The 135429-nt window shown below is 49.1% G+C and overlaps 10 protein-coding genes and 2 long non-coding RNA genes across 36 annotated transcripts in view; 6 read left to right on the top strand and 6 right to left on the bottom strand.

The window, feature by feature from the left end:
• The window catches only part of Dnpep (aspartyl aminopeptidase), a 9239-nt gene extending 8658 nt beyond the window's left edge, over window positions 1–581 (top strand). For both annotated transcript variants that reach the window (XM_021626215.2, XM_060368661.1), the window contains exon 15: window positions 436–581. In XM_021626215.2, the coding sequence (XP_021481890.1) occupies window positions 436–486 (51 nt within the window). In that variant the 3' untranslated portion in view covers window positions 487–581. The remainder of the gene's footprint in view (window positions 1–435) is intronic.
• Window positions 582–41385: 40804 nt separating this feature from the next.
• On the top strand, window positions 41386–56671 carry Ptprn (protein tyrosine phosphatase receptor type N). 9 transcript variants are annotated; one of them, XR_002475884.2, is made up of 24 exons: window positions 41524–41705; window positions 43381–43431; window positions 43621–43734; window positions 45226–45322; window positions 46473–46722; window positions 46806–47160; window positions 47796–47930; window positions 48415–48449; window positions 49037–49314; window positions 49531–49617; window positions 49859–49938; window positions 50042–50106; window positions 50539–50757; window positions 51229–51429; window positions 51531–51678; window positions 51817–51890; window positions 52302–52379; window positions 52479–52598; window positions 52933–53099; window positions 54957–55010; window positions 55527–55591; window positions 55780–55853; window positions 56065–56186; window positions 56453–56671. XR_002475884.2 is itself a non-coding variant. In XM_021626190.2 (24 exons), exons 1-23 carry the CDS (start codon window positions 41591–41593, stop codon window positions 56134–56136), a joined length of 2934 nt encoding a protein of 977 aa, XP_021481865.2. In that variant the 5' UTR covers window positions 41524–41590; the 3' UTR covers window positions 56137–56157; window positions 56453–56671. The 9 variants fall into 9 exon arrangements, 8 of the variants coding, with proteins under 8 accessions (XP_021481879.2, XP_060224639.1, XP_060224637.1 ...); XM_021626190.2 differs by having other exon boundaries at window positions 56065–56157; XM_021626204.2 differs by lacking the exon at window positions 41524–41705 and adding an exon at window positions 41386–41500 and having other exon boundaries at window positions 56065–56671.
• On the bottom strand, window positions 49081–50151 carry LOC132648099 (uncharacterized). Its single transcript, XR_009586475.1, has 2 exons — window positions 50025–50151; window positions 49081–49406 (listed from the first exon to the last, which is right to left on the bottom strand). It is a non-coding gene; the product is annotated as an uncharacterized LOC132648099 (long non-coding RNA).
• A 1462-nt stretch (window positions 56672–58133) lies between the features above and the next one.
• Dnajb2 (DnaJ heat shock protein family (Hsp40) member B2) lies at window positions 58134–66388 on the bottom strand. Of its 3 annotated transcripts, XM_060368658.1 has the most exons (10): window positions 65877–66388; window positions 65247–65356; window positions 63383–63436; window positions 63095–63217; window positions 61750–61842; window positions 61465–61567; window positions 61241–61311; window positions 60126–60320; window positions 59247–59274; window positions 58134–59034 (listed from the first exon to the last, which is right to left on the bottom strand). In XM_060368658.1, exons 1-10 carry the CDS (start codon window positions 65939–65941, stop codon window positions 58959–58961), a joined length of 918 nt encoding a protein of 305 aa, XP_060224641.1. In that variant the 5' UTR covers window positions 65942–66388; the 3' UTR covers window positions 58134–58958. The 3 variants fall into 3 exon arrangements, with proteins under 3 accessions (XP_060224641.1, XP_060224643.1, XP_060224642.1); XM_060368660.1 differs by lacking the exon at window positions 59247–59274 and having other exon boundaries at window positions 65877–66385; XM_060368659.1 differs by lacking the exons at window positions 58134–59034; window positions 59247–59274; window positions 65877–66388 and adding an exon at window positions 65758–65855 and having other exon boundaries at window positions 59822–60320.
• Window positions 66389–80295: 13907 nt separating this feature from the next.
• LOC110566956 (tubulin alpha-4A chain) lies at window positions 80296–84555 on the top strand. Of its 2 annotated transcripts, none has more exons than XM_060368653.1 (4): window positions 80296–80673; window positions 82664–82886; window positions 83140–83288; window positions 83515–84555. In XM_060368653.1, exons 2-4 carry the CDS (start codon window positions 82706–82708, stop codon window positions 84484–84486), a joined length of 1302 nt encoding a protein of 433 aa, XP_060224636.1. In that variant the 5' UTR covers window positions 80296–80673; window positions 82664–82705; the 3' UTR covers window positions 84487–84555. The 2 variants fall into 2 exon arrangements, with proteins under 2 accessions (XP_060224636.1, XP_021520554.1); XM_021664879.2 differs by lacking the exon at window positions 80296–80673 and adding an exon at window positions 80743–80901.
• A 1348-nt stretch (window positions 84556–85903) lies between these two features.
• On the bottom strand, window positions 85904–91920 carry Stk16 (serine/threonine kinase 16). Of its 2 annotated transcripts, XM_021664897.2 has the most exons (9): window positions 91902–91920; window positions 89101–89177; window positions 88572–88746; window positions 87846–88065; window positions 87423–87556; window positions 87151–87271; window positions 86929–87024; window positions 86452–86573; window positions 85904–86340 (listed from the first exon to the last, which is right to left on the bottom strand). In XM_021664897.2, the coding sequence occupies exons 3-9, from the start codon at window positions 88655–88657 to the stop codon at window positions 86202–86204; spliced, it is 918 nt and encodes a 305-aa protein (XP_021520572.1). In that variant the 5' UTR covers window positions 88658–88746; window positions 89101–89177; window positions 91902–91920; the 3' UTR covers window positions 85904–86201. The 2 variants fall into 2 exon arrangements, with proteins under 2 accessions (XP_021520572.1, XP_021520563.1); XM_021664888.2 differs by lacking the exon at window positions 91902–91920 and having other exon boundaries at window positions 88932–89146.
• Glb1l (galactosidase beta 1 like) lies at window positions 89215–100646 on the top strand. Of its 2 annotated transcripts, none has more exons than XM_021664854.2 (17): window positions 89215–89374; window positions 90519–90649; window positions 90821–90996; window positions 91206–91356; window positions 91635–91695; window positions 95230–95324; window positions 95422–95596; window positions 95690–95748; window positions 95848–95969; window positions 96067–96107; window positions 96281–96399; window positions 96669–96743; window positions 96864–96953; window positions 97099–97212; window positions 97797–97928; window positions 98095–98310; window positions 98469–100646. In XM_021664854.2, the coding sequence occupies exons 2-17, from the start codon at window positions 90533–90535 to the stop codon at window positions 98730–98732; spliced, it is 2007 nt and encodes a 668-aa protein (XP_021520529.1). In that variant the 5' UTR covers window positions 89215–89374; window positions 90519–90532; the 3' UTR covers window positions 98733–100646. The 2 variants fall into 2 exon arrangements, with proteins under 2 accessions (XP_021520529.1, XP_060224635.1); XM_060368652.1 differs by having other exon boundaries at window positions 89216–89374; window positions 90507–90649.
• LOC132648098 (uncharacterized) lies at window positions 92035–95530 on the bottom strand. Its single transcript, XR_009586474.1, has 3 exons — window positions 95394–95530; window positions 95144–95290; window positions 92035–92564 (listed from the first exon to the last, which is right to left on the bottom strand). It is a non-coding gene; the product is annotated as an uncharacterized LOC132648098 (long non-coding RNA).
• Ankzf1 (ankyrin repeat and zinc finger peptidyl tRNA hydrolase 1) lies at window positions 98843–105749 on the bottom strand. 3 transcript variants are annotated; one of them, XM_021664869.2, is made up of 13 exons: window positions 105219–105748; window positions 103653–103759; window positions 103350–103452; window positions 103035–103228; window positions 102390–102502; window positions 102154–102301; window positions 101740–101968; window positions 101448–101600; window positions 100067–100544; window positions 99820–99931; window positions 99550–99717; window positions 99346–99431; window positions 98843–99171 (listed from the first exon to the last, which is right to left on the bottom strand). In XM_021664869.2, exons 1-13 carry the CDS (start codon window positions 105364–105366, stop codon window positions 99048–99050), a joined length of 2163 nt encoding a protein of 720 aa, XP_021520544.2. In that variant the 5' UTR covers window positions 105367–105748; the 3' UTR covers window positions 98843–99047. The 3 variants fall into 3 exon arrangements, with proteins under 3 accessions (XP_021520544.2, XP_021520538.2, XP_060224634.1); XM_021664863.2 differs by having other exon boundaries at window positions 99550–99931; window positions 105219–105749; XM_060368651.1 differs by lacking the exon at window positions 102154–102301 and having other exon boundaries at window positions 102390–102545; window positions 105219–105542.
• Window positions 105750–105920: 171 nt separating this feature from the next.
• On the top strand, window positions 105921–117072 carry Atg9a (autophagy related 9A). Of its 6 annotated transcripts, none has more exons than XM_021664833.2 (16): window positions 105921–106098; window positions 107043–107097; window positions 107494–107625; window positions 107759–107802; window positions 108305–108369; window positions 109205–109366; window positions 109499–109640; window positions 111120–111868; window positions 111951–112104; window positions 112210–112389; window positions 112754–113002; window positions 113191–113369; window positions 113473–113590; window positions 114968–115190; window positions 115326–115471; window positions 115966–117072. In XM_021664833.2, exons 3-16 carry the CDS (start codon window positions 107523–107525, stop codon window positions 115969–115971), a joined length of 2520 nt encoding a protein of 839 aa, XP_021520508.1. In that variant the 5' UTR covers window positions 105921–106098; window positions 107043–107097; window positions 107494–107522; the 3' UTR covers window positions 115972–117072. The 6 variants fall into 6 exon arrangements, with proteins under 6 accessions (XP_021520508.1, XP_021520517.1, XP_060224631.1 ...); XM_021664842.2 differs by having other exon boundaries at window positions 107040–107097; XM_060368646.1 differs by lacking the exon at window positions 105921–106098 and adding an exon at window positions 106150–106435.
• Window positions 117073–117501: 429 nt separating this feature from the next.
• On the top strand, window positions 117502–126882 carry Abcb6 (ATP binding cassette subfamily B member 6 (Langereis blood group)). Its single transcript, XM_021664761.2, has 19 exons — window positions 117502–118351; window positions 118647–118784; window positions 119377–119557; window positions 119716–119817; window positions 119990–120173; window positions 121589–121710; window positions 122394–122503; window positions 122734–122799; window positions 122952–123077; window positions 123226–123302; window positions 123391–123454; window positions 123948–124033; window positions 124265–124322; window positions 124715–124819; window positions 125618–125792; window positions 125925–126037; window positions 126253–126347; window positions 126423–126491; window positions 126611–126882. Exons 1-19 carry the CDS (start codon window positions 117803–117805, stop codon window positions 126717–126719), a joined length of 2529 nt encoding a protein of 842 aa, XP_021520436.1. The 5' UTR covers window positions 117502–117802; the 3' UTR covers window positions 126720–126882.
• A 123-nt stretch (window positions 126883–127005) lies between these two features.
• On the bottom strand, window positions 127006–130198 carry Zfand2b (zinc finger AN1-type containing 2B). 4 transcript variants are annotated; one of them, XM_021664772.2, is made up of 10 exons: window positions 130090–130198; window positions 129891–129966; window positions 129529–129623; window positions 129179–129310; window positions 128897–129048; window positions 128278–128370; window positions 128134–128194; window positions 127981–128048; window positions 127621–127693; window positions 127006–127313 (listed from the first exon to the last, which is right to left on the bottom strand). In XM_021664772.2, exons 2-10 carry the CDS (start codon window positions 129943–129945, stop codon window positions 127257–127259), a joined length of 786 nt encoding a protein of 261 aa, XP_021520447.1. In that variant the 5' UTR covers window positions 129946–129966; window positions 130090–130198; the 3' UTR covers window positions 127006–127256. The 4 variants fall into 4 exon arrangements, with proteins under 4 accessions (XP_021520447.1, XP_021520459.1, XP_021520465.1 ...); XM_021664784.2 differs by having other exon boundaries at window positions 127006–127414; window positions 130090–130195; XM_021664790.2 differs by having other exon boundaries at window positions 127006–127414; window positions 129891–129963; window positions 130090–130151.
• Window positions 130199–135429: the final 5231 nt, after the last annotated feature.

The following is a 135429-nucleotide window of genomic DNA, read 5'->3' as shown; positions in this document are numbered from 1 at the left end:
CAGAACATCGTGGTGAAAGGATGTGATAGTGGAATCTGCTGCCTTGGGAGTTGTCAGGGAAGAAAGAGAGGGAGAGAGGGAAAATATGGGTCCCGGTGTCCCCTCAAAGGTATGCTTCATCCTGAGTGACCTAACTTCTTCCCTTCAGGCCCCACCTCTTAAAGATTGCACTATCTCCCAGTACTCACAGAGGCTGGTGACTAAGCCTTTAACACATGAGCCTTTAAGGACACTTACACAGGCCATAGCATTCATGGTCAAGGCCTCAGAGAAAAGTGGTTGTCTGGAAAGGGGCTGGGGGATGAGGAGACAGGTCCCTGCATCAAGCGTAGAAGCCTCAAAGCCTCTGTCACTAGAACTGAAGTGATGGGAGGTGAGTGAAGGGACACAGCCATCCGGTCACTAATTCCCAGTTCCATTTGTCTCTCATCTTAGGGCTTCTTTGAGCTGTTCCCCACTGTAAGCCGTAACCTCATGGTGGACTGAGGCCTCTTGGGAAGCCTTGTCTTTTACCCCTTCAATTGAGAGGGGAGGATCTCAGCTTAGCTGATGCTGGATTATTAAAGTGGATTTTCACTCCAGCTCTGGTGTGCTTTTTCCGAAGCTGGAGGGTGGGAGATTGAGTCTGGCCTGAACTTCTGGAACCAGAGCAGAGGTGAAGGTTGGGTGCAGATTTCTAGAAGTAAAATTAAGGGTTCGGATGTATATGCACTTAGCATGCAGGTAAGTCCTTTTAGCTTGTGCCTCCTTTCCGTCTCATCTGAACCAGGAGCTCCCATTTACAAGGGACTGCACACTCCTTGTATTTCATTTAATTTTTTAAGATTTTATGTGTAGGAGGGTTTTGCTGGCTTGTATGTATATATGTGCACCACATGTGTGCCCAGGGATCAGAAGAAGGCATTGCTCCTTCTGGAACTGCAGTTCCGAGCCTCCCTGTGGGTGCTGGGAACTGCACCAGGTTCTCTGCAAAAATAACAAGTGAATAAACACAGCTAGCCTCCAGCCCCAGCTTCACACTTCTTAAAGCACTTCCATTCAGTGTGATTTTGATCTCCCAGACTTTAAAGAGGTTAGAATATGGGGCTGGAGAGATGGCTCAGTGGTTAAGAACATTGGCTGATCTTGCAGAAGACCCAAGATCAGTTCCCAGTAGCCACATGGTATCTCACAACCATCTGACTCCTTTGAGGTAATCCAGTACCCCTCTTCTGGCCTCTATGGGTACTGCATGTACACTTATGTCATACACAGACATACATACAGGCAAAACACTCATACACATAAAAATCTTTAAAAAAATAAAAAGATGGTTCAGCAAAACCATATATGTGTGTGTGTGTGTTCTGTATAAACAGATTTATTAACTGGTTTGAAAAGTATTGACTAGAGAGACTGTATTGATTACACTATTTCAAACTTTGTATGCATTTAAGTCTTTTTATAATAAAGCGAAGATAAATTTTTGAAAATTCAAAACCAGAGGAAGTAATGGGGAAAAATTACAATAGAATGAAAATTTTATGATGGTAGGCTTAAGCCAAGTTCATGGTGGTATATGCCCTGTACTCCCAGTACTCACTGGGAGGTTAGGACCAAAAGATCCAGTCTGAGGCTAGCCTGGGCTATTTAGAACTTGTCTCAAGAAACAACACAAAAACAGGATAAGCAGACTGTTTCACCTGCTATGTAAAAAGAAATGACAAAACCAGAAAGTAGAGCTGTGCTGAGCACTTGCTGGGAAGGCATGAGTTCAGATCTCAGCTCCCCTGTGAAAAACCAGCCATGATGTTCCTCTGACAAGGATGACGGGCTGGCTGGCCTCAGCCTAGTTACAGTTTCAATGAGGGACTGCCTCAAAGAAATAAGGTAGGGAGATAGTGAATGCCACCTGACATTTTTTTTTCTTTTTTTTCCCCCATAGATGCACACACCCACCTGTACAGGGATGCATACACACAAAATACAAAGTCAAAAAAGAATAGGTGGACTGAACAGCTAAAAAGCTTGTCAGGCTGAATGTTTTCAAAATTATAGCTGTTTAGCCCACGTGGCTGAAGGTAAAACAGAGAAATACTTGAGAGCTTGAGCCTTGGCAAATTGTGGATGGGTTTGGTACCATAAGTGGTGAATTTTTCAAGCAATTAAAAGTTTTTGAAATTCTGAAATGGGTGTAAACCATAGACCGCGACATAATTGACAGCTATTAAAGGGCTTCAGGGGAAGGCAGCTCCTCAGTTAACGTCTCTTTCTACTGTGGGTTGTAGTGTGATTCAACTCAGGAAAAGACCCCTGTGACTCCATCACTGATGGTTCCTTACCAGAGTCTCCCTGTGGCTCAATGTTACTCAATAAGGAAACACCAGGTGGGGGCCCGCAGCAGTGGCTCTGGATAAAGTCTTTGCTGTGCCTGTGTGAGGGTTGAAATTGGATCTGTAGCACCACATAGAAAGCCAAGGGGGCATTGTGTGCCACTTTGCCATCCATGTCTTCCTCCTTATTTGGAAACAAGCAGCCATTGGACTTTCCGCTTGTATTTTCTAGCGTTTTAAATAGAACCATGTAGCACATGTTCTTTGGTTGTTTCTCCTTCCATGCATTCACATGGATAGTTAGGTTAAGTCCTAATTGGTTATTCCTAAGTATTCATTAAGTGAGCTGCCTACCACAGAGCTATAATACATCCCCAGCCCTTTTTTCACCTTTTATTTGTAGGGTGTGTGTATGTGTGTGTGTGAGAGTTAGTTATACTCCATGTCTCCCTGCCCCCTGAATGCTGGAGTTTCAGACACACAACATACCATATCCAGCTTTTTACATGGATTCTAGGGATTTGAACTCAGGTCCTCTTACTCTCTGAATCATCTCTGCAGATTCTTTCTTTTCTTATTCCTCCACCCCCCGCCCCCAGTCAGGGTTTCTCTATGTAGCCCTGGGTGTCCTGGAAACTCTGTAGACCAGGCTGGCCTTGAACTCAGAGGTTTTCCTGCCTCTGCCTCTCAACTGATAGAATTAAAGGTTTGTGTGCCCTGGCTTTTCTCCTTATTTTTGAAACAGGGTCTTAACAAATTAGCTCAGCTATCCTTGAACTTGCAGTTCTGCCTCCTCCTCCTGAGTAGCCAGGATTACTGACCTGTGCTACAAGGACCAGCTTATTTTCTGAGTCATTGCTTCTGTTTGATAATATTTTATTCAGGATTTTGCGTCTATGTTCATAAATAAAATTAATTTACAGTTTTCTTTTTGTGCTGTTAGGTTCAGATATCAATGTTAGTACTTCAGAGACTTTCCTTTTTAATGTTCTAGAAATTTTTAATAACATTAGGACTTTTGGAAAGCTATAGAGTCTGACATAGATTTAATGCTGTTCTGAGAAATCATTTCATAACTTTATTGTGTAGAAACTGGTATGCTTAAAGCTTCTGCGTCTAGGGGAGTTAGTATGATGTGGAAAGGATAGGAGCTCCACAAGGACCAAATATATCTGGCACAGGGGTCTTTTCTGAGACTGACATTCTGCCAAGGACCATGTATGGCTATAACCTAGAACCTCTGCTTGGATGTAGCCCGTGGTAGCTCAGTAACCAATTGGTTTCCCATAGTGAGGGGATCAGGGACTATTTCTGACAGGAACTCAATGGCAGGCTCTTTGACCTCCCCACCCCCCAAGGGAGGAGCAGTCTTGCTAGGCCACAGAGGAGGACTTTGCAGCCAGTCCTGAAGATACCTGATAAAACAGGGTCAGATGAAAGGGGAGGAGGTCTTCCCCAATCAGTGGACTTGGAAAGGGACAGGTCGGAGATGAAGGAGGGAGGGTAGGATTGGGAGGGAATGAGGGAGCGGGATACAGCTGGGATACAGTTAATGAAATGTAACTAATAATAAAAAAATTAAATTAAAAAAAGCTTCTGCATCTAAAGAGATTGATTTTCCAAGTTTCATGTAATTACTCATGTAGGTACTGCTATTTATTTGTATATTTTTTATAAAGTCTCATATTAAAGCTTTTTTGTCTGTTTAAGTTGCTTCTTTTAAATTTCCCCCTTCTTTCCTTCTTCCTTTCTTTTCCTGGTTCCTTTTTCCTTTTTGCTCTCCTTTCTCTTCTTTGTCCAAGATTTGTTCATTCCTCTTTTTTCTTTCATTCTCTCTCTCTTTCTTTCTTTCCTTCCTTCCTTCCTTTTTTCCTTCCTTCCTTCCTTCCTTCCTTCCTTCCTTCCTTCCTTCCTTCCTTCCTTCCTTCCTTTTTGTTGTTTTGTTTTTTGAGACAGGGTTTCTCTGTGTGGCCTTGGCTGTTCTGGAACTCACTCTTGTCGACCAGGCTGGCCTTGAACGCAGAGACCACCTGCCTCTACCTCCGAGTGCTGGGATTGAAGGCGCACACCACCACACCTGGCCATTCCACTTTTTTCTTATCTAGAATCTTATTTAATATATGCTTCTCTCCCACCCCCAAGTGCCAGCATTTTAACTTGTCAGTGCTAAGTGTGGTAGTGACAAACCCTGGTGTCACGGGACTCTCACTGGACAGTGGCTGCACTTTGCAGGTCAGGTTAACGGTCAGATGCCGGTGAACTCAGCTCCTGGTGTTGATGATAGTGCATCACAGAGTCTGGACGGCACTGCTTTGGCATCAGATTCTAGAATTTTCTGGGTCTTCACTATGCTGTAACAGAAGAGTATGTGTCTTTCTGCCATTTCAACCTAAATGACTTTGGAGATTGTATAAACAGATTCGGGCTCTGGCAGCTGCTGTGATTCTCTGGAGACTGCCCATTTTATTTGCAATAGTAAAATGTTGAAGGTCGTTATTGAAGATCCTGCTACTGCTGTGTTTGTGCTCCCACGTCCAGTTGTCAGTCTCTGTACTTCCGTGCCTGAGCACTGTTCCTGCTTGACAGGAATTGTCTTTTCTTCTTCATCTTTTCCCTTTTTTTGTGTGTTTGCCTGCACGTATGTTTGTGCATCATGGGAGTGCCTGGTGCCCAGAGAGGTCGGAAGAGGCTATCAGGTCCCCTGTAACTGGAGTTAGGCATGGCTGTGGGTGATGGGAACTGAACCTGGGTCCTCTGCAGGAGCAACAAGTGCTCTTAAACACTGAGCCATCTCTCCAGCCCCGACAAGACTTTTCTACTCACATCAGTGCAAGTGCTAGCATGCATGCTGCTTACTGCAAGGCAGCTCTGTCGTGGACTGACAAGGCTTTTGTGTGTGAATCCTCCAGCTTTCTCCTGTCTTGGGTGAGAACTCTGAGCTGTGAGGTTCACACTCACTCACCAGGAACATCAAGGTCCAGAACCCAACCTCATAACTGCCCTGTAGGTTGGCTGCTGTTCCATTGCTGGGATGAAAGGCATGAGCAGCTTAGCTTTGCGTTCGAATCTTTGTCTCGGGGTCTGCTTCTGGGGAATCCACTCTGTGCCAGAATTCCTTTGACTGTGAGAGTGGCAAGAATGTTTGCTCTCAAATACTTTTCTACAGAGTTGGTAAAAAAAAAAAAAAAAAAAGGAACAAAACATACATGGATTGGAAAGAGAGGAACAAAGTGTATTTTTGGATAGCCTTCATTATGTAGAAAATCCCAGATATTCAAATTAATGAGAATTTTTTTCAAGAAAGCTGGCTGAAAAAAAATCAATTCCATTTCTATCTTCTAGCAATGACTATTTAAAAATGAAATTTTAAAGAGGCTCGCTTCCACCAAGCATAAGAATGAAATACCTGTGATTAAATATAAAAGATATGCAAGATCCCTACAGAGAATATTTGGTTCCAATAATTTGACAAGGTCATTTTTTTTGTAGATGCAAAAGTCATTGCAAAATATCCATTACACATCCAACTGATATATAGGTTCAGTACAATCCTATAAAAAGGTCAACAAGTTCTTTTTTGTTCTTGGTTTTCTTTTTTTGTGCAAGTTCACAAGCTGAAGCGTATACACACAGAGAGGAAGGGGAGGAGGAAGAGAGAAATAGTCAAGACATTTTAATTATTTATTTATTTGGGTGGCATTCATAAGCTAGTGTACACACATGGAGGTCAGAGGATAACTTGGGGTCAATTATCTCCACCTTTGAATCCTGGGGATTGAACTCCAATAGGCTTGGTGACGGTTCCTTTACATACTCAACCTTCTTGCTGGCCCTAGACTTGTTTTTTTTTTTTTTTATTATTAAGACAGGGTCTCACTATGTGGCCCTGGTTGTCCTGGAACACACTGTGTAGACCAGGCTGGCCTTGAACTTACAGAGAGCTGATTGCCACTGCCTCACGAATTTTGGGATTAAAGACGTGCCACTACACATGGCTCTAGTCAAGATAATTCTGATGAAGATAATGGCCCAACCAGTATGGAAGCTCATTACAAAGCTGCAGTGATTAAGACATCATATTTATTCCTGATTCAAGGATGGCCTGACCAATAGAACAGAGTAGAGGCACATGAATAGCTGATACTTTCCATAGTGGTAATTCAGCTGGACTTCTCAATAAATGAGACATGAAAGTTATGTATTCACTCAGAAAAATTAAATTGGAAAATAATGGACAAAACTAATTACAAGTATACATTTAACTTAAATGTAAATGGAAGAACAATAAAGTGCCTAGAAAATATTAGAGGAAACAGCTTTATGACATTAGTTAAACAAAATACAATAAACACTAAGCACAGAAGACAATATTGGTAAATTTTGTTTGTTTGTTTGTTTGTTTTTCTGAGGCAAGGTTTCTCTGTGTAGCCTTGGCTGTCCTGGACTTGCTTTGTATACCAGACTGGCCTTGAACTCAGAGATCCACCTGCCTCTGCCTCCTAGAGTGCTGGGATGACAGGCATGCACCACTGCACCCGGCTAATGTTGGCAAATTTGATCCTGCTAAAATTAAGACACAGGGTCTGGGAATATAGCTCAGTGGTGCCAGTATGCGTAAAGCCCTGGGTCCAACCCCAGCACTGGGGACAAAAAGATGTAATTATGAGAACTAGGGTCTGGAGAGATGGCTCAGCAGTTAAGGACACTGACTGTTGGTTCTAAAGGACCCAGGTTCAAATCCCAGGATCCACATGGCAGCTCAAAACTAACACCGAGATCTGACACCCTCACATAGACATTCATGCAGACAAAACTCCAACACACATGAAATAAACGTAAATAAATTTAAAAGGGGGGGGAATGGTAGCCTCCACCTGTAAATCTCAGAACTCAGGAGGTGGAGTCAGGATGATTTGAAGTTGGAGGCCAGCCTGGCCCATATAAAACCTTGTCTCAAAATCTGGGAGAGGGGAGGTGTGGAGGAAAGACTTGAGGGAGCAAAAACTGTGGTTGGGATTTATCATATGAGAGAAGTATAAAAAGAGAGAGAGAAAATATATACATAAGTGAAAATAGGCTTGTTAGTCATCAAGGAAATACTAGTTCATCTGTGAAACTGGCTGTGTGTTTGACCTGTCTAATGTCAAGCTCATATAAGTTCATGTGAAGTATAGATGCTAATACAAATAAAGTACAAATTGAAACCATGAAAAGAAACCGGTACACTCCATCATAATGGCTACCATTATCAATCTTGGCCAACAACTTAATTGGACTCTGAATCACTATGCAAACTAATCTGTGGGGCTATCTATAAGGCACTATCTAGACTAAGTTAATTGAGGGAGAAAAACACATCTCTCAATAGGGTTGTTACTATTCCATGAACTAGGGGGCCCAGACCAAATCAAAGGAAAAATCAGGCTGGGCATAGGTGTCCATTGCTTTCTGCTTCCTAATAGTGGATTCAGTGTCACTGGCTATGCTCTGTTCCTGCCTTTCCTGCCATGATGGACTCTGTTCCCTGGAGCTGGAAGCCAAAATAAGCCCTTCTTTCCTTAAGTTGCTTCTACCAGATACTTTCACACACCAAGGAAACAAGTCACTGATAGAACAGACTGAAAAATTAAATCTACCTATTCTTGGTGTCTTAGTCAGGGTTTCTATTGCTGCAGTGAAACTCCGTGACCAAAAGGCAAGCTGGGGAGGAAATGATTTATTCAGCCCATAGTTCCACATCGCTCTTCATCACCAAAGGAAATCATGGCAGGAGCTCAAACAGGGCAGGAACCTGGAGGCAGAAGCTGACGCCGTGGCCACGGAGGAGTACTGCTTACTGGCTGGCTTCACGTGGCTTGCTCAGCCTGCTTTCTTCTAGAACCCAGAACCCCTAACTCAGAGGCGGCACCGCCCACCATGGGCTGGGCCCTCCCCCATCAATCACTAATTGAGAGAACGCCTTACCGCTGGATCTCATGGAGGTGTTTCCTCTGCTGAGGCTCCTTTCATTCTGCTTACTCTTCACTTAGGTCAAGTTGACATGCCAGCCAGTACGCTGAGTGTTAATAAAGTGTCCGGGTCCTAGCAGGAACGTCTAGCGTTGTAACACGGTAGCTTAGTATGTCTGTAAGTATGTCTGTGTGTACGCCGAGAGATAGGTATGACTATTCATCAGCAATGCTCACGAGTCCCAAACTGGAAACACCCCAAGAGCCTGTAACAGTGCAACAGACAGTGCTGGAGACAATAGCATTGCATGTCGGAAACGTACAGTTTTAGAGGCTTTGTGGGGAAGAATGAAAAACTGCAAACACAAAATTTAGGATTACAGCAAAAACATCACTAGAATATGTTTGAGGAAGACCAGATATGTTGATTTGAATTATAAATGGCCCCTCATAGGCTCTGGCATTTGAAAGCTTGGTGCTTAGCCGGTGACCCATTTGGAGAGGCTTAGAATGTCTGACCCTGCCAGAGGTAGTATGTCACTGGAGGTGGGTTTGGGAAAATAAAGACTTTCCCCGTCTCTGCTTCCTGTTTGTGGTTCAAGATGTGAGCTCTCGGCTTCCTGTTCTGGTCACCAAGCCAGCTTGCTGCCACTCGTCCCTACTGTACTGGTGATAGAATCTTATCCCTCTGGCATTGTAAGCCCAAAATAAACTTTTCCTTCTGTAATTAGCCTTGGTCATGCTGTCTTATCGCAGCGGCAACAACAACAACAACAAAATAACTAATACGCCCGGCCTCTGCCCTTCTGGGTTTAACGACAGAGTCTGACCCATTCGTGGGGCATGGACTGTGACTCTCAGGGAAGCTGAAAATGAAATGAAGCAGAAGGCAACTCACGAGTCATCTGGATGGCATCTGCTTTCTCTTCGTGTGCACAGTCACCGTCATTTATGAGTGCACAAGACAGAGATAGTCCAGATTCCAAAGTCCATGTCATTATTCATCACATCTATTTGATTGTCCACTCTGAGATGAGCTCAGTTTCTCAAACTAGAAACTGAGGATGAGACAGCAAAAGAAACAGTCATGTCCCCTGCTCTCTTGGAATTTAGACTCCAGAAGGGAGATATGAATAACTCAACAAGGGCATAAGTCAGTACAGATAATGATTAACATGAAGGTTATGATGTGATAATGATCATTAAGAAAGAAGAATTGTTGGCAAAACAGAGATAGTACTGGAATGCAAAGAGAAAAAAGGGAAGGTTGGGCCTTGCAGGCGGCCAAGGTCGAGTGGTGTCTTACTGTTCTATTGCTGTGAAGAGGCACCATAACCAAGACACCTTATAGAAGAAAGCATTTAGTTGGGGGCTTGCTTACAGCTTCAGAGGTTAGTCCATTATCATCGTGGTGGGGAGTATGGTGGCGGGCAGGCAGGCATAGAGCTGGGGAAAAAGTTGATCCATAGGCAGGCAGGCAGAGAGAGAAAAACACTGGGCCTGGCATAGTTGGTTTTGTGTGTATGTGTGTGTTTTAAGATTTATTTATTTTATGTATATGAGTGCTCTATCTGCACGTACACGTGCACACCAGAAGAGAGCACCAGATCCCAGTACAGATGGCTGTGAACCACCGTGTGGTTGCTGGGAATTGAACTCAGGACCTCTGAAAGAGCAGACAGTGCTCTTAACCCCTGAGCCATCTCTCCAGCGCCCCTGGCATAGTTTTTGAGTCCTCCAAGCCCACTCCCAGTGACACACCTCCTCCCACAAGGCAACACCTCCTGATCTTTTCCAAACAGTCCCATTAACTGGGGACCAGGCATTCAAATATATGGGACCTATTGGGTCCATTCCCATACATACCGTCACTGGAGCTTAGCAGTTATTGGAGTGTTAAATTCTTGAACAGTGTTTAGCAAGGAAGTAGCACACCTGCCTTGATAGTTTAGAATGCTTCCTGCTGGTGCTTGTGAAAGTATAAGAAGACAAGAGTTGAACAACAAACACTCAACAAATATTTCTGATCATCAACAGTGAACCAAACGCTGTTCTAGGCTCCTAGAATATATATATATATATATATATATTTATTTATATATAAACCCCAAGTTCCCAGTCATTCCAAGTGTCTCAAAATGCAGTCCCAGTAACAGGTAGAAGATGATGGGTGAAATAAGGAAATAAGGACAGTGGAACTGGGTCTGCAAAACTATGGGCTGATAAAGAGAAAATATTTTCAGGAAGAAATAATAACAACGTGCCGGAAATGCTAATGGAGGAGAACGAGAATTGAAGAGAGTAGAAATACCTCGTCACTGATGTTGACTGCTTACCATCTATCAGTCTGATGTGGCAGACATTATTAGCTTTCTCGTGTGGATGTGGAACCTAGGGAACAGAGATGTTACAAAGCTGCCCACAAGTATTTGGGCTTGATCCCAAACAGTCTCATCTTGGCACTCCAGTACTACTGTACAGTAATTTCTTCAGAGTTGAAACATTTCATCCTAGAGACAGAAAGAACATTTTGTTCCGTAAGACTCGGGAACTTTTTAAAACTCAGGATTTAAAGGGAGATTTAAAGATTCAGGAAGAAGACAACTCAGAAGCCCCAGGACGTCCTTAAAACTTACCAGATCACAAGTCCCTCCCCCTTCCTCAAGGCTATTTAAGTTGTAAGGAGTCTCTGCCCGGTGGAGCTGCTCCCAGGGTTTTCACAGGGCTCCAGAGCTGTAGCTCTCATGAATCTCTGGGTGGGCCTTTAGTGATGTTACTGTCTTTTGAGTCATCCCTGCTCCTCATCCGTAACCCCTCACTCATATCCCTGCAAGAAAATCCAAATAACTCGCTGATTCATCAAGTTTTATGTTGTAGTTACTTTGGTCTATTGTCAGTTCCTTACCTGGATAAGTAGATGTTTGTTCATGTTTCCCCAGGAATAGTGTTACACAATACCATTTAATGAGTGAATGACTTCTTCTAAAGAACGACACCGGGTGCCCTTATTAATATGGAGCTTTGATTTTATTAAGGCCTTTCCTCACCTTTCATGCTTGGTGATAGAGGCAGTGGTGGCAGAGAGTGTTGTCTTAAGCAACCCAAAGAGTTCCAGTCCTCTCTCCCTGTATTCATGCTTTTGACCACTTTGTGGGCGCCTTTTGCTTCTTATTTATTTATTGATTCATTCATTTATTCATCTAGACAAGGTTTCCCTGTGTGGCCCTGGCTGTCCTGGACTCATTTGTAGAGCAGGCTGGCCTCAAACTCACAGCAATCAACCTGCCTCTGCCTCCCAGAGTGCTGGGATTACAGGCATGTGGGTTCCTTTTTCTACTACCCTTCTCCACCCTTATTCTACCCTTCCAACCTCCCAACACTAGGCAGGAGAGAAAGAAGGTTAGAGGGGAAAGGGTTTGTAGACCTCTTTAGATTACTTCCTGTTGATCAGGAGTATTGAGTTCCTTGGGGCAAGTTCAATCTTTACCATCAGGATATTTAATTTCTTCTTGTCTGTTTGCATATGACCACTTTTAACAAATGGCAAAATCATCAACTAGCCAACAACAGCAAACCCTCCTCTTGGTACCCTAACATTTATATATCCTCTTAAAAAGTTCCTCAAATTCAAAACATAAACTATCTGCAACTGGCAAAATCATGCCACTGCTAGAGCATGAGACAAATCATAGTCATCTGCTGTGAAGCAGCCTCTTATCCCCACACCTGGGATTAAAACAAAAACATATTCCCATAACATAACCGGATTTTTTTTTTTTTGAGACACAGTTTCTCTGTATAGCCTTGGTTGTCCTGGACTCACTTTCCAGACCAGGCTGTCTTCAAACTCACAGAATCTGCCTGCCGCTGCCTCCTGAATGCTGGGATTACAGGCGTGCACCACCATGCCAGGCATATAACTGGATTTTTAAAGAAATCATAATTCTCACTAGATCCTTCACTCAGGTACAGCAAGACCGTTGTCCTCATTACAGAAAAGAATTTCAGAACAAATCAGAATGAAGGAAAATTATCAAGTTTATGGAGATAAGGAGTGCCCACTTTCAGACGAAGTAAGTTTTAGAGGGATGTGTAGGAAAAGAAGAGTATCTAATCCCAAGACATGAGTGGGTTTCTCAAAGGAGAGAATTAGAGTTAACTATCTTTACAATGATTGCTTATATGCTCTGTGGCTTTCTTTTTACAGTTTCATAACAGTGTGTGTGTGTGTGTGTGTGTGTGTGTGTGTGTGTGTGTGTGTGTCTATGCATGACTCATGCATGGAGGTCCAAGGACAACTTATGGGAATTGCATTTCTCCTTCCCCCAAGGAACTCAAAGATACAAACATTTTGGTCCCAGTATAAGGCATTTGCTGCTTTTAACATCCTTGTTTGAGATGCTTATAGGAAAACATTATCTCTGTAGGCAATTTTGAGCTTTGTCAGCTGGGTTGAAGTTGCTTGACTTTCACTCAGGAGGAAAGGTAAACTAGGTCCCAGAGTGAGAAGCGTCTTCTCTTCTCATGCACCCTAATTTTTCTTTTCTGGTCTGCCTCAACAGAAAGAGGGGATTGTGGAAGTGGTAGCCTAGTGAGGGTTTCTGGGCTTGGATTCCAGAAGAGAGCCTACTGTTTTCAGGTTACAGTCCACACTTAAAGGCTAAGCTTAAAAGGGGGAGGGGGATGAGCTCATGCCTGGAGAGATGGCTCAGTGTTTAAAAGCACTGGCTGCTCCTTCCAGATGACCCACGTTCAGTCCCCAGCACCTACAGCACCAGCTGACTACTAACAACTGTCTGTTACTCCAGCTCTCCAGTGTCCAGAGCCTTCCTGGATTCTGCAAGGCACCAAGCACGCACAGACATATGTTGAGTGATAGGCTGAGCCAAGGCTTTCCCTTAGGCTCTGATATATGGAGGAGAAGGAACATAATTCCTTCTCTAAAACCAGGAATGGGGAGAGGGCTTCAGATCCTGAGAACCCAACTCTTCCTACCACATAGGGATGTGGGTGTGAGTCCCAAAGCTGCTGTGATGCCATCTTGCCTTTGTGCAGCATTGTTTGTTTAGCTTCCTACTGACTTTGTCCCATTGTGTAATAGCATTTCTGCTGAGTCTGTTCTGTTTTCCCCATAAAATGTATGTAAGATGCTGTTTTCTCCTCCTCCTTTTCCCTCCTTCTCCTCTTCTTCCTTCTCCTCCTCATCACCATTTGTTTTTTCTTTCAAGTCAGGGTTTCATTATATAGCCTTGTCTGTCCTAGAGCTCACTCTATAGACCAGGTTGGCCTTGAACTCAAAGATCCACCTGCCTCTGTCTCCCAAATGCTGGAGCTAAAGGCATGCATCAGTACACCCAGCAATGCTGTATTTCTTAATAAACTTGCTTGCATAAGCCATCAGCTTGTGCAAGACCTCCTGATCCCAAACTTCCCTATCTTCTTACCTTCAAATCCTTTGGCCATCATCCTCCTTAGGATCCTGTCACTGTTGGTCCAGGTCAGACATACATGCAGGCAAAACACCCATAGACATGAAATAAAAATAAATCTTTAAAAACAATTTTTTTCTCTTTAAAAAAAAAAAGATTTCTTTTGTATACAGTATTCTGCCTGCATGTGTGCCTGCAGTCCAGAAGAGGGCATCAGATCTCATTATAGATGGTTGTAAGCCACCATGCGGTTGCTGGAAATTGCACTCAGGACCTTTGGAAGATCAGCCAGTGTTCTTAACCTCTGAGCCATCTCTCCAGCCCATAAAATAAATCTTAAAAAAAAAAAAAAAAAAAAAAAAAGCTGAGTTCAGGCTGGATATGATAATACATGCCTTTAATTCCAGCATTTGCAAGACAGAGCCTGCCTGCCTGCTGGATATCTGTGAGTTTGAGGCAAGCCTGGTCTACATAGAGGAATACTGTCTCAAAACAAACAAACAAACAAAACCTGAGCTCTGACAGGTGGGTAGAAAATCTGGAATCCCCAACCTGGTTACTACTGTCATTGATGGGACCCACTGTGGGGTGCAGAGGGTGTTGATTTCCCATGATTCCTTGGGCCGGTCAGGCCCTGGAACTAGTGCTCCCAAGAAGACTGGAACAAAACAGCTAGTTCTACTTCCTACTGCCAAGCACCCGGAGATGTGGAGAGCGTGACTGGGATTTCATCAGCTCCCGCCATGAGAAGAAAACCTGAGTGAAGAGCACGGAGCTATCTCCAGGGATGGTTTGAAGGATGGTGGGTGTCCCTAACCCTGAAGCTCCAGGAAAGGAAAGTTAGTGGGTGTCATGTAGGCCAAGGTTTAAAACAGGAAGATGAGTGTGGGAAGTAGGAGAAATGGGTTCAGGTGATGAGAAGGGGTTCAGCAGGAAGGACAGAAGGGGGGACCTTGTGTGAGTCAAGGGACTTGGAAGCGGACTCCAAAGCCTTGGGAGAATAAGGAGAAATCACTGAGGCCAGAGCGAAGGCAGATGGAGCAGGGGGCCCTGTGTGCAGCGCCTGTTTTATGAAAGACCCAGGTTGCCAACTGGGGTGGGCTGTTAGCAGGGGCACAGCATGGGGGTGAAATAAAAGTTCCAACCATTGTCACACTCTACCCCATCCATCCTGGTACCAAAATTCGGTCATCAACACAGGACTTCTTGGGGACAAGGTGGGCTAGCAGGATGTAGATGGCCTTGGGGAGGGCAGGTACAGAAGAAAGAGCACTTTCGCCCTCTACCGGAGTCACTTTTAGATGAACACCCGTCCCTATGGAGTTTCTCTGCTGGGTGGTGCCCAGTGTCATCAGGTCCATTTGCTTCCTGGGACCATTGTCTTAGGACTCAGCTTCCTCCCAAAGCCCCAGCCACTACTATAGGATGCTAGGGCTGCAGTCTCTTATGCTGTTAACTTTTAGCTGCCGTTTATCGTAAGAGATCGGTTTTTCTATTTCCACTGGCAAGACTGCCTTTAAAGTAAGTTCGCTAGGCCAAGTTGTCTGAGTCTCTGTGCATCTGCCTCTGCCCAGTGGTGGTTCTTACCTACAAGTATGTGCCCAAGCAGTACGAGGGCCAGGGAATGAAGACACGATGGGTAGACAGGAAGAAAGATAGGTGAGGGCTCCTTGGATAGGAAGTGAGAGGGGCCTGGGGTCCTCTGAAGAAGGCAGAGGCTTGTAGATCCTGGAGCAGTGATAGGTAGGATGTCAGGACCTTCTCAAGGTTTTGGCCTAAGTCTCTGCTAGGACAATTCTTGTGCTCCTAGAGGACAGGCCCAGTCTTGGGACCTGAACCCAGCAAGCTCCATCAAGAGGTTGTGAACAACATCTCATGTCTGGAGAGTGTGTGCTTTGGGGTGTGTGATGCGTGGAAGACCCAGAGGAGAAAAGAGACTGGTTTTAGTCTGATACGGACAGAGGAGACTGCCAACTTGACCTTGAAATGTCCTTCCTAAAACCTCTCAGTCTATAACTGCCTCACTGCACCATCTCTGGAGCCTCACCTGCCAAGTTCCAGCCAGAGCGGGGGCAAGATAGGAGCCGCTGTCCCACCTAGGAAGAAAGCTATTCTCATTTGAGTCAAGTAGAGGCTGCAGGAGCGGATAGGGAGCCCCAAGTGTAAAATCAGGATTTCTACGAGATTACAGCCGACCCTGCTCAACCGTTACTAGTCAGCCTCAAAGAAGAATGTTTGCAGAGACAGCCTGTCTCCCGAGATAGCTGTCAATCTCAGGAAGAGACCACAGGCTCGCACATAGTGTCCTGAAGCTGCATCGACTTCCTCAATCCCAAGCGCCTTACCCACCTCTCTGAAAAGGACCCAGCTAGCTTTCCCTTTTGCAGGACCTCCAACCTGCGAGAGAATGCCTGCCTGTCCTCTTCTGTCTGAAACGCACATTCTCATCTGTTGAGGTCAGATGGTGTCTCTTTCCCCCTTCTCACTCTTTACTTTGCACTCAAAATCTAACAAAGGTCCCCGGAGGAACCAGCATCCATCTGCTTGGGAAAAAGCCCTTCCCTGGTGTTGTCTAGCTGCCCAAGAGGCGGGGGTCATGGAGTCTTCTGTCAGACCTCACCACACACGAATACAAACATGTGCATGTGTGCACACACAGTTCTGAGCTGGGCCATCCAGAATGTGACAAGGTTGGAGAGCAAGAGGAGACGTCATGGGAAGAGGGTCTTTTGGACCTTCAAAAGGCAGACAGATCTGCAGCCAAACGTTATGTCACAGGTTGTAATCCCAGCCCTTGGGAGGCTGAGGCAGGAGGATCAACATGAGTCTGAGGCCAGCCTCATTACACCGTGCAACCCTGTCTCCTGTTTTAAAAATCAAATAAAGCCAACCCAAGAGACATGACTGTGTTGATTGCAATGGCTGCTAATAAGCTGGCGATGCAGTGCGTTAAGAAGCAAGTGGCACTGTGGCATTTTAAAAGCACTGTTTATAGCCCCTACCTACATGACTCAGCGCACCCGGCAGCAGCATTCGAGAACTGCCTTTAATTGCTTAGAACCAAGTATGAAGCTAATAAACATCGACGCGTTCCTCTGTGTTCTCTCAGCAATGCCATGAGGCTTAATAATCATCCTACGGTGGCGGGGGCGGGGGAGGGGGGAGAGAGGACTGACCTGAAGCTCGGCAAAGTCAAGTTTCCCAGGATCGCAGGGCTTGTAAAAGCGGGGACTCAAATCCTGTGTAGAATGGGAGTTCTCATGCCCCAGCCAGTCTCTGATGGTCCCAAATCACCCCTATGCTGGGACCCCCATGCAGTCTGGGGAAGGAAAAATCGCCTCGCCTCCCCCACTCTTCGTTGTTGTTGAAACAGGGCCTCTCTATGTAGCTCTGGCTATCCTGCGACTCTCTATGTAAACCAGGCTGTCCACGTGCTCATAGACATCCGCCATGCCTTTGCCTCTCAATTGCTAGGGTTAAAGGCGTGTGCCGCGATGCCCAGTGGCAGGAGAAATTGTAATCACACCCAAGTTTTCTGGGATGAGCCTGGTAGATTTCCCCAAGCACCGATTCTTCCCACCCCTTCACCCAGCACGACCGGTCTGCAAAGACATCACTAAAAACTGCAGAACCCGAAGATGAGCCCGTGCCCAGATTCCAGTCCCAGAGAGATGGGGTGCAGTAGCCCACAGGCCGCTTTTCCTGCCAAAAGCGCCTGGATGGGTTCTGAGGCCCGTGAGTGGTCCATGCTGCGCATGCTCACAGACAGGGGCACTGGGAAGGCAGTGAGTGATGGGGGCGCAGAGAGGTACTGCCAGGAGTCCAGTGAACAGGCCAAGGATCTTGTTTCGCTTCAGCCAAGAGCCTTTGGTCCATTAGTGGCATGTGCTGAAGGGCTGGGCTGAGGGTGTGCCTCCTGTTTCCTGCCTTTGTCTTCTAGGGACCGTCACAAAAAGAAAGCAGTTCTGGAGTCTTCGAGTCTGAGAGCCTTCATTTGGGCCCAGCTCTTTCTTTTTGAGCCTGCTCACTTTTTGCTTCTCTTATTTGACTCTTAGCAGCCCCCTCCACCAAACAAACAAACAAACAAACAAACAAACAAACAAAAACATTGACTGACATGGCAGGGACCATGTTTAACTCTGGGAGGTTTTAGGGATCCTGAATTCTGACAGACACACCATGACAAAGCCCTCTCAAAGCCCGGAGGTGACTGTCTGTCTCTTCAAAAATGGAAGCAGAGTGAGGGAAGGATTTGCTATTGGCTAAGGGAGGAGGGACTGGGCTTCAGGAGGGCACAGCATAGTGGAGAGACTTCGCGCATGTGGTGGAGGCGGTGGTGGGCCGGCTCTGGATTTCCATCCAGGCCGTTTCTGGCTCGGCTGAGAAGTTGGACATATGACTTCAGCTCTTCAAGCCGTGCTCCCCCCCCCCACACACACACACAGTAAAAGAGATGTAGTCACGTATCCTGCCGGGATAAAAGACCACATGAAAAATGCCTGCTTGGCGCTCCTTGAACGGTTCAGGGTGAATGGAAGAAAAATTCCTCATTTCCCCACTGGAGGGCTCCCTACTTCCTGTGTCTCAGTCATTTGCAACGGTCTCTCCTGTGAGTGTAAGTACACATACCGGCTTTGGAGAGACTAAGGCCTTTAGAGAGAGGCAGGAAATCACCCTCACGCGTGCAGGCTGAAAATGTACTTAGGCCTACCATAGTCATGTCTATGCCGAACACACGCAGACTGCTTCTTCTTGTCCTTATCCCCTAAACAACTATTTACACAGTCTTCTCTGTTATGAGCCCCTAGAGATGATTTACATATAAAGGGAGAATGGGCAAAAGTAATTTGCAAGAGTTATTTCATACAAAGCTTTTGAACATTGAGAGCTGTGTGTGTGTGTGTGTGTGTGTGTGTGTGTTGCTCCCTGTACAGTTTTCCCATTGCTCATTTCTGAAGAACTTGAGCATTTTGGAGCCCTGACGAAAATGCTATCAATGTGGTACTGTCAGCCATCTTCATAGAAGGAAAACTGATGTCAGGTTGGACAAAGATGGAGCAGGTGTTGTCTCTTGATGCCCCTCTTCTCTGGGCAGACACACCCTCTTCTCCAGGGGACCCAGCTGGCTTACACAGCAGGCTCCTCCACTCTTAAAAGCTGAGAAATGGTATCCAGGGGAAGATCCAGGGCAGAAATCCCCATGGTAAGAGGTTTTGTTTTTTTGTTTTGTTTAGATCTATTTATTATTTATACAGTGTTCTGCCTGCATGTGTGCCTGAAGGCCAGAAGAGGGCATCAGATCTCATTATAGATGGTTATAAGCATCACGTGGGACTTGAACTCGGGATCTTTGGAAGATCATTAAGGTTAAGAGCAGCCATTGCTCTTAACCTCTTAGCCATCTCCCCAGCCCTGGTGAGAGGTTTTTCAAGGCAGTTGCTTAGGTGAAATTCTAGGGCATGTTCAGAGAAGTGACAGAGCAGTGACAGCAGTGTGAGAAATGGGCTTCCAGACCCGTGCAGTTCTGTTTAGACCTAGTCTCTGAGGGATCTTTCTGTGTGTGTAATCCTTATTTATTTGGTTTTAATGTTGTTTTTGTTGTTGCTGTTGTCTTTAGGGAACTGATTTTTTTTTCTTTTTTTCTTTTAAGAACACTGGCCAATCCCTGGTGGGCTTTTAAGGGATGATATGAAGACACAGTGATGCAGCCAGATAACGGCCTATAAAGCATAAGCAGTATAACGAGGTAGACAGATAAGGGTCTCTGGAGCCATCCAGGAGGAACCTGCTGGATCCTGGGAGAGTGAGAACAACACGGCTGGACTCCACCCAGGGCCGCCTACTCTCCGATGCCCTCCCACCCTCATTCTCCTTTCAGAGAAATGGTCCCCAGACATGTCACCATGGCAGCTGGTCTCCTCAGCTTGGATTGGTTGCTGGGCCACATCATCAGTCCTGTGACTGACCCCGTAATGGGAAACGGTTGCCATGGTTCCGTCAAGTATGCAAACAAGCAGCTGCTGTTCTCCAGGCTCTGGGGACAGGACCAGAGTCCAGTGTATCTAATGGAAAATCCTGGGAAGAGTTGAAGGAGCCGAGCTGTTGGTCTCTGGGCTCACGTGACTGCTACTGCTGCTTGTTCTACATTTGGTGGAAGAGGAGGGCAGGTCATGCCTCTCTATGCTTTAAGTGAACGTGTCTTCCTTGTTGCTGCAGGGCTGGGGAGATGGCTCAGTGGCTGAAGAGCACTTTCTGCTCTTCCAAACGACCCAGGTTCTGGTCTCAGAATCCACACAGTAGCCACTAGCCATCTATAACTCCAGCTCCAGAACAGCTAACACCCTCTTCTGGCCTCTGAGGGCAACAGACATACACGTGGTGCAACACACAGATACACGTAACATAAAAATAAATCTTAGAAGAAGAAAGTTTCTTGTTTCCATGTTACAACTCCTTTACTATAGCTGCTCTGAGTCACAGCTTCAGTTGATGAAGGCTGCTTCTTCCTCCTCCCAACATGCACTGTCCTGATATGTTAGTGTTGATTGTGTGTCCTCTGTCTGTTTCTCTGTCTCTGTCTCTCTCTCTGTCTCTCTCTCTCTGTTTTTGAGACAGAGATTCATGATAGGATTACAGACATGAGCCACCGCAGCCAGCAGCTAAGGTTAGTTTTCTTTCTATTTCTTTCCTTCCTTCTTTCTTTTTTCCTTCCTTCCTTCCTTCCTTCCTTCCTTCCTTCCTTCCTTCCTTCCTTTTTTTCAAGACAGTGTTTCATTGTGTAGCCCTGGCTGTCCTGGGCTTGCTTTGTAGACCAGGCTGGCCTTGAACTCATAGAGATCTGCCTGCCTCTGCTTCCCCAAGTGCTGGGATTACAGGTGTGTGCCACTGCACAGGGCTCTAAGGTTAGTTTTCAAGCTAGTCCTTTTACACATATCTCTAGAAGCAGAATAGGTGGGCCCTAGGCCTGTCCAGAGACTCAGAGATAAGAGGCAGGGGCAAAACACAGGAAGACAGGGCAGGTCCTGAGAGTGCAGCCATGGCAGCTCTTCCTTTCAGACCCTAGGTCACATTTGTTCTGCCTTCTGAGGTCCACAGTCCCCTTTTGTCATTAATGTTCTCTGAAGGACAATCATACTTGCCCCAGAACTAAGTATCTACCAAGAGAAACCTTCACCAAAGACTATAGGAATGTTATATTTGGTAACTATGAACAGTTGAGGTAAAAGGAGAAAAGGAGGAGTCCCTAGAAAGGAGGAGTCCAGCTGTCCCCACACCCAACCCAATTCCAGCACGTTCCAGGCTTCCAGTTCCATGTTGCTCAAAGTGCTCTCACACCCAGCCTGTCTTGCCCACAGAAACTGGAGCACACGCATACCTCCTCAAGGAATACAACAAAGCAGCGCTAAGTTCCTGTCACATGCCCACGCGATTAATGCACATCCTCTTCCCCGATTCCTGCCTGTGAGGGCACAGCTAAACGTGGTGCTCAGCGAGTCCCATTTCTTTACACCTGTTACCAGCTACCTCCCCTGCTAACACCTTCTTCCTCCTCATGGGGCCTCCTCTCTCCTACTCTGCATGCTTTGTAGAGCTCTGTGCTTCATTGCCTCTGGCCGCTGCAATATACCGGTCCTGCCCCAAGGCAACTGAAAACTCATCAAGGAAGTTCAAAACACACACGGTGAGCATAAAATACATGAACTCAACAGGCAGGAAGGATCAGTAGACCGTGTAGGTCCCTGCCTCATATGGCCTGGCCTGACTCTCGAGTCACCTGCAGAAACAAGTGGCCTCTCTCAGTACAAGGCACGAGCTTCCCATATAAGTCTTGGTAACCGTCCACCATCACTTAGCAGATTTTCTGGAATGCTAGATTTTAATACCTATGCATAGGTGGCCCTGCCCTGGACAGGATTCTGGTTGGTTGGTCTTGGGACAGAGACTCCCTATGTAGCTCTGGCTGTCCTGGAACTAGATTGTATGACCTTAAAATCTAAAAATTCTAGTCTTCTGTAGTCTACACAGCCATATCCAGCTATCTATCTAGTTTTTTTGAGTCAGGGTCTCATATAGCCCAGATTGGACTTTCACTCACTGTGTAGCCAAGGATGGCCTTGAACTCCTGATCCTCCTGACTCCACTTCATCACTGCTGGAATTCTAGACAGGTGCCAGCAGACCCAGTGTCTCTTCTTGACCCCTGCTAATCTCTCCCATCTCATCTGAAAATTCACCCCTTTGTCTCTCTCTTTCTTTCTCTCTTTCTCTCTCTCTCTCTCTCTCTCTGTGTGTGTGTGTGCCAACAGTTCATACCCATTGTATCTTTCAGTTCTGGCACTCTGATCTTTGACTCTCGTTATGAATGAGTGATGTTGGAAGGCTTCAATGAGAAAGTAACATAACTCCATCTGGGTCCCAAGGTCTGTGTGAGTTCAGTAAAATATCATGGCATATAGATAACCTCAGAGAAGTCAGGACATCAAAGCAAGAAGCCTCATGGTGAATGAAAAAATTCTGGAGTAGCTACAGGTAAGTCTGGAAAAATAGGTTTAGTCTGATTGCAGAGGGCCAGGATTTATGAATCAGATCTTATACTTGAAATGGACAGTTACTTACATGTAGCCACGGACTACATAATTACAGGCTGGGTTGGAGAGTGGAAAGAGAAGAAAATGCTGGAAATGAAGCAGCCAGTTTGAACAGTGAGTTCGAACTTGCATGTGCTATAAGGGCCTGAAGTTAGGCAGAACAGGGAACTCACAGAGAGGAGACACCTCTGAGAGAAACGTGATGTCTGAAAGGCTTTGGTGATTGTCTGGGTTCCTGTGAGGAGAGAAGGAGAGAGCCAGACTTAGCCTTAGAGAACTCTTGTCTGTGGGAATAACTGTGCCACTGGCAGAAACAGGAATACCTGGAAAGGGAGTGACTGGTGTTTACTGTGAAGAATTAAGGCCAGAGGCAGACTGAGGAGCACAACGCCAGCAATTCTTTCTTCTCCACTCTTGCTTTCCTGAGCTGTTATCTTCCTGGGGGCACCAGACAGCCCCCATCAATGATCAACTGTGTTGGGATAGTTTCCATATTTAAAACAAAAGGACAACAAAAGACTTAGCTTTTGTTCCTGACAGTGGTAAACTTGGTTGTTTGCACCAGCCATCTTGCAAAAGACTTACCTCCACTTGCATTTAATCTTACTGCTGCCCTAAGGGTTAGGCTTGAATGCAGGTGGTTTGTCGGGAGCCATTATCATACAGCACAGGTGTGGAGACTTTCAGAGGCCCCAGTGAGCCTGAACCAGAGCTGTCCACAGTAGTAAATAGTTAATACATGCACTTGGGTTCCCCTCCCCCCCTTTTAGATTTATTTATTATGTATACAGTGTTCTGCCTGCATGCCAGAAGAGGGCACCAGATCTCACTGTAGATGGTTGTGAGGCACCATGTGGTTGCTGGGAATTGAACTTTGGACCTCTGGAAGAGCAGCCAGTGCTCTCAACCTGAGCCATCTCTCCAGCCCCCATGGGTTGCTTTTTTTCTGTACTTTTTCAGGTTTTGAGTTTTCCAGCTCTGTTCTGTCTTCTGCTCCTCAAGCACTGGTCTCGTGTGCTCTCACGACCAACTTTGAAAACCACAAACTAAAAAAATCTCATCTAAGATAAAATACACAATCTACTACTAACAATTAAAAAAATAGAATTTGTATTAAGCTAGTCTCCAGGCCAGGATGGTTTCATTAGCAAATTTTACCAAATATCTAAAAAAGAAATAAAACAGGGGCTGGAAAGATGGCTTTGTGGCTGCAAACACAAAGATCTGAGTTTAAATCCTAGGACCCACATAAAAATTCTGGCATGGCTACATGTGCCTCTAATTCCAGCACTGGAGGCAAAGACAGCCAAGTCCCAAGAGCTCACTGGCCAGCCCAGCTAGCTGGAATGACATGCTTCTAGTTCGGTGAGAGACATTATCTTAAGACAATAAAGCAGAGTAATAGAGCAGGACACCAGTGACTTCCTCCAGCCTCCAAGTGTGGGCACGGGCGTATATGCCATCATACTCAGGTGTCTGTATCACACACACTCATACACAATAACAATAGAACAAGAATAGTAAACAGACATTTAAAAAGAAGACATGAAGAATCTATACAGCCCCCGCCAGCTAGGAGAGGGGAGAGTATGTCCCACATCCTTAAATGAAGTCAGCAGCGCCTTGACACCAAAACAGAGACAGGGAGATGAACTGCAGAGGGGCATCTCCAGTGGACACGGGTGTGCACACATGTCCTCTCAGGGAAGCAGCTTTCTAGTTCAGCGATTCTTCTCTCTTTTTCCATTTCTGGCCTTATTGGTTTACGCTTTTATCATTTAAAATAGAGCGTTTTTTTTTTTTTCTTACTCTTTGACAGCTTCATATATGTAAATAACACACTCTGATCACAAGCACACCCAAAACTCCCCCATCCCCAGGAGCCCCCACCTCTCTCTCCCTCTTAGCTTTTCCCTGCTTGCTTCCTCCGAGGCCTCTTCAGACACAGCCACTTAACGACCGCCAGCTCCGCTCCCGCTGCTGCTCCTTCACCGGCTTCTGCTGGGTTTTCGTTGTTGTCCTGTTTAAAACACTTTTAATTGCTTTTCTTCCTCCCATGGATTATTTAGAAGTGTTTTGTTTTGTTTTTAATAGCTAAGTGTTTGGAGACTTCACTGCTATTGATCTTTTTTTTTTTTTTTTTTTTTTCTTTTTCTCTTCAGGGTTATGGTCACAGAACATTTTGTATGGTTTGTTTTATAATACAAGATAAGGATAAAACTTCATTGTGCACTGGAAGTGAGTTTGTACTCGCTGCTGCTGGGTGCGGTGTTCTACAATGCCAATTTAGAAACAATTCTTCGGTGGCCTGACTCAATTCCTCTATACCTGCTGCTTTTGCGCCTAGTACTTTCTCTTGGTGTTTGCGAGGAAAATGCTGCAGCCTCCAAATAGAATGGTCACCTGTCTGCTTCTCTTTGGTACTGTTCATTCTGTGTCGTATGTTGTGAGGCCCTGGCAGGAACATGCACATTAAGAGAGGACGTCTTCTTTCATTAATAAGCAGTATTCTCCTTTGTCCTCCTGATTTTCTCTATGCTAAAGTCAATTCATCTACAATTAGTATGAATGCCTCAGCTATGTTTTGTTTTACGTTAGCATGATCTTTTCCTCTTCACATGTGCTTTTTTTTTTCGCTTGCTTTGTCTTTTGAGATAGGATTTCAAATGCTGGGATGACAGGCCTGTACCCATCCCTTCCTGGGTACGAAGTACTGAAGATCAGACCCAGGGTTTTGCTCATGCATGGTGTCAGGAACCTGTGGCTGCTTGCTCACAGCTGGCTAGATCAGGAACCAGCATGTAGGCAAGTGTTTGCTCCTGGTGACGCACTTTCTGCAGTGAAGCTCCATTTTCTATTAGTCCTATAGCTTTCTGAGCAACAGCCCCAAACCAGGAGTGATGGTGCACATATTTAACACCAGAACTTGGGAGGCAGAGTCAAGCAGACATCTGTGAATTTGAGGCAAGCCTAGTCTACATTGTGAGTTCTAGCACAGCAAAATGACTTAGTGAGAATCTATCTTAAAAAAAAAAAAAAAGTATGTTGCAGGATAGTGGCGCACGCCTTTGATCCCAGCACTTAGGTAGCAGATGCAGGTGGCTCTCTTTGAGTTTGAGGCCAGCCTGGTTTGCAGAGTGAGTTCCAGGACAGCCAAGGCTATACAGAGAAACCTTATCTCAAAAATAAAAATGTATGTCAAAACAGTACTGCCAGCTGATGACCAAGTAGTCAAATCTATGAGCTTAGGAGTATATTTCATGTTCAAACCACAGCATTTTACTTTTTAAAGATTTCCTTTTATTACATGAGCATGAGCATTTTGCTTGCATGTATGTGTGTGCGCAGTGTGTGTGAAATACCTGGGGAGACCAGAAAAGGGCATTGGGTCCCCTGAAATTGGAGTTACAGGTGATTGGGAGCCACTATGGGGAGCTAGGAATCAAACCCTTGCCTTTTGCAAGAGCAGCAACCACTCCAACCATCTCCCCCACCCCTGCTTCTCAGTTCTTAAACGGCACCTGAGCAGAACAAACAGAACAGTAGCAGGGAGACCGAGTTAGGGAAATAAATAAAAAATGACCATTGAGGTCCTTGTAACGGACCTAGATCATATGCAACCTGCGCAAGAAAGCCACTGGGGACTTAGAGGAAAGGATAGAAACGGTTTCATACACAGTTTCAAGACTATCTTTGCATTGTTGGAGAATGCACCAGCAAAGGCAAGAGTGGACTGGGCAGATCCGTCAGGAGGCCTCAGCATGGCCTGAAGGTTCCTGGGGCGGCTTGGAGGACCCGTGTGCTGCAGCTGAGCACCGGTACACTTTACTCAGAGCACCCCCACCTCAGGGGAAGGGACCCAGATCCTCCCGAGTCCAAGAAAATTGCTTCTGACTTCTGTCGCCATGGCGGATACACTCCTCCTGCCTGCATGGGTTGCCAGGGAGACAGTAACAGCGCTGAGTGACTGATTCCCACAACGATAACCAGTTGTCATGGTGCTGTGGAGTATGATAATAAGAACCTTCCAGGTTCAAGTTTCTCATTTTGCTCTGCGCAGAAAACCAGGAAGGATGAGAAGACCAGGGCGTGAGAGTCAGAAGGAGGCAAGCCATCAGGCAATTGCTGTGTCACTGTGCCTCAAGACTTTGCCCATTGAAGGCTGCTATTCCTGTCCTCAATGAAGTGGGGGGGGGGGGGCAGCATGAATGCACACAAAGACCAATCCCATTTTCCTCCCATTTTAAAGCTTCTTTGAGCTGTTTTTCTTTCTCTGGGCAAAACTCCATAGCAAACTAGGCTTCTCTGCCCTTAGCACCCTCTACAAATCAGTCAGAAGGTAATGTGCTACTAGATTTTTTTTTTTTTTTTGAGACAGGGTTTCTCTGTGTAGCCTTGGCTATCCTGGACTCGCTTTGTAGACCAGGCTGGCCTCAAACTCATGGAGACCCACCTGCCTCTGCTTTCCCCCCCCCACCTCCCCTCCCCGAATGCTGGGATTACAGGCGTGCACCACTGTTCCTGGCTCTGCTACTGGATTAAAAAAAAAAAATGAGTTTTTGTGAAAGCATTATTTGACCTAAGAGGCACAAGAGCAGGCCATAGCCAGAACCTCTGAAGTGAAATCCTTAAGGTAGGGCATGGGGGCTGGAAGGAGGTGGAGGAATCTGAGAAGAGGACAAGGGAGGAGCGTGGAGACCAGGTTTCTGTGTGCTTCCTCCTTCCAGGCATCCCGCCTAACAAGAATTCAGGACAAGCCAAGGATGGTGTCAAAAGAGAATGCAGGCCTGGGAAGAATCAATAGACTGTAGCCTTCTCTCACCTGCTGCCCACAGTCACCAGTCATGTGTTATAGCGCTTTTTCTTTTCCCCATGTTGAAGAACGTTCACCCCTGGAGTTTCACGTTCAGTAGGTGTGAGATCTTATCTTCTAAGGGCATCACTCGGCAGTAGAACCCCCATGGAACAAACAGCAGAAAGAAAGAGTGTCCATGATTACATACATCTCTCTCTCTTTATTTATTTTGATATAGAGTGCCATTACGTTGCCCTGGCTGGCCTGGAACTTGCTATGTTGACTAGGTCTGTCTCCAACTCACAGAGAGCACCTACCTCTGCTTCCCAATTCCCATGATTAAAGGCATGTGTCACCACACATGTCATTTTAATAGCTAATCCCTGGTAGACTGGAATCTTAAAAGGGAGAACATGCTCACCAATGCTGAAACTAACAAGTATTTCTTGTGTACTAGACCTCTCAAAAAGCAGGCTCACATTCACATGATCCTATGCCTCAAGTTGACTGACTGACTGATTGACTTATTGATTGATTGATTTACTTACTTATTGGTTTTTTTTGAGACAGGGTTGCTCTGTGTAGCCTTAGCTGCCCTAGAACTCATGTTGTAGACCAGGCTGGCCTCAAATTCAGAGATATGCCTGCCTCCGCCTCCAGAAAGCTGGGATTAAAAGCATGAGCCACCACCGCCTGGCAGGTTGTTTTATTTTTAATTACATTTATTTAGTTTGTGTGGACACATATGTGTGTGTTGATGTGCATGGAGGTCGAAGGACAATTTTCGAGAGGCAGTTTTCTCCTTGTACCATGTCGGTACAGAGCATCTGTCCCTATTGCTTATTTAACCTCAGACAAATAGGGGCCTTATGCATTTGGTCATCTTCAGGAACTTCCTGGAGCTCCTAAATTGTTTATTCCCTGAGTCTTAAGAAGCCCTTCTGTAGAATTCCCTCCTTTAGAATTTCCTGAGTTGCGTGCACCATGGTGCTGCACACTTTTAATTCGAGCACTTAAGAGGCAGAGGCAAATGGATTCTGAGTTTGAGGCCAGCATGATCTACAGAGTGAGTTTCTAGACAGCCGTTGCTTGAAAGACCCTTTCTCAGGAAAAAAAAAAAAGAAGAAGAAGAAGAAGAAGAAGAAGAAGAAGAAGAAGAAGAAGAAGAAGGAAGGAAGGAAGAAAAAGAAATCTCTCTGAGTCTTAACAAGCTTCCCTTTATGATTTCCTGGGTCTTAAAAGGTTCTCTCCAGGAACCGGACTATACCAGTTCATTGTTCATAAGACCGCTTAAATTGCCTCTATAAATCATTTAAAAAGAAAATGTCCAGCACATAATCAGTGATAACAAGACAAACTTTCATGTCCTAGCATAGTAAAACAGCTTGTGCCAGACCATCCTCTTAACACTGACTATATATATATATATATAAACTTTATATTTTGGTTTTTCAAGACAGGGTTTATCTGTGTAACAGTCCTGGCTGTCCTGGAACTCTCTTTGTAGAGAAGGCTGGCCTTGAACTCACAGAGATCCACCTGCCTCTGCCTCCTAAGTGCTGGGATTAAAAGTGTGCACCACTACACCCAGCCCGACTATATGTATTTTAGACAAAACATGAATGAAGTTGTGTGAAGGCATGGATCCAAGCAAAAGGAAGAAAAAAATGACAGGGACATAACCGTTGCTGAATAAAAGCTCCAGCAGGTTAACTCCACATTCAACAGGCTTTCCCAATCAAGATACCTGACCGTTCCCTGCAGCACAGAGGGACGTAGACTCAGCAAAAAGTGATGGTGTAAGTGGATGAGAAGCGGAGTTGTGAGTACTGGGATGCCCAGGCAGCCAGAAACCGAAGAAATCTGTGGAATGGGTGAACTACAGGGTGGGAACCTAAAATTTGAACCTCCTCAAATGCCTAGCTATCTTCTAAATAGCACACACACACACACACACACACACACACACACACACACACACACACACGGTGAGATTTCAAAGAGCCTACAGGGAAAGCCAAATATCTGAACAAAGATTTTGGCAGCTGCCATGATTCTAGAGAGGCAAAAGCCTGGAGTCCAGGATTCACAAAATGAGGGGGCTTTTCTAAACACCTCCCAGTGAGGTCTCAAAAGAATCTCAGCAATAAATTCTAAAGAAAGATAACGTAGTCCAGAGACTCCATGATGGATCAACCCAAAACATCCTGTTTATAGCAAAAACTTCTTACAGTAGAGCTTAGAAACGTGGCACGCTGTTCCTCAGGAAGTTGTGGGTCGGTCGGGTGGTTATTTATTGAAATAGATCCGTTTTAAAGAGCAGCATGGTTTGGATTAGGGCAACCGCAACGGCTGTGGGAAAATGAGGATGGACATTCAAGGTTTCGCGGGTTGAACCCATATGGCTGCTAAAAGATTTTAAGTGGACGAGGATAAACTGAGTGTCAAAGGCAGTAGACACTCCTCACGCTGAGCTCTCCACTCCACCTTCACGGTTCATATTTAACTATCACAAGCAAACCCATGAAGTTGGTTCTGTTCCCGCCCCCTTCTCATGTGCAATCAGTTTCTCCCTCCTTGGTCACTGAGAAGGGGGGTTTATCTAGAAAAGTGTGTCTCGGTTGGGGACAGAAATTCCAAAAGGTCGAACTGAAGGAGTAGGCATCTGTAAAGGCAAAGCTCGGTTGCAATTGGCAGAGAAGGGCTCTGCAGATCCCTCGTAGCCTCCCTAGAGGATGGAAAGTGACATCCTGGAACGGCAACAACCCCCCCCCCCCCCCAGCTGTTGTTGCTACTGCCACAGTGATCTAGCTCTGGGAAAGTAAGCGCTGGGATCCAGGGAAGATGCAGAGCTCACTGAGGCCCGCGGGCTCAGGGGGGCTTCAGCTACTGGTCTGCTTCTTTCTGCTTTAGAGTCGGCTACGCAGCTGCAGTGACAGAAGTGCCCGGTGTCGGGGGGAGGGGGGAACCCCGGGTGGGTGGGGGCCAGAGAGCAATTCTGAGGGCACAGGATCTGGCCTCCAAGGCTAAGTAAGAGACTCAGGAGGAAAACCTTTTAGGATGACAAGAGAGAAATGCAGAAGGTTACACAGAGAAATGCGGTATTGGGGCGTGGCGTACAGGGTCTAGACATAGAAGGAACGGACCCAGAGAAAGGCTAGAGATTCAGAAAGGGTGGGGAAGACTGATGAGTCAGGAGTGGTCGCGGTACACGTAACCAGATGCTTCGGAGGGGCCAGGAGAGAGATGAAGAGGGCTTGGTAGAGGACCAGGAGTGCTTGTATTTGGGTACCTGATCCGGAATCAAAGGAGTAGGTGTGTGGGGCTGGGAGACAGGACCAAGGCTCAGTCTTAAATCCACAGAGCGCAGAGCTGGGATCAGGAATGCGGGGAAAGCTAGGTTGGGGTGAAACAAGCTGGAGGGAGACCGTTCTCTTTCCTCTTGTTCTGTTCTGCGTCCTCCTGGATGGACCTGGCGGGCGCTCACTTCGCAGCAGTTGGGGACAGACTGCGCAGTCTCAGAATACCTGCCCGGACCCTGCACAAATACTACTCTGACGCCCAGTCTACAGGCGGGATGCCTGGGTTTGGAAGCCAAAGCAGGGGAGCCAAGGCAGGGGATTCGCAAAGCACTGTGGGTGGAGGCCTAGTGTCAGACAAGGGGACGGCTGAGGCCTGGTGGGCTTGGGGAATAGGGGTAAGGTGTGAAGCGCCGAAACCAAGGCCTCACGAATTACTGCCCACGGTGACCGCGCCTGGCCCTCAGCACCACGCACAGCTCCAAACATGCTGTGGCTCCTGGAGTAACTCCAAACTCCTACCCCCAGCTTACCGCTCTCCAGACGCCTTCCGCTAGAAGTTCCACTTCTTTCCGGGGGCCAGGAAATCGTATAGGGCATATATGTGAATGGGGCGAGGGGGAGAACTGCCCGTTCTCAGAAGATCTATGATTCGAGGCCAGCCTGCGATACAGACTGTTTTTCTGTTTTTGTTTTTAACTGACTGAAATGAGGCAAGGAGGTTTTTCTCTAGCCCTACTCACTTATATGGAACAAGAACAAGATGTTCCCTGGTCCCAGCCCTTCTCTTACACACAGTTCGGCAAACTGTGAATTTTAGGGAAAAAGATCCCAACCTTCGGCCCTCACACATATGAATACTGTCAGCCCTCCCTGCCCCCGCGAACATCATGGAATTCTGTGTCCTCAATTCCACCAGCTGGATTGAATGCAGACATTTCCCCCCTTGTCATTATTCTCTAAGCAGTCCATAAAACAACCATTTGCATTATATTAGCTATTATAAATAATTGGGAGAGTATTTAAAATATGCAAGAAGGGACTGGAGGACTCACAGATAAAGACACTTGCCACCAAGCCCGACAACCTGAGTTGAATCCTTAGGGCCCACAGAGTAGAAGGAGAGAAGTGACTATGGATGTGGTCCGCCCATCTCCAAACGCATGCTAGGGCACGGATTCTTATGCGCACGTGTGCACACGTGGTGAGGGCACACACACAATAGATGCAGTTGAAAATAAAGTGTACAGGAGGCTATTTCTAAGTAACATACAAATAACGAATCGTGTTTGTATTTGGGTCTTGAAGATCTACAGATTTTGGTATAGAGGATAGTCTGAGATCCAACTCTCTGAAGCTTCTTACAGTAGAAAGTGGTTCTAAGGATATTATTTCTTTTCTCTGATGCCCCGGCCTTCAAAGTTTTCCTTAAGGTGCAAGCTCATCTGCTTCCTCATACTCCACCTGTCCATCCAGTTGTCCAGCACATATGGGCAGCTCTCCAGGATTCTTTGCACCTGTACCTTCACAGGATACTTCCCGACTGTGTGCTTGGTTCTTGCCTAGATAGTAAAACTGAGAGTGAATGGAAGCCAGGTGAGGTGGCACACACCATCAATCCCAGAACTCAGAAAGCAGCGGCAGGCAGATCTCTGTGCAGTTGAGGCCAGCTCATTCTACCTAGTGAGTTCTAGGACAACCAGAACTATTTAATAAGGCACCATCTCAAACAACAGCAACATTAACAATAACAACAAGGGTGAATGGAGTTCAGGGGCTGGTGATGATGAAGGAGAAGATGACAAAAGGGAAACTTGAAGAGGGGGAAAGAAGATGGCTTGGTGTTAACAATGGTGGAAAGGCAGTGGCTTCTCTCCAGCTGGGAGTTGGAGTAATTCTGACCAAGGTGCTTTCTGACAGCACTGTTTTGCCCTTAGATAGTCAGGGCCATGTAGGATCGATCAGGGCAGTTCTGGCCATTCCAAGTATTCAATGCTCTAGTCTTCTGGCACTTACAACTTATACTCCATCAGATTGTACCCCAAGGTAAGCAAAAGCTGGAGAACAGAGATGGGATCCTGGTCAGATATGAGGGAGAGTAGTGAGGGACTATTGGCCAGAGAGTAGGCTTTCTCTTGTTTGGATCTCTCTCTCTCTCTCTCTCTCTCTCTCTCTCTCTCTCTCATTTAATAACCTTAGAGAGGAAGGTAACAAAACAAGAGGCTGTTAGCACTTGAATACAGCATAAAGTTCCTGGGACTAGTCCCAACCGCTAGCACCATCGGAGTTTTTCCAGAACTGAGATTTCTTAAGTGTTCACCTGAAAGACCAGCTGCACATCTCAGCCTCTGTGTAGGAAGTAGGAGGAACTATGTAACAGAAGAGAGAGCAAGGGAGTAGGGAGTCCCTTAGAAACAGATGGCTGACCATAGAGGTTCGCCTACACGTAGGTAGGAGAATCTGCCTTGAGTCCACATTACTACGCCCAATGCTCTAAGATCCCTTAGACAGCTAGTCTCAAGGTGCATCCTAAACCAGCAACACAGGCACAGCCAGCAGGTGCTCTATCGGAAGTATTCAATTTTAGGTCTGGGGAGGTGGCTCAGCTGGAAAGCGTCTGCCATCCAGTTATGAGGACCCGAGTTTGGATCCCCATCTTCCACATAGGAGCCAGGAGCAATGGCATGTGTCTGTAAAACCAGTACAGGGGGAGGAAGGAGGAGGAAGGGGGAGGCAGAGATGAAGACAGGGAGATCCCTGGAACTCAGTGGATAGTTAGTCTAGCCTAATAAATTCAAAGAAAGACCTTGTTTAAAAAAAAAAAAAGGTGAAGAACAAATGGGATAGCTCAGTGGGTAAAGGCACTCGCCACCAAGCTGGATGAACTGAGTTCAATTTTCAGAACCCACGTAAAGGCACAAATCTTAGCTGGGCATGGTGGCACACGCCTGCAACCCCAGCACTCAGGGAGGCAGAGGCAGCCAACTCTCTGTGAGTTCAAGGCCAGCCTGGTCTACAAAGTCCAGGACAACCAAGGCTACAGAGAGAAACCCTGTCAAAAACAAAACAAAACCAAACCAAAAAAGGTATAAATCTTACTCTGACCTCCACCAACCATGTGCACACACACTCACAATGATGGTGATGATGGTATTGATAAAGATTAAAGAGAACAAAAAAGAAAGTCAAGAAAAAAGTCACAGTCTCAAAAAAGAAAAAAGGTGGAAAGTGATTGAGGAAGCTGCTCTGGTCCACACATACCGGTGTGTGCACGCACTCATGCACGTGTGTGAGCATGCGCACACGCGCGCACACGCACACACCAAAATACGAAATGTAGTCCTTGAACTTCACCCTAACTTACTGAATCTGGATGTGAAAAACAGCGATCTTGTGCTAAGATGACCGTATCAATAAAACACCAAAGTGTGTGTCCCTGCATTGGAGGGGTTGGAGGTTTCTTTGCTTTCTGATATTTTTTTCCATCCTGAGCTTCACCTAATCCTACACTGTCAACAAATGAATCGGTAGATTCATTAGCTACGAGGTGCCCTTAAGTGTCGTCTTATATAGACTTGGGGGGGGTCACTCTGGGCCCTGGTACTAATTCACTCCATCCTTTCACCATCCAGGCCCAAGAATTAATGACCAAAAAGGCAGAGCACCTTAGCAGACTCCACTTCCAGGATCCAGGCTGGAAGGATGGGGGGGTTTCCCACTGCAACCACTGGGGTGAGGTATGAAAACCCTGCTCTTCAGGGCTGTGTGTAGAAGCTACCGGGTGTGCTGTGCTCCAGCAGCCATCTCTAGGATCAGCAGGGAGCGGTTCCACGGGGGGCGGGTAAGAATTGGACCTGCAGAACGACAGAGGTGTTGGCAGGCCTAGGTTCCACTCGTCATTCCCTGTGAGGGGCTCAGTTTTTCTAAAGCAACTAGAACCATCAGAGGCGTGTTTAAATGATGTTGCTTGCTTATAGACATCTAGGCATCCGGGTGAGAGAGGAGGTGTGGGGCATGGCCCAGCTGCTGAGAGCCTGTAGGAAAGACAAAAGCTGAAAAAAAAAATCATGCCTCAGGCTTGAGTTTAAAACAGGTTGTCAGTTTAGCTACCAGAAACCCCTGTATACAGTGAGGGCACAGCACAGTGCCTTCAACCTCATCCTCTGCCTTGCTTTGTTTTAATTCCCCGGGCAAGGCTCATCTCCTTGGAGTCCAGACTAGAAATCATATCCCCCCCTATTCTAATCTTGACAGATGAAAAATTGGGGCACAGGCTGGTAATACAACTCCCTCAACCTGCTAGTCTGTGTCTGTGCCTCTAGACCAAATTTCCAGCTTCCCCTGTGTGATCCTTTCCCTCTCTCTCAAGGCCCGGAGGTGTGGCTGTTCCAAACATCAGACTTCTCCATTTTGAAAAGTCTTGTTTAGAGTTAAGACAAATAATAAGAGAATGACAGGCAAAAGAAAACACAAAGGAAGGACATTGCAACCGCAAATGTCTGGAGGCAAGAATTCCATGGCCTGTCAAAGCAGTAGAGCATCTGATTACAGAGATGAGGATGGAGAAGGAAGCCCATGGCGGGGCTCACAGAGCACACTTCACATTTTATTCCAAGGACAAGTGAGGAGTTGCCAGAATATTTTGAGGAAGGGAATGTCCTAATGGGACATTTAAATTTTTAAAAGGCCACCCTAGTTGTAAGGCATGGTGGTACATATCTGTAACATAGGATACAGAAGGCTGAGGTGGTAAAATTGTAAGTTCAAGGCTACAGAACAAAGCCTAACTCAAAAAAAAAAAATAAAATAAAATAAAAATTTAAAAAGGCCACTACAGTGACGTTGGGGAATGGAACAGTAAGAAGAGCAAGAATGAAAACAGAGAGGATGTGAGAGGACCATTCTGGTCGAGGGAGAGGAAAGAGCATGGGTTTGGGTAGTAGCAATGGAGCTGGCAATTATCCCAGCCTGTTCCCCTCCCCCATACACACCGTCCATCTAGAGACAGCCTGTGGGAAGTGGGTCCTGGACCTTGATACTTTCCAGGAAAACAGGTTCCCCTTCCTGTAGCATGGCAGCTAGGCCTTCCAGGCCTGGTTTAGTTGCTGGGGTAACACAGTGTGAGCTAAATGACAAGGACCCACCTGTGCAGAGCTGGTTGCTGCACTGCTTCCAGGAACACGAACAAAGCTTTGCCGTTCTTCCCCAGCCCCCAGGATAATGGAAAATCACAGACGGAGGAGGAGCTGTGTGTAGGAGCCAGGGACTTAGGCTATCAACTGTTGGGCGGAGTCACCATGGAGAAAGCTTACTCAGATCAAGCAGTTATTAAGTATTTGAAGGAGGGCAGGTAGGAAGGCACTATGTCTCTCCAGCCTGACTTCAATTCTCTTGTTTCTTCTCTTTGGGGGTTTCTCTGGGCCCTTCCCCTCAATCTCATTGCTGACTGAGATCTCATTGCATAAGGTCCCTTTCCCCAGGACCCTCCTCATTTCCCCCGAAGGGGCAATTCTTGGATGATCCAAATACGGATAATTAAAGTTGACTTTCATGCAAACCTTTCCTGTGAGCTTGTCTTGAGGCAGGGCACGTGGGACATGAATTAACCATAAGCTCCTAAGGGAGAGAGGCAGGGTCGAAGAAAGTACAACTCTGAATTCTTGGTCAAAAGCTGATGTCTGTCCTTTTTTCCTTCCTTTCTGAAATAGAGAATGGGGAGGTGGGTGACCATAGCCGTCATGGCAGCCTTCTCTACTGGCACCCTGGCCATGTTCTGTGATTTGGTGTCCCAGCCTTTCATGTAATGGGAAAGTAAAATCCCTATTTATCTCCAGTCACTTCACTCCATTCACTTGTTCCTTGCACCCATCAAATCAATTAATCATTGCTATTCTTCCAAACCCCCTCCTATACCTTTCTTCTTCATTTGTCTAATCCTCAAAACACTGTGCCAAGCTCCTGTGACTGAATTTGATTCCCCTGGGAATATATTTTATAATCTCAAGAACCTTGAAGAGTAGTTTGAGATCGTATGGATGGATCAGGTGTCTGATGGGAGCATGCACAGTAGGCATCCCATCCCTTAGGAAAAATATCTGCTTCCTCCATTCTTGTTCTGAGGGATATTTAGTACTCTTCCGAGGATGCCAGTGACTTTCAACCCGGCAGCCACCAGACCACAGAGGCATCCTGTTCAACAGCACCATGCTTCTTACCATGGACTTTCTTTTTTCCTTTTTCTTTTCTATTTCTATTTCTTTGTTCAGTCCAGGTTTCTCTGTGTAGTCTTGGTTATCCTGGACTTGCTCTGGAAACCAGGCTGGCCTCAAACTCACAGAGATCTACCTGGCTCTGTCTCCCAGAGTGCTGGGATTACAGTCATGTGCCGCTATGCCCAGTTGTTTGGTTTTTGGTTTGGTTTGGATTGTTCCTTTTTAAGACAGTTTTCTCTGTGCATCCCTGGCTGTCCTGGAATTTGCTCTGTAGACCAGGCTGGCCTTGAACTCATCCATCCAACTGCCTCTGCCTCCCAAGTGCTGGGATTAAAGGCAGGCGCCGCAGCTGCTCAGTGAAAATAAACAATCTATGGTGACCAATTATTCCACAAAAGAGGGGGAGGAGATAAATAAAATTGAATAATCAAATAATGGGTAAATAAATGTGAGCTTTGTGTTTTCTGCTACTACAACTTCCTCTTCATTAATCTCCACCTCCTTTTCAGTCCCAGGCGACTGCTGTGAATGAATGAATGTCTCTTCCTCTGGATGTTCATTAGGTTAGCAGGATGGAAATACCATAAACGAGTTTGGGGGAGGGGAGAGGACAGGATAGTGTACTCACCGCCCCAGTTCCCCATCTCCATGTGAAGTTGTATTGCCCACCCCACCCCACCCCATCCTAACCCACCCCACTCCACCCCACTCCACCCCACCCCATCCTCGAATCCTCTATATTCAGGGCGAACACCGTCATTCCACTCACGATGATACAGGAAGGACTGGGATGACCCCCAATCTACCAACAGTTAGTGGTGCCCTACATAAAAGCAAAGGAGTGAGTTCAGTGAGAGAGTGATAAAAGCTAGCCCCGGGAAAACTTATCATCTGGTGCTCAGTAATCCTCTGAGGTGCTGGAAATGCTTTACTTCTGGAACTCGGTTGCTTGGGTGTTCATGAAACCGTAAGATGTTTCCTTCTGTTCTGTGCGTTTATCTGCGGTGTTTAACAGTTTATCAGCTTCAAAGGGGGAAGCAAATGGAAGACAGTGAAAGTTAGGCCAAGTGTGTGTGGTGGTGGCACATGCTTTTAATTCAGCCCTTGGGAGGCAGAGGCAGGAAGATCTCTGTGAGTTCGAGGCCAACGTTGTCCACAAAGAAAGTTCTATGCCAGTCAAGAGAGAGTCTCTCTCAAAAACATTTATTCACTGTTTTATTATATTATCTGTATGAGTGTTCTGCCTGTATGTATGCACGTATGTGTGTGCACCACATGCCTGATACCTGCAGAGGTCAGGAAAGGGCTTTAGATCCTCGGGAACTGGAGGTACAATACGAATGGCTGTGAGTCTCCTTCTGGGTGCTGGGGACAACCCCAGTGCTCTGCAAGGGCAGCCAGTGCTCTCTACCACTGATCCATCTCTCCAGGCCTCCACTGTTTTACTAGTAGAGTAATATTTGTGTTATCTATGTACATTGTGAGGTGTGTTTTGGATCAGACATACAAGTGTTTATACTAATGTCATCAGGAGCTCAAGTTTTCAGCATAACAGTAAAGAACTATAAGTGTAGAGAGCTCAGTGAAGATCACAATTATATTGGTTGGAGTTCGTGTGTGTGTGTGTGTGTGTGCATATATGTATGTGCTTGTGTCTATGTACATGGGTGCTTGTTTTTGTGCATGCATGTTTGGTGTGTGTTTGTATGTGCGTGTGTGTTTGTGTGTGGCATGTATATGTGCATGTATGTTTATTTTTGGTTTTTGTTTTGCTTTGTTTTGGTTTGGTTTGGTTTTTTGAGACAGGATTTCACTGTGTAGCTTTGGCTGTCCTGGAACTCACTCTGTAGACCAGGCTGGCCTTGAACTCACAGAGATCTGCCTGCCTCTGCCTCCTGAGGTCTGGGATTAAAGGCATGTGCCACCACCACACAGCATGCATGTGTGTTTATATGTGTGCATGTGTGTTTGCATGTGTGTGTTTTATCTTAATATCCTGGCTCGGTTCATAGAAAAGGTCTAGAGGCAGTTCCCTGTCCCCCCCACCCCAGGTAGCCATTATCACCCCTAACATCCAGATTCTGGTCTCTAAAATCAGCTCTTACCAAAAGGTACCACAGCTCTTTAGATAAATGGCTACTTCCACATTGGAGAGAAAATAAAAAGAGAAAAACCTGGTACATCTTAGAGTAACGAAAAACAAGGGAGATTTCAGTGATTTGTAGGATGTTTCAAAAGGACATTGGAATCTGATTCAAGGACCTGCCACTGGCTTGTTTGGGGATAATTTGAATATGAAAAGAGTAATTATTGTGACTGATTGACGCACATTGAATATATAAATAGTAATGTTCAGAAAAGAAAAACCACAAAAACACTCTATAAAGCTCATTAGCCACTATTGAGGTAACTGTTTCAACTACTCCTTCCTTAGTCTGCAAATCAGTAAAGAGCAGACATTAGGAAAACTGATAAATGTCAAGAGAATGAAAAAATTTAGAAATAAAGCACATTTTGCAAATCAGAATGAAATATTTTAGTCAATGATCACCACTGGAGACTAGAGACGTAGCTCAATGGGGCAGGACTTGCCCAGCATGTCGGAGATCCTGCGTTTTAGCCCAAGCATACACAAGGAGGAGGACCAGGAAACTGCTGATGGTTGATGGGGAACTAGCTGCTTCTGTGGTGCCAAGATAGCCCATGGATTTCACATTCGTGCTCTTCAGTTTAGGAAAGCTGTGGCTGACTCCGCTGTAGACCGGTTTTAGCATCCATATGTAGTAGAATAACCAGGCGTTATGCATCTCCTGGGATGAAGCGACTGAAGGTGTTCCGTTTGCAGTTAAAAAGATATAATGCAACTGACCCTTCAAGTGTAATCTCTACTTTACAGAAGCGAACGGAGAGGGTAGGTGTGTTTCAGGAAGGAGCAATGCAAGGTAATCAACCATCAGACAAATCTAGAAGGTGAAGAGTTAAAAAAAATGACCTGGAAAAAAAAATGAGCTGCTTTCTCTTCTTCCTGACAATGTGAAAAGTGGGGGATGACTGGATGTCTCTGCTAAGTTAAAAAGAATTAAGAACATAATGCTCCACCATGACTTTAATCCTCCTGCTTGGGAGGCAGAGGCAGGTGGAGCTCTGAGTTCGAGGCCAGCCTACACTACAGAGTGAGTTCCAGGACAGCCAGGGCTACGCAGATAAACTCTCTCTTGAGAAAACAAAACAAAAATAGAAAGAAAGGAAAAAAGAAAGAAAGAAAATAATTAAATGCAGTGGTTATCCTTGCTTGACTCCTATTTGAACAAACAGCTGAAAAGATATTTTGGAAACAATTTTAAGTATTTGAATATGAATTGAGCTCTAAGTTACATTATTGTAGGAAAGTGCACTTATTTCCTAGAGAAGCATACTGAAATATTTATAAGACAAATTTTATAATGTCTATCATTTCCATTTAAATATTTAAAAGGAGCAAACACACTCAAAAGTCAATACCTGTGAAGCTTAGATAAGTGTGTGTGTGTGTTTACTAAACCATTTTGGTTTTTTCCACAAACCATTTTGTCTTTTTAATTCACTTTATAAAAACCTTATTCTCCACCCTCTCTTTATGTGTGTGTGTGTGTGTGTGTGTGTGATGAGGCAAGCATGCCACATGGAGAGGTCAGAAGGCAACATCATAGAATCAATTCTCTCCTTCCATCTTTATATGGATTCAAAGGATCAAACTCAGGTTTGGAAAGTGAATCTCTTCACACCCTGATCCATCCCACCAGGCTCATATTGTCTTAAAAACAAAACAAAAGAAAGAACTAGAAAGCAAAAGAGTAATGTAACCAAATGGGAACTTTCAGTAAGTCAGTCCACTGAGGAAGTTGCTGTGATAAGGCTCGAAGAAATAATCTAAGCAGAGTAATTAGGGAGGAGGGAAGCGGTCTGGTGTGCTGTGTACCTTATGTAGAAATCATAAAATCGTTGATAAGCTTGAGGCCAGGGAGGCCAAGGGACAAAGCTAATGACAAGTGCTTACGGGGGTGCAGCCGGGGAGGCAGCGCAGCCACTGATACTCTGTAACACAGGTGGCAACCATCAGTTGACTATTTCAAATTATCTGATAGAGAGGATTCTGGGTGTTCCCAAGACAAAGAAATTATAAATGTCTGAGGTAGTAGATATGCCAGATATGTGGATCTGATCATTACCCATTGCATACATGCATGAGCATTTGCTGGAACGTCACCCTGTTTGTTTGTGGATGATGGCTATACACCAACCCAAAGAGAACAAATGCTAAAGAAAGAAACAGCTTCAAAAGACAGATGAGTAGATACCACGAAGGAAAACAAGTTAATGCATAGGAGTGTTTGCGACGTGCAGGTCCAGATCTTGCTCCCGTGATGATGAGTTTAACACATACATTCTCACTACCACCTTGTGGGGCAGAAGCTTTTTCGCACCTTCACTTTACTAAACAGGGTGATCAACTAGCTCAAGGCTATCCCAGCACGCATGCCTAACCATCCCTGATGACGCCAGTAGCAGTAATGGAGACGCGGCAAGAGTTCCTATTCTGGTCTCTTCCGCTTGCAGTCTCAGGGCTTATACTCTCTGGCCCACGTTATCTTCCCTGTTCCCAGTAGAACTTGTTCCTTTTCGCCAACCCTGAGCCAGGGAGTCAGAGGCGGGTGGACTTGAAAAAGAAGGTCAGGAGTAGGTGGACCCAGTGGGAATTCTAGTGAGGAACCTACTATACGGTGGAGGAGGACTAGGTTGAGTAGGTCCCCGGCTGAGAGGGACCTCTTACGCCAGTATGACGCAAATGGGCATGCAAGCCGGGGGTGGAGAAGTCGTCACCGCACGCCTGCAGTTGGCCTGGTCGCCTCGAGAGGGGCTCGTAGACCCCGCCTTGCAGGTGGGTGGGGAGCGGCAGGCCCCGCCTAGGCTGCTCGGCTGGCTCCCGCCAGCGCCGCTGAGACTCAGGCTGCGCCGGGAGCCGGGAAGGATGCGGCGCCCGCGGCGGCCCGGGGGGCCCGGGGGCTCCGGGGGCCTCCGGCTGCTGGTCTGCCTGCTGCTGCTGAGCAGCCGCCCCGGGGGCTGCAGCGCCATCAGTGCCCACGGTCAGGAGGAAACTTGATGGGGTCGGGGGTGGGGGGTGACGAGGGGGACAGGGGCCTGGAGCAAAACTCGCTGTTAGGGAGAAGCTTCGCAAAAACCAGAAGCTCGGGTGGAATGAATGTGGAGGGGGGGGGGGCGGTTTCGGTGTAAAGAAGATGGGAGGAGATGGAGGGAGACTAAAGGGGGATGAAAACGAGGAAAGGGGCGTAGGCCGGGAGGTGGAGCTGGGTTTTGCAGGCGGGACCTGGGAAAAGTGACCTCCAGGGGAGATCGGGTCCAGGAGGAGAATTGGGGGCGCGTGCGCGAGTCCCGGGATTTAGAGGGACTACAGGACCGTGGGAGAAGCCAGAGGCGTCGAGGTGGAGACCCGGGCTGAAGAATCGGAAGCCGGGAAGGACGAAGAGGCGACCACCGGGCGGCCTGAGCCTCTCCTCCGTCACCGGGCTCCAGCTCCCTGGCTGGAGACAGAGAGCAGGGTTTCTCTTTCGAGTCTAGAGAGGCCATTTGCTGCGTTTTGGTCAGCTATAAGAAGGGAGGCACGCAGGGGAGGGAGCGGAAGAGGACGAAAGGGGGAGGGTCTGCCCCTCGTCCCCCTCCCCTCATCCAGGCCTGGTGCTGACTCACATCTGAGCGGACACAGTCAGCGCTGACTCACGGGCCCGGGATGGGGGGTGGGAAGGTGGCGCGTGGGGGAAGGGGGCGCAGCCTCTCCATCTGTCTCCCTTTTACCCCACACTGGCTTGGAGGCCAATGCAGTACTTTCTGTGAGGCCGAGGGTTGACAAGATAGGGCGGAGGGATGAGATCCTGTGACGACTCCTTGTCCCGTCACCCCTCCCTCGGTAACCGTCTCCCCTCCCGACGTGCGCGTCGCTTCCAGCTTCAGCACCACGGACAGATCCACCGGGTCTGGCCTGAACAGAATCAAGTACTTACACCCCTTTCCCGTCCCTACGCTTCCCCACTGGAGTGAGGAGGTGTGCTAGAGTGTCAGCCTCTAGCTCCAGGCCACTAGAGTTAGAATGCATTGAGAGATTTGGGTAACTACAGTTCCCTTTTGAATTTGGCCACAAATTCTCCCACAATGCTACGTGATCTCCCCCCCCTCCTCCCACGCTCGAACTCCCCGTGAAGCAAACTGAGTCTCTTAAAGATTGAAACTAAGATCTTCAAAATCCAAAGCCAGACCCCACGCTTCCTCAAGAATTCTGGGCCTTGGAGCTAGAGAGATGGTTCAGTCAGTCGAATGCTTCCCGCGGAAGCACGAGGAGCTGAATTCGGATCTCCAGCACCCGTAAAACACATAAACACACACACGAAATGCATAGTGACTGATGTCTAACACGGGCACTGGGAAAGTGGAGGCAGACAAATCCTTGGGATGTGCTGGGTGAACTCCAAATTCAGTGAGATACCCAGTCTTGAAAATATAAAGTGGACAACAGGTGTGGAAGCTACCCAACATTGACCTTTGGCCTCTATACACACAGACACATGTGTGCACATATATAAATTTGTATGCATACATATGCCAGAGAGAGAGAGAATTCTAGGGCTCCCCCCTATTGTCCTCCCAACTGAAAGCCTTCCTTGGAATGAAATAATGGGCCGTACCTGCTTTGCCTGTTTCCCAGACCTCTGACCCTCCTCTGTGTTCTGAGCTCCTACTCTTCCACAGGCTGTCTGTTTGACCGCAGACTCTGCTCGCACTTGGAAGTCTGTATTCAGGGTGAGTAGAGCCCTGGCATAGGATTTAAAAAAAAAAAAAAAAAGATGGGGAGGGAGAGGGCAGCTGTGAGGAGAGCAGAGGAGCACAGCTCTAAAGCCAGAGAAGGTGAAGAGAGCATCGTCCATCCGAGGCCTGGACTTTGGGAGACCTCCTGCAAAAGCGCTGACCACAGCAACTTTGTGCTTTTAGATGGCTTGTTTGGACAGTGCCAGGCAGGAGCCGGGCAGGCGCGGCCCCTTTTGCAAGTCACCTCTCCAGTTCTCCAGCGCTTACAAGGTGTGCTCCGGCAACTCATGTCCCAAGGTGAGGTCTGGCTGTATTGAAACACAGAGACTGGAACTCGGTGGGTGGGAAAGTGAGGGACCACCTCATCCAAAAGCTTCTCTTCATGCAATGTAATTATTACATCTACTCATGAAGCCCCACTCTCTTAGACCTTGCTGGAGAAGGGGGCAAGACCAAGGTGATGGGATCCTAGAGATGGGCTGTTTATATGAACTTTCTAGAGTTGCCCACCAGGAGGCCTGCAGCTTGAAGTTGCTGGAAAAAAATTTTTAGACTTATTGGAATTTTGTTTGTTTTGAGATAAACTCTCACAGTGTAGCCCAGGCTAGCTCCAAACTTATTATGTAGCCCAGGCTGGCCTGGAACTCATGGTGGTCCTTCTGCCATAGCCTTCTAAGTATAGGACTACAGGCATGGACCTCTGCCCTCCAGCTTTTTGTATGTCTTAAGAAGTTTGCTTCAGTGAAATGCAGTGACAGATGCAGGAGGACATGGGTGAAGAGTATCGTTTTAAGATGGACGAAACTGCATCATGTTTTTGTGCCATAAGGAATAATTCGGCGGAGAGGGAAGGGATGGAAACAGGAGAGAATTTGGGGGAGGATGTTCATGAGTAAGAAATAGAGGCTGAAATCTAGTGGTCACTTGGAGGAGTTGATTGTAATAGGAACACAGGCAGTTCCAATGCATGGAATAGACATTTGTAGGTCCCGGGATATGAGTCCTAAGTAACCCAGATTATAAAACCAGGGCAAGAGCTGGGCATGGTGGCACTGTGATACCAAACTCAGGAGGCTGAAGCAGAAGGATCACCATGAGTTCCAGGTCAGCCTGTGTTACATAGTGAGACCCTGACTCTAAATAGATAGCCCATAGAAGGAAGAATGGAGGAGAACGAAATGTGCTCCCTCAGGAATGAATGAGAGCAGCGCTTCATGGGTAAAGAGTCAAGCAGAAGAGCAAGATGCTGCTGCTAAGAGGACATGATGAGAATTGCAGTGAGAAACAGGTGTATGGAGCATTGCATTTTCCTGACCACACTTTATTTTCACATTAGCCCTCAAAATGTGTGTTATTCCCGCTCTACGAAGGACTCAGGCCCAGAATGAAGAAAGGCAGTGATGACAGTGGTGACAGCATCCGTTAAAAGGGCTTCATGCGACAGAGCTGTTTTCCATGACACATTATTTTAATTATCGCAACAATCTTAGGCCATACGTATCCCCAGATGAGAGAATTGAGATGAAACAATGGAGGCTTAACAGGCCTCTGGTTCTTTGGAAACCAAAGCCAAATTCCAGCCCAGGCCTTCGGACTCCAAAAGTTGTTCCTGAGAATAGGAGTGGGAGACAGCTCAGTTCGCCCATTGTGTCTCCGATCCCTGCCCTCCACCCCCCGCTTGGCAATCACAACTCACTGCAGGAAATAGAGCATACTCCTGACCGCCATCACTTCTGGAACTGAGCCCCTGGTCTCAAGTCACCCTTGCCTTATCCTTTCTTCTGATAGGCTTGTCCTGGCATGATGACCTCACCCAGCATGTGATCTCCCAGGAGATGGAGCGCATCCCCAGGCTTCGTCCCCCAGAACCCCATCCAAGGGACAGGTAAGCAGCCTTTCTCAGCAGCCTTAGACTGTTGAGGATGATGATCTGTGGACCTTCCTTATAGTCAGGGGGTGGAGATGCCAAGGTCAGCAGACTGGAGCACAGGTAAAGTAGCGTCAAGAATGGTCCCTCCCTCTGACATGTTGACATGCTCAGTAGGAGCTGAGTCTATCCCAGAGATCCAGCGTAACAGGGCAATACATACGTGCTTTGAGAGAATGTTGGTATTTAATATTTCAAAAGAAGTATTAAAGTAGTTGTTATGGACAAACTACAATTTTCCTGGACCTAAGTTGTTTTGTGACTGTGTGGAATTGTGCGCGGCAGGAAGCAGCACTGTCTCTCTATGGTTAGAGCCTTTAGCCCAGCGGTTCTCAACTTTCCTAATGCTGTGACGCTTTAACACAGTTCCTCATGTTGTGGTGACCCCCAACCATAAATTATTTTTTTGTTGCTCCTTTATAACTGTAACTTTTCAAGTTATGAATTGTAATGTAAATGTCTGTGTTTCCCGATAGTCTAAGGCGACCCTTATCAAAGGATCCTTTCACCCCTCAAGGGGGTCACCACTGACAGTTGAGAACTGCTGCTCTAAAGGCAACTTTCAGACAAAAGAAGGGGGTGTGGAGCTCAAATATGACACTTGGGCCAAGGCACAGGGGTGGGTCCAGAGACGTCTGTTGTTTGAACAAATTTACTTAGAGAACACAGGGACAACAATGCAGAAGCATCCAAAGGTCACGGTCCATCCCATGTATGCCCCAGATACGTTCCCCTGCATCACCCCCTTCAGCTTTCCTAGCCTGTGCAGCCTGTGTAGTTTGGGGATGTAGCTCACTGGGAGAGTATTCATCTTGTATACCCAAGGCCCTGGGTCTGATCCCTAGCCAAACACACACCTGCTTGTTCTGTTTCACGTGCTTACCCAACTACCTTGGCAAGCTTGGCCCTCTGGCCTACCTTCCCCTCCATAGCCCCTAGCACATCTCTCTTCTTCATTTCTTAGGGGGACAGGGCTATTCTAAACCACTGACCCCACCCAACTTCGACCTTGTAAACTTCCCACACCCTTGTGCTATACAAACATAAAAATAAATCTCTCTCTTTCTCTCTCTTTCTCTACGCCTTATCTCTCTCCTTCCCTCCCTAGGTCTGCTTTGGTGCCCAAGAGACCAGGAGAGTTGCTTTCTCGGAGCAATCCCACTGTCTCCTCTCCTGCTGCCCAGGGGCTCCCTCGGCCTCCAGGGGGTGGGACTGGAGCTGGGGTGGGGCCTCCACTGTCCTCCCTGCAGGCCGAGCTGTTGCCACCTCTCTTGGAGCACCTGCTAATGCCCCCCCAGCCCCCCCACCCCGCTCTGACCTATGAACCCGAGCTGCTACAGCCTTACCTGTTCCACCAGGTAAGTCCTGGACTCTGGCCACGCCTCGACCCCAGGACCCAAGCCCTGAGCCTGTCCTCACCCAAGTCTCCGCTTTCCCACAGTTTGGTTCCCGAGATGGCTCTCGAGGCTCGGAGAACTCCCCAGGGGTGGTTGGTGTTGGCCACCTGCCTAAGGCTGAAGCCACTGCTCTCTTCAGCAGAAGTCCCTCCAAGGCCCTTTTGGGGGCTCACTCTGGCCACTCCTTTGGGGACCTTCCAGGCCCCTCCCCTGCTCAGCTTTTCCAGGACTCAGGGCTTCTTTACATGGCCCAAGAGTTGCCAGTGCCTGGCAGGGCCAGGATGCCAAGGCTGCCAGAGCAAGGGGGCAGCAGCCGGACAGAGGATTCCTCAGAGGGCTATGAGGAGGAAGTACTAGGGGGTCGTGGGGAAAAGCCCCCTCCCCAAGCAGTACAATCAGGTAACAGTGTCCTCAGCATCCACTGCTCTGTCTGTGGGGGTCCTTCACTGTCTTTGAAGATGTTGACTTATTCATTTGTTTATTCAGTATTATTATTATTTTGTTTTGTTTTTGTTATTGAAGACAGGGTTTCTCTGTGTAGCCTTGGCTGTTCTGGAACTCTGTAGACCAGGCTGGCCTTGAACTCACAGAGATCCACCTGCCTCTGCCTCCCAGAGTGCTGGGATTTCAGGTGTGCACCACCGCTCCTGGCTTTTTATTTTATGTCTAAGTTGAGGTCTTGTATTATACCAGGCTATCCTTGCACTCATTTTTAGCTCAGGCTGGACTCAAACCTGCGGCAGTCCCCTTGCCTCAGACTTTTGGGTACTGAGGTTACAAGCATGAATCACCACACTTGGCATTCTGCCTTTCATTCACACATTTAACTGTCTACCGACAAGCTGATACATGCAGGCACTAGCTTCGATGCAGGGACAGTGGGGTGTGCCCCTGGTACACCTCAATACGTTCAAGGTCTGGGAATGGGAGGGCATCAGTGTCCTGGCATTTGGAAAGAATCCCCCCCCCCCCGCCACCTATCTGCATGCCAGTTGATCCTAGCGTCAGCTCTAAGCTTTGTGTCCGGCTCCCAGCAGATATAAGTCTGCAGAGATTGGCTGCTGTGCTGGCAGGCTACGGAGTGGAGCTGCATCAGCTGACCCCGGAGCAACTTTCTACCCTCTTGACTCTGCTGCAGTTACTGCCCAGGGGCGCAGGGAGAAATCTTGGTGAGTGTCCAGGCAGGGAGGCCAGCAACTCCCATCTCCATGGAGGCTCATTGCCTCAGTTCTCAAGACTGCACCGAGTTGCCCAGAGAGTCACAAGGGGAGAGGTTTGGGGTTTGCTTTCTTCTTGAAATGGGGTCCTGCTTAAATCAGCCCAGGCTGATAGAAGAACTCATGAGCCTCCTGCCTCGACCTCCAGCGTGTAGCGATTGCAGGCACGGTCCAGCTTGCCTGGCTGAAGAGAGAGTTCCTTCTAGGACAGGGTTATTGCCAAGAGGGGGAGAAGGTAAGCTGTATCATTAGACCAGGAAAAGACTAGAGGATGGCAAGCTCAAGGAGGTAGTCAGAGGGAGATGGAGCAGCGGGAGGCATCTGGGACTACTGACAGGACAGGGGTCACACAGATGGGAAAGGTTCAAAATCTCTGGTCCTTCCTCACCTTGGTCTTGACACTTTCCCAAGACTCTTGCTTTTCTTGTCTCAATAGGAGGGGCTGGAAATGTTGGAGCTGATCTCAAGAAAGTGAGTTCCTGCCACCTCCCTGCCTCATAAGTCCCCCTTTGCTAAAATCCGAATCTTGGAGATCACGGCTCAGAATCTGTCCTCTGGTCCCTCATTCTAAGGCCCCAGAGACTTCCAACCATCACCGGTGGCCCCACTTCAAGTTAGCAGGACTAGACCCTCATCCACTCCTCTTTTTACCACACAGTCCTTTCACACCAAAAGGAGGGGCTTTGGTGGAGCTCCCTCCTGTGTAGTGAATGAGTTTTGCTTCTCTGTGTTAGGTGTAGGCTTCTAACACAAAAGCCATTGCCTTTCTGTTTGTCTTTCCAGACAGTCGGGCTCAATTTCCACCCCTCCCCATTCCAGCCCCACCCTGCGAATTCACAGAGCACATTTCATTCCTTAAAGCCTTTATTCATTCAACGTTCATCCATTCCCTGCATGTGCTTTCAGAACCCATTGCATGGGCTTGGCGGGGGGTGTAGAAGGCTAAACAGTTCCCAAATTCCACTTGTAAAGGCTTTAGAGCCCAAAGTGTGTCCCCCCCCACACACACACCCAGCCCCTCCACTCTAAGATCACGCGTGTACCCTGTCTCGAAACAGACAACAGAAGAACAAAAGCAGAGAGGAGACACAGCAGAGCCTCGGCCCCCCACACCCTTGCTTCCTGGACACCCCACTGCCGGCCCCACCGCCAATGAAGCCCAGCAGGTGCTGAGCCCTGGCTTCCCCGAGCCTCCCCAAACAGCCAGCCCTCCCAGGGTCTCATCTGTCCTCCTGGAGAAGAAAAGCCCCTTTGGCCAGAGCCAGCCCGCAGCAGTGGAACAGCCTTCAGCTCGACCAGCAGCCGAGGAATACGGCTATATAGTCACTAATCAGAAGTAAGCGCTGCAACCTGGCGAAGGCTTCCGGTCCTGGGGGGGGGGGGGTAGGGGGGTGGTTGGCCTGTCTGGCTGGAAGCAGAGAATCCAGCCTGGATAAGAAAAGAAAAAAAGTCATCAAGGCGGTGGGTAGCCCTGCCCCTCTAGAGGTGGCCTGTCTCAAGAGGGTGCCTGAGAACCCCCGCTGCTCCCCCTCCGCCTGCTCCTCTCCTGCAGGCCCTTGAGTCTGGTGGCTGGAGTAAAGCTGCTGGCGATCCTGGCTGAGCACGCGCACATGTCCTCGGGCAGCTTCATCAACATCAGGTGGGGCTGCGGTCTTGGGACAGCACAGGGGTCTAGCACGGGTGAGGTGGTGCCGAAGGGACTAGGTAGGAAGGGAAGAAAGCTCCGGGGTCAGAGATGTTCCCAAGTCGCCGAAGCGGGGCAGCCACGTGGAGGCCTGCGGCTCGCCCCACCCGCAATCTGCCTGTCGTTAGACACACCTGTGGACATCCCTGATTCCCATTTGGCCTCTTTAGAGTGTACCAAACCTCTTATTTGGCAGCGTGGTGGGACCAGCTGTCACCTTCCGCATCCGGCACAATGAACAGAACCTGTCTTTGGCAGATGTGACCCAGCAAGCTGGTAAATACCTCCCCATCCTCAAGCGCAGGCGCAACATGACTCCCAGCCCCTACTTCCAGCTCACATGGGGCTGAAAAGAGCCTGACCTGTACCCTTCCTATAGGGCTGGTGAAGTCTGAACTGGAAACGCAGACAGGGCTCCAGATTTTGCAGACAGGGGTGGGACAGGTAAGCACGAACTGTAGAATCCGCCAACGCCCCATAGGCCTGACTCTGCGCACAGGAGAGAAGGCAAGAACAAGGAGAAAGAACTAAAGAGTTTAAAGTTCTTTTGGCTCACCAGCCTTTCCCCAAAGCAGCCCTCGTCTCTGTGCAGTTCTCATTTTGACCAGCAGGTGGCGCGGCGGCGCTTTCCTGAAGGGCCATTCTAACAGCGTTTTCATGCTGACGCTTCCCTTTTTCTCTGTTTATATGGAAATCCTTCTCCTGGGGTCACCCAAAGTCTCTGGCTCTTGAGTTGGTCCAATGTGGATTGGGAAAGAGCTTGTACGCCCTTCCGCGTGTTACCCCTGCCTTTACAGCTTTGTCCCTAGAGGTGGCCTATATAGGCGGCCGGTCCCCCCTGCCACCATCCCCCTGACTCTGGCTTTGTTCCCACAGAGGGAGGAGGCAGCTGCAGTCCTTCCCCGACAAGCCCATGGCATATCTCCCATGCGCTCAGTGCTGCTTACTCTGGTGGCCCTGGCAGGTGTCGCTGGGCTGCTAGTGGCTTTGGCAGTGGCCCTGTGTATGCGCCATCATTCGAGGCGACGGGATAAGGAACGCCTGGCAGGCCTGGGGCCCGAGGGGGCCCACGGTGACACTACTTTTGAGTATCAGGTGTGCTGTTACAGAAGCTCATGGAGGGAAGGAGGTACAAGGGGCTTGAGAGACTCCATCCTGTGTGGAGTAAAGTTGGGAGCAGACATAAGGTCCCGGGAGAAGCTAGAGAGGTCCTGGAAGGGGTGGGTGTTGTGATGCACTCTTGGTGAACATGGGCTAGAACAGCTCCTGAGATTCCTCCCAGGGCTCTGATTCTGGGGTTCTCCTTTGTACCATCTGAGGTTGTCATAAGCACCAGCCAGGCAGAAAAGAACTAAGCCCAAAGCACCCTTTACTCATGCCATTGACTACAGACAAGACCAAGGCTCCAGGCTGGAATCCATGGCCGCGGTTTGTTTGTAGCCCCGGAGAACTGAGCTCTGTGAGGCTGTGCAAATGCTCCACCCACTCTACCCCTGGGTCCCAGTCCTGTGGCCTTGCCGAAGGGCTTCGAAGGGACCCCAGCCTCACCCGGCCCTTCCTCTGCAGGACCTGTGTCGCCAGCACATGGCCACAAAGTCGCTGTTCAGCCGGGCTGAGGGCCAACCAGAGCCTTCCAGGGTGGGAAGTGTGTCCTCCCAGTTCAGCGACACGGCCCAAGCCAGCCCCAGCTCCCACAGCAGCACGCCATCCTGGTGTGAGGAGCCGGCCCAGGCCAACATGGACATCTCGACGGGACACATGATTCTGGTCAGGAACAGGCCCGGGGCCTACAGTGGAGAGGGAACCGGATGGCAGGAGGGGCAGGAGGGGCGGTGCAGGCCAGAGCCAGGGTGCCGTGTCCCATGCAGGCGTACATGGAGGACCACCTCCGAAACCAGGACCGGCTGGCCAAGGAGTGGCAGGCCCTGTGTGCCTACCAGGCAGAGCCGAACACCTGTGCCACGGCACAGGGCGAGTGCAACCTCAAGAAGAACCGCCATCCTGACTTCCTACCCTGTAAGTGAGCCGTGGGCCAGCCTGGCCCCACCCTCTGCTAGGGGCAAGTCCTGGCTGTGGGGGAAGCTGTCTGGGCTCCTGGCTCAGGCTGGGCAGCGGAAGCCTAGTGCCAGAAGGCTATTTGGGGGTTCCGTGCAGATGACCACGCCCGCATCAAGCTGAGAGTGGAGTGCAGCCCTTCCCGGAGTGATTACATCAACGCCAGCCCCATCGTAAGTGGCTCTCACACCCCACCCCATCCGTATTGTTCCTCTTTATCCGTCCCCTATAGTCATTTCTTACTCCAAACCGTAGAGCTCATGTCCTCGAATTAAAATACAGGCTTCAGCCAGGCGTGGCGGCTCACATCTTTAATCCCAGTACTCGGGGAGGCGGAGGCAGGCAGATCTCTGTGAGTCCAAGACAGCCAAGGCTACACGGGGAAACCCTGTCTTGGAAAACCAAATCTATATATTTATATCTAGATAGAGAGGTAGGAAGATAGATAGATAGATAGATAGATAGATAGATAGATAGATAGATATTCTTCCCAGCCTTCACCCGACCCTGGCCCACTCTTGACCAAGCCTTTCTCCAAGCTAGCTCTTCTCGTTCTGGCCCATGCCATATCCTCTCTCCCTTAGATCGAGCACGACCCTCGGATGCCAGCCTACATAGCCACACAGGGGCCGCTGTCCCACACCATCTCAGACTTCTGGCAGGTGCACTCTTGGAGGGGGCTTTCCTTGGAACCAGAGGCCCCCAGGGCCGACCAGAGCCCGGGAGGCTAGAAGGCCGCTTACCTGAGTCTCGGTCCTTAGATGGTGTGGGAGAGCGGCTGCACTGTAATTGTCATGCTGACCCCGCTGGTGGAGGACGGTGTTAAACAGTGTGACCGCTATTGGCCGGACGAAGGATCCTCCCTCTACCACGTCTATGAGGTCAGTGGGACCCCACAGCAAGGGGAGGAGAGTCAGAAGATGAATGGTGGCTTGCTATTTTACATATGAATGTATACATACATACACACATATCATACATACACGAACGTTTGTGTGTTTTGTCTGGCATGAAAAAAGCATCTGTAGGGACTTTGCTAAAACTCAGAGCCTTGAGTAGGTAAGACAGGGAAAAATAAATACCTAAAGACTGAAACCAAGACCGCCTTTAACTTCCGGAAGGGTTTAGCCTTTGGACAGCTTGGGAAGGCAAGAGGGCGGGGATGGGAGTGGGCTTGTGGGCAGCCGCCCTCAGAGAGGGGCGGGTACCTGACAGGTGAACCTGGTGTCGGAGCACATCTGGTGTGAGGACTTCCTGGTGCGGAGCTTCTACCTGAAGAACGTGCAGACCCAGGAGACACGCACGCTCACGCAGTTCCACTTCCTCAGCTGGCCGGCAGAGGGCACCCCGGCCTCCACCCGGCCGCTGCTTGACTTCCGCAGGTGAGCAGGCTGCAAACAGCCCTTCCTCCAGCTGCGACCTGGGGCCAAGCCCTTGACCTCTGTCCCTTCCACCTGCCTCTCATCGGCAAACTAGTACTGATAGTCTGGCCTTCCCACCCGAGCCTCGTGCCCTTCTCACACCCACCTTCTCCCAGAGCATCTCCATGGTCTGGCTTATTTGCCGGCTTCGCTGGAGACGGGATGCCCCTTGTTGCCCCTCTCATCTCCTTCTGCTGGGCCCTTATTTGATTCGGCCGCTCTGTCTCCTGCTTTGTCTTTCTGGCCCTCTGCCCTGTGCTGGCTTGCCCTTTCACGCTCTCCTGTCCAGCCTCCATCCTCATCTTTCTTCCTGTCTTTTTGCCTCCGTTTTTTTAATTTCTCTTCACCTTTCTTCCTTTCCCTCTTCTCCTGCATCTCTGACACTCTTCCGTTCTGTCTTCATTTCCTCTGCATCCCTCCTTTCGGGTCTCTCTCTCCTTCTCCCTCCCTGCCTCACAGCTGCCAACATCATTTTTTAATGATCTCTGCTGGTATTTTCACTTCAGTTGGACACAGTTATCCAGCAGGAAGTTCTTGGGACAAGGAGGGGCTGAAACAGAAGCTGACACAAGGACTTGTTTTAACACCAGGCCAGGCATCCAGCATCCCCTCGTAGTACAGACAGAGAAGCGTCTGTACTGAAGCCTTCTGTGTCAGCACAGTGTCAGGGTGCTCAGTGCAGGGTCTCCTGTGCCAGGCAGAGAGGCAGAGTTGAGGTGGGTACGTTGGTAGTTTCTGAACTCCAGGATGACAGTGATTTCTGACTGGGCTCCTGGAGCATGAAGGCATGCTTTGAAAGTGATGTCGGAGCATTAAATTATTCCCTTTGCCCCACATTTAAAAACTCCTAGTCAGATGGGAGGGCTCATGCCTGTCATCCCAGGGGTGCAGGAGGCTGAGGCAGGAGACGTGCAAACCGGGCAGCCTGGGCAGCTAGTCAGACACCCGACTCCTAAATAAGAGAACGAGAAAGGACTGTATATACAGCTTGGTGGCTGAGAACTTTCCAAGCATTGCAGGAAACCCTGGGTTCAATCCTTACTGCTGAATATTAATATTTTTAAGGTGAACGTTTTGATTGGGTTCAGCAAATAGAGCATGACTGAGACCTTGGTTTGAGCCCCAGATCTAAAAAAAAACAAACAAACACAAAAAACAAACAAAAAAACTAGGAAAGTCCCTAATAGAGCCACTGTTAGTCACTGCATAGATTTCTTTTTAAAAGGCCACACAGGTAAGCTAAACAATTCTGGGGCTTACACCAGAATTACATAAATTCAGCTGGCATGTGACGGCTCGAACAAAGTAATTGTTGCTAATGAATGCCTTTCGGTGACCTGACATCAGGGCTAGCATGGACTAAGAGCCTGACAGGAAAGGGGATGGCTTTGATGGCTGTAGAGTAGCAAGAGCTGACCTAGAGTTTACCCAGAAGCCTTGGATTTGAACAGAACCAAGAATGTTCTGAACAGAACCTTGGCAATGCTCCACCATTGGTAACTACCCCTTGTGGAGAGCACCCGTGGCACGCCAGTACTTTATGCCGATTACCTCATGGCATTTCATAAGACTCCATCTTACAGGTATGAGAACCGAGAAGTTAAATCCGTTACTCCAGGTTCACAGCTTGGGCACATGGCTGCCAACTGACAAGTCACCCACACAGCTCTGGCCCTCTGTCACCAGCCCCGAATCCCTTCTCTCTGACTCTCTTCCTGCTCTGTGCTCACCAGCATGGTGACACAGTGTGTGGTTAGCGCGGGGTCCCTTCTTTCTGCCTGGTGGCCCCCGGCCTTCAGACCTGGCTTCTCGTTTCAGGAAGGTGAACAAGTGCTACAGAGGCCGCTCCTGCCCCATCATAGTGCACTGCAGGTGGGTGGGGGCCTGCCACACAGAGACCCTGGGCCTTTCTGGTTCCATCTTCCCCCTGCTCCTTTTCCTTGTGTACAAACCATGGACAACTGCCTCTTGATGTCGAACAACAGATACGGGCCAAATCTGGTACACTCTGTCTTTAAATGAGTTAAAAATAGACACACACACACACACACACAAAGAATGTCAGCCCACAGCGCTGGAAATGTTTACTCTTTGGCCCTTTCTATAGAGAGCTGGCTGAACAAAAGCCTGACCCCTGGCTGAAGAGGGTCACTCCCATTCCATCTGGCTGCCTCTGCTGAAAACTGAGCCATGACTGTCCTTTCTAGTTGTCCCCATGCCTAGGGACATGCCAGGGCTCTCGGGCCTCTGTTTTCTCACTCATGACTCACGAATGCTCTCCTCAAGCCAACTCTAACAGTCAGCCAATGTCCCTACCCCCAACCCCCATTTCTGAGGCCTTCCCGCCTTGTCGGAGCTAAGCCTGTCTGTCACCAACTCCTATTTCAGTGACGGTGCAGGAAGAACGGGCACCTACATTCTTATTGACATGGTACTGAACCGCATGGCCAAAGGTAAGATCTGTCCCCACAGGGAGGCAGCCCTTGGTCCCTCCTGGCTCCCCAGCACCCAGTGAGCCTAAGAACCCACTGGGGATCACGTGGTCCCATCTCCAGGCTTTGCCAAGGATGGGTCAGGTTTTACAGGGTGTTTTCTCCCCTGGATATCCCTTCAAGAATACCTTCCTCCATCCTCTCCCCAGGAGTGAAGGAGATTGACATCGCTGCCACCCTGGAGCACATCCGTGACCAGCGGCCTGGCCTTGTCCGCTCTAAGGTGACAGTGGCTCTCCCTAGTTGATTCCCCTTCCCAAGTATTTTCCTCATAGCCATCATGAAGAAATCAGCAGCAGTCTTCCTCTCCACCCCACCTCCAGGATGACTCCCCTCTTCCCAGATGCCCAGTGCCCTCCACCCCTGCAATGTCCCTTGAGGCAGGGGCCAAAGGCTAGGTTTCCCCTGACCCTTCTGCCCCTGGCTTTGTACAGGACCAATTTGAGTTTGCGCTGACAGCTGTGGCGGAGGAGGTGAATGCCATTCTCAAGGCCCTGCCCCAGTGAGCTCCCTGGCCACCTCAGTGGGTATCCTGGCCTCTGCTCCTTCTGCCTGCGTGAGCATTTGTGCACCCACTCTTCAGCCCCTACCCATCTGCAGCCTTGGCCTATTTGGGGCATGGTAGCCCTTTCCAACCCAGGGTGGAAGGAAGTGGAGACAGAAGGGGCAGGTCCGCCCCTGCTTCATTTGTGCTCGAACCAAGGTGGTCCGTGGGAAACAGACAGCAGGCAGGGGCAGGAGTGGACACCAGCAGCAAGTGTGTCCAAGTTCGCCCTGCCTGAGTCTCTGTCTCCCTCTCCCTGTGGTTTTGGATTTTCACAGCCAGTCTGCATAATGTCCCCACTCCCACCAGCCTTCAGTATGTAGACAGAGCGGAATGAGAGGGCCCCCGCTCTCCAGCTACCCAGCCCTGCTACCACTGGCCTGCCACCTTGACCCTGCTCCACCTTCTCCCCGCCCCCGGCACAAGAGAACATTTCTAGAAAAATCTACTTTTGTATTGATGTGAATAAAGTTAGTGTGTTGTCTGTGCACCCGCAATATGGAAGCCCGTACAGGTCTGTCTATCCGGCCTCCAGGCTCCAGCGGGAGCTCCGGTCTGAGCTGGCCTGCTAGGTTTCCCTGGAGACACTGAAAGCAGAGAGCCACGGGTGACACTGGCTGCAGGGGCTGGCTGTCCTTGGCTTGAGTAATGCCTAACAGAGTGGCTCCTAGCTGGCCAGCAGGTTCCAAGGCACCATGCATGCATTCGTTTTATCTTCATAAAACCAGGACCAGTAATGCCTCATGTGCTGACAGAGAGAGCACAGAATGGCCCTAGCCCAGGGCGAGACACTTGTAAGCGGTCCAGGATTGAAACCTGGGAAGCCAGGCCTTCCTATAATAGCCTTTCCTCCCAGTTCTTAAGCGAGCGGCTGCTTCACGCCCTTCGGCCTCAGGAATGACATCCATGTTACACAGGACTGAGCTTGGAGCTGAGGAGACCCCTGTCTACACACTGACTGCCACATTTCAGGCCATAGATACCATAGCCAACTCCACCAGTGAGGAGCTGGGGCAAGCCATCTAGGGGGGATGCTTTTCCCCATTCATCTTATCCACCCTCTCAGCCCTTTTACCCTTATGGCTGCCCTTGTGCCCCTCCCCCCCAGGAGCCCTTGCTTGTATGTCCTAAGTTGCCCTTGGTGGTTCCAGATGCAAAAAAAAAAAAATTGAGGTGAGCTGAACCCAGAGCCTGGGGCCACTTGCTCATGCTGGAGTTCAAATGAGAGCACGGGGTGAGTTCTGAGTGCTGAGGGTGAGGAACAATGCCCCGTCCTACCAACTGCTCAGCAGAGGCCCAGCTCCAATGTTCTGTGAGACAAAGGCTCCAAGTGTGCAAAGCACCATTCTACAAGTCCCAGCAGATGCTCAGGGTGAGGGCTGGCATTCCCCCTCAGGGTAGGCTGCTGCTTTATCGTCCAGAGGTCGGCTAGGCCCTTTGACTTCGGGTGAAGCTAACAGTGAATTCTGGGGAGAGGGGCTACCACCTCTTGTGTGACCGCACGGAGGTGCTGGTCCTGTGGCTAGAGACAGTAAGCGGAGAGTTCCTGGTTCCTTCATCCCCGGTTCTGGACGCTCAGGAGGGTGGTGTACACGCACCAGGCTCACACTCCCTGGGCTTAGTCTAGGGCCTTTGGACGCTGTTTAAAATCATCAGTGGTCATCTGTTTGAGAGTCCCAGGTGTCCAACCAAGTCTTAACTTAGCCTGGGCCTGGCTGTACTACAGAGAACCGGGAAGCAGGTCCCCTTACAAGAGAGACCTTGAGGGTAAAACTACTTATGGGACCCGGGAAGTGAGGGACAAGAATTTAAGCATTTCTTGATTGGACAACCTGGTAAAAGCTTATGCCTCCAGCTGTCTGGCACGAAGGAAGGTGTGTGAGGCCTGAAGTGTCACCTAGTAGTTCCAGAGAGTCCCCCTCAGGCCATCTTGGAAAGGAGGAACATGGGGCGACGAGCTCTCAAAACTCAGCTTTATTTGTTTCCATTTTCCCTCAGTCTGAATTCCAGCTTTGATGGGTGTCAGAGGTTCAGTGTTTCAAAGGTGGGCCAGAGCCCGTTCCACCAATCCCCTTGCTACCCTTGGGCTCCCCAGGACAGGTGGCCTCATGGAGGATGAATGATAAGAAAGAATGGACAGCAAGGTCAGAGGCCAAAGAAAGCCATTCAAGCGATATGTCCAACACTCCCTCTGCATGCCAATCTTCGCCATACACACTCCAGCCAAGGCAGCCTTCTCTCCTTCCTTCTACCAGCCCACAGCCATCCAGGACCATGCCCTATCTACTCAGCCCAGTGCCCCATTAGCTTATTCTTCGGACCCCAGGCTGCCCAAGAGAAAACCACCTCTTTCAGATGCTAACAGACTCTGGTCTGCTCATTCCAACCTCATTCCACTTCTAGCAAGACGTGGTGTCACAGGAATTAATGTTCTGGTCTATTCTCCTTCATCTACAACTCTCACCACCCCCTGCCAGGGACAAGATAAAAAGACAAGATCTCCCCATTCAGAGAGTGACAGACTGGCCAGGGTTGAAACTACACATCCCAGAAAGCTCAGCTTTATAACTGAGCACCACTTCCCGTGGGATAAGACCTATCAGAAATGAGGCCAGGGTGCATTGCACTCTGGGATTTGTAATCCGCAAGAGACAGCCCTAAGCACCCTGGGGGAGAGAGTTCAGAGGCTAAAACTACAGGTGCCTCCCACTCGGTCCCCACCCACCACCCAGGCCCCCCTCTACACTCAGTATTAAGTGAGGGAGAGGAATGTAGCATTCCCTCTTAGCACATTGGGGAGGGCGCTGTCCTGTTGGAACTGCAGCAACTCTGTATCCAGGATATCCAGCTCAGAACACATCTGGGGAGAGAGCAGGGGTGGGTGACAGGAGAGAGGGTCAGCTGTAAGCAGATGGAGGGTGGAGCCGAGCATGCACACCTAGACCAGCCCTGCGGCCAGCCCCTGAGCTCTGATGTGTGATGGACAAGGAGTCCGGATAGAGTCCCCACCTGGGCCGCCCATCAGGGTCACCCTGGCCCTATCCCCACCTCTCCAAGGAGAGCCAGCCTCACCTCTGCCTAGTCCTATGGCCAGGGCAGGCTGAGGCAGCAAGAAGGGAAGAGGAGTTGACTCTGGTTGAGACTCTGGAGGGCTGAGAGGCTTCAACCCCACCTAGCTAGCCTCCCTAGAAGATCTTATGGCCCCACTGGTCCCAGCATCTTCCTGGGCTTCAAAGAAAAGGAGAAGGGAGTCCTAGCCAAGCAGCCATAAAAGCAAGTGATGCGAACGCAGGAGTTGCAGAGAGCAGAGTGGAGGGAAAGCAGCAGCAGAGGAGAAGCGGGTGAGAGCTCAGTTCTACACAGAATCCGGGAGGCCTGAAGAGGCTCGGCAAGGACAGCGGAAGCTCCACTCGGCCTGCGCTGCTCCCTGGGGCTCAGCGCATGCTGGGCCAAGCCCCACTTCCTTGACAGTGTCAGCAACATAGACGGCAGGAAAAGACTTGGCCACAGAAGGCCCACCCCGAGCCCCTAATGTCCCTCAGTGGTGCCTGATCCAACCAGTGCCTCTAGGCTCCACAGGCCCTCCCATGGCCCCTGCTGCCCCCAATCCTGGGCTTTACCCCGGGACCTATCAGAGTACAACAAATCCTTGTTCATGCTATAGGATGGTGGGCCTGGGAGGGAAGCCTGTGGAGGACAGAGTTTGGGATCCTGCAGCTCAGGCCACTCTATTCCGTGCTCCTGACAGTGAGCGGAACTCTGCATCAGGACCTGAATCATGTCAGGCTCCGCCTGGCTTTCAGAGAATGAGGCAGCGAGAGGCCTTCTCCTCTGAGGATGGGCTGGGTTTGGCTGCCTCACCCCTTGCCCCCTTATGTATGACCCCCATATCAAGATCTTGGTGCTGGGCCTTGGGCCGCCCCTGCCATCGCTGCTGTGCCCCCCGCCCACCTGCTGGCTTCTGCCCAGATGCTTCCATCTCTGATAGACTGTAGGCCATGGCAAGCTGCATGTCCTCATCTTCAGAAAGGTTGATGTCAGAGGGACGGGAGAGAGGGGTCGGCTGGACCCGCAACCTGGAGGTGACTGAAGGTTGGTGCTCACGACGGCTCAGCTCCAAGGCTAGTGCCAGGTCATCTGGGATACCTGTAGGAGTCGCATCAACCATTAGGTCCCAGATCCAAGCTAGGACATCATCATGCAAGGGCTACCTTGCACAGTAACGACCCTGACCATTCACAGGCTCTTTGCAACTGACACATGCGCATTCGGCTACAAGGTCCCTCAGGCACGGTACCTAGCCCCCTGTGCCTCCTTTGTTTATGACATGGGAGAATGACGAGATTGTCTACACATGCCAACTGCTCCAGTGACTAAATATGATAGCCCGTGTAACGTACTTGTCACAGTGCCTACTCTTGGCTGTACGTGGCTAGCCACACTGATTGTGTTTGATTCCTGGACTGGCACTGCAGCCTACCATGCCCAAGGCTCTGCTCCACACACACACATCTGATTTTGATTCCTGGCTTAATTTACACCCTTTGTTTGGTAAGCAATTAGTCTTGAGCCAAAGGCTACTTGAAAGTGAGGGTCAAACATGCTTCAGCTCAGGCCCCTCAAATAAAAGCTGGGTAAAAAGGCCAGGTACTGGTGTTCAAGGCCTTCCTGATCTACAGAGCCAGTGCTAAGACAGCCAAGGCTACACAGGAAAACCCTGTCTCAAAAGAACAACAACAACAAAATTGGGTAAATATGGTCCGCACTGCTTTACTGCCCTGTGAAGAACGCAGGAGGACTGGGGAGATGGTTCAGCGCATGATGTGCTCGCTGTGCGAGCATGAGGGTCTAAGTTCCGATCCCCAGCAACCATGAAAAAAAAGCTGGGTGTGGGTCCAACCCCCAGTACCACACACACAGAGTTAAGAGCCTTGCAAAAGGAAGGCCTCCCACTAATGATGATGCTAATTAGTTAGCCATCTGAGACCCTCTTCTCCCTCTAGCCCCACCCCGGGAGGTAGAAGGAGCCAGAGGGCCTAAGGCCTCCTGCCAGAGGCCCCACTCACCATTGATTGAGACCGACTTCAGCTGTCCATCCTCTTCCACTTCTACCCGCTCCTGCCCGTTCTCCATGATTCTGTGGAAGATGGCACAGTTGAGTCAATGAGCAGAGACTGGTCCAGGCTCTGACCGTTACAGTGCTCAGGGCGAGGATCCATGTTGACACAGCAGTTGCTTCTAGGCCTCGTCCCCAGACCCTCCACCCTGGGGACCCAGAAAGAGCGCTCACCTGCGCGTGGTGATGCGGTGTCCTTGGACAAAGGCGGTGGATGTAGAAACAGAGCGAAAAGCACCAGCCCCAGGGCTGAAGGAGAAAGACGAGGACGAGAAATCTGGCATTGGGAAAAGGTTGAGGGGAGGTGATGAGAGTGAGGCCGCTGACTGCTTATAACCACTGCTGAAAGCAGGAATCTTGGGGCCTCACGAGGACCTGCCTGGGCTAGCAAAAGTAAAGCCAATTCCTGGGGTTCCAGGACTCGGGATTTGTAAAAAAATGGATAGGGGCAGTGCTTACCAGACTGGCCAGGAAAGGAGGAAGAGAAGGTGAAGAAAGGGCCAGATCGTCCAGTACTCCGATTCTGGAGGTCTGAGAAGGGACCCAACTCATCTGCAAGAACATTGGTCGTTGGTGAAGAGCTTCTAAAACTGTGTGGCCTTAAAGCCTAGAAATCAAAGATTGGGGGAGGGGAGGGGGGGTGACACACTTGGGAGAGAGGCAGAGACAGGCGGATCTCTGAGTTCGAGGCCAGTCTGGTCTACAGAGAGAGTTCCAGGACAGCCAAGGCGAGACACCCTGTCTCAAAAAAACCAAAAACCAGTAACAACACAACAACAAAACCAAGCTGGAAAGCAACCAGGTATACTTCTGATTTCTCCTGTTTGGGGTTATGCAAAGTTACAAATTTTTAAAACTTTTTTTTTTTTAAAGGGTCTCAGTAACTCAGGCTAGCCTTAACCTTCTCAAGGTAGCCTTAAACTTAATAGATAAGGATGACCTTGAACCCCTCATCCTGGGCCTCTACCTCCCAAGTTTAAAGTTTTTTTTTGTTTTTTTTTGTTTTTGTTGTTGTTGTTGTTTTGCTGTTTTTAAGACAGGTTCTTACTGCATAGCCCTGGCTGGCCTGGAATTAGCTATGTATACCAGGCTAGCTTCGAACTCACAGAGTGCCTCTGCCTCCAGAGTGCAGGGATTAAATTCGGTGTATGGCCGGCTCTCAAGAGCTGTTTTTTACAGGCATGCACAACCATGCCTGTCAAAGGAGTCTTTTAATCACCTGATTTACCTTTGAATTTTGTTTTGTGGCTGGAGACTGAAATCGGTGCCTTGAATGTACCAGACAGGCCTCTAACATTGATCTCCTTCCTAGCCAACCACTGTGCCATTTACCGTGTGACTCTAAGCTAACTAATAATATGCTTCTGTCTTCTCATCTGAAAATGGGAATTTAAATGACTCACCTCTCAGGATTTGAAGGTGGCTTTCGGGACACAGAATTCTTGACATACGTTATTCGTTAAAAAAAATAATAATAATAATGGTATCTGTTGTAATGTGCAGTGCGGCTACAGCTGTCACATGACACTTTGAGTCTTGTTCCAACTGCTGGCTGTTGTGGAAGGTTTAACAATGTGTTCTTGTTGTCATTTAATAAGGCCAGTCTGTGAAGTGTCACTGGTGTGCCACGTGAGTCCTGGCATGTGTGAGGTTCTGTCCTAGCTTTCACTGGACTCACGCCTACAACCTCAAATCTTCGGTCTGTGAAATTCCAATCCCCTCGCAGCCTCTGGCCTGAGAGGTCCCCAGAGGACAGACAGCAGGCTGGAGGACGACGGAATTGGGCTACCACGAGTCTACGCACCGAAGAGCTCCGAAAAAGGGTCTCCACTTCCGAAGAACTCCCGGAAGACTTCCTCAGGGCTACGGAAGGTGAATGTGAAAGCAGGTCCCATACCACCAGTTTCTGGTCGTGAGGGACCAGGTCCTGAAAGAGAGTCCGGATGAAGAGAGGGGCTTAGAGTCTCCATAAAGCCCTGAGGCAGGGGACCCACCTACGGCATAGCCAGGAACCTCAGAAAGAGCATGCTCTGTAAGCTTGCCCCTCCCCCTTTGACCCACTTCCACCGCGGCACCCCACGGCTCCACCTACCTGCCCCTGTCAGCCCTTCCCGGCCATAGCGGTCATAGATCTCCCGTTTGTGCTCTGGAAGAAGAGATCTGGTCATTCCTCCCTTTAGGGCAGTTATCTCCTCCCCTCCTGGGCTAGGATGAGTTTCAGAAAAGGCAACTCTGGGGGTGGCAGGGTGTCTCGGAGAGCGTGATTTTAGCGGCTAGGCTCGTCTATACGGCAGGCACACTAATTGCACCTACTTCTAAGGGCATCGAGATAATTAAACGAGGTAACTCAAGAGACTCTGCCGAACAGAAACAAGACCCTAGGATCAACACAAATAAGCAAATAAAGGTCAGCTAATTCCTACCATATTATTATTAATAGGCTTAGCCTAATCAAGCCACTTCCAGAGACCTGGCTAAGACCACCAGAGCACACACCACCCTTCCCTGGTACGGCTGTTGTCCTCTGGGATACCCTTCTCAAGGTGTAACCTGTCTTTGCATTCACCTGGTTCACCTGGTTACATGTCGGCCTTCTCCGACCAGACAATGACAGACCCACAGGACGAGGACAAGGCCTGCTTGTCCTCCACTGTCACCCTAGTACACCAAAATACCTGGCACAGTAAGCGTAGGGGATAGTTTCTGGGATCATTCATTCGTTTTGTTGTTTTGAGACAGGGTCTCATTCTATACCCAGGCTATCTTCAAACTCTTTTTTTTGGGGGGGGAGGGGGTGGGGGTTGTGGGAGGAGGTTTGAGACAGGGTTTTCTGTATAGCCTTGGCTGTCCTGGACTCGCTTTGTGGACCAGGCTTGGTCCCGAACTCATAGCAATCCACCTGCCTCTGCTTCCCCGAGTGCTGGGATTCCAGGCGTGAGCCACTTCGCCCAGCATGTCTTCAAACTTTTGGCAATCATCTTACCTCGTCCTCTTAACTGCTGAGATAGTGCTAAGAAATACATTTTAAAGACACTGATCATGTAACCCAGGCTGCTCTTGAATTTGACATGTGGCCAAGGAAGCCCTGGGACTTGTGATCCTCCCGCTTCTCCCTTGCCTTGCTTGGATTACAGGCATGCACCACCATGCCTAGTTTTTGTGGGGGTAGGGATCAAACCCACGGCCTTGTGTATGCCCGCAGAGCACTTTACCAACAAAGCTCCACCCTCAGCCCACTGCTTCTTGTTTTGAGTCTTGAGACAGGACCTTTGACCTTAGGAACCCCTGCCTTACCTCTGGAATACTGGAATTATAACCATTGTCTAGTCAGAATATTTTCTGAATGAACGACAGACCTGGATCTGGGATTGTGGCTTAACAGTGGAACACTTGCCTAGCAGGCACAAGGCCTAGGTACAATCTTTGGTGCAGAAAAAAAAAGTCCACCTGTCAGACCTGGATTCATATTCTAGCTCAAGAAATGTGCAAATTGGGGGCTGGAGAGATGGCTCAGTGGTTAAGAGCACTGTCTGCCCTTCCAAAGGACCCGGGTTCAATTCTCAGCACCCATGTGGCAGCTCACAACTGTCTATACCACCAATTCCAAGGGATCTGACACCTTCGCACTAATGCACATAAAATTAAAAAAATAAAATAATTTTTTAAAAAAGAAATGTGCAAATTATTTCATCTCTCTCAGCCTCAGTTTACCAGCCTATAAAATAGGCTTGATAAGCCTCTCAACAGGAAAGCTGTACCCTTCCCTGGTCAGGACCCATATTGCTTTCCAGACCCCGAGCCACAGACAGAACTTGCCATGGAGAAGACAATTAAATGCCAGCTTAGAGAAAAGCAGGGAGGAGTCCGGCGATGGAGACTTAGCTTTAGGAAGGAGTGAAATGAGCATGAATGGAAGCAGGAGGACATGCTGGTCCCTGCAGGACCCCAAGCCTTACTGTCAGATAGTACTTCATAGGCCTCTGCCACCTCCTTAAATTTTTTCTCAGCATACTCCTTATTATCCGGGTTCTTGTCCGGGTGCCACTGTAGAGCCTTCTTTCTATACCTGCAGGAAGGGGGTGCGGCGGCAGGGTCAGGGGAACGGTGCAGGCTCTTCCCACCAGGCAACTGAACTACCCTCTCTGGAGCCCAACACCCTTTCACGGCTCTGATCCCAGAATGCCCCACGACTGCAGCCATGTATTCAGGGGATTGGTTATCTCCCTGCCCTCTGCCAGGGGTATTGGCAAAAAGGGATGTCCCCACCCTAAACCCCTCTCTTAGAGTTCATTACATAGAGTTATCTATAGCTACAGAGAGGGTGGGGACACTGGCCTACCTCATAGAGCCTGGACATTTTAGCACTGTGACCTGGGCAAAGTCCCCATGTAGGTGAGGGGAAACCACGGGGTTGGGAGGGAGGGGGCGTACAGTGGGCCCCAGAGAAGGACAGCGCTTTTCCCTCACCTCATCTTCTCCCAAGGGCCTCCCTTCCTCCCTCCAAGCAGCCCTTTAAAGGACCCCTGGCGCTGAGAGGGGCGGGGAACAAGGGTCAAGAGTCTCTGCAGCACAGCTGACGCACTTACGCCTTCTTGATGTCATCAGCAGACGCACTCGGCGGTACGTCTAGAATCTCGTAGTAGGATGCCATGGCAACTCAGCCGTCAGGCGGCCCTCCTCAGGGCTGCAGGAGAGAAAGGGTCAGGCTGACAGAGGCACGGCGGCTCGCTGAGGCCGCAGCCCCCGGCGGGAAGGACGCACTGCGAGGTGGCAGCAGGCCCGGGGAGCCGCGCCTGCAGCCGGTGACTAGGCGCCTTCGCAGCCTTTATCTAGTCCCGCAGGCCGGAGGTAGCCCTACCCGAACCCCCTAACTCCAGCACACAGATCTGGAGTCCCCAACCTGACCCGGCTGGGGCCGCACCTCCTCTGCCGGGAGTCCCGCCCCTGCCCCCCGCGGGGAAACCGCCTGGCACCCGCAGCCCGGCTCGCGGCTGCTGTGTGAGACGCGCCAGGCTGGGCTGTGTGCGCAAGCATGCGTCAGCGCCGCGGAAACTACTAGAGAGCCAGAGAGGGCCGGCTCGGCCGGTCACACAGGGGCGGGTGGGGGAGAACGCTGCAGGGGCTGCTGGGAGATGGGGGCGGAGCCGTCTATTTTAGTTTTGCACTCCGGCGACGTCATTCCCAGGTGGAACTCGGGAGGCTGAAAGTCTGGTACATCCTTCCAGCCATGACGCACTCTCTCTAACACGGGCAGAGAAGCGGTCCGTAAACTAGGTACCGGCTCATGTCCCTCTGTCGCTGGCCTCTAAACATGCTTCATGAACCCCCAGTACTCCCCCCGAGGCCATCACCTCCAGGCCTAATCTCCTCTGGGCCTAACTCCTCCCCTTCTTCACATCCTAGCTCCGGCCCCAAGTCTTCAAAAGAGGCTGCCCTGGCTCTCCTGAGTAGGTCAGATGTGCTTTTTATAGAGTCTCGTGGCATTTCCTTCTCCACGCTTGTCAGAGCCGCAAATTAACGTCTATTCGATGATCATCCACATCCCCAACCAGAAGATAAATTCCACAGGATAAGAATTGAGTAGTGGGTCGGCGTCCTCCTACTCCTTAGTCTTCAATCAGAGTTTTAAAAAAAAATCAGTTGGATGGCGAAAAATGCTTGGAAGAATCTTACCATCAGTTTTAATACATACCAGAGATGAGGTAGAAGGGCCTAGTGAGAGGAAATGACTAGGTTCGAGGTTCCTCTTCCAAGCTGACCCTGAACAGAACTATTCCAATTCAAAATGATTGCTGGATTCAGACCTCATGAAAGAGAGAACCCTCCGGAACTGGCTCTTGCTTTATCCCATCTGGGCCCAATTCCTGGGCTTTAGTAGCGTATCTTCTATTTAGTGGATGCACGTGGGGCCGTGGGAACAGCTCGGAGGTAGAGCGCTCGCCCAGCAAGCGCCAGACCTTACTTAGCCTCAATTCCCAGCACTGGGGGAGGGTTAAGGAGGCCATCAAATGGGATCTAGTCTGCTGCTAAGACAGCAGCCTGCCAGCAGAGCCCACTGAGAACTCGGGTCTCTGAGAGCAGGGAGACCTAGCTTTGCGATCTGCTGCCGCCCTGTGACTTGGGAGCTTCAGAGGACTGTTTTCCTTCTTAAATATAGGTAGCACCTACACTTTTTTAAAAGTCAGATGAAGCATGGTTTATAGAAGGTTTATTAGCACAGTGCTTTCTGGTGTCACCCTTGACCCAAGCAGTAATGGTTGCATGAGTCCAGTCAGTTGTTTGAGGATGGGTGACCTGGGGACATCACATCAAAGCAACAGCTTGGCCAGGACCTGAGAGAAGAAGGCAGCCAGAAGAAGGCCCCTTTTCCCTGAGTCCTGCTCGCCCTCTAAACTACCACCTAAAGTTAGGGAATTTTCATTGTTTCCGCCCTATTAAGAGATGAAGTATCTACCACAGAAGTCTGAGGCTTCCCTGGTGTTAGGGGGATGGCACAAAACGAGCTCTGCCAATGAGGTGCCGCCGGTAAATGGGACGTCAAATCTGGAGCAAGGCAGGGAGAAGAAGGTGAAGGAGGCTGAGAATTTATTTCTGGGCAGCGCGGTTGCCATGGGGCCGGCAGCGGCCTCTTGTGCCCGGAGGAGGAAGTGTCATTCTCATGCTGACGCTGCGGGGAAGGGCAGGGACTGGGCTCCCAGACCCTTGGATGCCGCTGTTTGCTGAGGTTAGACTGGCAGCCTTTGCATTAACCGAGTCAATGTGAATTCCATACACTGGAGGGTGACTGAAGGGAGGGAAATGGTTGGTTTAGTTTGTTGTTTTGTTTTGTTGTTGGTTTAATTTACTTGAGTTAGCTTCTGCTATTTGCAATAGGAGTCCTGACTGACCAATGGCTAAAGGCTTATATTTAGTTTAAGCAAATCAAGAGTAAGTAAATTACTCCAAAAATCTTCCGAATTTTTGCTGTTTTTCTTCTCTTATCTCAGTAGACAGTTGTCTAGCACCTACCAGGTATGTGATATTAAGAACAGAAAAGCCAGAACCAATGAGATGACCCACTGACAAATGGCTCAGGGGTAAAGGTACTTGCCACTAAGCCTGATGACCTGAACTCAATCCCTGAGCCCCAAAGAGGAGAAAAGAACCAGCTTCCACAAGCTTTCCTCCAATCACCACTTGAGTGCTAGGGCTCAGCTGTGCCCACGCACACACACACATGCACACAATAAATGTGATTTTTCAGTTTTAAAGAAAAGAAAACCTGAGTATGGTAGATTGCACCTATAGTTTCAACCCTTTAGAAGGCTGAGAAAGGACTACCTCAAATTCAAGGGCAGCCTAGCCTAAAGAGTGAGTTTCAGACCAGCCTGGGCTACATACAGCCAGTGGCTGTCTAAAAAACAAACAAGAAAAAAGCAACACCAAGAAGAATAAGAAAGCTGGGTGCCACGGCACATGACTATAATCCTAGCCAGAAGGTGGGGGGCAGATCTCGGTGAGTTCGAGGCCAGCCTGGTCTACAAAGCAAGTCCAGGACAGCCAAGGCTACACAGAAAAACCCTGTCTGAAAAAAAAAAATTAGAGTCCAGTCGGAGTTATGCAACAAACAGAAAAACAGAAAGGTTTATGTGTAGATCTTGTGCTTAAGGAGATGAGATTTCTGACAAGAAAAAAATAAAACCAAAGGGAAATGCATGGAACATACCTAGCAGAAGCAGATGAAGTTTTGCTTTTGTTGTTATTGTTGTTCACAAAGAAGGTCAAAGAATTTGTAAGACAACTTTCTCTTTTTCTTTTCTTTTTTTTAATTTAATACTGGGGCCAGGAACAGTGGCATGCTCTTGTAATCTCAGCACTCAGGGAGGCGGAGGATCTCTGTGATTCGAGGACAGCCTGGTCTGCAAAGCGAGTCCAGGACAGCCAAGACTACACAAAGAAACCCTGTCTTGAAAAACCAAAAAGAAAAAAAGAAAAGAAACTTAATCCTGGGGAACAAACCCAGGGTCTCATACCTGCTAGGTGAAATTACCGTATTTCTAGAACTCTGGGTAATTTTTATAAATTTTTTTTTTGGAGGAATGGGTAGGTTGGATGCCAGAACACAGTCCAAAATGGAGTTGTGTGAGGAAGTTTCTTTCTTTTTTTCTTTCTTTCTTTCTTTCTTTCTTTCTTTCTTTCTTTCTTTCCTTCCTTCCTTCCTTCCTTTTCTTTTCTTTTCTTTCTTTCTTGACAGGGCTTCTCTATGTATCCCTGGCTGTCCTAGACTCACTTTGTAGACCAGGCTGGCCTCGAACTCACAGAGAGTGCTGGGATTACAGGCACACACCACCATGCCCAGTTAGTGTGAGGAGGTTTCTGGGTTTTCGTGAAAAAAAAAAAAAAAAAAAAAATGCCAAGACAAGAATCTTGTGACCTCAGTTTCTTCAAAACATGTAATTGTTCTTGGATTACACTTTCGTGCCCCTCCAAGGAGTAGAAGAGAGGAGTGAGTTTACCTCAGAACATTCTCTACAGCTGGCTAATGTTGCTTATTTACATGCCTCTATGGAAAAACATGTTTCTGCCATGTGCACCTTGTCCACCACCACATGTGGTTTGCCTTGCACATTTTACCCATGTGACTCCTCTTAACCTTCAGAGTATAAATTGTCTGATGCTCTGAATAAAGAGTTGGCCAATCCCAGCACTTGGGAGGCAGAGGCAGGAGGATCACTGTGAGTTCGAGGACATTCTGGTCTACTGAGTGAGTCTAGGACAGCTAAAGCTACATACACACACACACACACACACACAAACAAACAAACACACACACAAGAAACTGCCTGGGGGTGCAGGGGGGGAGGAAACCAAGATTCAGGTGTAGTGGAACATGACTGTAATCATAGCACCTAGCTGAAACAAAAGGATCATGAGTTGAAGGCCAAATTGGATTATATAACAAGACTCTGTCTCAAAAGGAGAAAAAAAAAGTTAAATACAAAATTATATTAGGTTTGGTAGCTGCCAAGAGGAGAATCAGATAAAGATTTATTATTGCAGTTCATAAGAAGTTGTTGGTACCCTTTGAATCCAGAAGCATGTACGTAAGTATTCAAATACACATAAATAGTTAAACCTAGTTGGGAAATTAAGGGAATGACAAGAAGATACATATGTAAAACCATACGTTCGCAGACTTGGGCTGTTATTCAAGGCAGCTTACTCCAAGTGCCAAATGAGTCACAGGGACAGATGGGAGATAGGACAGGAAAAGCCAGTCAAGGGGAAGCTCCCAGGTTCTAGATGTCTGTGACCTAAGCTGGAAGACATAGCAACATAGACACCAAGAAGGGAGGTGGTGTTTCAGAAGAAGGTTACAAGAAAAACAGCTTTGGACACAGACATATTCCTGACACAGCAGAGTGAGGTCCCAGCCTGGGAACCTGTCTCACGAGTCTCCCTTCAGGAGGTAATTGTGCCCTGGCTTTAGAAGTATAAAGGATGAAAGCATTTCCTTGCATTGAGGGACTCCCTAGGAGCCAGGCTGGGTGGTGCTCATAGCTAGCTCCCTTCCCAAACCCACACCCCATCCAACGCAGGCCTGCCAGTGCATGCCAATGGGGGTGCGGAGACATGTGTACTAGCTGGGAGGCATAACCGGAAGGAGATAGCCGCATAGACAACCAGGGCGGGCTGGCTAGTACACCAAACACTGTGACTATCTGTCCGGGCACCCAGCCAAATTGGCAGATGACTTTATTTCTTCTTAGTCCTCTTGATGGCCTCTCCTAGGCCCTCATCCCACCTCCTATGAGATACTATGATACTCATCCTAAGGACAGTGGCAGCCCAAAGTTTGTCCCCAAAGGAGCCTCTGTCCTGGTTTAGGCCCCTGGCCTGGTCTGGTGACTTGATGCTCTCTATCCCAGAGTCAGGGCAGAGGAGCTGTCAAGTGTCATGCCCTCCCTGCCCTCAGGGTGCCTGAGTCACTGTCTAGGCATTGGGCACCTGGCAGGCCAGAAGAGGTGGAGTCTGGCACCACCATGGACAAGGGGGTTGGTGATCTGAGGAAGCCAGAGCACCAGCTTCTGTTCGGGCTTGCCTGGGTTTGAATCCTGGTGCCTCCACTTACTAGCAAGGCAAGCTTTGGGAAGACACAGAACTTCCATGTCTATAAAACAGGACTTGATGTAACACTTCCTTCAACAAACACTGACTGACTAATATAGCACGCGACATTTGGGGTGACAATAATAGAGTGGTGAGCAGGCCTTGGCCCCACGGGGCTTGCAGTGGGTGTGATGACTGCACGCACCTCAGGTTTAAACAAGATAATGTAGGGCATCCTGGGATGCTTAGGAACAGCTGTAGCTTGGTCAGCATGCTGGTTGGTTTTTATTGTCCATTCGACACAACCTGGAGTCACCTGGTGCACTGGCTAGTTCTATGTCAACTTGACAGAAGCTAGAGTCATCAGTGAGGAGGGAGCTTCACACGGAAAAAAAGTCTCCATAAAATCAGGCACACAGACAAGCCTGCAGGGCATTTTCTCAATCAGTGCTTCTTGGCGGAGAGGCCAGCCCACTGTGGGTGAAGCCATCCCTGGGCTGGCGGTCCTGGATTCTACAAGAAAGCAAGTCGTGGGGAGCAGGCCAGTAAGCAGCATTCCTAGGTGGCCTCTGCATCAGCTCCTGCCTCCAGGTTCCTGCTGGAGTTTCTGTCTTGGCTCCCTTCAGTGATGAACAGCAACATGGAAGTGTAAGCCAAATAAACCCTTTCCTCCCCAACTTCCATTTTGGTCATGATGTTTCCTCCCAGCAATAGGACTACTCTAACTAAAACACCTGGGAACAGAGACCTTCCATTGAGGAACTTCCCAGATGGTGCTTGTCTGCAGTAAGAGGCTGTCATACGGAAGGGTCCATCCCACTGTAGGTGGCACCATCCCAAGGCAGATAGGTCTGGGCTGTATAAAAAATCAGCTGATGATGAGCCAGAGAGCAAAGCAGTCAACGGCATCCTCCATGGTTTCTGCTCCAGATTCCTGGTCCGACTTCCCTCAGGGGAGACCCGAGACAGGAAAATAAAATAAACCCTTTCCTCCCCAAGCTGTTTTTGGTCATGGTGTGGTGACAGTTGGTGAGCTGTGTCTACCATATCATTCTCATCTTGCCTGGGCATGCTTCTTACTGATATGAAAAGGGATGTGGTGTGTGACCTTGGGACTCAGGCGTTGTACAACTACGATCTCTAGATCTGGGGTTAGAACTGGTTGCAGAGCATAGAAGGCTGTGATGATTAACCCCAAAGCTCTTCAGCGATGGGGACAGGGACTGATGCGACCATGGTCACCATGGTCTTCAGGCGCACCAACACTGCATGGGGGCACATGTTTTCCAGCCTCACTTTCACTAAAAGGGTGGTGAAGGAGTCATGTCCTCCACTGATGGTTTTGTCACTGGGCATCTACCCATCGGTTGGATCCTCCCGGGGGTGCAGGAGGGACAGACAGCTTGGAGAAACCTATACCTTGCCTGAACACAAGTTTCATCCCTTTTTCCTTCTGTGGTTCTCTAGTTGAAAGTCAAGGGATCATGGACTTTGCTCTCCTTGCCCTACTTCCTGTGTCTAAGCTTTTACTGCACCGGCTGTTGGGGGCTGTGCCAAAGCTCTGGGGGAAGCAGATGTGAGTAGATCTAAGATTCTGGTGCCTCACTCAGTGACTAAGCACCCAGTGAAGGGACCTGAGGGGATCCGATAGGTCTGGCAGGGTGCGATAGTAACCCATGTATGTTCAGAAAGAAATGGGGAGCCAACAGTGAGGGAAGAAAGAGAAAATAACACAGAGATAACGACAGCAAGGAGAAGTGCTAAGACCAAATTTGGGATAATGAACCTCTCTGGCAGGAGAAGGAAGTAGAGACAATTGGAGGCTTGGTAGCCAGTGTTCGTTATATTACTAGTTGCATTTTTTTTTTTTTTTACGTTACTGTGTTTCATGTTTTATTTGTTGTTTATCATTTTTGCTGAACTTAGGGCCTTACACATGCTAAGCAAGTATCCATCCATCACTATACCTTCATCCTTAGTCCTTAAATTTTTTTTAAGGGAGGGGTGGAGAGTTGATGGTAGTGGTGGTGGTGATGAACACCTTTAATCCTACCACTTGGGAGGCATAGGCAGGTAGAACTCTGTAAGTTCAAAACCAGCCTAATCTACAGAGTGAGTTCCAGAGACAGCCAGAGCTACAGAAAAACCTCAACCTCTCAAATAGCTGGAGTTACAGGTCTATGCCATAACATAACACACCATTGGCTTTTAAAACATGACCTAAAGACTTTGATTTATGATTTTAGGGTGAATAGGATTTATCCAGAAGTAATGTATATCTAAGACCTAAGATGCCTCTCTCTATTCCTCTTATATAAGAATCTTAACCTTTTTATTGATGTTCTTCTTGTAAAATGTAGGTGATAATAAGAACCCTCTGTTGAGATGATTGACTATGAGTATTGAATGAAAGAATACTTAAAAGCTGCCTATCCCATTGCCTTACATACACACCAGGTATTTCATGTTGGAGCTCCCTACCAGTTTCTCAGCCTCCAGTGTCATGATAAAAGAAGATAATCAGTTGACCTGGAAGAGATTTAGACTCAAGAACTCCCTAGGTCTGGGAAGGAGGAAGCCTGATTTGCCTCACCCAGTGCCTGGCAAAGCCAGCACCCACCGGAGTATTCCTGAGCCTCCTCAGGCTCTGACCATGAAATGTGACACAGTCCTGGCCTGAGGAGCCAGCAGCCTACACAGGTATCTGGCTTCTCAGAGAACAATGCTCCATGCTGTGGGGCAGCAGGTTTGGAACAAAGAGCTCGCCTCTGGAGACATGTTTCTTTGCCTCGGCTTCCTGAGCTCCTATTTCTGTAAACATAGTATAATCTCCTATCCAGAAGGCTTTGTTGTGTTGTTTGGTTAACATTCAGTAAGCACTAACTGATTCCATGCACTGCCTTTTCCTACACAGCTCTTCTTCGAGGCAATCCCCTTAGGTTCCTCCCCCAACATATGCTCTACAGTGCAGGAAGCTGACCCCCAGAAAGGTTAAGTGATCTTCTCAAGGGCATGAGCAAAAGCAGACATATTCTGAGCAGAGACAGCCTGGCTCCAACCATGCCTTTAACTGCTTGTCTATCTTGCCTCGCGGAAAGACAGTTGAAGATATCAAATGTGCTTGGCTCATGTTCAATCCAGACTATCAAATCTAGACACATGGAGCATTCCTTTCACCTTCCTTCTCTCCTGCTAATATGTAGCTGAAACGAGAGGTCAGACAAAGAGGTGTGACAGATGAGCAAGATGTGAGTGACAGCGTATAGAAGGACATGTCTCCAAAGCCGCCCTTTGATAGCTGAAAGAAGGGCACACAAGTGCCCCAGCAGTCTGCATCAGCAAGTCACTGCAGGGCTTGAAGATTCAGCCAAAATGGAAAGTATCTACACTTCATGCTCGAATTCCGGTGACAACCCTGCCTCTGGTCACCCCTGAACTCAGAGCCCTGGAACAGCCGTGCTCCTGAGCCTAGGCTTTGTCCTACCTCTGCTCTAATCTCTGTTCATGCTCCCTGGTTCAGCAAACAGCTATGGAAGCCTCTCCCAAATCTAGCAATTGCTTGACTACATGCTGCAGCCCTATGAACGTCTGGACTCCCAAGTTTCCCTTACCCCAGCCTTCTGAACCTAGTGGACCTCCTATCCTTGCTCACTGCCCCGCCAGGAATGTCTGGAGTCTGATGACTGTGTGTCTACCACAGGGCAGCAGGATGAACCCATGAGAGACCTATTTCTGATCTCTCCATCCACTCAGGTGGCTCTCTGTGGGGAATGATAAGTAAACAAACAAACAAACACACACACAAAAAAAAACCCACTGTGTCCCAGGAGAGCTAGCCTGTTGACTGTTACAGGAGGAGCCGGTAAGTACCCAAGAGCTCAGTCTGGGCACAAACAGAAGAGCTGAGTGAGAAGGGCAAAGGAGAGGCCAAGGCTAGTAACTGCCTGGTGTCCAGACCTGTGGCGGTTGCCAGTCACACAACCCAGTTCTCTCGATCCCCCTCACAGCTGGCAGAGGATTTTGAAATCAGGCTCCCAGAGCGACACACCTCTTTCTCCTGAGGTTGGCAAGTATGGGGAGTGCAGTGTGGGTGGGATTAAGACGATGTCTGCAGCAATCCAGAAATAATGAGTCCTCGAGCAGCAAGAGATAAAAAACCTAGGGCATGCTGGGTAGAAACTCAAAATGTCATGCAATATAGGAAATCAGAATCCAATAAAACCCATGTCCAAGACCTACAAGCACACAGCTTCTTTTGCCCCGGCTTCTCATCTGTCCAGTGGGGAGGAGAAGTAATGAGATTTTTTTCAAGGGGGGGATGGGACTTTCATAAATGAGTGGCCCAGAATTGCTGCTGTTCTCCACCTGCTAAGCAAGATAATGAATTTCCTTGTTCGATTAATTAGTTTAATTTTGTTTTAGTTTAGTTAGTTAGTTTGGGTTTTTGTTTGTTTGTTTGTTTGTTTTTGTTGTCTTTTGAGATAGGGTCTCACTATGTAGCTCTGGCTGACTTGGAACCCACTGTGTACACCAGGCTGGCCTTGAACTCACAGAGATCTTCCTGTGCTAGGATTATAGGCAAGGCCACCATACCTGAGTTTTGCTTTATAATTTATAACGAAGCTCTGCTGTTGTCTACTTCGATTCCCTCAGCCGCTTTGGAAAAAAAAAAAGGACAGGATGGATCTCTCTCTCTCTCTCTCTCTCTCTCTCTCTCTCTCTCTCTCTCGATGAAGAAAAGGAAGAGGAAGTCTCTGGTGTCCTGCCCAAGGTCACATGGGGGTTCATTAGTGGTGGAATTAAGACTCTTCTGAGACTCAGCCTCGGCTTCTTCTTGCATGTGGCAGTGTCCATAGCCCCACAGTCCCTTCCATGTCTACTTAAAATTATATGGGTGTGTATGTATATTCCTTCTTAAAAATCATACCCCCTCCTGAGTCTTTATCTCCTTCCTCCCCAGTCTCAATTCCATGACCAGCCAAAATCACTCCCTTGAATACTATAGCCTTCATCCCTCTTGTTGCCCTTTAGCCTCAGCATTCTCATTTGACTAAACAATAAACTCTGTTAAATCTATGTCTTCACCAACTGAACAGCAGCTTTAGAGAAACCCAGAACCTTACTTACCAACAGACATCACAGTGCATTTCTTCAGTTCACCTTCCAGATGGAGGCACAACAGAGAGACAGAATGTCACTGAATGTCGTCTAGCAATCCTGTCTAGGAAGCGGTGGCCAATGTGACATTCTAGCTATTGTGGCCAATGGCAGAAAACTTATTTTGAGGTATGGGCTTTTTCAGAGATGCTCTTAACACGCAGGTGAAAAATTCCAGAGTCTCCAGGTGCCTAACCTACCACCTGGGTCACAGGTGTGGACCGAAATCTTTAAAGCCAGAATCTTCTCTTTCTTCTGGTCTAATTGGCAAAGAGAAGCGACATGGGCTATGAAAATACCCAAGGCTGGTGAAATTGAATTGGTCCACAAAGAAGCCAGAGACTTTAGAGATTATTAGCCACGTGGATACATGGGGAGTAAGAGGCCCTTCCAGACCCTAAACTCACCTGTGTAGCCCTTAAACTAGATGTCTCAGAACTGGCCTAGTCATCACCAACTCTGCTCTCCAAATGTTAGGTGGTTTACATAGGGAATTCTAAATCAGCCAAAGCTACATAGCAAAACCCTATCTCAAAAAAAAAAAAAAATGATATTACAACCAAGACCTGAATGAAGCACTGGCTACTGCAAAACCTGGAAACAGTGCTGCTAAGAGAACAGCTAAGCAAGGCTTGCTAGACAGTAATAAGCCTACTGTGTTCAAAGAAACAGAAGGTGGGAGGGGAAGGCTAGGGCAAGATGAGCTCCCAGAGCAAGAAAGGCCTCAAAGGCAATGGCTCTGTCTTAGCACAGTGGCTAATAGCTTCGTGTTTTGGGGGCAAAGATCATAGCAGTATGGGGAATGGGCTATAGGGACTCAGAGCAGACCACAGCGCTGCTGGAAGGTGACTTCAGCCTGCAGGAAGGGGAGAAGAGAAGCATAGTTTGGACTGATGCTGTAACAGGGAGGAGAAGAGCTACCTGCTAAGGCGGGGTACAGTGGCCCTTCTAAACAGCCTTGCCTACCCTCTCCCGACTCCTCGGCCAGATTTCCTTTAAGTACTTGCCTTTCCAATTCAGACCCAGGGGCGAGTCTAGATGGTTCCCTCCTCCTGGAAGTTGGTTGTGGAATGGGCTGTTGAGACATAAGGATGTCTGCTATGTGCCCCTCCACCTCTCTCCCGTTTTCATTTTTCTTGCAGGGGTTTGCCTTAAGGAAAGGTTTTTCTCTCAGATGAAAAGAGATATAAGAGGCTGGGGAGATAGCTCAATGGTTAAGAGTACCGACTGCTCTTCCAAAGGACAAGGGTTCGACTCCCAGCACCCACATGACAGTTCACAACTGTCAAGATCTGACACCTTCACACAGACATACATGCAGGCAAAACATAAAATAAATAGATAATTTTAAAAAAAGAAAAGAGATATAAGAAAGCTTTTCCCTTTCCTGCCTTTATACAGTGCCATATGAGGCCATGATACTTTGAGCTGTGGCAGTCATTTTGTGATCATGAGGGGCGATGTCATCAGCCTACTTAGGACACTTGAGGAGAAATCTGGAAATGCTGGAATTATTATTCCAGCTACCAAGTGTCAGTTGGGTTTCCATGGATATTGTATCCCTGAGGCTTGGGTATGGAAACCAGACCATGTTAAGTGAATAAAGAAAGACAGACATGTACACAAAAAAACTAGGGTCAGGTGGACTGTGAACACCCCAATGGAGACCACTGAAACAACTAGAACCTTAGCACGTTTGTTATGTCCAGCACAGGGAGTCGGTCTGTTCGGAGCAGCCTTTGCTAGTTTATGCACACACTGGCCAATGGTTCATTTATGCTTGGACCAGAGGCAGGCATCGCCATTCCTAATCTGGCCAAAGGTGGATCTAGGGTGTTGGTCCTTGACATGACTGAGCCCATGTCAAAAAATACATGTTCATTCAGGGTGTCATTCCCTCCTTCCACATTCACTCGGGGCTTCATTGGCTCCCCACACGTGGACAGAAATATTGCAGGGAAATGTTTTCATGATGAAGGAAGAGATGCTTTGCATGGACAATGATGAGAAATGAAAGGCGTAGACTTCCCCAGACTCCGCCTGTGTCCTTTGACGTCTGACCCAGTTATCCATCATTGCTACATAATTGCAGTCAACCTTAGCCCTGCCTTGAGCACAAGACTGTGAAAAATCTGTGAGTCCTAGGGACATGGAGGTGGCCTGGAGGGTACTGCAACCCAAAAATTCTTGACCTTTTCACGTGTTAATACCATGAAGTCCAAATAAAACTGCCCTTATCTCATTTGTTTGCTTTTTGCCATACTGGAGACTGAGCATAGGGCCTTCCATATGCTAAGTATAGCACTCAACCAGTAAGCTACATCCCCAACAGAATGAAACGCTTCTGAGAGGGGCTTTGGCATCTCAGCCAGCATGTATGTCTGTGTGAGGGTGTCAGATCTTGGACTTACAGACAGTTGTGAGCTTCCAGGTGGGTGCTGGGAATTGAACCTGGGTCCCCGGGAAGAACAGTCTGTGCTCTTAACCACCGAGTCATCTCTCCAGCCCCCTCAGCTGTTCAGCTGTAACTCCCTTAGGGCCCCATCTCTGGCCATCTTTGAAGCACGACAGTTCATTAAGTAAATACCTGCTTAGCAAATGTTCTAAGTAGCATGCTAAGAACCAGGGACTCAAAGATGAACGCAACACAATCCCTGCCCTCAGGAAGGTAAGACAGGTTCTCAATCAACTACAGCCTGGCATGCAGTACCTATGCTAAGGTGAGTGTGCGTGGGAGCTGTGAGAACCCAAGTGGTTCCTCACACGTTGCTCTGCTGGGCGTGTGTACACAGCCTGAGCCTGTCTGGTCCTCACAACTGAAATGGCTACCTCAGCTTTACAAGTGAAGGGCAAAACCGGAAGGTCAAACAGGTATAAGGTTTTGCCTGATACTTTAGATCTTTTATATCCCTCCTGCTGGATGGATACTTAAGAAAGCAAATAGTTAGCAAAGTAAGCACTATCTGATCATCAAGGTTTCATCTTCTGCGCAGACCCTGACCCATGTTTGAAGCAGCCTGTTCATTTTTTTTTTTTAATAAATGAGCACCTCCCCCACCCTTGGTTTAGGGATTAAACCCAGGAGTTCACAAATGATGACGAACGATGGACAAGCAAACTACCAACTGAAGTACACACTCAGCCTCTCCAGAGGAACCTTCATTCTCCTAACCAGATGGCAAGAACCCCGGGAAGAGAGATCTTGTGGAATTTACTGTATTCTTTTCAACGTCTTCTCTAAGTTAAATGCCACTAGCTACTTTGTTGACAGAAAGTTGCCATCACTGAACATCTTATGGTACTGTGTTTCGCTGTCAAACAGCCTCGTCCCTAAGAAGAGGATGAGAAGGAAGGCCGGTGAATCTTTTTCACGTGATGACTAGCCTGGGAGTCAGATTTCTGAAGGCCATGAGGATCAGAACCTGGACTCTGCCGCAGGGATTTTCCCGGTAGGGGCAATGTAAATCTGAGAAAGCTGAAACCGATTTTTAGAAAGGCCTGGCCTCGTACGAAACGGGAAAACGTAGAAAGGCTCTCAACGCCAAGTCATTAGCCCAAGGTTGCATAAGGCCGTCCGGTGCGCTCCGCCGCAGTAGGCAGGCTGCCGTGGTGAGGGCTCACTGATAGTGACGGCGCCGATGACGGGGCCGGTGACCGGCGGTGGCCGGCGAGAGGTGGCAGATTCTCCCGTCGGCCCTCCCAGATTGGCTGCGCCACTCCGCGCTGCGAGACAATTTAGGGCTCGGCACCCTGGGGCTCAAGCTCTGCAGTTCTCGGTCCTCGGCCTCCTACAGGTGTGGGCGGAAGCCTGCCCTCTCGGCCGGGGACCAGCAGGAGGTGATCTGCTGTAGGGGGCTCTCGGGAGACCAGCCCCAGCGACCCGGCTTGTCCGAGCCGCGGAGGCGACGCTGGGAGGACAGCGGAGACGGCCGGGGACAGCCGCTTCTGAAAGACTGTTTGAACCTCCTCCGCCCTAAATCGGAACTCCTGCACCATGGGCGTCCGCGTGACGCAGGTGCAGTCAAGACACGCCCTGTCACCGCACCCTGCGTCCTTGCTTCGGACTTTCGGAATCTGGGGCGTCAGCCCAAAACTAGGAAGGAAAAGGGGCCTCTGTTTCTAACCCAAACCCGACAGGTGAGGGAAATCTGGCGGGGCAGGGGGTGGGGATCCGACTGGCCTCACCAGTGGCCACCTACTCCGACGAGGGCGCGGTCTTCAGACCACCCCGCCCCGCGGTGGGCGGGCTGAGCGAGCGGGTCCCGCCTCCTGCTTATAAGACCGGTGCGGCACTGCAGCTCCGCAGATCTCACTGAGACCCGTGACCCCGACTCTACGTGAGACGCTCAGCCCAGACTCATCATGGTGAGTGAGGCCCCACCGGGATCTCTCTGATCCCGTAGGTAAATGCTCCCGCTCCTTGTGGGGAGCCTTCGTCTGGAGACGCCGAGGACCCTTTCCTTAGCATTCCGGGTCTCCAGGAGATGCAAGAGTTTTTGCACTTCCCCCACCCCTCCTGGTGACTTTGGCCTAGTGCGTTGCCCACTTTCGGGGGGCTGGGGACCGTGAGAGGGTGATTCTTCACTAGCAGAGAGGAGCCCTCATGTAGTGCCCTCCTCCCGTGCCAAACGTCCGTGCCCCAACCCTCCTGAGGGGAGTCACGCGGTCCTGCGCCCGGTCCTCTCCTCGGGCGGCGGAAGACCTGCATGGCTGCCCCCGGCTGCCCCCGCCACCCACCTCTACCCTCTGAGTCCCTGGGACTGGCCTAGCACGTGCTTGGCGCCGGCTGGTAGAAGGGGTTACTTGGTACGGCACCCCATCTTCCTCTGCGTGCCTCTTTCCCACCTACACCCCCCTACGTGACTCAGCACCCCCTTCTGAGCCAGAAGGGGTGGCGGGAATGGGGTTCGGCCTCGGGAGGCCAGCGGGCTCCTCCTACGGGAGCGCGGGTGCTCGGAGGGACGGGCAGAGACAGCTGGCGCTGATCGACAGCCCGGGCCGAGGCCAGGTTGGCGGGGGGGGGGGGAGGGGAAAGAGAGGTGTATGAAGGGGGTTGTATTTATAGCCCCGGAGCGGGGGCAGAAACCCAATCCGGGCTTTTGGCTGGGAAGTAACTGGAAAGACTCCAGTGGGAAAACAGACGTAGGGCCCAGGTACAGATGGCGCTCCTCTTGCCTGCTTCTGCAAGACGGGTTTCCTCAAAGGCCCCCTAGCAGGTTCCTCTTCGTTGTCTGAATATTGAGAAATCGTCATGCCCCCCCCCACTCTTCCCCCAATATCATTTGGCTGTAGAAAGGGTGGCGCGCGGATCCTACAGACCTAGGTGCTGCAGGGGTTAAATTATGGACCGCCAGAACGGAGCCTCAGGCTGCCAGGGCTCCGGTATACCTGTATTGCCAGCACCTGCCGTCGGCGCTTACCCGCATTATCGCTGCTATTTCCGTGCGGGCTGAGGCGGAGGGCGGAGATGGTGAAGCGAAGCAGAGGGTGGGGGCGGAGGTGGGGAAGAGGAGCCAGATGGGATTGATCCCCGAGGGCCAGATGGGATTAATAAAGTGGGGGTTCTGGCATCCTGATGGCCAGAATGGTCAGCTGATACCAGACGGAAGGTTGAGACACCTCTGCCCACAGAAAAGAAGGGGAGAGTGTTGTACGAAATTTTAATCTTCAAGGCAAAGATTAACCAAGTAGGAGGCTACTGGCTATAAACTGTAAAACCTATTTCTGGAAGCAGCTGGAGAGTCTGTCTGTCTGTCTGTCTGTCTGTGTCCTGTTCTCCCCCACCCCCAATCATGGTTGCTGCAGTCCTGCCTGTGATGTGTGTATGTCCTCTCCGGGTATCCTGCGGATATAACAGGATCACACCGCCCTCGCTTGACAAATTCTCTACTGAGAACTAGGTGAACTAGGCTAAGGGGTCCGTCTGCCTTACCGGAGTTCTCCAGTCTGGGGAGCCCTGTGCTGAGGATCCTGGAGAGCCTGCCGCCTGCTTTTGACCTCTGTCGGCCCCAGCCTTACTGTACTGAGTCACTTAGCTAACAGGCCAGAGGGTGGGAGAGAACCCCATGAAGGGTGGGACGGTAGCAGATGTGGCGCTTAACCCTGTGACCTTCTCTGTATTCCTCAGCGTGAATGCATCTCAGTCCACGTGGGGCAGGCAGGTGTCCAGATGGGCAATGCCTGCTGGGAGCTCTACTGTCTGGAACACGGGATTCAGCCTGATGGACAGATGCCCAGTGATAAGACCATCGGTGGGGGGGATGACTCCTTCACCACCTTCTTCTGTGAAACTGGAGCTGGAAAACATGTGCCTCGGGCAGTCTTTGTGGACCTGGAGCCTACTGTCATTGGTGAGCAGGGGGAGGGGGTGCCCTTTCGATGGAGGTAGAGGGTCTCTCTTGAAGAGTCTTGACTGGGTGTTTTGTGATCTTGGAGCCTCTTTGACTTTCTTTGACGCTGAAGAAGGATGCTGTCCCCAGGTTGGCAGAAGAGTGAGACAGCTCTTTCACGCGTCTTCAGCTCTGAGGGTAGGGAGGGGGAAGAGTCTCTGCTCAGCATAGCCACGTGGTTTTCGCTCCAGCAATGTGACATATGGTCTTTCAGATGAGATCCGAACGGGCCCATACCGCCAGCTCTTCCACCCAGAGCAGCTTATCACTGGGAAAGAAGACGCGGCCAACAACTATGCCCGTGGCCACTACACCATCGGCAAGGAGATCATTGACCCGGTGCTGGACCGGATCCGCAAGCTGGTGAGACTACAGCCTGGCGGGGAGGGAGTTTTGGACTCTGTGTTCAGGAAAAGTGTGTGTTTGTTTGTTCAGATCCATTTCTGCAATCATCTTTAGCTGTGTTTGAGACATTGATACTGTTAGGAGACAGTCAGTGCATCTGAGATACTTTATAACTCATAAAACTATAAGAAATGTCTCAGGCTTTTCCCCTACCCATATTGCTCTTTCTTCCCTTGCCTTTCAGTCTGATCAGTGCACAGGACTTCAGGGTTTCTTAGTATTCCACAGCTTCGGAGGGGGCACCGGCTCCGGCTTCACCTCTCTGCTGATGGAGCGGCTTTCTGTTGACTATGGCAAGAAGTCCAAGCTGGAGTTCTCCATCTACCCAGCCCCACAAGTGTCCACAGCTGTCGTGGAGCCCTACAACTCCATCCTGACCACACATACCACCCTGGAACACTCAGACTGTGCCTTCATGGTCGACAACGAGGCCATCTATGACATCTGCCGCCGGAACCTGGACATCGAGCGCCCCAGCTATACCAACCTCAACCGTCTCATCAGCCAAATCGTCTCCTCCATCACAGCTTCCTTGCGCTTCGATGGGGCCCTCAATGTGGACCTGACGGAGTTCCAGACCAACCTGGTGCCCTACCCCCGAATCCACTTCCCCTTGGCCACCTATGCACCAGTCATTTCTGCAGAGAAAGCCTACCATGAGCAGCTGTCAGTGGCAGAGATCACCAATGCCTGCTTTGAGCCTTCCAACCAGATGGTGAAGTGTGACCCTCGGCATGGCAAGTACATGGCCTGCTGCCTGCTGTACCGTGGAGATGTGGTGCCCAAGGATGTGAATGCTGCCATTGCTGCCATCAAGACCAAACGTAGTATTCAGTTTGTGGACTGGTGTCCCACAGGCTTCAAGGTTGGTATCAACTACCAGCCACCCACTGTGGTGCCTGGGGGTGACCTGGCCAAAGTGCAGCGTGCAGTGTGCATGCTGAGCAACACAACTGCCATTGCCGAAGCCTGGGCCCGCCTGGACCACAAGTTTGACTTGATGTATGCCAAGAGGGCTTTTGTACACTGGTATGTGGGTGAGGGCATGGAGGAGGGTGAGTTCTCTGAGGCTCGAGAGGATATGGCTGCCCTGGAAAAGGATTATGAGGAAGTAGGCATCGACTCCTATGAGGATGAGGATGAGGGAGAAGAATAGATAACTACTTTGGAGCCTGTTCACTGTGTTTATTGCAAATTCCTCTCAAAATAAAGTTTCCTTGCATGATTTCTTGTCCACTTTGTAACTGCTTGAGCTTCTGCTGTCTCCTGCTGTGACTGCTACCTCCGGCTACTTGCTGCTCATGATCTTTTATTTCACCCTTCCATGGCCGAAGGTGAGACTTGCCAAGGGGTCCCACATCGAGCCCCAGAAAGTATGATCCTAAGGACTTTGATGTAAAGTCCTAAGGACACCAAAGATAGGAAAAAAAAAAGGACCAAATCCTGGACGTGTCTAGCTACAAACTATTGCAAGATCCAAGTCTTCACTTTTCCACACAGGAAATGATGTCTGGTAGTTTCTGTTTGATAGTTGGACTGCTTTAGTCTTTCTGCCGCTTCAATCAACTGCCATAGAAGCAAGGCTTGGCCCAAGTTTCCTTGAACACTGAGGGTTTGGGAATGGGGGCTGGGCAGGCCCAAAGTTCCTGGGCATAGAGCCACCTCACAAACTCGGGGGATGGGCAAGGGCAATCTACTAGTTGTTTGTGCCAGTGCACCTCGGGCAGCTTTGCAGAGCTTGCTTGTCTAGCTTGCTTTCTGGGGCTGGAGTTATGCTATTAAAAGTCAGGTCGTCTCCCTTCTGTTTATGCTTTCTTTTGACCTCACCCACTGCTTCAGGGTGGAGGCCTCCTGCCTGGACCCTAGGGAAAAATTAGTCTTCACTAATAGGCACCCTAGGACTTATGTTGACGTCAGCATTTAGGGGTGGACATGGCTTCAGGGAGGAAGCTTCAAATCTCCAGAACAGGAGCGCCAGCCCTGCCCTTGCCTCCCCTCCCTGGTGATTCAGGGACACAGTGCCCTTCCCTGAGGAGCCGGTTTAAAACCCAGCTAAGGCAGGGTGCCTGTTTACTCAGCAAATAAGGCAGGAAGTGGCCGCTGGATGCTGCCACAGGCCACTAGCCTCATCAATTATTAACTATGTGTGAGCTAGAATAGTCAGGGAGACTGGAAAAAAAAATGGCTGCTAGCTCTACTCCCTTTGTCCTCGGCTATGGGAGACCTGATGTGCTTCCGCCCAGAGGTCATGGACTTGGCAAACCTGCCAAGCTAGGCTATACTGACTAAGCAACCCACCCTGGGAAATGAATGACAAAAAGAACTAATTGACTGTGCTTTCAAGGGGATCCTGGTTCCAGTTCTTGGCACAGGCAGAAACCAGCTCAAGCTGGGGGCTCTCTAGTTTTGACTAAGGCAAGCTTAAAGACCTGCCTGCTGTCAAGCAGCCAGATCTCAAGAGGTACATCTGCCTCCTGACATCATACCAGTCCCTCTTCCCGGGCTATTCCCTTGGAAATAGCAACCAGACAGTTCATTCTTCCTTCCCTCCAGACACATTGACCTAAAATCCACACGGTATATTTTCACTTTATTCTCCTGTTTATATATTCGCCTGCTCCCAGATTTGGAGGCAGAACATGATGTACACTCAGCAGCCCAGCTCTGAGCCATATTTTCTGTTTCACTTTCTCCCAACTCGCCCTTGGCTGCTTGCCTAGGTACTGGGATAAGGGAGCAAAGCATACAAGGACCCACCACCCTTGCCCCAGCTCTAAGAGCCATCCTGAGTAGAAGGAAAGGAGTTCCGATGAGGGGTAAGAGCCGTTTCAAGGTCATAAGGTCATCATCCCAACATGCCCACTGATATTATCAGATTTGGGTAGTATGCTGGCCAGGAGCTGGTGGCTGCAATGCCTCCAACTGACTGAGGATGACGGGAATGCGAGGGCGCTGCTGGGGGTCCACAGTCATCATAGAGGCCAAAAGCTGCCGCAGTGCTGAAGAATGCCTGTGGGAAGTGGAAGGCAGAGGACTGGAGGACACTTGGAATTGCTAAGATTCCAACTTGGCTGACTCTAGGCAAGAGTCTACAATGCTTGGTGTCCCTCTTGCTGCTCACCTGGAGCTTTGTGGAATGTTGAGTTCATTCTGCACAGCAAGAGCCACACTGTCACCCTTCTGGAACACCATATCATAAGGGCCTTCCCCAAACATCATGGCATAAAGCACACAGCCTAGGGACTGAGAATAATTTGGTTAGTTTCTGGTAGGTGTAAAGTGGCATCTCGCTCCTTCTTGTCTGGTAAAAGGAGACCATGTAAGCTAAAAATATGCCAACCTCACCCAGAGGAACTGTTTGCAGGAGGCCTCTACAGCCCCCGCTTAGCTACTGCCTCCAGCAGTTCAGCCACAGAGATTGCATGGCTTCCTGAGAACAGTGCTGGTGATGGTTCCCAGGAAGGAAGTGGAGGGTATGGAGACATACTGTGGTTCTGGGGTTCCATGCAACAGAAACCAAAGGTCTCCTTCCTATTAGTCCATAGCAGCTACAAAGCACACCTTTCTCCACCCAGGTTCCCACCCATATGCTCCTCACCCAGACATCAGTCCGCTCATCGATGACACAGTGGCTCTGCACAGAAAAAAGTTCAGGTGCCCGGTAGGAGATGGTGCACCGCTGGGCCGCCCAGTCCTGGAACAGTGTCCCCAGAGCTCAAAAGTGGAGCACAAGCCATATCATGTGACCAAATTGGTGCATGCAGCAGAATGAGGTAGGGATGGGGAGGCGATGGCCAAAGGAGCCTGGAGACTCTCTTACCTGTAGAGCTAGGGCTTGGCGTGAGCCCTCCACCTGGATGCAGGCCTGATTCATAGAACCCAAGTCCATTAAAACCGGCTGCCCTTCATCACCAAGCAAAATATTGGTGGGCTTCAGGTCCCTGGAGGAAGTGAAAATGACCCAGAGGCATCCTGGACAGGGAAGCTGAGAGTCCCAGGGAGCACTATGGGGGCAGTGCAGAGAAACCCCAATTCTCTTGGCACTTCTCTGCCCCTGGGCCCTCATAAAGAGCATAAGGCCTTCCCACTGACCTGTGTGCATAACCTTTGGCATGAATGGCCTCAAGGCCTCTGCAGATACCCAGCAACAACGGAAGGATTTGGTCTTCAGTCAGGAAGTTGCCTTGGTCCTTCAGCCTTTCTATCTCATTCCACAGCGTACCTTTCTACAACACAAGTTTCCCTGTGTGGAGATGTTTCTGAAGCCTCTACTTCCCGGGACTCATCTCTATTCTGTGGCAGCCTGTCAACCCTTTTACCACACATACTCTTATTGATCATCTGAGGCTTTGGGGGGCATCTAGTTCATACAAGACCCAACAGTCCTCTAAGCCCCAAATTTAAAGTGGCCAAAACCACCAAAACCACATGTGTTTCTGGTGTGTTTATATTTGATCGCCTGGAGCCCTTGCTAGGGCTGTTTCAATTCCTTCTGTAACCAGCAGTCGTTCTGACCTTGAAGAAGGGTAGCAGCAGCCAGGCTTCATGCTTAGCACCTCGTTCCTTCAGACAGTAAGCCATGAGGCGAAGGATGTTTGGATGCTGGAAGAGGCGATGCATGTCTGCCTCTCGCTGGGCCTCTTCTTGGTCCTGCTGCTCATGACACAGGATTCGCTTCAGGGCGTAGAAGTGTCCATCATGTAACCCCTCCACTAGGTCCACATAGCTGAACCCACTGTGGGCCAAAGGGGTCAGTGAAGGACTACGGTCATCTCCCACATGGCTTGGACCAGAGGATTTCCCTTAGGGAGGGGTGCCTCTCACATGGAGGGAATCCCTCCCAAGATGTGGCTCTCATAGTTTCAGGACCATTGGGGTCTGAGCTCCTCAAGAGCAGGGACACAGAAATCACTGAGGTTCTTTGATCTGAGCACAAGACAGTCAGTTAATACCAAGGAGCAAACAGACATTTATCAAGCGCTCATGAGCCAGGCCCTGGGTGACACGTTAAAATATATACACTATCTCACTTAGTTTTCACGTCTCTGAATGTAATCATCTCTGTTAGGCAGAAGAAACCACAGTTTACTCAAGGGCACACAAGGTGGATCCAGGAGGCTAGGGTCCAGAATCCACTTTCTTGACCCATTCAGCTAAAGAAGCCGGTGACATAGAATCTAAGGCAGACCATTGTCCCTAAATGACCTGGGACTACTAGCTAAGTAACTTCCAAACACTCACCCCTCCCCTAACTTCTGGATGAAGAGGTAACGCTTATTGTCAATGATGACAGTCCCCCGGGAGCAGACACACAGTGCGTGACCCATAACGTCTCAGTCATCCTCTTCAAGGATGGTTTTTCTTCCAGGGAGAGTGGGCTCTTCCAGGCGATGGGCTGGCGGACCTGCGGATCATGCTGGAATGAAAACAGCAGGTCGCGGGTCAGAACAATCCTGGCAGCCACTGAAGTACCAATACGGCGAGCTTAGACACAGCTCCGGGAACCCAGATTCATGTATAAAGAAAACAGGCCCTGGCGACTCCAACGCTAGGACAACTGAGTTCTGGCACCCCAAAGCCTAAGGCCACGCGGCGTCTTACCAGGCCGCTTCCTTCAACCCCGGCCCATCTTCGGCCAGGACCCGCTCTCATGCAGGCTGGACATGAGGTGGCCGCGCAGGAGATGCGAGACTGGAGCCCACCTCTGGCCGAGCCCACCCTCTGCCGCCCGGGACTTAGCCCAAGGTCTGCCAGTAGACTCCCCACTGACCTGGCTCGGGCCGGAGCAAAAGAGCGGAAGTCACTGTGACGTCATAACTTCGCGTCGAAGTAACGGCCCGCTGTGTCCTAGCAACAAAAGGCAGCAAGAGGATGTGAGAACCCGGAAGTGAGAGGCGGGGGCCCGACTAGACCTGGGGTGGAATGGTTTCTCTACCTTGCTTAGGGTTCTCACTTGGCCTTCAGTAAGGGTCAAGACTCAGGGGCTTGTAGCAAAGCCGGCCTTTGCCTGAGGCCCCTAGGACCTCCGTCCCCCAATGTCGGAGGTAGGAGGCCTCATAACTCCCGAGCGCTGGGGTCATAAAGTGGCTTACTACAGTCTAGCTTGGAGGAGGGTCCAGAGGGGGGCGAGTGCTGGCCTTTAGACGCCTGGAGGTCTGATCCCGTAACACTTTCAGGGCCCTGGCCTGTGCTCCGCTGCCTTAGCTAGTGTCGGAGCGTGCCCTTGAACCCGAGTGCGAGTTTCGCAATCTGGTCCTAACAGTCTCCTAGCTGTGTGACCTCCAGCAAGTTATTTAGCTTCTCAGATCTTCTCACTTTCCTTGGCTGTAGGACAGTACCTATGGCTAAGTGTTGTGAATTGTGAGGCCAGACTAACTAGTTCCAATCCCAGTTCTGCTGAACTGGTTGTGACTTTGGACAACCACTTAATATTTCCAACCATCTTTCTTTCTTTCTTTTTTTTTTTTTTTTTTGTCTAAGATAAGAAGAAGGATTATTTGATGGGTTGTTTTAAGATTAAATCTTTCTTAAGATATTTGATACAGCCTAAAATATGCAAAAATAAGCAGAAATAATAGTATTTTCTACCTTGATCCTCAAAGCTACAGCTGTGAAGGCAGAATAAATGGAAAAGTAGACTTCCAAGCCTTTGCACCATGCAGTTTGCGTCACATCTCTTGCCCAGACAGTCAGGGATATATTGGAAAGGGTTGTACTTCCAAAAAAAAAAGATTCAGTGACCAGGCTCCTTGTACCCGGTTTCCGCTTTCCATAGTCGTGATTACTGTGAGGATTTGCTACGTTTTTCATTGTTTCTGAACCTGTTTTAGCCCTACTGCTACCATTCACATAGATTTAACCTGATATGTGCCAGATCCTTTACTAGTAACGAAGATTTCTGACGTCCTACCAGCCCTCAGAGACTTCACTGTAGAAGAGTAAGGTTTCTTGTTAAAATACAGACTCTGATTCCATAGGTCCGGGGTAGGACCCGAGATTCTGCATTTCTAACAAGCTCCCATGTGATGCTGATGAAGCTGATTCGAGAACAGCACTGAGTAGTAATAGGTCGAGGATTTTACAAACTGGAGGGTGGTGGGCGGCTCCAGGCAAAAGGCAAAGTCCGGGTTAACTGCCTGAAGACTTGAGGTGGTCTCCGCCCCTTTGCTTGATGAGGTTCCCTCCCAGGAACCCGACACGTGATGGGCGGGACAGCCCTCGCCGAGTACAAGAACCCTGTAAGTTCTGTGGCTCCGAAGATGCCGCCCGACCTGCCCTCCCTGCTGCTGCGGCTTGTGCTGCTGGTGCTGCTGTCTCAGGTAAACTGAGATGGATGGTCGAACTGCCTGTCTGGGTGTGGGGAAAACGAAACAGATCCGGAAGAGGAGAGATGGTCAACCACCGACAGGGCCAGTTATGTTACTTAAGCACTGGGCAGACACTGGCCCTCCCGCCAGACTTCTGCTGAGCAAGGCCTTTCTCCCTTGCAGGCAGAAGGGAGATTCACTCGCTCCTTCGTAGTGGATCGGCAACATGACAGGTTCCTCCTGAACGGGGTCCCGTTCCGTTACATTTCTGGCAGCCTGCACTACTTTCGCGTACCTCCGGTACTTTGGGCCGACCGGCTCCTCAAGATGAAATTGAGCGGCCTCAACGCTGTGCAGTTGTAAGGAGGGCTCGTGAGAGCTTTGCGGAAGCAAGGTTTACCCTTCCTTAAAAGGGGTCCCAGGAAAACTGGGTTTGAAAAGGGTTTGAGTCCCGGGACTCCTCAGGCAAGGGTGGGAAAGGGCAGCCCAGAACCTCCTTCTAGCTGAGTCTCTTAAGTCCTGAGTCTCCTAAGTACCTCTGGGTCCTGTTAACGTCTTCCTTTCTCAGTTATGTGCCCTGGAACTACCATGAGGCAGAGCCTGGGGTCTATAACTTTAATGGCAGCCGGGACCTCATTGCCTTTCTGAATGAGGCAGCTAAAGTGAACCTGTTGGTCATACTGAGACCAGGACCTTACATCTGTGCAGAGTGGGAGATGGTGAGTTAGTTGGAAAAGGGTGGGACTGAAGATGAAGTTCTCCTGGGGTTTCCACTACTCTTTTCTGCCTACTCAACTCCCTTCCTCCTTACCTCTCCCATGCACCCCAAAACAAAACCTATCTGTAGCTCAAGAGGTGCCTTATCCTGTAATCCTAGCACTTGGGAGGCTGAGACAGGAAGATTGTTGTTTAAGTTTGAGGCTAACCTGACCACAGAGTGAAATCCTATGTCAAAACAAAAACCCCTACGTGTTTTTCCTTTTATGTTTTTCTCAAGGGAGGTCTCCCATCTTGGTTGCTTCGAAAACCTAACATTCGTCTGAGAACCTCAGATCCAGGTGAGTTGAGACAAGTATCTGCCTGAACAAGAGGCCATTCCTCATTTGGAGGTCGTACATTTATTCTTTCCTTCATGTCTAGCAGGATGCTAGAACTGAGAGATCCAGTCCCTGTTCTAAATAGAACTTGTAACAATGTAAGATGCATAGGAGGCCTGTGATGTTCACCTGTAACCCTTACCAGGTAGACACAGGTTCAAGCTCACCTTCCAAGAAGTAGCAAGTTGAAATACTTCTGATCACGTCCGCTGCCACCTACTGCTCCAAGCCAGCCCTCACTAGCATCTTGATAGCATGCTCTTCCTCGTTGGCCTTCTTTCCTGTATTTTAAACTGTGAAAACAGTTTAAAAATACATCTTGGGTCAAATCAAAAATCTGCTTAAACCTTCCTAATAAACTCTCATCTCATTCAGTATGAACCACATACTTCTTAAAACAGTCTCCAAGGCCCTGGGCCTGTCTCCCTGGTGTCTGCCCTCCTGTCTTGCTCATTTGGTCCCATACTGTCCAATTGCTGTTCTTCATAAGCTTCAGGTTCTAAGGCATTTGTATGTGGTGTTCCCTCAGCACCTCTGCAGAAATCACCTTCGGTGACACGACCTTGTAAATTTTAAGCATTCCATACTGAACCTGTTGTATGCCTCCTTTCCTGCCTTGTTCTTCTTGGCACTAATACACACTGTAGTTTCTCTTTCTTTTTTCTTTTTCTTTAATGTCTGCCTTCACTCGGAGGAGAGAATCCATAAGACAAAGGTTCTTTCTATCTTCTTCCTTCTATACATCTAGAACAGTACTTGAAGCATAATCAGCTCCCATGAATATTTGTTGAGTGAATAAATGTGGTTTCATATGCGCCTGGATGAGCCTCCTTTATGCAAAACATAAGAAGAAAAATAATTAAATGACTTAAGATTTTTTAAAATATTTTATTTATATCCATTGGTGTTTTGTCTGCTTCACACATGTATGTCTGTGTGACAGTGTCAGCTCTTTGAGTTACAGATAGCTGTGAGGTGCCATGTGGGCGCTGAGAATTGAGCCCATGCCTTAACTGCTGAGCCATCTCTCCACCCTCCATTTAAGATATTTTTAAAAGCCAGGTGTGGTAGTGCATGCCTGTAATCCCAGCACTGTGGGAGGCAGAGACAGGCATCTTACTGTGAGTTCAAGGCCAGCCTGGTCTACAGATCGAGTCCAGGATAGCCAAGGCTACACAAGAGAAACCCTGTCTTGAAAACAACAACAAAAAAGAATTTAAAAATGACCAGGAAGTGGTAGCATACATCTTTAATCCCAGCATTTGGGAAGCAGAGACAGTAGATCTCCGAGTTTCAGGCCAGCCAGGGCTACACAGAGAAACCCTGTCTTAAAATTTTTTTTAAATGTCCTTTAAAATATCTTTCACTGAATCTACTTAGAAACTGATATTTGTTCAGCTTTGCCCTCAATGGCCAGAGATACTTCAACAATACTGGACCCTGCCATTAGTGAAACAGTTACAGACACAAATGCTCAAGTATGATTTGTGAAGCCTTAAAAGAGACTGCCTAAAGTAATGTGCAACTGTGTAACCAAAGGATCAATTCTTACAAGGAACAGTAGAAGCTTGTTTATTTTGAGACAGGTTCTCATGTGGGCCAGGATGGCCTCAATCTTGTTGCTAGCAGAGACTGACCTTGAATTTCTGGTCCTACTGTGGTGGGATTACAGACACTGGGTTCCATGTCTGCTTTAGGGGCTTACAGGAGAAAGTAAACAACAAAAAGGAAGATTTAGTTGGCATTTCGGCACACGCCTTTAATCCCAGCATTCAGAAGGCAGTGGATCTCTGAGTTTACCACCAGTCTGATTTCCAAGACAGTCAGTCAGGGCTACAAAAGAAGCCTGTCTAAAAAGATGAATTAATGCATGAGTGAAAATGCCTGTCACCAGCTTTGATGACCTGAGTTCAATGTTTGGGACCCAAATGGTAGAAGAAAACTGGCTCCTGAAGGTTGTCTTTCATGAATTTGCCATGACACATACATGTATTCACATACATGCACACACACACCACCAGTGTTTACCTTCAACAATATAGAATCTAACAAGTTCAGGTTTCCCTCACTGCTATTTGCTGGTCCAAATCACCCCTCAGCTGAGGTATTTTTTTTTAAACATTTTTTGTTATTGTTGTTTTTGTTTTTTCAAGACAGGGTTTCTCTTGGCTGTCCTGGACTCACTTTGTAGACCAAAACTAGCCTCAAACTAGCAGTGAAGCCACCTGCCTCTGCCTCTCAGAGAGCTGGGATTACAGGCATGCCCTTGTTGTTGCTTTAAAGATATATTTATTATGTAAACAGTGTTCTGTCTACAGGCCAGAAGAGGGCACCAGATCTCACAGATGGGTGTGAGCCACCGTGTGGTTTCTGGGACTTGAACTTAGGACCTGTAGAAGAGCAAACAGTACTTTTAACTCTGAGCCATCTCCAGCCCAGGTTTAGAGACAGGGTTTCTCTGTGTAGCCTTGGCTGTCCGCCTGCCTCTGCTGGGATTACAGGCATATGCCACTGCTACAGGCTCCAGCTCGCATATCTTAATAGCATACACATGCACATAGATAGATAGATAGATAGATAGATAGATAGATAGATAGATAGATAGATAGGCAGACAGATAAATAGATAAATAGATGTAATTTTAAAACATGAGCATAAAGACAGAATTGAGACATAAATTAGGGCTAGGCAAAAAGGATGAGAGAAAAAGAATTGGGTACAGGATATAACATGCATGAAGTCACTGAGGGAATCGTAAAAGTCTTAAGTAGGAGTTGAGAATTTAAGGCATGAAATCACATGGGCTTTCCTTTTCTCCTTTTCTTTCTTTTTTTGAGACAGCATTTCTCTGTGTAGCCTTGGCTGTCCTGGACTCACTTTTAGACCAGGCTGGCCTCTAACTCAGAGATCTGCCTGCCTCTGCCTTCCAGAGCGCTGGGATTACAGAGTTCATACAGGTCAAAGACTACTTTTCTGTGAACTTTTACAACACTCTCAGGTGCAAGGTGATTATATAATAGCGCCATGCTATGTGTTTAGCCTTTTCCTTACAAAGAGTCTTAGGAACCACTACCGTTTCCTGTGCTCTAGAGTCTTCTCTAAGTCACTGCTCCTGAGACTGGAGTGGGGGCTCGGCTCATCAGAGCACCGACTGCTCTTCTAGAGGACCCAGGTTTGATTTCCAGGACCCACATGGTGGCTCACAACTGTCTGTAACTCCAGTTCCAGAAGATTTAAACCCTTCTTCTAGCCTCCTCTGCAGTCACCAAGCACATGGTGCAAAGACATACATGCAGGCAAAACTCATACACATAAAAATAAATAAATAAAAATAATGTTTTTTTAAAAGTCAGTGCTCTAGATTTAGTTGTGGGCCAGGGAAAGGGAAGCAATGGCCCAGAGTTAGCACCTTGGATCTATCAGGGATGCTGGAAGAGGCGTGAGCTGTAAAGGTCATGTCCCCCAAAAAGCAGAACACACTACTCCTTCCTTTAGCCTTCCTTGCTGCTGTGGACTCCTGGTTCGAGGTCTTGCTGCCGAAGATATATCCATTTCTCTATCACAATGGGGGAAACATCATTAGCATTCAGGTATGGATGGGAAGTGGGCTGGGCAGGAGAAGTAGGTACAAGGTGGCCTTAACCTTCTTTGTCTCATACCTGGGCTCTTCTTCCTTTCTCCTGGCAGGTGGAGAATGAGTACGGTAGCTACAAGGCCTGTGACTTCAAGTACATGAAACACCTGGCCGGCCTCTTCCGTGCATTACTAGGAGACAAGATCTTACTCTTCACCACAGATGGGCCTCATGGACTCAAATGTGGTTCCCTTCAGGGCCTCTACACCACTATAGATTTTGGCCCAGGTCTCCTAAAGAAGGGTTGGGAGTAGAATCTGGGACATGGGCACCTCCTCTGTGATATTTGGGGTTTTTCTTTACCCTTGTTTCTTTTTGCAGCTGACAATGTAACCAAAATATTTTCCATGCTTCGGAATTATGAACCCCATGGGCCATTGGTGAGAGGCCATCAGAAAGGGGAATGAGAAAAATAATCTGTCTGGAATGGGTCCAGCTCGTTCTTACCTCACTGTGGCTCCTTTCGCTTCTCCCTCTAGGTGAACTCTGAGTACTATACAGGCTGGCTGGATTACTGGGGCCAAAATCATTCCACACGGTCCAGTCCAACTATTGCCCAAGCCCTAGAAAAAATGCTCAAGATGGGAGCCAGTGTGAACATGTAACTGGAGACACAATCTGTTCCTGGGAGCTGGGGTTTAAAGTTAAGATTCCATAGGTCAGATTTTGCCCTCTCTTCCCGCCCACCCCCACTTTAGGTATATGTTCCATGGAGGCACTAACTTTGGATACTGGAATGGTGAGTACCATGCCTGTGGTGGGAGCAGGGAGGAAACAAGGAATTGGAATCTTGGGCTGGACAGATCAGGACGTGTAGCTGTGTATGACGACCACTACCCTCTGCACAAGGCGCTGTGCCCGGTGCGTTATCACCCGAGACAGTGCTGAATCAATTCAATTGCTTTACCCCAGGTGCTGACGAGAAGGGGCGCTTCCTCCCAATCACCACCAGCTACGACTACGATGCACCCCTATCTGAAGCAGGGGACCCCACACCTAAGCTTTTTGCTATTCGAAGTGTCATCAGCAAGGTGCCCTTTTATTAATTGGGGAGAAGGGAGAGTACCCACATTGTAAAGGAGCCCTACAAACTGGTGGTGCGTGTGTGGCCAACAGAGTCCTTTAGCTTTCAATGAAGCATTTCCCACTCACATAGGTCCATCTGGGGAATCACACATGAGAAAAAATGATAGGGTCTTCATGGCTCCCTGCAGCCCATCCCTGGGTTCCAGGTCAAGAGCCTTTTAGAGCCTTGGATTATTTTGGTTTTCCTATGACTACTGAGAGAATCTGGGCTCAGTTCCAGGAAATTCCCTTGGGACCTTTACCTCCTCCGAGCCCCAAGATGAAGCTTGGACCTTTGACTATGAACCTGGTAAGTCCCTCCCCTCCCCTCCCTTTTAAAAATTTTGTATCATTTTGTTTTCTGAATCAGTTATCCTGAGCAGCCCTCAATTCAGAAACTGAGCAGTTTGGTTGCCCTTTGTGCTCACAGGATGGGAATTTACTGGCTTTCCTAGACTTTCTCTGCCCCCACGGCCCCATCCATTCAGTTTTGCCATTGACCTTTGAGGCTGTCAAGCAGGTAAGGCATAAACTCACATCTGATGGGAATGGCAGGCTCCTTCGAGAGCTACAGCCAAAAGCCCCTTTTGCTGCTAGTCTTCCTCCCAGTTCCTCTTCTTGTCACAGTTCATCTTAAAACTTCTGTATCATCCTTCTGTATCTAGGACCATGGCTTCATGTTGTACCGTACCTATATGACTTACTCTGTTTTTAAACCAACACCATTCTGGGTGCCAAATAATGGAGTTCATGACCGTGCCTATGTGATGGTAGATGGGGTAAGAACCTAATTCCTAATCAACTTACGATCTCGCTTTCATTCCCTCCTGAAACACACTATAGCTATGAAGTTTCCCATCTCCATTCCTTCCCCACCTGTCTGCCCACATGGTTATAAGCTGGGATGAGGGGAGATCATAGTTAAGGATAGTTTTTAAACTAGGAACATGATGGGGCATACCTGCATTCCTAGCACTCAGTAGGCTGAAGCAGGGAAATCACAAGCCTGGGCTATATAGTGAATTTTGGCAGTCTGGACTACAATAGAGACCCTGTCTCAAAAAAGCAGAATGATAGCCAACAAGATGATTCTCCTTGCCCTGCAAAGTGTTCAATGTGACTCACTGTGTAGTGGCCAAGAACTAAATACTAGGCCCTTGGTTTACCAGAGCACCTCCTCCTTCCCCTTCCCCCAGCTTTTTGGTTTTTTTTCGAGACAGGGTTTCTCTGTGTAGCCTTGGCTGTCCTGGTCTTACTTTGAAGGTTAGGCTGGCCTTGAATTCAGAGATCCTCCTGCCTCTACCTCCCTGAGGGCTGGGATTACCTGCATGTGGTCCAGCAAGAGCCTATCGCTTATCCACAGGTATTCAAGGGTGTTCTGGAGCGGAACTTAAAACACCAACTGTACCTGACTATGAAGGCTGGGGCCAAGCTGGACATACTGCTGGAGAATATGGGGAGGCTCAGCTTCGGGTCTAACCACAGCGACTTCAAGGTGAGCTGCTTCTGCCTGTTCTTCCCCAATACCCTTCCTGACCACCTCTCTTGAACAACACCTAATGGAAGAACTCTGTCCTCAGGCCTAGGCAGAGGATGTGGACATGGCCACTTACATTGTGGGACCCAACACAGTGAATGCCTTTTCATCTGCTTCCCCACAGGGCCTGTTAGAGCCACCACTTCTGGGGCAGACAATCCTCACCGAGTGGCTGATATTCCCTCTCAAAGTGGATAAGCTGGTGAGGTGGTGGTTCCCCCTGCAGCTGGTGAAAAGAGCCCAGCCCGAAGCTCCCTCTGTCCCTGCCTTCTACTCCACGACGTTCTCAATTGTAGGCTTACTTGGGGACACGTTTCTCTATCTACCTGGCTGGACCAAGGTATTGCTAATGGTGGTAGAAGGAATTGTGGGGGCACATGCAAGAAAAACTAAGTGGGAACAGGAATTAGTACTCTGATTAGAAACTTGGAAGGGGGTGAATCCACCCTGTAGAGAGAGGGCTGACCCTTTGTTTTTCCACTCTGTCCCTTCCTCCAGGGCCAAGTGTGGATCAATGGGTTTAACTTGGGCCGATACTGGACAAACCGGGGCCCACAACAGACCCTCTATGTGCCAAGACTTCTGCTGTTTAGCAGATCAATCAACAAAATCACTTTGCTGGAACTAGAAAATGTGCCTCATGACCCAAAAATCCAATTTTTGGATACGCCTATCCTCAATAGCACTTTGCATTGGGGGTATACCTATGTTCTCTCAGAGCAACAAAATTCCTATGAACCAATGGAGTTAAGTGGGCACTGAAAGAAAGATTACCCTTGAGTCTGGGACACAGGGCAGGATCCCTTGGTGCAGGCCACAGTGACCGTAAGAATCAAAGGCTACAATCCCTCTGAATGTAAGTACACATACAGTTTCCTTTCCAAACTTTACTGTGATTAAAATTCCAAAGACAGTCCTGGCTCCACACACCTCCGTGGCCCTGTCTTTGCCCTGGTTCCTGAGTGTCCTTCACCCCCATCTTCCAAATAATGTTGAGCTTCACAAGAAGGAAAGAGAGCTCTACGTCTGGATATGTCCTCTCAGGGCCCACAGTTGGCCCCAGGTGGCTGTAAGAAATCAGGAAGAAGGCTTCCCTGCCTGACTGCGATGATCTCGGAGGCAACGTGTGGAGCAGAAAGAGAAGTTGAGGTAGTGAAAGGGAACGAGGCCTTGGAGGGACACTCCACAACTCCAACAGCGCCTGAACATAAGGAAGAAAAAATGAGTGGACAGGTACTCCACATCTTTCCCATCTAGACATTGCCCAGTCCTTAAAGGTCCCAGGGAATCTCAAGTCCCCTCCATGACCCTTCTGAACACCATGAAGGCACTCATTCCCCTTACCCACCCTTTAACTCATCCCCTGGCCCCGTACCCGGCATTGACAACTGCAGGGTCAGGAACTGGAGAGCAAGGGGTTCCCAACTGGGCAGCAAGCCGGCGTTCTGCAGCCAGAGCTCTCTGCAAAACAGAAAAGCTGTAACAGACAAGTCCCAGAGGTGAACAGCATGCAGCTCCATCTGGGGACGGGAGGTAGGCTCTTCTGGAAGCCTTGTAGCGCAAGAGTCTACAGCCTCACCTTCTCTCGGTCACTGAGGGCAGCAAATCGCCGTCGCTCTTCTAGCTCCTGTTCTTCCTGCTCCTTCTGCTTTAGCTGCTGTTGCTCCCGTCGCCGTCGAGCTGCCTTCTGCTCCTTTTTCCTTGTAGCCTGCCGGGCCTCCATCTCTTGAGTCAGTGGCCCTGGAACCTGGAGGATTACCCAAAGACACTGTAAAACTACAAGGAAGTAGAAAGGACCTGATGAGAATCTAGGATGCCCTCCCACTCTGTAGCTCCTTTTCCAGCTCACCCGAGCCTTGTTATAATCATAGGCATCAAGATTCTTTTCCATGAACCTTCGGAATTCATTACGCGTTGATTTGTCAGCTGCTACGGTATAAGGTGGCCGAGCCCTAGAGTCCCTAAGGACAAAAACACAAAACTGAGTTCAACTTGCCTCCTGTTTTTCCTGGCATCACCCAAGGATCAAGTGCCAACATGAGCTACCATGTTATGCTCTCTATATACCTAAACTGGCTCAGGGTGGAGATACTTACTGCACAGTGGGGTCAGCACCTGCCTCCAAAAGCAGACGAACTACTAAGCCTCTTCCAGCTGCGGCTGCAGCATGCAGGAGAGTAAAGCCACCAGATCCCAAAGGGGCATTGAGTAGGGACGTAACTCCAGGGTCTACAGGCCCAGTGGCTAGTTGCAGCTTTAGCACCTCAACCTCCCCAGCTCGGCAAGCAGCTAGAAGCGTATCCCAGAGCTCTGGCTGACCAGCGGCTTTAGCCTCATCAACCAAAGTGTCCACTGGGGTCGTAACCACTTGGGCTGGCTGTGAGAATGGCTCATGTTCTTGAGGTTGCTGAAGAGGAGTCACATGTGCCCCACACTGCTGGTCTTGATTTCTCTCCTTTTTCCTCCTCCTCCGCTTGGGCAATACCTCAAATTCACGAAGATTGAGGGTCCCCAGTGTCAATTCTACTAGCTCCAACTCTACTTGGGAACCTTCTTCTTCCTGAGACTCTGAACCTAGGAAAAAAATATGACATTAGATCTACATAAGGACTAGGGAGAGGGTGTAGATGTGGGTGCCCTCGGATTTATAAAAAGATATTCCAGATCATCCTGAAATGAAGTGTTTTCATTCTGTCCCTGGACTCTTCCAATGGGCAGCATTAGGACAAAACAAATACAAACACCAGTGTGCTGGTACATGCCTTTAACGCCAGCACTTGGGAGGCAGAGGCAGATGGATCTCTGAAAGTTTGAGGCCAGCCTGGTTTACATAGTAAGATCATGTTTCAAACAACCACCACAAAAATCCTCAAAAAACAAAGTAGAGGAAAGCAACCAGTAGCCCAAAACACAGCATCCAATCAAACTCAAACAACACATTCATTCCCTCCATCCTAAGTACCAGGAATTATCTATGAGCAGTAGTAACATTTGGCAAGGTCACTAAACATGTCTTAGCTGATGGATATGGTAGTGCATCCCAGCATTCAGATACGAGAAGCAGAAGGACAGTGAATTCCAGATCAGCCTGGGATACATAGAGAGCTCCATGCCAGCCTGGGCTAGACAACAAAGACCCTGCCTCAATAAGCAGCTTGACGTGGTGGCTCAGGTGTGTCATCCCAGCATTTGGGAGGCTGAGGCAGGAAGACTGCTGTGATTTCAAGGCCAGTGTGAGCTACACTGAGTTCTAGACCAGGCTGGGCAGAAGTGGGGCACTCAAAAGAAAAAAATAGTTTTCTCACTACAACATACCTTCTTTTACAAACAGATGCTTGTGGGGATGAGTGGATTGGCCATGGGCGTGGTTTAAGGGCTCATCTACCAACTGGTCAATGGGTCAGTAATGAGAACTGGCCACTGCATTTCCAAGGCAGACATGCAGATATATTGGACTATATCAGAAGGTACACAAACCTTGTCTGAGTGATTCTTCATCCTGCTCAAGTGCCTTATCTGTATCACTGGGGACCTTTGTTTCTTCTTTCTCAGCAGCCATTTTGCTCTTTCTCACTGGTTTCCAGTATGTCTCAGGTGAGTGAAATGTGGCTAGTTCCCGAGGGTGTTCATCTGCCACGAACCAAAAAATTCTTTTTCAAACTTAGGTGTGGAGAAGCCAGCTCAGGTCAGTTGGGCTGCAGTCATGAGCCAGAAAACCCCATGAATACACATGCCTGTGTATGAGGTCCCAAGGTTTGGAATAGCTCACCATACACCTGCAAGGTAGTCAGCTTATGGAGTACACGCTGAAGCTCGCCAAAAGTGGGTCTGCGGGTGGTGAGGGGGATATCCCAAAGTCGGGAATCATCCCTTTGTAGGGGTGCTCCCTGGCCTCCAAAGAACAAGGACCGGCCAGAGCGTGGGGCACGTAGCAGTATTGTTTCAGCCTCCCCTAGTGCTTTAGCCCAGGCTGGCCCTGCCAGAAGGTCACGAACATCCTAAAGAGAGTAACTCTACTTAGCATGTTTTCATTTGTTACCTTAGAAAAGTCTCCAAGCCAAACAAAGGCCTTCGATCACACAAAAGGAAAGGAAGACAGAAACAATGAGAGATCCCTATTGTCTACGCAGAAAATTACAACTGAGAGATCGGAGGGCTATCAGATCTGGGAGGCCTACCTCACCTTATATAGCATGGCTTCGTTGTAACGCCTCAGGTTGGCTCCAGCAGAGCGTGATGGCCTACCCTGGGCATCCTGAAGCCCCTGGGCTGTGCCCCGCTTGGCCCGCACGGTATAACGGTGAAAGGTTTTGTGTGCCACCACTTCTCTTCTGTAGATGGCACATACTCAGTACCGGAGACCACGTGGTGCTCCCAGGTTAATGGGGTTCATCCTTAGCCCATGCAGCACCCTCTCACCCGTGAAAAACAGCGCCAGCAAAATGCCCAGCAGCAGCCATGAGCACCACGTAGTATCTGGGACCTCCATTTTGCAGGTTCTGTAGCAGCAATTCTGCCTTTTCTGGCGGAACCTAGATGGCAGATATGACAGAAACATTCCACACGGTGCACACACTGAGAACAAGAAACCAAGTGTTACACTTGCATTATCTCATTTATTATAATCACCTTGGACTCACGTCCATTTCACAAAGGATATATGAGGCTTGGAGAGGTACTGGTAAAAGATGGGAAAGGTAGATTCACAATATAGATTCAATCCCATTGCACTTGACCCTTTCAAGATTCTGACCAGTTTCAATTCAAGATTATGTTGTCAAAATTATGCCTTAAGCTGGGCGCAGGGGCGCACACCTGTCATCCCAGCATTTGGGAAGGCAGAGGCAGATAGAGCTTTGGGTTCGATGCCAGCCTGGTCTACATATCAATTCCCAGGACAGCCAAGCTACACAGAAACCCTCTCAAAAAAAAAAAACAAAAAAAAAAAGACAGAAAGAAAAAAAATACCTTACCCAAAAGGGAAGAATTAAACATGCACCGGCTAAAGAAAACCTAGGGTGGGTGTGTGAAAGCACTGAATACACAACCTGTTTTGTAACTTGCCTGGTGAGGGCCTAGGACACATCGATAGGCATAAAGAAACTGGCCCTGGGCGTTTTGGAAAAGGACCCGATGTGGGTAGAATCCTCGGGGTCGGTTATGTTTCTCAAATTCCGTTCTCCCCTCATCCAGTGACAGCGAGTCCTCTTCACTAGTTGAATCTGAGTCTTCTGATCCCGAGATGCTGGAAAGATCTCCTGAAGATAAACACGGATGTATAAGCTGACACTCCACCCTTGACCTTTCTTCAAACCCCATGTGGCCTTCTCCACCCAGACCTCTTACACCCAATATAGGCTTTCCCAAACCAAGCATTACCTGTGGAGCTTTGCTGTTCAAAGTCCACAGCAGACAGGGGAGGCTTGTTCTTGAGACGTTGTTTTAGGTTAAAGCGATGCCAATCAAGCTTATAATGTTCTCTCTGGTACGAAGGAAAAGAGGGGGCATCTTGGGCTTGTATAGTAGGCAAAGCTAGCCACAGACTCTAGGAAGTATAACGAGGCTAGCACTAAGTCCAGTAGAGAAAGTATGGATCTTTATTAACTGAAGGTAAATGCATGCTTAACGACCCCCACCATCATACCTCTGCTTCTAACATCTAGCCCCATGCTCTGGCCTTACCTGCTCCTGGTGGTTCTGGAAGATCTGGTCACAGGTTGAACAAAACAATTTGTCTGAGATATCCAGAGAACATGGAGCTACTTTTCTTCCTGAGCTTGTGCTCTCTCCTGAACAGAAGAAGAGTGTAACTGGAAGTAGGGAGGGATTCTATCCAATCTACAGTGAACCTACAATAGCTAGAACTCTCCTGACTGACTTGTAAAAGGGTACTACAGAAGAAAAAGGTGGTACCATCTTGCCTGCCAAGAATTTACAATCTGGTAGCCAGGAAATAAATGATACAGTAACTATTTTGTAAAATACACTTTTGAAAAGATACATGTAAAATTAACATAGCTATTACATTTCAATTATCAAAATAGATTGTTTAGGGGAAATTCTGTAGAAAACAAATGATAGTAAGACTAACTCTTTCTTTTTGGTCTTAGGGCTTTAACTTAAGACCTCACATATCCCAAGCATGTTCTGTACCACTGAGTTGCATCTGACCATCTCCCCCTTTTTCAGTCTACTAAGTGCTACCCAACACATCTGAAGAACCTCTTAGCAAGGGTAATATTTCAAAACTGAGCCATCGATCAGGAAAATTCTTCCCGAACCCATGGTTTCCAAATCTTCAGATGCACAGTAAAGGCTAACTCTAAACGTTCACCTAGCTCTGTATATCAAACTTAACTGAAGCGGGGCATGGCGATGAAGTCGGGAGGCAGAGGCGGGCAGATCTTTATGGGTTAGAGGTCAGCCTGGTCTACATAATGAGTTCCAGGCCAACCAAGACTATGCAGTTCTCAAAACCAAACAAACACCTCACTGATATGCATACTGGGTAGCCCCTTATGCTCTTTTGCTCCCAACAGTAAACTTGTGTGTGTGTACACAGTGGCCTCTCTGAGGATGAGCAAGCACACACCCAGGAAAACAAGTCCAGGGAGAATCTTGCACATCTTGATACATAACCAAAACATACTCCAAGGTGTCTTAAAGGTAACTGGACTTCAGCTCCCTTCCCAGTAAACCCTAGAATAATACTTCTGCGGTACTGGGGATGGACCCCAGGTCTACTACTGAGCTAGAGAATGTATTCTCTAGCACCTAAAACATTTTTTTCTTTTTTCAGATAAGTTCTCACTGTACAGTAAAGGATATTCTTGAACGCCCACATCTCCTTTGTCCTCAGTTTCCTAAGTGTTGAAATTACAGGTGTGTGCCACAACTCCCAGATTAAAATTACTTTTAACTACATATAACCAGTTCCTAAATACCAATTTACATCTTACAGTTCCAGTTACAATGGACAGGCAACCTAAGAAAAATGCAAGAAAACACAGGCCAAGAGACCTAGGAACTGAGTTTTAAAAGCAGTTGTATGAATCTGACTAGATATAAACATCAGCTAGTTATTTGGCGACAATTCATGGGCCAGCACTGTAAACCACCCAAGGTTGAAAATATATTGGAGGAAAATGTGTCCAACGGAAGGAATCAGTGCGGATTCCTAAACTGGGAAAGCACGGTGTAAAAGTTTTCCACGTTCCTCAGAGGTCCACCCCAAAGCACCCCGGATACCTGGACAGGAAGGACGCGGCGCCCCGGTCAGAGCATCACCGGGAGCTTGGCTCACCAGGCTCAGGCCCCGAAGGAGTGGAGCGTCCACGCTGAGGTCCAACAGGGAGACCGAGGCAGGGGCTGAGGCTGCACCTGGAGCCGGCGCCATGGCTGAAGAACTATTCACAAGCAGCTCCTGGAGCAGGAACGAAGGGGAGACACAGTCCTCCAAAGACTCTACTACTGCGTCTCCAGCTGGCCCGGCTTGGCCAACCGCACGCAGAAAGACGCCTCGGCCCTCACTCACTGGCACCAATTCAGTTCTGCGGTAAATAGGTTTAGGGTCTTAAAAGGAGAACACCCAGACTCAAATCCAGTCCAGCAGTTACCAGTCGGAAGCTACCCAACCGATCGACTAGCGCCGACACCGAACCTCGTCACTCGTCCTCCCACCCCCACCCCAGAAGTCGCTACTAAGGTCCCGTCAGCCGAGCCGCACGCACGTCCACAGTTCGAAAGCTGGATTTCTGCAACACCGCAACAATCTTGCATCTACGGGGTGGCGAGAGGGACAAACTAGAGCGCCGGTAGCCCAGCCCCTCATCACGTAGAGCATACTATTGGTCCTCTGCTATCCAACACCCGCCTCCTACCTTCCGTCCTGCCCCCTGGGCCAAGAATTGGCCGTCATGTCTCCACCCACTCTGTTGATTGGCCAGACTAGCTGGAGGTGACAGTGAATGACAGACGGACGGCCTAGCGCTCCGGGTCTGACCGAGCCCAGAACAAACCAAGCTTCTGGAATCGCCCGGGTCGCGGTTCCTGCGGTGACACGCGAGGCTGGTAACTGGAATCCCCAGACCCAGGCCCAAGCTGGCCAGGGGTGCCCACAAAGCCCCAAGTGAGCTTGCGATGCGTAACGGGGGAAGGGGAGCCGCGGGCGGGCCGGGGGCGCGCAGCCAGAATGTTTTGATAGAGGGCGCGCGCGGCCAGGGGAGCGCGCGTGCGCCGGGGCCGCGCGCCGGGTTGTCCGCTGTTGGGAGCCTAGCCCCCGGCCTGGGGCCGGGCGACCCTGGGGCACTCTGTGCTCAGGTCGAGGTGGCTGGGATTGGGGAGGCATCCCAGCCCACCAGGGATCTCAGCTGTAGGTCTGGCTCGACCCCTCCACCATCCACAAACACCCCTGAGCACAGGCCTTTCCTGGGGAGATCCATGGGCCCTGGGTCTACATTGACCAGGTGAGTGTGTTTTCTGAGGCCCAAGGGCTTTTACTAACCGAGGGACTCCCTCTGGGACGAGGTCGGACCAAGATCCACCGTCCCCAGTTCTTCACTGACTGGGAGTATACCATACCACCTTGACCCCACCTGACACTAGGCACCCAGGGAATCCACTTATTCAACCGGGATCTACAGTCTACATTGAGTGGAAATTTTTCACCTAGAAGCCATGCCTGCCTAGGTCTCTGATGCTAGGGAAGCAGAAGGAATTGTCCAGAAAAATCTTGAGAAGATTCTCTTTTGGGGTTTCCTGGAGTCTGAAAAGCGTGGCTGATTTCTGAAGTTGAGGTAGACCAAAGATAGAATAGTCCCAAAGGGCTGTGTGGACTCTGACCTGTACTGACTCAGTCTCCACACGGTCAGAGTTTAGTTATTCCTGGGTATCCTCAGAGGAGATGAATGTTCCTCCACAGAGCATCAGGGGAGACACCTGTCACAACTGGAAAGATGCCTCTTTCCCATCTCTCTGCCCTCCTCTTAGTGGGGCTTGGGTTGGTGGGAGGGTTGGATCCCTTTCTGTCCCAACTCCCCATTCTTCGAGGCCTGACACCTTTTCCTCCAGCAGCTGTCCAACCAGGGCATCCAGGACTGGCGTGGAGCAGAAACTGTCCATGGAGCTGGTAGGGCCATGTGCTTATCTTAAACATTTGTTTACAAAAATGCTTCCAAACTGATAGTGTCTGTAGGGACCAGGGTTTTCAGGGGCAGGGAGGAAACTTTCTCTTCACTGGACAGAAGATGAACTCACCCCACACCAAAGGGGCAGATTCTGGCACAGTATCTTGTATTCTTAACCTCCCAGTAAAGGTTCTGGGAATGATGACCAGAGTTAAGGCTCCCTTAGTCCCAAGCTTACTGTTCTTCTTGGATTATTATTCCTGTCCTGCTTCTGAGCCAAGGAGGTTAGTGGTTAAACAAATCCCAAGGATTCTTTCTCATTCCTTCTGGCCTGTTGGGAAGACAGCAAGTAGACAGTGCCTGGGTCTGATATGGGTTCTACTCTTCCCCGCTGACAGGTTAACAAGGTGGACAGGGGGCTGCGGTGATGGCACAGTTTGACACTGAGTACCAGCGCCTAGAGGCCTCTTATAGCGATTCGCCCCCAGGGGAAGAGGACCTGTTGGTGCATGTGGCTGAGGGAAGCAAATGTGAGTTTTGGGACATGACAGTCAGAGCAGGGCAGGGGCATGGGCCAGAGTTACTGGCAGAACACTGAGGGAGCAGGGCAGCAGTGGGGAGAGCTACCTCAGTTTTCTGACATCTCTGCTCCTTTGTCCACAGCACCTTGGCACCACATCGAAAACCTTGACCTCTTCTTCTCTCGAATATCCTTTGTGGCTTTGTGCTGGCCCTCTGGGACCTTGGTGAAACTGTTCTCTGAGCTAGGCCACTGATAGGAAACGGGGCTGAGTCCCACTCCAGTCTATGCATGGGGAAATGAAACTCATTCTGAAATAATGACTGTTAAAAATAATGAAGCCTTATATTTGCTGGGAGCTCTGTCCACTTGTGTTAATTTATGAAGAACTTTTCTAAGGGTGTTAATTTATAAGGAAACGTTTTTTTAATAGGACCATTAAAGGTAATGATGTCTTTTGACTGTCATTTCTGTGTTAAATCCTTTGAATGTGCTTTCCTAGACCTAATGATTCTAAAAGATAGGGACGGCTACTGTTAATTTGCTACAGTGGACAAAGCTTAGAGAAGTAACTTGTAAAAGATCACACTCTAGAGAGTGATAGATCCAGGACTTGGGAGTATGTTGACACCAAATCTTGTATTCTTAAGTGTCTTTGCTTACTGGCCACTTTTCCTTAACACTTACACGTTTATAATTTACATCAGAAGAATGGCTTCACATGTATGCTCATTGGAGAGATTTTTGAACTCATGTAAGTATACAAAGGAATACATGCTGTGGCAAAGGAATGCTTATCCTGGTCTTCCCTTTTGCTCATGACCAGCTACATGAGCAAAATTCAGCCCTAGGCCCCAAATTTTGCAAACCTTTAATCTCAGGATGAGGTATGGCATTAAAACCTATAGCCTCGCTTTAGGTATGTGTGGTTCAGTCAGGAGGAAAGAGCCTGTATTCTGCCTGACTGCACTTTAGCCCCACTCCTGGAGTAGAGCGCCTTTGTAGTGTAGAACAGTATAGAAACACTGTGTTGCCAGAGGGGAGGAGTTGGGAAGGGGAGAGTTGGTTTATTTGATTTTGGTTTTGTTTGGATTTTTGAGACCTGGTTTCTCCCTGTGGCCCTGACTGTCCTGGAACTATCTTTGTAGATCAGGATGCCTTCGAACTGCCGGAGTGCTGGGATTAAAGGCTTGAGCCCCCTGCACCCAGGAGGAAGGGAGTTCTTGAAAGAAAGGAGTTCCCAGCATTGTGGCGGTGCACACCTTTAATCCCAACATTCCAGAGGCAGAGGCAGGTGAATCTCTGTGAGTTCAAGGCCAGTCTTGTCTACAAAGAGAGTTCTGGGACAGCCAGGGCTACCTAGAGAAATCCTGTCTCAAAATAAAAAAAGAAAAAATCTTGTAACTACTATCCAAATAATTAATTAAAGTTTGTACCTAGAAGGTCCTGGAAGATTGAGCATCAGACCGAGCCCATGAGGAATGCTCTAGCCCCTTTAGTCTCCCATCTTGTTCCATGCTCTTTAGCCTCTTTGCTTGTTGCCACCTCTCTTGACTCTTGGCCTGCATTCCTCCTTTTCAACCCCCCAGGCAGTTCCTCTTTGTGGTTGCCTTCACCACCTTCCTGGTTAGCTGTGTGGACTATGACATCCTATTTGCCAACAAGATGGTGAACCACAGCCTTCATCCTACTGAGCCTGTCAAGGTCACTCTGCCAGATGCCTTTTTGCCCGCCCAAGTTTGTAGTGCCAGGTGAGGATGACCCTGAGGTACTGCTAGTGAGTAGAGAGTGGAGTGGGGTATGAGGTAGTGACTCAGACTCCAGAACCTGTTGCCAAGACTCCATGCTCAAAGACCCTACTTCCCCTTCTTTTTCCCTACCAGGATTCAGGAAAATGGCTCTCTCATCACTATCCTGGTCATTGCCGGTGTCTTCTGGATCCACCGGCTTATCAAGTTCATCTATAACATTTGCTGCTATTGGGAGATCCACTCCTTCTACCTACATGCTCTGCGTATCCCAATGGTAAGACCAGAAGTTGGGCCATTAGCAACATAGCCCAAGACATCTCAGGAAGGATGAGGTATATTCCTGAACACCATATGTCCACAGCTCTCACTGGCGGGTATGCTAGTCCATATTCTGTTAATGTGAAAAAATATCTGAGATAATCAGTGTATAAAGAAAATAGATTGATTTGGGCTTAGTTTTGGAGATTCAAGTCTAGTTGGTTGGTCCAGTTGCTTTGGGGACTGTGGTGAGGCAGTATATTATGGCAGGGGAACATGACAGGCGAAGCCTATTCACTTCATGGCGGCCAGGAAGTAGAGAGGAAAGCAAGAAAGGGTGTGTTGGTGCATTTGTTTATCTATTTTATTGGGTTCTTATACCTCTACCTTCCAACCCATATTCCTTCCAATCCCCCAACACTAGGAGAGAAAAGTTTAGAGGGGAAATGGTCTGTAGGCCTCTTTTTAGACTACTTCCTGCTGATTACAGGTGTAGAGTTCCTTAAGGCAAGTCCCTCTGCAGCTGGCACAAATCACACCCTTGCCAAAGCACAAGCCCTTACCTGGGCACAAGGCACATTATATTTAGCTGCTGTGGACAATCCGAAGCAGCCCCAAATCCCATGCCTGGGATTAAAACAAATATATTCATATAACATAACTGGGTGTCTAAAGAAACCAAAATTCTTATTTCAGGGCTGGGATCCAAAGTCCCAATGATCTCATCCAAGAGCAGCCCCCTTAGCCTAATTTAATCCCTCTAGCCCTATCTCTTAAGCATACTACCATTTGCTAATAGTACCACTGCCTGGGGACCAAGCTCTTAACACATGGGCCTTTGAGGGAAAATCCACATCTGAACTAGAACAGCAGATCTAGAACAGTCAGATCTCTCATCTAAGCACATGACTTAAAGAGTTCAGGTAACATCTTTTTTTAATTTATTTTTTATAATTTATTCACTTTACATCCCAATTGTAGCCCCCTCCCTCGTCTCCTCCACATTTCACCCTCCTCCCTCTTCCCTTCCTCCCCCTCCTCTAGGCCTCAGAAATGGGGAGCCCTCCTCCCCTACCATCTGACCCCAACCTATCAAGTCTCATTAGGACTGCCTGCATCCTCTTCCTCTGTGGCCCTGCAAGGCTCCCCCACCAAGAGGAAGTGATCAGAGCAAGCAACAGAGTCCATGTCAGAGACAGCCTCTGCTCCCCTTACTAGGGCACCCATATGGAGACTGAGCTGCGTATTTGCTCTGAGCAGGGGGTCTAGGTTTTCTCCATGCATGTTCCTTGGTTGTTGCATCAGTCTCTACAGCCCCCCCCCCCCCCGGCCCAGATTTGTTGGCTTTGTTGGTCTTCTAATGGAGCTCCCGTCCCCTCCGGGTCCTTCTATTCCCATCCTCTTTCCTATAACTCTTCGCACTTTGCCCAAAGTTTGTCTGTGAGTCTCAGGTAACATCTTTTATACTTTGTCTCTTGTCCACCCTGCCCTGCAGTCTGCCCTTCCATATTGCACATGGCAGGAAGTGCAGGCCCGGATTGTGCAGACCCAGAAAGAGCACCAGATCTGTATCCACAAGCGTGAGCTGACAGAGCTGGACATCTACCACCGCATCCTGCGTTTCCAGAACTACATGGTGGCCCTGGTGAATAAGTCCCTCCTGCCCCTGCGCTTCCGCCTTCCCGGGCTCGGAGAGGTTGTCTTTTTCACCCGAGGCCTCAAGTACAACTTTGAGCTGATCCTCTTCTGGGGTCCTGGCTCTCTGTTCCTCAATGAGTGGAGCCTCAAGGCTGAGTACAAACGTGGGGGCCAGCGGCTTGAGCTGGCCCAGCGCCTCAGCAACCGCATCCTGTGGATCGGCATTGCCAACTTCCTGCTGTGTCCCCTCATCCTCATCTGGCAGATCCTCTACGCCTTCTTCAGCTATGCCGAGGTGCTGAAGAGAGAGCCTGGGGCCCTGGGAGCACGTTGCTGGTCGCTCTATGGCCGTTGCTACCTCCGCCACTTCAATGAACTGGAACATGAGCTGCAGTCCCGCCTCAACCGAGGCTACAAGCCTGCCTCCAAGTACATGAATTGCTTCTTGTCACCACTGCTGACGCTGCTGGCCAAGAACGGCGCCTTCTTCGCCGGCTCTATCCTGGCTGTGCTTATCGCTCTCACTATCTATGATGAAGATGTGTTAGCTGTGGAACACGTCCTCACCACTGTCACACTTCTGGGAGTCACGGTGACTGTGTGCAGGTGTGCCAGGGCCGTGGGTGCGAATAAGCAGACTAGCATGCTGGGAAAGGCTTGTATCTCATCACGAACCTTTCCCCACCAGGTCCTTCATCCCAGATCAGCACATGGTGTTCTGCCCCGAGCAGCTGCTCCGAGTGATCCTTGCTCATATCCACTACATGCCTGACCACTGGCAGGGTAATGCCCACCGCTCGCAGACCCGGGACGAGTTTGCCCAGCTCTTCCAGTACAAGGCAGTGAGTGGAGTTGGAGCTAGGGCCTGCTAGAGACTGACTGGTGTCTCGCTGATAAGGACTGGGCTGTGTCCTGCTTGCTCGTAACCTTAGTCTCCTCCCTTTTAGGTGTTCATCTTGGAGGAGTTGCTGAGCCCCATTGTGACACCTCTCATTCTCATCTTCTGCCTACGCCCACGGGCCCTGGAGATCATAGACTTCTTCCGCAACTTCACGGTAGAGGTTGTCGGCGTTGGAGACACCTGCTCTTTTGCTCAGATGGATGTTCGCCAGCATGGTCACCCTCAGGTACCTACCAGGAGAGGTCAGGGCAGATGATCAGGGACAATGTTGGCAACGTAGCAGCCTTGGGAAAACTGCAAAAAGCTCCCCTTTCTGAGCCAACAAATCACAAAAAGGTGGCCCCACCTGTGGGCATGGCTGCACCAGGGACACACACTGTTTGGTCACCAGGAATCTGGCTGGATTCCAGTCTTGATTTGAACTATCAGTCACACTCCCTGGAGAAAAGCACAGTACGAGTGACTGACCTGGTGTGTGGCCACTCCCAGGGTGGACAATGGGGCTTCCACAGATAGACAGTGTACCACAGGCCGCCAGAAAGGGTTCCTGTAAGCACTCAAGCCTGCTCACTGCATTCTGCCTTGCACAGTGGCTGTCTGGAGGGCAGACCGAGGCCTCAGTGTACCAGCAAGCTGAGGACGGGAAGACGGAGCTCTCACTCATGCACTTTGCCATCACTAACCCTGGCTGGCAGCCACCTCGGGAGAGCACAGCTTTCCTGGGCTTCCTCAAGGAGCAGGTTCAGCGAGATGGAGCAGCTGCTGGCCTTGCCCAAGGTGGTCTGCTCCCTGAGAATGCCCTTTTCACATCCATCCAGTCCTTACAGTCCGAGTCTGAGGTGTGTATCTTAGGCCTGGGCGATGACGGGAGCAGTGGACTCCACTGAGGGGAATGAGCACGGGACACGGGGTGGAAGGTTTCCTCTTCAAGTTAATCTTGGCCATTGGTTCCTGAGGTTCAGGACATTAGAGGACCTAGAGGCCTCTCCCTGCCCTGATGATTTTGCTCACCCCTTTCTCTTCATAGCCCCTGAGCCTTATTGCAAATGTGGTAGCCGGCTCATCATGCCGGGGACCCCCACTGTCCAGAGACCTGCAAGGCTCCAGGCACAGGGCTGAGGTTGCTTCTGCTCTTCGCTCCTTCTCCCCTCTGCAACCTGGACAAGCCCTTCAAGGCCGGGCTCCCAGCACCATGACAGGCTCTGGGTGAGTACAGGTGGGTCATGATGGGAGGGCATGGCAGTAGCCCACAGAAACCTGTATCAGTCTTACAAATGTTGATAACTGCTGTCTGTGCTGGGAGTGACAGAGTGGATGCCAGGACAGCCAGCTCCGGGAGCAGCGTGTGGGAAGGACAGCTGCAGAGCCTGGTGCTGTCAGAATACGCGTCCACTGAGATGAGCCTTCATGCCCTCTATATGCACCAGGTGAGTGGGCAGCTGATAAATAGATTTTAGCCCTTTGCTGCCCCTTACCTGCTCTAGAGTCTACATTTTCACAAATGTCCTCTTTTGGGGGAGATGGGTGGGATTGAGACAGGTTTCTCTCTTCTGGCTATTCTGGAACTCACTTTGTAGACCAGGCTGGCCTTGAATTCACAGAGATCTGCCTGCCTCTGTCTCCCGGAGTGCTAGGATTATAGGCCTGCGGCACCAGGCCCAGCTGTCACATGTTACATATATCTTATTAATGGCATCTTTAGCCAAGAATACTTGCCTGTTCCTTACCTAGAATCCTTTCTCCTCCTCCTGTTATCTCCAAGATTTTTCCTAATGGTTCTTAGTAAAAGCCTCCCATCTGCACTAGATGCATCTAGACTTTTTTCTTTTAGTACTAAGGATTGAACATAGAGCCTTGGACATACTAGGCAAGCCCTGAGCTTTCTCCTCAGCCTTTTTTTTTTTTTTCTTTATTATTCTGAGAGCCATTTTCACTATGTTACCTAGGCTGGCCTTGAATTCACTTTGTTTGAACTTGTGATCTTTCTTCCACAGCCTCCCAAGTGGCTAGCATGACAGGCCTGAGCCTCCAGGCCCAACTCCTCCTGAATCTTTTTCCTTCAACTCCTTTTCCGTCTCTTCTTCTCCTTCCCTTCCTCCCTTTTCTGTCTTTCTTTCTTTCTTTTTTTTTTTTTATTTTTTTTTCTTGGCTTTTTAAAACAGAGCCTGACTCTTGATTATGTCAAGCTGTCACAGCTGCCTCCTGAATTTTCTTGTTCTGTTTTTCTCCATAGCATCTGGTGCTATCAGACATTCTTGTTTTGTTTTGCCTCGTCTTTATTTAATAGTTTATGGTCTATTCTTCCTCACAAGCACCACCACTAGTGTAAAAGACCTCCAAGTGCTGGCAATGCTATTTGTTCACTGCTGTGTTCTGAGTACCTCAAACAGTACCAGTACTGAGACCCTCTGTTAACTTGTTCTTTCATCAAAGAGCGGGTAAAATGAAAGGCTGGAGATGTAGCTAAGTTAGTAGAGTGCTTGCCTAGTATGTACAGGGCCTGGGATGCCATCCACAGCACTACCTAAACATCTGTAGTCCCAGGGGAGACGAAATTCAATGTCATTCTCAACTGCACGTTGAGTTCAGGATCAACCTGAGCTACTGAGAAACTTTTCCAGGGGTGTCCTGGACATCCATAGAGCATCACACACCTTTTGTACACTACTAACACCCGAGATGCTGTGTGTCTAGGATTCTAGGTGAGAGGTTGTGAGCAGGAATTGAAGAGACTGCGCTGGGGACACAGCTGTTTCAGATAGACATCCTTCTGTCCCCAACTAATCGGTCCTCCACTTCTCCAGCTCCACAAGCAGCAGACCCAGGCCGAGCCTGAGCGGCATGTGTGGCACCGCCGGGAGAGTGATGAGAGTGGAGAGAGTGCCCCTGAAGAAGGGGGAGAGGGTGCCCGGGCCCCCCAACCCATCCCTCGCTCTGCCAGCTATCCCTGTGCTACACCCCGGCCTGGGGCACCCGAGACCACCGCCCTGCATGGGGGCTTCCAGAGGCGCTACGGGGGCATCACAGGTACCCAACGAGAGTATAAAAGCAAGGAGGTTCTTTCAAAGAAAGAGAGCAATGGGATGGGGTCCAGGAGACTAAGCCTCCAAGTAGTCCCCAAAACCTTCATGTGGTTCTTTGTGTTCTTGCTTCTTTCTCTAGATCCCGGCACAATTCCCCGTGCTCCCTCTCACTTCTCCAGGCTGCCGCTGGGAGGATGGGCAGAAGACGGGCAGCCAGCGTCAAGACACCCAGAGCCCGTGCCAGAGGAAGGCTCGGAGGATGAGCTGCCCCCTCAAGTGCACAAGGTAAGGGCTGTAAGGCCAAGAACATGCCAGAACATGCTGGTAGATTCCAGCGAAGCACAGCTCCTCCTGTAGTGTCTATTTCTTCGCCCGTGTGTTGTCTACTCCCCTTCAGAATACACTCTCTTGGGCGTGGATAGTGGTTAAGAACACTGGGGACTCTTCCAGAGGACCCAGGTTCAATTTCCAGCCCTTCCATGGTGACTCAACAACAGTCTGTAACCCCAGTCCCAAAGAATCAGTTGCCTTCTTCTGGCCTCCACAGGCACTACACACATGATTCACGGAATTACATGCAGGCAAAACCCATATTCACAAATAAATTTAAAAAAAAAAAAAAAACACTCTTCCTTTTACTGCTCTGAAGTTCAAGGCTTCCTTCCCCAGGCTTCAGCTTTTTTTTTTTTTTTTTTTTTCCTTTATTTCTAGACTCTGGTATGGCAAGAAGATAGCTGAAGACTATCTTTACTACCAGTCATTTTTTTTTTCCTCTACAGGTATAGACAAGGCAGAAGTGGGTCCCCGTGCTCCAGGATGGAGGCAACAGCTGCCCTGCCATCCATCTGCCTGCCATGAGAGGGCTTCTCAGAGTGTCGCCTGGCCCCACGTGTGTGGTGTTTGTGTGTCCCTGCCTGGCCACGGGAGGTGCCAACGCTGGGCTTGCCGAAGCCCAAGAAGAGTGTGAGGCCTAGGGACGAGGGGCACACAAGACTCTAGCCTCTTCCCCAGGTCTCCCTTGGCTCAGAGTGTGGTGCTAGAAACTGGTCCCCAGCCCAGTCCCAGTACTGCCGTCGTTGTATCCACCCCTGCAAGTCTCCAGAGGGCTTCCTACCACAGAAGCTGCCAAGCTGAAGAACCTGTGCCAACTGTGGAGTGGGGAGGCAGGGCCCGAGCCCTCAGCCTCTGCAGCCCAGCCCCTACCTGGAGTAGCTGAGCAGCTCAGGCTGCGGTCCTTACCTCACCTCACCTCCAGCCCTCACCTAGCGCCGCAGCCAGCTCTCCCCGCCTCTCCTCCCCGCCTCTCCTCCCTGCACATCACTGGCATGTGTGTGCTGCTTGCTCCCATTCTGTTCGCTTGCCCCCCCCCTTCTGTTTGGCTTTTGCTCTTTGGTAGGGTGAGAGCCCTAGCTCCCAGCCCCCCTCACACTATCTTTTGACACTAAGATGGAAGGTTTCTGAATTGCAGGAACAGAATGAAAGCTCTTTAATACCCTCCTCAACTTCTAGGGTGGGCACTTGGGAGTGTGAGGCCTTCCTGGGCCCCCACGCTACTTATTGTCCACCTACCACCTGCACAGGGGACCGACAGGGCAGGAATGTGACCTCAGTTATCCATATCCCAGCAAGAGAGCTCTGCCCTGCATCCCTCCCTTACCTGGAGGAGGGTGAAGGGATAACCGACCCACCCTAGCCTAGGGTTTTGACATTGCATGCTGGGATTCAGCTCCTACCCTTACCCCCTACTCCCTTCCCCAGCACGTTCGTCTGTGGGAGGTCAACTATGCCGAAGGTGGCGGACTCTGCTGTCCCAGCCCACAGCAAACAGGGTGGGAACCCTGTACAGCTTGATAACCCTTAATAAAGAAGGGACTTTGATCAGGTTATGGCTTTTTGTTGTTTTTGGTTTTTTTTTTTTTTTTTCCATTCATCTGGGGTCTTAGGACTGTAAGAGACCTGGCTGGGAGACTCTGGGAAGAGCTGTGGCACCACAGGGATCCAGAGCTAGGACTCAAAAAGAAGGCTCTTTCCAGTGTATTTCAGTAGCTTGCTAATGTGTGAGGGCCTGGGTTTGATTTCTAGCACTAAGACAGGGAACTGAAGGTTCGGAGACCTGCTGGGTCACACTGTAAAAGCTATTTACAGGGCACGGGTGAGGTACAGCTGATTCAGACGGACAATTCTGTGGAGGTCAAGGTCTCCGGTCCGACTCAGGTCAGATTTCCCGCCCTGAGCACGTGACCCCGCCGGCTCCCGGCCCTTCTAGTTGCGTTCGTCACGCTTGGCCAATGGGAACCCTGGGTAGGTCTGGTGGGCGGGGCCGCTGCCGTAAAGGGCACAACATTTTTGTGCGGCGGCTCTGGGCCCGAGGGTCCCAGCGGCTGGCGAGTGAGACCCGACTATCACGGCGTGCGTGGCTTGCGTGAGTGTGCGCGGGGGCGGCGCGTGCGCGAAGACAGTGAGCAGGGTGGCAGGTCCACGTGTGTCCCTCTCCGCGACCCCAGCGGTGTAGCTCCATGTCCCAAGACACCTGGAATCTGCGGCCTTTTCTGAATGGCCAGCCCGACTCTCTGATCCTGCAGCGACCTCAAGTTTAGCCAGCAGCCACACATCGCCATGGTGACGGTGGGCAACTACTGCGAGGCCGAAGGGCCGGTGGGTCCGGCTTGGACTCAGAATGGCTTGAGTCCCTGCTTCTTCTTCACGCTCGTGCCCTCGACGCTCATGACTCTGGGGGCACTGGCCTTGGTGCTGGTTCTTCCCTGCAGGCGCCGAGAGGTACCCGCTGGCACGGAGGAACTATCTTGGGCAGCTGCCCCTCGGGTGTCGCCCTATGCTCTGCAGTTGGTTCTGGCCATACTTCAGATGGCACTGCCCCTGGCTGGTCTGGCTGGCCGAGTAGGCACTGCTCGGGGGGCCCGCCTGCCAGGCTACCTACTGCTGGCTTCCATGTTGGAGAGTTTGGCCAGCGCCTGTGGCTTGTGGCTGCTGGTGGTGGAACGGAGCCAGGCACGACAGAGTCTGGCAATGGGCGTCTGGATGAAGTTCAGACATAGCCTGGGTCTCCTGCTCCTCTGGACCGTGGCATTTGCAGCTGAGAACTTGGCCCTGGTATCTTGGAACAACCCACAATGGTGGTGGGCCAGGGCAGATCTGGGCCAGCAGGTAAGGGGCCTTCTGGGGAGGAGAAGTACTGATGTCTGATTAAGTACTACATCTGGACCTCCTGCTCCATGCTGTAGGATAACTCTTTAAAAAAAAAAAAAGGGTCTGGCAGTGGCTGGAAGCTGATAGCCAGCTGTGGGGAAAGCCAGCATTGAATGGGGTGTGTCTGTGCTGAGTCACTGTGGTTATTTTTTTTTAACCTGTTGCTAGGCCCCTGGGAAGCATCTGAGGGTTCTAAGAAGTAATACAATAAGATTTGGATCCTGGTTCACACCTGTGCTCTGTTTCCATCTAGGTTCAGTTTGGCCTGTGGGTTGTGCGCTATGTGACCTCTGGAGGGCTATTTATCCTGGGGCTCTGGGCCCCTGGACTTCGCCCCCAGTCTTACACACTGCGGGTTCATGAAGAAGACCAAGATGTAGAAAGGAACCAGGTATGCCAGGTGTGATGCCGCACGCCTTTAATCCCAGAGTTAGGCAGATCTCTGTGAGTTCAAGGCCAGCCTGGTCTACAGAGTGAGTTTCAGGACAGCCAGGGCTGTTACACAGAAAAAGCCTGTCTCAAAACACAAAACTAAAAAAAAACAAAAAGGGAACCAGGCGTACCTAATTTTTTCAGTCAAGGGTATATCTTTGTACACGTGCTGGGGATAGAACCCAGGACCTTGTAAATATTAAGCATGTACCCTACCACCAAGCTACTTCCTAGGCCTCTCTGAATGCCCTTTTTGCTACTCCTTTTAGCAAGTAGAATTATTTGCTCAGTCTCTGAGCAAATGCGGACTTGTCCAAGAGCCAGACTTTGGGAAAAGAAATTTCTTGAGGGGTGCGATAATCCTGTCCCTTGAGTTGGATTAGTTCTCATCCCAAAGTTCAGTATGCGATGTAGTGGCTTTCCTAACCTTGAGAAGGATCACTTGTGAGCGTCAGATACCTGCAGTCCCATAGATTATTCCCCGAGGATACCTGGGCGAGCAAGCACACTTCTTGGTCTGTAAGCATCCCTCCTGTGTGCCATCTTCCTAGGGCGGCTCAGCAGACCGGCAGTCCACCTGGAGAGACCTTGGCAGGAAGCTCCGCTTACTGAGCAGCTACTTGTGGCCTCGGGGGAGTCCAGCACTACAGCTGATCGTGCTCATCTGCCTGGGGCTCATGGGATTGGACCGAGCACTCAATGTGTTGGTCCCCATCTTCTATAGGGACATTGGTGAGGGGGTGGAGGGGTAACGTTCAGCTTAGTGGCTGGGGTGGCCCTTGCTTAGGGAGGTTAGGCAGAGGTGGGAGCTGGGCGGTCAGAGCCTGGGGCAGTTCTGCCTTAGAGAGCCCTGGTTGTTGAGAGCGGACCCTGACGCCTTTAATCCACAGTGAACTTACTGACCGAGAAGGCTCCTTGGAGCTCCCTGGCCTGGACTGTTACCACCTATGTCTTCCTCAAGTTCCTCCAGGGGGGTGGCACCGGCAGTACAGGTAGGAGGGATTCTGTTTTCACCCTGCTTGGCATCAGTCTCTCCCATGGGAACTCCCTCACCGCCTTGCTTCCGATATTCCTTCCACAGGCCCCTTGGGCACTTAGACCGCTAACGCTGGGTTCATCTCTCTCAGCCCCCAAGACCTACTAAGGCCTCCCTGGCTTCCCCAGGTTTTGTGAGCAACCTAAGAACCTTCCTGTGGATCCGGGTGCAGCAGTTCACGTCCCGTGGCGTGGAGCTGCGCCTCTTCTCCCATCTGCATGAACTCTCACTGCGCTGGCACCTTGGCCGGCGCACAGGGGAGGTGCTGCGGATTGTGGACCGGGGAACTTCCAGTGTCACGGGACTGCTCAGGTACCACATCAGCGGGAAGAGTGTGTGGGAGGGGGAGCTGGGGAGACCCAGCTTGAACAGCTCTGCCCCTCCTGCCTTGCTTTGTTTGGCCTTTTTGGCAAATTACAGGAAGAAGTATAATGTCAAATAATGCGGATAGTTTCATGCGATGGCCACATGCCTATAATCCCAGTACTTGGAAGGAAGAAGCAGGAGGATCTAGAAATTTAAGGCTAGCCTCAGCTACATAATGAGTTTGAGCCTCTCTTAGACTATTTAAGAATCTGTTCAAGAAACAAAAGTTGAGACTAGAGGGAAGGCCCAGCCATTAAGAACACATATTGGCTGGGCAGTGGTGCACACCTTTAATATCCCAGCACTGGGGAAGCAGAGGCAGGTGGATCTCTGTGAGTTTAAGGCCAGCTTAGTCTACAGAGTTCCAGAACAGCCAATGCTACACAGAGAAACCCTGTCTCAAAGAAACAACCGAAAAACAAACAAACAAACAAACACCACGTACTGCTTTTGTAGAGGACCTGAATTCAGTTCCCAACATCACCTGTCTCAGGTAGCTCACAATCCTCTATCACTTTAACTCAAGGCTGACACTATCTTCTGAGGTACCTCCCACACCTACAAACATACGCACAAAACTAAACAAAAACCTAATGACAATGTAGATAGACCAAATCTTTTGAGTTCCATTCATTTCTACAGTGTTTCCCTACTATGTATAGTATGTCAACTTATGCTTTTGTATTTTGCTTTAAATCTCTGAAAACTCAGAATCGCTGAAGACTCAGAATTAGTATGGTGCTGTCAAATTTTTTTTGTAAACCAAAAGATGCCACAACATGGGTTCTTTTTCAAAATCTCTTTAACAAGCTTCATGGAGGTTCATTTTTTATTATTCTTTCTTTGTTTTTTGAGACAGCCTTGGCTGTCCTGGATTTGCTCTGTAGACCAGGCTGGCCTCAAACTCACAGAGATCAACCTGCCTCTGCCTCCCCAGTGCTGGGATCAAAGGTGTGTGCCAGCTAAGATTCTTTTTCAATCATACACAAAGATCTCTCTTACTTGTAATCGATGGAGGTTATTTTGTTGTTGTTTCGTGTGTGAGTGTGCATGTGCGTGTGTGATACTGAAGACCGAACCACCCAGGGCGTTGTACATGTAGGTAAGCACTCCATTCATACCCTCAGCCGTTTATCTACCCAGGCTCACCTTAAGCTCTCTGCCGTCTGCCTTAGTCTCCAGAGGGCTGCAGGTACAGGCCTTTGCTACCAGGCCTTATTGAACATCCTCCTCTTGAGGGGTGTTTAGATTCATCCTAGTCCATCGCTGTTGAAAGCAGAACTTCGATAAAATAAGTTCACAGAGGTAAGATTGCTGGGTCTAACTCCTCAAACCTTCCTCTCCTTGACTTACCCTTCTAGCTACCTGGTGTTCAACATCATCCCCACCCTGGCTGACATCATCATTGGCATCATCTACTTCAGCATGTTCTTCAATGCCTGGTTTGGCCTCATTGTGTTCCTGTGCATGAGTCTTTACCTCAGTGAGTGCTTCCTCAACGATGTAGGGTCTTCCTTGGCTGTGAGCCCTACCCCCACGCAGCCAACTGACCTTCAGCAGGATTGGTAGGCTAGACTGCGCTCTGTTTACTCATGTGTGATGGGAAGGTCTACCCCCCTGCCACAGCTGAGCCTCAGTTCAACCTAGATGGAAGCCATGGAAGGGCATGTATGGTACAATAGAGACTCACTGTGTGACCAGTCAAGGAAAAACTATGTAGCACAGTGCATCGTCTTCTCGCATTCCTCAAAAGTGGCCTCTACATGAAACTTTGTAAGGCTGCAGAAATCTCTCTCTTTTTTTTTTTTAAGATTTATTTATTTATTATGTATGCAGTGTTCTGCCTTGCATGTATGCTTGCTTGCCAGAAGAGAGCACTGATCTCATTATAGATGTTTGTGAGCCACCATGTGGTTGCTTGAAATTGAACTCAGGACCTTTGGAAGAGCAGCCAGTACTCTTAATCTCTGAGCCATCTCTCCAGCCTGCAAAGATATCTTGCATACAACTCCTTTTCTTGGAAAATTTACCATTGTCTCTCCGGGTCTGGCTCTCTAGGTGCTAGCATAGGCTTGGTATGTGTGGCACAGGGCATGGCCATGTATATTTAGTCTCAGCTGCTAGGGATGATGTCTTGTTCTTTCCACTCCTGTCTTCCTCCTCTAGTTCTGACTATTGTGGTCACTGAGTGGAGAGCCAAGTTTCGCCGTAGTATGAACACGCAGGAAAATGCCACCCGGGCAAGAGCAGTGGACTCTCTGCTGAACTTTGAGACGGTAACAGAAGTCCCAAGATGGTGGTAGGAAGCAAGGAGAGGTGGAGGAGCATGGCTGGGAGCACTGAAATGATAAGGATCTGGAGGGGATATTAGAAATTGGGGAAAAGCAGAGGCAGCCAGAACTCTCTTGAGTTCAAGCTAGCCTGGACTATAAGTTAAGAAGTTGGGAAAAAGGGATCAGGACTCTGGAGAGATTGGTCCCTCAACTGTGCTATGTGTATCCATCAGGTGAAATACTACAACGCTGAGGGTTACGAAGTAGAACGCTATCGAGAGGCCATCATCAAGTTTCAGGTGAGGGTACCCATGTGAGCTCTCCTGCGTCATTACCAGGCCTGAGGAGAGTGAGATCCAGGGTTAAAGCTGAAGGCGCTAGGACCCAGATTGGGATTTGGAGGTGGTTGGCCCATAAAGGCCATTCCTTCCTCCTGTTTTCCTGTCCCTAGGGTTTGGAGTGGAAGTCAACTGCCTCACTGGTTGTGCTGAATCAGACCCAGAACTTGGTGATTGGACTTGGGCTCCTGGCTGGCTCCTTGCTTTGTGCATACTTTGTCAGTGAGCAGAAGCTACAGGTGAGGCAGAATCATGAAGGAAAAGGTAGGGGACAGAGAAGAGGGCCATATGTGAGCCACTAGGCTCCTGGACGGGAGGTAGACAAGGTGACAGTAAGAGCAACCTGCAGGCTTCCTGTGACACATTCGCTTCTCTGGGTCTTGACAGGTTGGGGACTTTGTGCTCTTTGGCACTTATATCACCCAACTGTACATGCCTCTCAACTGGTTTGGCACCTACTACAGGTAACCTGATCCCCGTTCCTCACTGGCTCAGGGTTCCATGCTCTTTCTCAGTTCCTTGAGGGGGCCCCAGCCTTCATTCTTTTTGCAGGATGATCCAGACTAACTTCATTGACATGGAGAACATGTTTGACTTGCTGAAAGAGGAAACAGAAGTGAGTAGAGGGAGGAGTAAGATGGGGTAGGGGGAGTTTTTATATTGTTTTTATATTAATTTTTATTTTTTTATATTAATCACAGGTTATTTACTTTGTATCTCAGCTGTAGCCCCCTCGCTCATTCCCTCCCAATCCCTCCTCCCTCCCTCATCTCCTCCCTGGCCCTTTCCAAGTCCACTGCTAGGGGAGGTCCTCCTCCCCTTCCATCTGACCCTAGCTTATCAGTTATCTTCAGGACTGGCTGCCATGTCCTCCTCTGTGGCCTAGCAAGGCTGTTCCTTGCCAATCATTGAATTCATGTCAGAAATAGTTCCTGTTCCCCTTACTAGGGAAACCCACTTGGATACTGAGCTACCATGGGCTGCATCCAAGCAGGGGTTCTAGGTTATATCCATACTTGGTCCTTGGTTGGAGCTGGGGGGGGGGGAGTTATTTATGTCAAGAGAGCCCCAGGCCAGTAATGGTAGCGCCTGTTGTCTGTGTTCTCCAGGTGAAGGACGTTCCTGGAGCAGGGCCCCTTCGCTTTCACAAGGGCCAGATTGAGTTTGAAAATGTACACTTCAGCTACAAGGATGGGTGAGCACTGCCTTTTTGCTTGCTCTCTTTCCCGCTCATCTATTGGCACACTGCCTTCTTGCCCTTCATCCTGCTCTGAACCTCAGCTTTGCAATCCTCCACTGTGGGCTAGGGAACAGAGAGCCTAGGCAGGAGGGGGTAAGGACCATTAGCAGCTCTGAGGATGGAGAATCCATCTGCTACTCTATGATTCAATAGATCCCCTACTAAATCCACCATCCTTTGTTGCAGGCGGGAGACTTTGCAAGATGTGTCCTTCACAGTGATGCCTGGTCAGACAGTGGCTCTGGTGAGAGGAGACCTCGTTAGTGGGCCCATATTGCTTGAGTTTTTCTCAGTGCCTGCAGATTGCATTCAATGCCTGGTTATACTAGGTGACAAGACCGAATGTGGCAGCCTTCCTGTACGTTGGTGGCCTCTTAAAGAGGGAGTCTTAGATGCCAGAGGGCCTGAGAAATTTTTTTTTTCAAAGATTTATTTATTTATTTATTTATTTATTATGTATACAGTGTTCTGCCTGCATGATGACTGCAGGCCAGATAATTATAGATAGTTATGAGCCATCCTGTGGTTGCTAGGAATTGAACTCAGGACCTCTGGAAGAGCAGCCAGTGTTCTTAACCTCTGAGCCATCTCTCCAGCCCAGGACTGAGAATTTTCTTCTCGTTTCCAATTCAACAGGTGGGCCCATCTGGGGCAGGAAAGAGCACAATTTTGCGCCTGCTGTTTCGCTTCTATGACATCAGCTCCGGCTGCATCCGAATAGATGGGCAGGACATTTCTCAGGTAAGGTTGCCTCAGAGAAGACTGTAATTTAGGGATCTGTGGAAGAACAGCAAGGGGTGGGCAGCCCTGAGATATCAGCCTTGCAAAAAAGCTGGGGCCTTGCATGGTCTAATGGTGCAGGTCTATAATCCCAGGATGGAGGAAAGCAAGGTCAAGGCCTGCCAACCTACAAAGGAGTTCAAGGCCAACCTGAATAACTTAGCGAAACCCTGTCTCTAAATGTGAGTGTGGGGGGTGGGGGGCAAGGGGCTGGGAAGGGTGAGGCTGAGGCTACAGCTTAGTGACCTAGCTAAGGCCTCTAGGTTTAATTCCCAGCACTTCCAACAGTTTAAAAATCTGGGCCTTCAAGCCAGGCATGGTGGCACACACCTTTGATCCCAGTGCTTAGGGAGGTAGAGGCAATCAGAGCACTGTGATTTTGAGGCCAGCCTGGTCTACAAAGTGAGTCCAGGAAAGTCAAGGCTACACAGAGAAACCCTGTCTCAAAAAACAAACAAACAAACAACAACAAAAGAATCTGGGCCTTCTTAGTGTCATGTGACCATCAGTCACCCAGGAAAGTAATCACAAGGACAAAGTATGGTGCCCTGTGAGGTAGGCTTGTCTTTGAAGCAGACAGATGCCATGTTGTCTGCTCATGAGTGGGAAGGACTTGGAGAAGCTGTGTGATTTGCCCAGCCAGTTAGGGTTTGTGGTGGTGATGGGTGGGATCTTACCCTAGGCCTCTTATCCCTGGTGCTTCAAGAAAGCCTGGAGGGATCTCACAGGACAGGGTATTTTTTGGGCTTTTGGATTCAGGTGACCCAGATCTCTCTCCGGTCCCACATTGGAGTTGTGCCCCAGGACACTGTCCTCTTCAACGACACCATTGCCAACAATATCCGCTACGGTCGTGTCACAGCTGGGGACAATGAGGTAGAGGCTGCTGCTCAGGCTGCAGGCATTCATGATGCCATCTTGTCGTTCCCTGAAGGTGAGGTCATTCCTCCTACCCAGTGAAATCCTGTTAATCCCTCAAGTCCAGTTCCACCACTTCCTTGCCCAGCTGGCCACAGAAACCAAGTCTATTTACTTGTTACGTGAGGGAGGTACTTACTACCCACAGGCTATGACACCCAGGTGGGCGAGCGGGGACTGAAGCTGAGTGGGGGCGAGAAGCAGCGAGTGGCCATCGCCCGCACCATCCTCAAGGCTCCGGACATCATCCTGCTGGATGAGGTGAGACCCCAGCACCTGCCTGCTGCTCTCCCATGTGTGCCTAAGCCACTCTGAGCAGTCACCTACCTTGCAAAGGTATCACCAGTCTATCTTCACCAAAACCTTATGCAGCTCATGAACCCAAACTATCCTTGAGACCTCCACTAGCAGCCTACACCCTCCTGTCCTTGGAGCTGCTGGGTAGCAGGAGCATTTCATCTAAGCTCTTTCTGTAGGCGACATCAGCACTGGATACATCTAATGAGAGAGCCATCCAGGCCTCTCTGGCCAAAGTCTGCACCAACCGTACCACCATCGTAGTAGCGCACAGGTACAGGGCTGATATGGCTGGCAATGTGGACCACTTTGAAGGGGGGTAATGGTTAACTGATGTCTGACCTCTCAGGCTCTCAACGGTGGTCAATGCTGACCAGATCCTCGTCATCAAGGACGGCTGCATCATAGAGAGAGGAAGGTGAGCCATGCAGAAAGATTAGGGAGGAGGCTCCTGGAGGGTGTCTCCCTTGCTCACCCTCTGTTTTCCTTGGGATTGGGGTAGGACCGACGGTAACACCTGCTTTATTATTACCCCAGGCATGAAGCTTTGTTAGCTCGAGAGGGTGTATATGCTGAGATGTGGCAGCTGCAGCAGCAAGGACAAGAAAGTGCCTCTGAAGACTCTAAACCTAAGGACACAGCATAGTGACACAAGGGACCTCTTCCCCTCCAGTGGCTAACTCAGGAGAAAAAGACATGGCCCCTCTCTCTGGCCTGTTTATCCTGGTGTAGGAGTTTGGTGCTAGCTATTGTAAGAGAAAGGGGTCTTCCAGAAAGCACTGTAAGGAAATAAATGGACTGCAATGGTGGCTGTGGCTTGGCTGTGTGGGGCACTGCAAGGGGCCTCTACTACCCTTGAGTTGAATGAACATTCCTGACAAGAGAGCTTCGTTTGGGTTGGACAGGGAAAAGAAACACATCAGCCAGACATCTTACTAACTGCCAATGTTTTTACTCTTCCCGGGCCTCTCCCTGTCCGCTACCTGTGGTGTGGCAGCCCCAGGGGAAAAGGGATAACATGATAAAAGGGGCTGGGGTGGAGTCTGGTTAGCGCCTGCCCAAGACCCCAACAAGAGAATGGTTCCTGGCCACCCTCTCTGCAGCAGCAGAGCTAGCAGGATCCTTCCTCAGCTTGGCTGCATAAGCTGCTTTCCTCTCCAGGCCCCACTGAGCATCCTTCACGTCACTCCTGCTTGTCTCTGCGAACCAGGCTTCTCTGTGCTTCTTTTCCTTGTGTACCCTGGAGATGTGAGGGCCACAGTCCTCCGGTGAGCCTCCCTCCCCAAGCCCAGGACCCTAGCACAGGCTGCAGTTGGACGGCTTCATGCTACGGCTCTGCGCCTGGAGCAAGGAGAGGAGAAGGAGGAGACAGGGTATAAAGTCAAGGACAGGGGAGGACAGGCCTCATTTCAGGGCTCAGCATGAGCTGGAGTCACTGGAAGGAAGCAAAGGGATGATCACTACAGCCTACTATCCGCCACTGGGAGGGGCCAGCCCAAGCTCTCACCCTCCACCAACACAGGACCCATTTCCCAGAGACCACACACCAGCTGCTGTTGGTATTCTGCCTCACTGGCTGACAGTGCCTGGGCTAACGCCAAGTCTTCTTCCTCCTGGGAACTGAGAAAGGAAGAGCTTGAGTTGGTGAGAGTCAGACCTAAAATCGGAGGATTTGATCTGTTGAGTATCTCAGTCCTATGTCCCTTTTGAGTGTGACCTCAATCTCTTCAGTAACCAATATGGTAGATAATAGCATCGCTGCCATTGGCACGGAGAAAATCAAAGCCTCTGGGGAGATACAGTTCATCTAATTTTGAAACTGAGTGTTTAGCTGCTGCAGTGGGCTGGAGTGCTCCCAACCTCCATCCCTCGAAATGGAGGATCTTGTGCTCATTCAGAGTAGGTACCTTGGGACCTGGGGTTTAGCCTCTGCAAGGGATAGTTCCAGAGCGCGTTGCAGAGCCTCATCCTCGCTCTGCAGGGGGAGAAAGAGAGACTAGTTTCCTTGGACTTCACTCTGTGGATTTTCTTCTGTCCATCCACGCTTTTCCCCTACTCACCAAGCCGTTCTGCAAAGCAATAACTGGAGGGGCTGTCCTGGGTGGAAGCTGGGATGTGGCTCTAGATCAGACATTAAAATAGGCTGTGGTCAGAGGAGCCAAGGGATATATTAAAGCAGGGAGAGGAGAAACAGGTAGGCCTACCTGCTGGGAGAGGAAGACACAGGCAAGGTCCGACCTGGACTGGAAATAGTGCTTGTAGAAGCCAGACCTTGTGCTCTGGAGATAGCAGCAAGCCTGCAGCGAAGAAAGACATTCTAACATACCTCGCAGGATATGCTTTGCACGTCAAGAGGGTAGTTCCTGTCAGCATGCTGCAAAACCATATCCTTTGAATAGGAGTTGAACTGGGCCAAAATCTGTATAGGTAACCTGTAATTTCAGCTACCTGGACAGTTCAGACAGGAAGTGAAAACTGTATAGGGCAGTAAGTTCAATGACAATGACAGCATGGGCAACTTAGCGGAATCTCATCTCCAAGGACTAAAAAGAGCTTGAACGATGGATGCTGTAATCTCAGCACTTGAGGGTCTGAGGGAGGAGGATTGCCACAAATGTGAGGCCAGTCTGGGTTAAGAAGTGAAACCTCTCAAAACCAAAAGGACCAAGGCAATAGTAGCTCAGTGATAAGAGTGCTTGCCTAGCGTGCACAAGGCCCTAGCTTCAATCCACAGTACTGTGAAAAGGGGGAGAAAAGCATAAAGATTCCCTTGGTCAAGGCAGACATGGTTGAAGCAAAGCAAGTAAGGTACTCCGTAATGACCCTGCTCGGCTGGTCAGATGATCCTCTCCAGAGCAATCATGATCCAGAGGGTGACGGTGCTTGATGCAGAAGTTTCGGCCACAGCGGTCACAGGTCAGTTTCATCATCTCCCGCTGCCGGCAGCCAGAGCGTTCGCACTTATTGGTGAAGATCTAAGATGAAGCACGGTTTGTTATGTATGAAACTCTTATCTCCTCCTCTAGCCCCACGGAGCCAGCCAGTCGCAGACATTAGTATTCCAAGCTGGGCCGTCTGTCACTAACCCCTCCATTATTAACTGACCTTGCGTTTTTGCTGGGCAGGATCAGAGCGGCAGTCTCTGTCAATATGCTCTCCCACAGCCCGGTCAGGAGGCTCCCCTCTGGCCACGGGCACAGGCACGTTACAGAGGGGGCAGACGGGTACCTGGATATCCTACAGTCAAGGGGTAGGAGTCAGTCTGAAGGCCAACCAACCTCTTACAGAACCTGGCTATACCACTCACACACACTAGAAAACAAAGTTTCCCAGTACGTAGGCTTAGAAACACATTAACTAAGAGGGGGAAATACAACAGATCCCTGAAAGTGACTGCACCCGCTCTCTCCTCTTCTTACAATCAACCCCTGCCACCCTCACGACCGCCCCCTCACCTTTCGGTAAGCTGATGCACAGTGATGCTGGGCGTAGGCCACATGGTCTGCGCAGAAGATGCCCGAACAAGCGTCACACTTGAGTGGCAAAAAATCTACAGAGAATGGGTCGGATTGCAGGTTCAAAGGAAACCTGGATGTCCTTCCCTCTAGCTTAAAGCTTCCACTCGGGTAAGAAAAACTCCGCCCTGTTTGCAACACACTGCACCCGGCCGCTGTTCCCAGCCTCCCTGGCCACGCCCCCAACTTCAAGGCCCGCCCTCCCGGCTTTTCCAGCCGTGCCCACCCTCCCCTCCCCACCCCACCTGCAGTCCCCAGCCCCGGCCGCCCGGCCCCGCCCCTCCGCGCGCTCCGCCCCTCACCCAAGCGCTGACAGCTCGGCTCGGAACAGTGAGCCCCGAGGTCCGGAAACTCCATCGCCGGGCCGTGCGGGGCCTGCTGCGGGGAAGAAACGAGCGCTGAGCGTGCCGAGGACGCCCGCTTCGGACCCGGTCAGCAACCCAGCAACTCCGGGGGGCTCCCCGCCCCGCCCCTTCCTCTCCCCCGCCCAGCACAGGTTACCGAAGCCTGGGCGCCTGCCGGCCCGCGGCCCCTACTCCTCCTCCCGAAGGCGCGCGCGCGCTGACGTCATCACGTTGGGCGGTCCCGGTCGCGGGCAGCAGTAGGTTGCAGGAGGAGAGTCCCAGAAGAATTGAGCCACACCCCAGAGCCCGTGTAGCGCGCAAGAGAGTTTCTTGGAAGCTTTGGGGATGAACGAACCGACCAATGAAGGCAAAGGTGGACGTTTCCGTGGACAAGGGTGCTTTGGAGGCACTTTGGTCTTTTCTTCTCACCGCGTTACTTTTCTCTGGCATCCCTCAAGGCCAAGGCTTCCTCTTTTCTCTAAGAAGTGACAGTTACTGTGCTTCTTTGTGGTGCGGATTCCTCTCCAAGTTTTAGCTCTGATGTCCACCCTCTAACACATCCCTAGCCCTCGTCAGTCTGACCTAGGAACTCCTACTCTGTCATCCCCTTCCTTCCATTGCAGTTTACAGGTCACCTCATTGAAATCAGCAGTTCACCAACCTGGCGTGGTGTCTCGCCTTTAATCCCAACACTTGGGAGGGAGGCAGATGCAGGTGGATCTCAGTGAGTTTGACCCAAGCATGGTCTACGTAGCGAGTTCCAGGATAGCCAAGACTACATAGAGACAACCTGTCTCAAGAAACAAACAAACCAAAAAAAAAAAAAACAAAAACCGGGCGGTGGTAGGGCACTTCTTTAATCCCAGCACTGAAGGAGGCAGAGGCAGGTGGATCTCTGAGGCCAGCCTTGTCTACAGAGTGAGTTCCAGAACAGCTAACACTACACAAACCAACAAACCAAAACAATAAAAGCAAAATTACCTGTCCCCCAGTTCCTTCACATATACTAGGGAAGAATTGCGGGTTGTCTGCCATACGAAGGGGACTCCCTGAGTTCTTCCTCCTGCATCCACAGTGCAAGGAGAGAAGGAAGAAACAACTCTGGAGAGCCCCCACCCATCCACACACGTGATTAAAATATAGCGAAGACCCAGGGACCAGGTCTTTCTCTTTCATGTTGGGCCCCAGCACCTAATACCTAGAATAAAGCAGTCTCAGATGTGAAACGCCGTCACCTACTAATCTGGTTTAAAACAGATTCCTGGGTCCTAGGACCGATTCAGTGGGAAGCTCCCGAAGGAGTGTTAACCCAGATTTTTCGTAGATCTCATTTTAAAAAACATTAGCTTAGTATAGTCTCAGTGTTTCTGGAGTGAAGTGTGGCAGCCATTAAACTGGTGCCCGCCTTTAGGTACCACTGACTAAAACCTTCCTGGTTCAGCCCATTGGCACTTGGCTTCTCCTTAGAATTGGTGGTCACTCTCTCTTCCCACACATCTAGACATGGAAACAAGTAAACAGGTGAAGTAAAGAAACAGTTTCTGTCTCTCAACCATCCTGTCCCCTCCTCTTCCAACTTTGGTTTTTACTGGACCCTCACAATTCTGAGGTCAGTAGAAATTAAGAGCATCGTTCTGGGCTGGAGAGATGGTGCAGAGGTTAAGAGCACTGGCTGCTCTTCCTAAAGGTCCTGAGCTCAATTCCCAGAAACCACATGGTGGCTCGTAACCATCTAGAATGAGATCTGTTATACATAGTAAATAAAACAAAACAAAATAAAATAAAATAAAATAAAAGAGCATGGATCCTGGCTACCTCAAGCAGAAGCCCTATTCCTAGCTCTAACTGTACCCAATCACCTTGACTTGGGTCATCTACCAACTTGTGTGCATGCCACACTTATATGCTTGTTGGTTGGGCTTCAGAGGCCCTAGAAGATGCCCCGAGACAGAAATACTGAGGCTGGGCTGTTGAGGTTGGTCTGAAGACTGGTAATGGTGGCAGCACACCTTGAATCCCAGTACCCAGGAGGCAGAGGCAGTTGGACCCATGAGTTCAAGGCCAGCCTGGTCTACAGAGTGAGCTCCAGGACAGCCAAGGCTACACAGAGAAACCCTATCTCAAAACAAACAAACAAACAAACAAACAAAAAAAACGCAAATCAAAACAAAGTAAAATGTGTTGCATGGCTTAAAGTCCAAGAACCATAATGCCTGGTGACATGCAATCTTATGTGCTTTGAAAGGCTGAAGCAGGAGAATCACAAGCTCACAGCTAGCTTGAGTTACTCAGTGAGGCCTTCCCTCAAAAAGTGAAAGGAGGCTGGAGATACATCTCAGTGGGGCAAGGGGCACTTCCCTGGTATGTACAAGAATCTAGTTTCAGTCCACAGGACCACAAAAAGAAAACTATACACCTTAAAATCCGACAGAAGGAATATCCGCCTCTTAGTCCTCAGACTTGTGCTATTCTTAGCTAATAGAGTAGATAACACGGGCCAGGGAGTTGGCTCAGCTGGTAAAGGCACTTGCTGCCAAGCCTGCAGGACCTACATAATGTAGGCAGAGAACAGACTCTTAAAGCTATTGTCTGACCTCCAGGAGTTGATGGCTCCTATCTTTAATCCCAGCACTCAGGAGGCAGAGGCAAGTGGATCTCTGTGAGTCTGAGGGCAGCCTGGTGTATAAAGTTCCAGGACATTTAAAGCTGTTACATAGAGAAACCCTGTCTGAAGAGGCATTAACTCCAAATGCATTCTGGAAGCTCCTGTTTGTTTTGAATATTAATCAATTTATTTTATAACCTAGTAACTTTAAGACTTATTTCCAGAAAATGTTGAAAATTTTTGTCTTCCTTATTAATGATTTAAATGTTAAAATGTGGATTTTTTTTTAATAGGGTTTTACTTAAAGCTGGCTTTAAGCTCTCTCTGTAGTCAGTAATGACCTTGAACTCCTAAGTGGTCTCTATTTCCCCAATGTGTAATTACAGGCATGTGGCATCACACATGCCCAGTTTTAGGCAGTACAGAGAAATGGTGATAAACCTAGAGCTTTACCCTGGCTCTGTTTCTGTCTGTCTGTCTGTCTGTCTGGTTGATTGGTTGGTTGGTTGGTTTTGCTGGAGACTGTATCTCATTATGTAGCCCTGGATAACCTGGAACTCACCATATTGACAAGTTCAAAAGGATCTGGCCTTGAACTCACAGAGATCTATCTGCCTCTGCCAATGAAGTGCTGGGCTTAAAGGAGAGTACCACTGTGCTCAGCTTTTTGCTTTTCGTTTGTTTGTTTTGTTGGAAATATACTTGCTATGTAGTTCAGATTAGCCTTGGATTTGTGGCCAGCTTTCTGCCTCAACCTCCTGAGTGCTGGGATTACAGGTTTGGGTACTACCATACCCAGCTTATACTATCCATTTAGATGAAAATTTATTTCTGCTTTAAATTACCTGTGATATACATCACTTAGACAGCCTTTTAAACAAACCAACAAACGAAACTGTGAGTGAGACCAGGCAGATTAAAAAACAAGTACCTGAGCACAGTAGGTAAAATAAATAAGAAAAATCCAAGGTCACTGGTAAAGCTGACCAACCCTGAAAGTTAGTCTGCACTCTTGTCATACAAGTGAATAAATGTCCCTTTTAGTGAGACTGGATTTTGCAACCCAAACTCTCTTTTAGATAACAGTTGTTATGGTAGCTTATCTTAAAAAAAAAAAAAAAAATGTGCATCGGATGTTGGTATAATGTTCTTTTGGAATGTATACAATTTACCCTTGTTCATTCAAATGCTGATTTTCTCCCCCCACTATCTGGTTTCAATCCAGACATTGCACTGTGATGCTTATTCTAAGCATCACCTGTCTCAAGTTTGTGTAAACATGCCACCATTTGTTCTCTAAAATGTCAATTAAAACAACCAGCCACATTGCTGAGCAATGGAGAGGATAGGGTGGGACATCCTGGTCCAGAGTGGGAGGAAGAGGAAGGTATCAGGGAGAGAGGGAAGAGGAGAATCCAAAGGAGAGGTTTTGGAACCATGTGGGGAGATGGGACCAAAACAAAGATATGACTAAAAGCACGTATAATGGGTAAAATCTGAATGGCAGGAAACTATGTGGGCTTGGAGGTTTAGGATGGAGCAACTATTGCCCAGCATTGTGCTCTAGGTTAATTAAATAAATTCCAGTCTCTGTGTGGTGATTTGGGTATACAGCTGCTTTAGCAATAACCACTGCTTTACTAAAAGATAAGTCAACAGTAAATATATTTACCACAACAATCTGCCAAGTCAGAACTCTTTACTTATTGTTTACATCCTGGTGGTTTTGATTGCAGCTGTAAAATAGTTGCTAAACTCCCAAATCCCGATCACAGATCTGGAAAAACTCTCCATTTAATGATATACTGTGTTAATATTCCCTTGACTATGGCTAAGAGTATCGGCTAATATGAGTACTTCTCTAGCAGCAGTCAAGTCTTGGGTTTGAGCCCCACCAACATTTAGTATGCATGCATATTCTGTTCATTGAATTTTCTTCAAGTTTGTAAATGCTTTTATTATTTATTTATGATTGAACCTAGAACCTTGGGCATGCCAATCATACCGTTTACCACTGAGATGTCTCCTAACCACTTCATTTTGTTTTGATTTTTCAAGACATCATTTCTCTGTGTAGCCCTGGATGTCCTGGAACTTACTCTGTAAACAAGGCTGGCTTTGAAATCAAGAGACTGGCCTGCCTCTGCCACCCAAATGGAGTGCTGGGATTAAAGGTGTGTGCTACCACTGCCCAGCCTTAGCCACTTAATCTAACAAGTGAATTTAAATAATTCTTTCCAAGTGAAATTGTAATTGGATGGCTTCAGGACTTTTAGTTTTTGGTTTTCATGCTATGCTCATTATTGGTTTTAGAGTTTTAGGCTTCCAGCCAAAGGAACTTTGGTGCGGGGCAGACAAAACAAAGAACACTCTATTATTCCTCATTCCAACTCCATTAATGACTAAAGGGTTTGAGAATTCAGAGAGATCTTTGGGGTTCTCTCTTGAGCATGAATCAGAATGGTTTGATGGGTTGTGTTTACTTTGCTGTTTATCGTTTTGGAGAAGGAAGCCAGGGCCTTACCCATGCTGATCAAACAGTCTGGCATGGAGCTAGACTATTGTAATTGTTTGTTTTTGAGACAGGTTTTCTCTCTGTAGCCCTGGGTATTCTGGAACTCCCTTTGTAGACCAGGCTGGCCTCAAACTCTGAGATCCACCTGCTTCTGCCTCCTAAGCACTGTGATTAAAGGAATGTGCCACCGCCACCTGGCAGATAGTTTTAATTGCTATGATGGATTTACCTTAGTAATTGAGGCTGCTGCTCTCAGCATCTCCTTAGATACTGTTTTCTCCGTTGACTAGCTATCATTCACACAGCTTTTGGTATTCATTAACACAGCCTGCACCTATGTCCCTTAGTTTCAGAGATAAGGCCAGACAAACCAGTCT

Source organism: Meriones unguiculatus, chromosome 15, assembly GCF_030254825.1.
Source record: "Meriones unguiculatus strain TT.TT164.6M chromosome 15, Bangor_MerUng_6.1, whole genome shotgun sequence".
NCBI classification, from domain to species: Eukaryota; Metazoa; Chordata; class Mammalia; order Rodentia; family Muridae; genus Meriones; species Meriones unguiculatus.
The sequence above is the reverse complement of the archived record's forward strand: the minus strand, read 5'-3'. Positions and strand labels throughout refer to the sequence as shown.

Excerpts from the sequence above, each read along its gene's own strand:
- Zfand2b (XM_021664772.2), bottom strand. The coding sequence starts at position 129,945 with ATGGAGTTTCCGGACCTCGGGGCTCACTGTTCCGAGCCGAGCTGTCAG. Across the intron at positions 129,311-129,528 it reads GTGCATCAGCTTACCGAAAG|GATATCCAGGTACCCGTCTG; the intron begins GTGAGGGGGCGG and ends CCTTGACTGTAG. Across the intron at positions 128,049-128,133 it reads TTGCTTTGCAGAACGGCTTG|AGCGAGGATGAGGCTCTGCA; the intron begins GTGAGTAGGGGA and ends CTCCCCCTGCAG.
- Abcb6 (XM_021664761.2), top strand. The coding sequence starts at position 117,803 with ATGGTGACGGTGGGCAACTACTGCGAGGCCGAAGGGCCGGTGGGTCCG. Across the intron at positions 122,800-122,951 it reads AGGCCATCATCAAGTTTCAG|GGTTTGGAGTGGAAGTCAAC; the intron begins GTGAGGGTACCC and ends TCCTGTCCCTAG. Across the intron at positions 125,793-125,924 it reads CATCTTGTCGTTCCCTGAAG|GCTATGACACCCAGGTGGGC; the intron begins GTGAGGTCATTC and ends TACTACCCACAG.
- Dnajb2 (XM_060368658.1), bottom strand. The coding sequence starts at position 65,941 with ATGGCATCCTACTACGAGATTCTAGACGTACCGCCGAGTGCGTCTGCT. Across the intron at positions 59,275-60,125 it reads ATCTGGGCAGAAGCCAGCAG|CCTGCCCTGGCCATAGGACT; the intron begins GTGGGCGGGGGG and ends TTGCTGCCTCAG. Across the intron at positions 59,035-59,246 it reads GGCCATAGGACTAGGCAGAG|ATGTGTTCTGAGCTGGATAT; the intron begins GTGAGGCTGGCT and ends CTCTCTCCCCAG.
- LOC110566956 (XM_021664879.2), top strand. Across the intron at positions 82,887-83,139 it reads CCTGGAGCCTACTGTCATTG|ATGAGATCCGAACGGGCCCA; the intron begins GTGAGCAGGGGG and ends ATGGTCTTTCAG. Across the intron at positions 83,289-83,514 it reads TGGACCGGATCCGCAAGCTG|TCTGATCAGTGCACAGGACT; the intron begins GTGAGACTACAG and ends CTTGCCTTTCAG.
- Ankzf1 (XM_021664863.2), bottom strand. The coding sequence starts at position 105,366 with ATGGCGCCGGCTCCAGGTGCAGCCTCAGCCCCTGCCTCGGTCTCCCTG. Across the intron at positions 102,302-102,389 it reads GCTGGCGCTGTTTTTCACGG|AAGAGAAGTGGTGGCACACA; the intron begins GTGAGAGGGTGC and ends TGCCATCTACAG. Across the intron at positions 101,969-102,153 it reads ACGAAGCCATGCTATATAAG|GATGTTCGTGACCTTCTGGC; the intron begins GTGAGGTAGGCC and ends TACTCTCTTTAG.
- Stk16 (XM_021664897.2), bottom strand. The coding sequence starts at position 88,657 with ATGGGTCACGCACTGTGTGTCTGCTCCCGGGGGACTGTCATCATTGAC. Across the intron at positions 88,066-88,571 it reads ATCCAGAAGTTAGGGGAGGG|TGGGTTCAGCTATGTGGACC; the intron begins GTGAGTGTTTGG and ends TTTGGCCCACAG. Across the intron at positions 86,574-86,928 it reads ATGAGCGGACTGATGTCTGG|TCCCTAGGCTGTGTGCTTTA; the intron begins GTGAGGAGCATA and ends AATTATTCTCAG.
- Atg9a (XM_060368648.1), top strand. The coding sequence starts at position 107,523 with ATGGCACAGTTTGACACTGAGTACCAGCGCCTAGAGGCCTCTTATAGC. Across the intron at positions 108,370-109,204 it reads GGAGAGATTTTTGAACTCAT|GCAGTTCCTCTTTGTGGTTG; the intron begins GTAAGTATACAA and ends TCAACCCCCCAG. Across the intron at positions 115,191-115,325 it reads GCGCTACGGGGGCATCACAG|ATCCCGGCACAATTCCCCGT; the intron begins GTACCCAACGAG and ends TTCTTTCTCTAG.
- Glb1l (XM_021664854.2), top strand. The coding sequence starts at position 90,533 with ATGGGCGGGACAGCCCTCGCCGAGTACAAGAACCCTGTAAGTTCTGTG. Across the intron at positions 95,749-95,847 it reads ATGAACCCCATGGGCCATTG|GTGAACTCTGAGTACTATAC; the intron begins GTGAGAGGCCAT and ends TTCTCCCTCTAG. Across the intron at positions 97,213-97,796 it reads CCTATGTGATGGTAGATGGG|GTATTCAAGGGTGTTCTGGA; the intron begins GTAAGAACCTAA and ends GCTTATCCACAG.
- Ptprn (XM_021626190.2), top strand. The coding sequence starts at position 41,591 with ATGCGGCGCCCGCGGCGGCCCGGGGGGCCCGGGGGCTCCGGGGGCCTC. Across the intron at positions 53,100-54,956 it reads CCGCTGCTTGACTTCCGCAG|GAAGGTGAACAAGTGCTACA; the intron begins GTGAGCAGGCTG and ends TTCTCGTTTCAG. Across the intron at positions 55,011-55,526 it reads CCCATCATAGTGCACTGCAG|TGACGGTGCAGGAAGAACGG; the intron begins GTGGGTGGGGGC and ends CTCCTATTTCAG.